This window comes from Cyclopterus lumpus, chromosome 5 (assembly GCF_009769545.1).
Source record: "Cyclopterus lumpus isolate fCycLum1 chromosome 5, fCycLum1.pri, whole genome shotgun sequence".
NCBI classification, from domain to species: domain Eukaryota; kingdom Metazoa; phylum Chordata; class Actinopteri; order Perciformes; family Cyclopteridae; genus Cyclopterus; species Cyclopterus lumpus.
The window spans coordinates 19,943,161-20,087,339 of record NC_046970.1 but is presented as its reverse complement, the minus strand read 5'-3'; the positions used below and the strand labels follow the sequence as shown (position 1 = coordinate 20,087,339).

General features: G+C 39.4%; 1 protein-coding gene across 1 annotated transcript; it reads right to left on the bottom strand.

The window, feature by feature from the left end:
- Positions 1–59,268: 59,268 nt before the first annotated feature.
- LOC117730796 (cadherin-22) lies at positions 59,269–128,536 on the bottom strand. The gene is made up of 12 exons (XM_034532787.1): positions 128,309–128,536; positions 117,563–117,857; positions 102,258–102,377; positions 99,221–99,388; positions 97,292–97,473; positions 96,041–96,297; positions 91,013–91,149; positions 79,702–79,823; positions 68,174–68,291; positions 65,056–65,205; positions 64,704–64,805; positions 59,269–59,798 (listed from the first exon to the last, which is right to left on the bottom strand). Exons 1-12 carry the CDS (start codon positions 128,534–128,536, stop codon positions 59,269–59,271), a joined length of 2,409 nt encoding a protein of 802 aa, XP_034388678.1.
- Positions 128,537–144,179: the final 15,643 nt, after the last annotated feature.

Genomic DNA, 144,179 nt, shown 5'->3' with positions numbered 1-144,179 from the left:
TTTATGTGTTCTAGAGGAGACATATGACTGACTACAACTCAGGTCAACTGTGGGAGACTCAATGGGGAATTGGTCATTTCAAACTGGGGGTGAGAATTAAAAAAAAAAAATTTCAGACCCTTGAAAGTATTGATTTGTGCAATGCACTTGTAAAGAGAATGTATTATACTATAAGTGATTTGTAATACAGTTTTGGAAAGGATGGTGTTTTCTGCATAATTCAGAAAGTTACTATTTTGGCTTGAGGCATAAGGCAAAACAGTTCCTGTCTTAGATATTACTTAGATAATTCTATTTTAATAAACACTATTCCTCCCACAATGCAATGCAATGCAGAATAGACACGGAAGAAATCACAGCTTACAGCTTGTAAAAAAAAATAAAAAATAGAGGATGCAACTTATGGAAGATTTAAGAAATAAAACAAACACAAAAGAAAAGAAAATGTAAAACAATTTCTGAAACGTTGCTGCCTTTTTAAATTGACTGTAGCTTTCTAAAGTTGCATTTTGATTGACGTCAATCGATGTACGTCTTTTATGAATGCTTGACAGTTAAAAACAGTAGTATACAATACTCTTTTGTTGCAACTTATTAGGTGCAAACACCTTTATGCAGCCAACTCAAGAAATGCAAGTTTGTAATACCCACAACATTAGTACTGTACAACATTAATAACAGCATTTGGTACAGACTGTAGATTATTGGTATACAGTTTACCATGCACAAAAAGGCTAATTTAGAAATTGGGTGCAGGTAGGCGTACCAGTATTTGGATTATGTGATGCACTCAGGGAGGAAACTAGATAGTGACAGATGGGATGCAGGTAAAGAATAAACATACACAACATACACTGGGGCAGAGAGTGAAGGAAACTAGGGAGAAAGTGTAGCATCATGACACGCTATGAAACCGACAATATACTGTACCCATTACCCTCTCACTCTGCTTGTATCACACTTAGAAGCCCCCCCCCCCCCTTCTGCCCCCCGCAGGGACCTCAACATTGGCACCATCTTCACTACTCAAAGAACACCTCAGTTAGAAACGCTGCCATGCGTTAATTTCGAGCCCTTTCGACCTGTCAGAGTTGTGCTTTTCCAGCCAACTTCTACTGCGAGGTAAGCTGGCAAAGACCAGTGGTACAAATGTCAACCTCATGATAGAGTTAAATATCTGGACATATGCACCTATTGCATATATGATACATGCACATTTACAGACAGCGAGATGATGAAAAGAGACAGATGCACTGACCACACACCCACATAAGTGAGCATGTGTATGTGTGGGTGGTGAATGTCTGCCCAACCATTATACCCAGACAGAGATCTGCATAGTCGGGAGTAATGTCAGCACATAGCATGTACTGCATGCTGCTACATGCATGTGTTGTATTAGTTAAACTGATTTTTGCCAAAGCAAATACTATAAACATTTAGTTTATATCATTTTATTTTATATATGTAAAAATATACGTACAGTTGTTCATGGTTGTGACACCGTATATATGTTATACTATAGTAGAAGGTAAGAACATGGTGCCATTTATTTTATAGACAAAATAATAAAACCCGAGAGATAATGTAAACTTTGAGGAACTACCGTACTGGCTCGTCTTCTTAATGTGAAACCAGCGGGCCACAATCACTAGTTTGAGAAGTCTCCAGTCATTCAGCAATGAGCTTTTTATTGATGCTGATATTTACATTATGTTATGATAGTTTTGAATCATATTTAACAATACTTTAAATAGGCAGAACTGTTTCATACAAAGAGGCAAACCAAAAGCCACTGAATGCTTCAATGCTAATTACCTGGCGTATAGATCACGATACCGTTTAACATATGATTTCAAACGTGTCTCCTTAATTGAACAACATTTCCATGAGCATGATTGAAACATAATTGTCAATCACTTCATACTAGGTTGTTAGTTTGTCTTGTGAATTATGGTTTACTCTGCTGAAAGAAATTATCTACGGTGCATTACCTCATCTGGTGTCTCTGTACGGGGGAGAGGAACCATTCATGCTGACTTTTGAAGGTTGAAATTGTAAAGAAAGAAAGCCACAAAACTGCTTTAAAGAATCTGGGCATTGACGCAGACTTGCTCCTGATAATTAGAGAACTACAAATATATATAATGATGTAAAATGCACCTGCATTACAAAACTTACAATCTTATTATATATATATATATATATATATATATATATATATATATATATATATATATATATATATATATATATATATATATATTCATACTAATGGTACAATGCAATGGGAACCAGGGACGTGCACAGCTGAGGAAGAGGCCTTGGCAGTTTTCCCACATGTAAAACTTGTGTTGTGTATAGAAAAGCGAGTTGTCTGAGCACTTCGATAACTGCAGGATATTGTTCTCCCTTGGTAAAAGCCTATTCTTCAACAAGAGACCCACCATTACTTAGCGAATTGAACTCCTCTCCTTCTATTCTGCAGGATTTCTGGAGGGAAAGTGGGTAAAGGTCATCTTAGCCACATCTCGTACAGAAAGGTTCTGGAGGAGAGAGACAGATAAAAAGGAGATGCAGAGTGGGAGAAAGGTTCTGTGTAATGTAGATTTTCAGCTGGTTGCAAAACACAAATACAAACTTACAAACAGATAACTCTACATTCTACACTTTTCACATTCCATTATCAAGGTTATGTGGGCACATTTTATGGCTTTTCCTTATTGCTATTCTCCACACTGTGTTTTATGTTGACCCCGGTATCATTTACTGTAGTCCCAATTGCTAGCTGGCTTGCCATGAGAAATTGCTGGGGTCAGTTTAGGGTCATGAGTGTAGGAGGCCCAGTATAACATTTGCCAATAATGGAAGGGGGCTAGTTATCTGGGATGACTTAAATCGAAAAATTCTGCATTACCAAAACAGAGGTTGCATCAGTGATATAAGCTGTATAAGTGTGTGTATATGTGTGTTTCCAAGAGCTTTTTGATTATACTGGCCTGTTTGGCCCATAATCTACGATTAATGGCGGCATTTGACAATATTATCAATTTGGAAATGTTTATATTGACTTATCAATTCAGAATTGTAAAATTACAAGACATAAATTATATTATATCTCAGGGTTATTGTTAATGTACAGGGAGTCAAATAAAAGAAAATGAATTATGTTGATCCATTTTCCAAGTCTGATCTTATTGCTCTCTCAGGGGAAAGAACATTTTTCAGGATAATCTTCCTAAATTCCTAAAATCTTTTCATCTGTAAAAGTTTTGCCAGGATCATTTTTATAAATAATTTTTTTTGCTCTTTTTTCATCTGGGGGAAAAAAGGTGAAAAACAAGTTTTGTCTGGTTATTTTGTTGTTTCTAGAATCGTTATTTCATGTGTTTGTTGTTGTATTTCTCACATAGGCCACAAGAGGCTGAAGTGTACAACAAATGAATCACACATGTATTCAGGCCCTAAACCATTCAGTGCTTTATAAACCAGCAGCAGGATTTTAAAGTCCTCAGAACTGGAGTGATGTGATCCACTTTCTTGGTCTTAGTGAGGACTCGAGCTGCAGCGTTCTGCAGCTTTCTGATTTACTTTTTACAGAGGCCTGTGAACGCACCGTTACAGTAGTCAAGTCCACTAAAGATAAATGCATGGACAAGTTTCACCAAATCCTGTTGAGACATAAGTCCTCTAATCCTTGACATGTTCTTCAGGTGATAGTAGGCTGATTATGTAATAGTCTTGATATGGCTGTTCAGGTTAAGGTCTGAGTCCATAACTACACCTAGATTTCTGGCTTGGTTAGTGATTTTTAACATCAGCGATTTGAAGCTGAGCGCTCACTTTAAATCGTTGGTCCTTGCGACAAAAAACAATTACTTAATTGTACAGTTGCCATGACACCGCTGCTGAGGTAGTTCCAAACATTGCTGACGGTACAGTCGCGGCGGGTTGAAAAAAAAAAGGAATTGAATGACTCTCTCAGCATGGTCTTAGTTCTTTCTTCAGAACCACTTGTTTCCTCTAGCAGCCCCGTCATATAATTAAAGAATGAAAGAATAAAGAAATTGTTTTTTTTTTGTAACTGTGGGGTTGTCGAATTCCAGCATTTGTATGAGCAATATGAAAAGGTATAACAATCTGTCAGTTTGGCAGAACGTGTGTAGACAAGTGATTGTGTAAATCACAGTATCTTAAAAAGAAAAAAAACTAGGTTGTGCAAACTATCTGATTAAAGGAAGTCCCCTTCATGTCAAAGGAGGAGGTTTTGTTTCATTCCGCCACAAGTTTAAATGCAAAAGCATTTAAGCACACCTTGATATCTATACTCTTCTTCACAGCTAATCACACACACTACTGTCGACGACGGGAGAGGGAGGAAGTGGAAGAGATGAACTGAGATGCTGAGAATGTGCCACCACTCCAGTTTTTCACACTCTGCTGAAATAGGGGTGACAAACTCGCAAGTCCCATTTGTTAGAAGGTGGATTGTGTCAGGATCTCTGTCAGGGTTGGCAACTCTAATTAGAAGAATGAAGCAAGCAGGCTGAGAGAGAGAGAGAGACTTATGCTGGAAGGGTCAAAAGGTTCTGGTAAAGCACATCTTACACTCACACACATGCACACACACACACACACACCTACACACATACAGTACATAACTACATCACACTATTACAGGGAGTGCAAAGGTCGACATACAACATATGACCTCGAGGTGACATTTGGAGTTCTGGTGCAGCTGGAGATAAAGTAGAGAATATACATTTTTATTTTAAGATTACCATAATGCTAGAATACATTAGTTTTGAAAAAGTGTAGATTAAAATAAATGTAAAAAATCTATCCTTTTGCTAAAAAATAATTGTCCACAATATTGTTGTAACCCTGTAGTTTTTCCCTTTGTGATCCAACCAAAATTAAATATTAATTCACACTTTAAAAAACTATTCTGTGGTAAATTATACACACACAGAATTCTGTCATCTGAATGTCCCAATTTTTATGTTTTATGATTGACAAAACTACAATGACACAGTTGTACACTGTCCTTAATGCTGAAGCTGTGGCTGAGGGTTGCACTGGGTTCCCTCTCATCACAGTAAGCCATGCACACACATACACATAGGTTGCTCCAGTGCAAACACACACATATACGCATACAGATACACATCACATGCCCCCATCTACAGCGGAATAACGACTGGAAAAGGTCCACATGAGTCAACGGACACACATAGCGGTGGAATTTGGACCTGAGGGACTCTGCTCAATCCGGGGGACAGAATACACACACAAACACAGACACAGACACACATACACACACACTACTGCTAGCTCAGCCAGGCCTGTACCCCTCGCCTCCCCTCACTCCCCAAACAAACTGATATCCTTTAAAAGCTGCCCCGGGCCAGGCCAGTTTACATATATTCAACTCGACAGGCGAGCCAGGAGGAAACAAGACCAATGACCCGTATGGATCCATTCACATGCAAAAACTGGAGAAAATGAGACACTATCTTGTTCTCTCTTCGTCACACAGTCTTTTATCCCCCTCCTTTAGAATTTCTTCTTTTGTTGCATCACAGTATGTTTATGAATCTACACTGCAGGGCATGCTAAGCCATAACCAGAGTGAATAAAATAATTAAAAAATATATTTTCTCAAAGTAGCTGTGTAACAGACTGTATATTACTAAAGCTAACAAAAACAAACACACAAAACATTACATTATCAGCAAAGAAATGGGGTTCTTTTATGGGGGAATGGGGAAACTGTATCAAGAACCAGTATTGATAGTTTTTGACTCCAGGGTGCTCATAAATATTAACTGGACTTCTCAAAGCAGTGAGAGCGACACATATATAGAACATTTATTTATTTATTTTTCACTGTGAGACCAGAAAGCCTGCCAACACATTGCTGACAATGCAAACAGGACAGTACTGAGAAACTGGTCATGACATATTCTGCCCAGTGTGTGTTTTCCATGCTTATTCCACAGGGACATCTGGATGATAATCCAACAGTGTAGCCGTCGGCTGTGCTTTCAAGATGATATCTTAATTACTGAAGTTAAAACTCAGTCTCTGTGCCACTATCAGGTAGACGAAGCATCCAAGGCATGTGTTGATTGAGGAAGGTTGATTTCAAAGACAGTTTATCTCTTGCTTTAATTAGGAGCAGATTTGGGGAGAGATGTTACAGGTTAATTAGAGTTACATTCATTAAGATGCACACATGTATTATTCTTGTTCAGTGTGGTTATCTGCACAGATATAGAGTTATTAATTGGATTCCCCCTTTGGCTTTATGACCTGTCTATAAGAGTTTTTATTTAGGCTTGCAGCTCCAGACACTGCTGTCTGGTTGCAGCCAATCTCCTATTAATGTTTGCGCTTTGGTAATTGGCAACACCTCCAGCACACAAACACCTATCTAATTAGGAGAGCTGAGAGACAGCTTGGACAGAATCAAAATGTGATACTGTACTCCTTTAAAGCTAAGAGAATCACTAAACCTTGTTGATTTGATTCATAAAAAGTAGTTGCTTAATGATATTCATAATCATTCATAATAATAAGAAAGTGGCAGAGCCTATATATTCATTATAATAGTTTACCAATCTAGTGTACTGAAATGGAGCCTTGCATTCAGGTGAACATTGTTGATATTCAGGGTACACATTACTATTAACAATTATTGTACATATATATATATATATATATATATATATATATATATATATATATATTAAAAAAAAGAAGTCATCAGGAAATCATCCACTCTGTGTATCTCTAAATTGACCCTACAATACTGCATATAATGCAGCATATAAAGTAGAAACGATCGATGGCCTCACTCTAGCAAAGAATCAAAAGGCTTATCTTATATATATATATTTTTTTTCCCTTTCTTCTTATGTTACAGACGGTAGTGAAGGAAGAGAGCAGACAAGTCAGCCATAATGAACTGAAATGATCTTTGAAGGAGGTTGTCTAGTCTCCATTTCAACTCCCCTTTGTTGTTTGTGTATCACTGGATTATTGTCTTGTCCTCACAGAACCCTGAAGATGATTCTAATAATTAAATAATATCTTTCACATTGTGTTTTTGCATTCAAGAACGCACTAGCAGTATGTTATCGGATGGAGTTTAAATTTAAAGGATACAACTTAGCCACTCCTGTGCAAAGAATAGCAGTTGTTTTCAGCTTTGATTTAAAGCAGTTACAATGGATTCAAAAGGGAAATTATGGCAAAAATAAAACCCAAAACATTTCAGAACGTCTATAGAATGTTCTCAAACCCGTCAATCAATCCAAATGTTCTCTGGTAATACAGGTGGCATTGTCTTACTATGAAAAGAAGACTACTCCATCTATCAATACTCTTGGAAACGTCAGAAATGTGTGTGTTCAATATTGTTAAATGCAGGGGACACTTGTTAACTTGGGCTTTAATTATAAAAGCATTATGTAGGCTACTCAATAGTTGAGCTCATTTTTAAAACATCATGCATTATGAGTGAAACTGTTGAGTTGTGTTCAAAAGAAAATATGAAAACCCCACAGGTGGATTCAGTGCTCACAGGGATTTTATGTAAGGTTGGTTATTTCTAAATAACATACACGATGAATGGTTTTAAGTTTTAAAGCAAGTTGTTATGTAATGTTGAATAGAATCACGGTTCAGGGTTATTGTGATTCAACCAAACAATAGTTTCACATGGCCAGACCTACCTCCACAGTGCTGTGGGCAATAATAAAAAGGTCAGATTCCAAACATTATCATAAAAAACACTCCGGCAATACAGCAACTGACCAAGCTCCCGTTAAGGCTGGACCGTTCTTATTTTCTCCAATATCTGTGATAAAGTCTGTGTTGTGCAGTAGCAGCGCTACAAGTAAAGTAGCAGCGCAACTAATTTAGTTATATTTCTTAGTAGCGGGGTTGTCGCACTACGATTTTCAGAATCAAATAGCTTTTCAGTAGCTAAGTTCTTGTATTGATTGGGTTCTGGGGTAGCATCCACACAAGCTGCTTTTCCCCGAGCATTTCTGAAGCTCAAGAGCCGATAGAAGCACTTCTGTAGATGACGGCAAGAGACAAGCGAGCTGGAGCTTATTTACGGCCACGGACATACACAGTTTAACTATATGAATAGTGTAGTACACCATACATTAGTGCAAAGCAGGTGGAAATTGCCATTATAGTAAGGAGCATGATTGTCCAAGGATCTTAGAAGTATGTATGCGTTGATAGTTAAATATAGATTATAATTCATAGTTAACATTGCATTGCCTTAAATTGAAGTTGGTTCAATGTAAAAATAAAAAAAACATTGCATTGCCTTAAATTGAAGTTGGTTCAATGTAAAAATAAAAAAAACACATTCAAAAACACATTCAACTACATTCATTATGGTGCATTCAACATTTCTATGTTGAATGCAGTTTTCTGTTAAACATATGTACCGATGTTAGAGGAACACAGAACTCTTGAAACTAATCCAAAATAATGTGAGCTGATGATGGAAATGTCATTAACGAATTCCATTCCATTATCCAAACCGCTTATCCTATTTTAGGGTCGTGAGAGTAAATTCAAACGTAAAATGTAAAGGTAAAATGTGTCACGAGAGACTTACAAATTTAGGAATTAGCAATACCCTTTTAGAATTAATACTGACAATACAATTTGGAACTTTTACCATTAAAGCAAGAGCTAAGGATCAGTATGGCAATATTACATTTGAATAAATCTGGTCCAAAAAAATAAACGTAACTGGAAATGTCTAAAATATACTTAAGGATGTCAGATAAAAAGTTGTGTGTAACAGTTTAAAATCAACAGAAACTAATTGTTATTTGGTATATTAATGAATGGAAAATTAAACAAAGCTAATTACAAATAAATATACAACTGTTAGTGTTTATTAATTTTTAAAGGGGATAATTTATGCTCATGTTGAGGTTCATACTTGTATTTGGGTTTTCTACTAGAACATATCAACACATATTACCATAATATTGAAAAACACATTATTTTTGTCATACTTTATATCTGAATATATCTGTATTCACTCTTTGAAAAGCTGCCTTTTACCGCCTGTCCCTTTAAGCCACCCTCTTAAAAAAAGCCCAGTCTGCTCTGATTGGCCTGTGAGAAAAACATGGCCCACCTTTGCAAAGGTAATTCTGGATCCATGGGCAGTATATTCTAAATAGATGGATGTGACATCGGAACAGGATCCACATTTTAATAGCTTGTTGAATGTGACAGGGTGGTCTTATTTCACAGTGTGTGTGTTGTTAGGCACTCCAGATGTATGTGCACTGAAGCACTGAAATATTGTTTTGTGTTACAATTTTATGTTTTGTGTCACAATAATAAATCCATGGACTTTCCAGCATATAAATAGAAACAAATAATACCGTAACTTGATATTCTGTCACGCCAAGAGAAATGTATTAGATAAACAAATGAAACAAATTATTGTGAAAGTCTCATGAGAGTGAAATCAAATAATTGGTTCTGAAATAGGCTGCATACCAGTCTCAATTCCAGCTACATATTTGAAGCTGTAAAGATCCACCACCTTTACTGAAGGGTAAATGTTGACCTCAACTAACTCCGCAGACAAGGATGATTGAGTAATTAAAAGTAGATTATTCATCATATCATTAGTCTTTAATCATCAATTCACTGTCAGTGTAAGGTATGAGCATTGAATTCAGATAGGTCGGAGATTTTTCCATACAGAGGTGCCCAACACTGAAATTTAAAGACATGTTATAATAAAAAGAAGGGAAATGAGAAAAAGTGAACAATAAAACAAAAGATGCAGGGCTCAAACGCTGCACGACTTGTACTGATTGAAATTGACCCAAATAGCACCATCAAGATATCCTACATCGAAAAAACTGCAAACCAACCCTCTGGTTTTAATTCAAGTGGATCTCATGGGGTTTTAGCAAGCGTGAAATTCAACGGAGAGCATTTCATTTTGATCCAAAGAAATGAATGAAAAGACACTAATATATGTCTGTCAATCAATATGGCAGATTAAGAAAAGATGGGAGGAGATCTCTCTGGGCTGAATTAAATTAATTTGCATTTTCCATTGAAATGTTGCATGAATGTTCTGATCACATAACACAGAAGTAATGATGACATGGTGCACAACACTGAAACAAATGAGGCAAAAAAGAAAGACAGTCACATTTCACTGATTTTTCTGTTGTTCCCCCAGCTATCTGAATTAAATCTGTACGGACACAAGTGGGGTTTGCATTAAAATAATCATGCATGGTGTCAGTTGTGTAAGACTTGTTCACGTCGCATTCATTTCACTCTGTATGGATAATACAATATGTTAATCATATACGCAACCTCTCAGGCAACACAATAGAGATTCACACTGACCAAACTCACATGCACGCACATGCATTCTGCAAATATTCCATAAACCAAAAAACTCAGAAACTTTTACAAGTTTTACTCCTGAAGCAATAGAGAAAAACCCCAAAGGAAAACTACTTTATTTTGCATTATTGTTGACTTAATTGTGTTACAAACAGCATGTGTGAAGAAATTTAAAAGAAAATGGAAAAAATAATGGAAAACAATACAAAATGCACGGTGGCAGAGAGTGTAAAAGCACTTAAATCAGACAACACTAATGTCTGTAATTATCGTATAACATAATTACTAGAACACACAACTTTTGTGCCAGAGAAAAACTCGTTATCCTACAGATCAAAGTCTCTGGCAAGTTTTTATTCAGTATTGTCTGTTTTTCTCTGTATTTGCATGTTCTTGAATAATCTAAGTCATCACGGGAATACAGATCGTGACTTAACCAATTTTCAACCCACACAGTCTGTAATTTGCAATTCGTATGCTCCGTAATGCAGGCTGCTCCTCATATCAGGCACAGTAAAAGAGAGAAAAATATGTTGCAGGTTCATAAACATATAAACAACCCACAAGTAAACTGTGCACCTTTCTGTCAAAGTAATTTATCTGCAGATGCTTTTGTGTGGTGCAAAACCGTTTAGAAAACACACTGGAAAGCATGCAGGCATTTCAGAAAGCACTATATGATTGCCATTGAGTGTTAAAAATCAACCTGAACTCTTCTTATGCTGTGTTCACACCAAACGCTTTACTCGCAACGCTTTACTTGCATGAGTTTAGTCGCCCGACAAGTTGTGTTCATTCGCGTGCTGCGTTCACACCAAACGCGCGAGTGGATCGCGTTAGACATGAAAAGGGGGCGTGGCTTATCTCCATGGCTTGTCTCTGTGGCTTGTCTCCGTAAAAACAGTTATAACTTCCGCCATCCACGATGAAAGAAATAACCACTATTTCTACTCTATACTTGCTCTGGAAATACCACAAATGTCAGAACATCAGATGCCCTCGTATTTAGGTTCATAACATTCGCGCCGCGCGATTTGCGTCTATCGCCGCCCGGCGCAAATTCGCATCTAACGCGTCTGTGCATTGACTTTGCATGGGATCCACTCAGTTTGGTGTGAACGCACCATTACTACTACTGAGTTCTGCTAGCTAGTTTTCTGTTGGACAAAAGTCACGCTGGCCCACTGACCAATCACAGCGCACGTTAACGTGACGTACTTACAGGCCTTCTTGGTAGCCCTGGCACGTCAAATAATACGCCCATCATGTAAAACTAAAGATCTGATTGGTTGAAGACTATGACAATCAACGATAACGTCCCCATGTACTTTAATCTGCAAACTCTACCTCGAGGGCCTCTCTTCCTAAATAGAGACATAGAGGTGAAATCTGATTGGATAAAAGCTCTTCTTAAAATAAGCTAATAGGGAAAAAATATAGTAGTATGTAATAGTAATAGTATGGAAGAAGTTTACCCTCAACTAGTCTAACATAGCCCAACCAATCTCAACAGTGCTGTGAGAGCAGGTGCGGCGGTACCCATTATCATTCTGGTATAGGGGGGAAAAAAACACCCTGGCTTTGTCTTGGGGGTCGCTAAGCACAGGATAACACGCAAGTAGTGAACCCCCAATCCGGTTAGTCAGACTAACCCTCAATAGTTTCAACAATTGCATACACTTTTTTCAACCTACAGAAGGGTAATTTCTTATTCTCTACATATTATTAATCACTCTCATAGTGTTCTTAAACTTTCCAATGTTGTCCAGAGATATTTCTGTGTGACTCACAGAGTTCATCATGGCTTGAACCAACATTGTAATCTGGGTAAATCATCACTCCAAAAGATTACCCCCCTAATCCTAACCCTAACTAAAACACCGGACATTTACACATTCATATTTTCCTTTAATTGGATGTGGATTCATGTGTCCAACATTTCAAAACTGTTAGGATGTATAGGCCCAATAGCTGATGTGAAGGAGACAGCTACCAGGTAACAGTGAAATAGAAGAAGGTGGCCAATTCTGAATGTTTAAGGATGCATCTCATCTTCAGGCAGAGTTGATAACCTCTGCTTTAATGATCCTGTCAGGGTCATTCAAATTAGAGACCCGCAGGTTAGTAAATGAGAATAAATTGAGATATAATCCTAAAACACCGCAGACTTCATCAGCAGGACGCCAGCGATATATCTCTTTTAAAAGGCTCTTTATGTGGGAAGGAGGAAGCTATCCAATGACAAACCTATTATCTGCCACTGATCAAGGTTAAAGCCAGTGGTTCCATAGAAATCAGAATTGGAAAAGAGGGCATTTCTACATGAGCTTGGGTTTTTATCATATCTGAAACCATTATAGATGATCAGTGTCATTATGAATGATGAGGTCCCCCCTCTCGTTATTCAAAATGCTAGTAAGAGGTGAGAATGACTTTCATTTCTTTGATAGCATCTTTTGTGTAGCTTGCACGTGTAGATGAGTTGGACAGCGACTCTTGGATAATATGACCTGCAGCCAAGTTCAATATCCATCCATCCATCCATTTTCAATACCGCTTATCCTCATTAGGGTCACGGGGGCGCTGGAGCCTATCCCAGCTGACATAGGGCGAAGGCAGGGGACACCCTGGACAGGCCGCCAGTCCATCGAGGGCACATGTAGGGACATACAACCATTCACTCTCACATTCACACCAAGTTCAATATGTTCAGCTAAATATAAAAATGGTAATTTTACCCTTTTTAGTTAAATTACCTTACACGTACAACAAATATTGTAATACTAGCGAGTTTCGAGAAGCTGATATACCAATTTTCCAGCAGCCTTTCCAAGTGCTTAAGTACAAGGTAATTATTATGATCATCTGGACAATGTCAAACATCTTTAAGTTACACAACATCTTAAATGCAAATGTGTTGAATTGGTAAGGGATCTATCTATCCATGTAGCAAGTAGGTCTACACTACTAATATTTCTGAGAATTGATTTTAAGTTGGTGATTTTAAGTTTATAATCAAACTAGGCATTTTAAACTAAGATTTTTAGCCAGGAATATTGTTGCTCTGCATTAAACATTTTGCATTCAGGCAATCTCACAAGGCAGATTTGGGTGGCAGTTTGCATATGAAACACATTTCTTACTTTGATGATAACGGTAAAAAAAAAATAATATTTCACCTGTAATATTTCAAATATTAATTTTCAGCCGTGGCTGACTAAGCACTATTAATAGCTTCTGTCATAAGATATCAGTTAGTTCAATTTAATATGTTATATCACAGATTAGAAATGTATTTTGTATGGCATGCATTTTCACAACAAGTGTATAATAGTTTATAATACTAGTATCCCACAGACATTATAATTATTATTCTCTGTCCCAGTCCAACATCAGACATTGATTGACAGACACCATAGTGGGCACTGTCTATTGTGACAAAAGAACGCAAGAGAAGGTTAGTGTCCCAGTTTACACGACAAACTCATCTAAAAGTAATTCCTCCTAGAATCTCACAAGACTCGCAATTTCTTGCTTTGATAATCTGCTTCCTATCAATTAGCCTATTTTATTCAGTCTACCTGCTGTCTTATCTGCTCCAGCTCAGGGAGTTGGAAGCAAGGGGAACGATGGTTGATGTCTAATTGGATGCCTTTTGCAAGTGGGCACAGAGAAAGAAAATTAAATCAAGACTAATGAACAACACAAAAAGGAAGATAAATAGTTTGACAGGGAAGGTTGAGGAACTCAAATAACTTTTTGCCTTCATTATTTCCCCTTCTCATCCACTCACACTCAATGGATCTGAATGCCATCTCTTTGTTTCTTTTAACAATGCTGCTTTGAAGGTATAATGATAGCTATGAGACAATTGGGACAAAAAAGGGACATCAATATGAAATTTCAATTATTTCTTGGTATTTGATGCGTTAATTGCTTTCTACTGATACATTTTAGAATAGATTACTAGTAATATTTAACATGTATATGTGTGTGTACATATACACATATACATTATATATATATATATATATATATATATATATATATATATATATCATACTCTCATGTCTCATTGCATTAATAGCAGTGCAGACCTGTTTCATATCTGTACATTTTACAAAGTGTTGTGGTGAGAAGTGGTGTCTTTTATCATAAATTACTTCCTTCATGCAATTACCAACCATTTTACAAAAATAACTATGTAAAAGTGTTCTAGATTTAAAGTAGTTAAATGAGGAAATGGATGCCGCTCATATTTGAGCATTATACTAACACAAAGGGAAATGTATTCTCTGTTTGATACATAGGTGTTCAACTTGTTGAAAAACAAGGTTTTACACCAATGTGACCATCATGCTGTTTAAGACAAAATTACTGCAACATATTCATACAGCAATGTTAATTGACCACTTAATTAAGCTAATGCCAACATACACATGCATCATATAGTTATTCTTGGTTGAGGAACATTCACGTTAATATCTTGTTTGTTCTGACAAACAAATGAATCCTAAACTAAACAATGGGCTGTGTTACATGCCGGTGAATGGTAATTGTCAATTAGGCCAATCAAAATCCAATTGTCCAAGCACAAATCGTGCATTATTGAATTTATATCTAATGTTCTCACCCGGGCGTGAAGACCTATTATAGGATTACATTTTCCTCTGACGCTATACTTCCTACACACTGGAAAGCTGAAAATGACAATAACATAATTAAGACAATTTCATTAATTTAGATGAAAGGAAAATGCTGATTGAGAAGTAACAGTCCTGTCCGACCAGTGATAATTTTTTCAGCGGTCCACTTAAGCACCTCTGTAAACAGTTTTCAGGGATGCACGGCCATGCTTTTGTGAGTTGTGTCCCAATGAAAACAATATTTGTCCCGGCTTGGCAAAAGGAATGACTTTGATGTCAGTGGCAATGTCAAAAGCTTGGATGAAATGATATCCACAAACATCTTTATTATAAGACATTCAGCACTCAGAAGCTGACATGACTCTGGGGACAGCAGGCTGTGGCCTAATCAGCCAAGCAGAAAAGTAATTCTTCTCCATTGCTTCCTCCCAGGTGTCATGTTCAAAGATTTTTTCAACTGCATGGAGAGTGCTACTAAATTCATATATATAGACAGCACATCACAACTCAAGCTCTGTGAACATAAGTGTCGCCAATTAAAACTTAGTGCATCCAACAATCTTAAGTGACAGTGTATTGGTGACACTGTCCTCCCACGGAAAACAACAGCAGTTGCATCAGCAAGTGCCCCAAAACAACACACTATATGTTAACATAATGGACACAAGACGAATTAGAACCCCTATCCATGGGGAGCAAGGGATTACGTATTGTAATGTTGTCACAGAGCAACACAGTCTGAAGAGGAAGGAGGACAGGGTGGTTGAATGGTTCAACAGTAGTTAACAGTAGTTATTGAAACTCAAACCACAATATTTCTTTAATTCTGTTACGTGTGTCGTTGCTGCGCTCTCTCTCTCTCTCTGGCTTCACCCCAGGATCCATAGGTGACGTTCATTGCCTGAGGATGAGCCACCAGCTGAGGGCAATTGGCTGATTGGAGCTGCTGGGGTATAAGATGGTTGGGAAGCCAGCCAGACGACCCCGTGGGCCCAGTGAGCAGTATCAGAGACGAATACAACCTTTGTGGTGTTACGTGTGGCCGGCAGAGTGCTGTCGTTGAACAGTCCAAACTATTGTACCTGTTTTCTGAGTACTGTCGCTTCCTCCCTTTTGAGGAAGTAGTCCTTATTTTACCTTTGATTGATTAAATGCCTCTTTTGTTCATCCATTTGTTGCGTTACACTTATTGTTGCTCCCCGCCTCCCCTAGACCTCAGTCGAGGAACGTAACACATTCTAACCCCATTGTTTTTGTGCTTTTACGCAATCCAACCTTTTAAATAGTGGTGATGAATCTAATCATATTTTCATCTTTGCAACAGTGATATGTAAACGGTGATCTCATCAAGGTCGTAGGTGGAAGGGAGAACAGGTTGTACTTGCTCCCTTGACACTGAGAAACGTGTTCAATGTGCTTGTAGATCCAAAGCTACATGCTGCAATTAGGACTAAGCCTGAGTTTGGTCGGTCTCCATTTAACTATTGAACCTCTTCCAGGATCATTCTTTGGAAATGGATTATATAAGAACTGTCTGGTACTTCAGCAGAGAGAGAGATATGATCAGTTCGTAATGTTAGGTTCAGCCTACATTTAAAACTATGGAGTGAGGAAGAAATGCAATTTGAATTTGAACTTTGAGCCCCTTTATTATCTAATGATTGACAAAGCCAAAATGATATAAATAAGAGTTTGATATATATTTATGTCAAATAAAATGAAAGGGGCTGAGTGTTCTACACTGAGGCAGAATGTTGAAATTCTGTAAAACCTTCTTTGTAAAGTATAGAGCCTACGAAGGTGAGTGGAATTAGAAGCTCCCCAAATGATATTGCAGAATAGGAGGTAAAGATGAATTAAGCTGTAATACAGAATAAACTTCTGAGGAAGCAAACTGCAAACAAACTGAATATTCCTCTTCTATAGTTGCGTCAAACAGAACTCCAAGGAATATAAAAGATAGACCGACAGATGTTTTTAAAATATCAATTAATTGGAACCATCTGGGTATAAGTTCAGCCAATAGTAAAAAGTTAATATTTGTATATTCGTAAAATACATAGATTTTATACTGTGGAATTTTGCTGCAGACAGACCATCGATATAAATGAGGAATAGGCTGGGTACTAGAATAGAACCATGCGGGACTCCATGATTAACCACACAAAGGCTGAATTATTATATGTGCACACACTTACTTCAATGATTCCCTCCATTATCCCAGCTAGACTACTAAGGTCCACTATAATTTTAAGATTGGCTCATCAGGGAATAAACACAGCAAGTTTAATTAATATTCCCTGGAGACTCATAGCATGAACAGATTAACAATGTAATCATTATGGTACTTAATAATGTAATGTCTTTGTCAAGCAAATTGCTTCAGATTCAAGATAGAAACTCAGCCGTGTGTTTCGAATTGAGACTTGGCCATGAAAAAAAATGTCAGGCAGTACTTATAGATACTTCACTGTTAAACCTTTCTCACATGCATAGGGGTAACAAATCTGCAATATTACATCTACACTTAAGGATAGCGCACTGATGCTAGCACAAATGAATTAACCTTATCCACTTATTTTTACTGGTTAATAAATCCTCTCCAATGTGTGGAGCCAGACCACAATTGCAGCTGTTACAAGAGACAAGCCTATGATGTTGTTTGGGTTCATTGTCTGCAGAAGTACTGCACACTATTAATATCTCAGACTGAACTTCCTTTAAATTTTGCCTTGGCTTCCTTGGAAAAAAAGCATGCCAGTAACCTGACTAACTCTTTTTTTTGCCGGTTTAGAAGAAATGCCCATCAGGATGGCTCTGGAACTGATATTTAACAGTGACACAAGCGAAAAAAAACAAAAAAAAAACTGCATGAGCTCCAAGAGATGTAACGTTAGGGCAAAATCTAAATGACATATATTCTACCTGGCCAAGAGGAGAGCGTGGGAGCAAACCAAATTGATTTAACAGCGAAAGAGTAATAAAGCTGAACGATGGTTGGGAAAGTCAGCTGCACACATGGGCATGTGAAGAATCTCGGACATGTACAGTACGGGGGTGTGGATATAGTGGGTCCGCGATAGTCAGCTGTCCATTTATGTGGGACAAATGTATTGCACGTTGTTGATAAAGGAGCCATACTTGTTGAGCAGTGACAAAGATGCAGTAACATCTATAGTGAGGAGAGTCTCATCCAGCATTCGTAGCTATACCTAAAAAAAAGAATGTACCGTAATTCCTTGTGATTCCAAAAATGATTTGGGATGCAATCATGAACGACCATATGTTGTAGTATTAACCGTAAAGGTATATGAACCGCAAAATCCCAGAAAGGGAGTGTGAAAGGTGAACTGGAGGAGTCTAATAAAAAGCCAATTGCAGGCAGGAGACCGCTGTTCTTTCCCCATGTAAAATGAGAAGTCAATGTTGATTAATTCTAAACTTAACTTGTGTACTTAAGTAAAGGCACTTCCGTAGATATGTTAACCAAAACAACGATATTTTCCTAAACTGACCTAAGTAGTTTTGTTGCTTCAACTTAACTTAGTTGTTTCCTGTATTGTTTATTTTGAAAAGTCCATATGCATGTACCAATAGGAAATTGACACGTGTTGCAAGCTTTCGTAGGAAATCGCACAAAAAAGGAGTAACTGTTGTATCAGGATATGTTGCAATATTACCTCTAAAATGAAAGACCAGAGAGGAGTATCTCAGATAGTCAGTTGGGTTAGTCTAAGAAACTGGAATTGGGGCCTTTATACTTTGACAAGTTCTAACCACCAACAACATTTCCAATCCAAAACATAATGCATTGGGTGCTGGGCAGGGCAGGTAGGCAGAGAGTTAGGCACTGGCTAGCAAATGACATATGTCATGTTCTGACGACTGGCAGATTGTCCTGAAGTAACATAGGAGAGGTGAACACTCCCCATCTCTAGATGTATGTTGTCATGCAAAAGCTGGGGAAGCTGCAAACCAACGTGGGAACAGCAGTGCCAGAAGATGAGGCTTCACTGGGTCAGCTTCACTGACCCAATAGGTTTTCCATATATAGAGACAGTCCTATTTCTTTCGCTATTCAGATCGGTCAGGTTTAGTGCACATTGATAGCAATTTCTGCGAATTGGAGGAACAATTGGCCAATCAGAGTTTTGTGTGCAAGATAAACGATGGATATGTTACCAACACTAACTAGTAAGCTACTGTAGCAACATCAATGAAGATTACTGATTAAAAAAAAAAGCCACAAAAATGGCCAAAAGACACATTGATACAGCCATATGGCTTGTTTTACAGTGTGAACAACTCTTAAATCTACATATTTCTTTGAAAATATGAACTGCCCTTGGCATCTGCTGCCATATGTGTGTGTGTGTGTGTCGACTGAAAATAACATTGGTAGGACACTTGGAACAAACCAATACATCCACATTTCAATGCATTGCTAAACAGCATCAAAAGGTAAGCCAAGCCTGCAAGATGCACCATAAAATTAACTAACACAAAAAGCGTCTCTCTCCTAAGCTGTATACCTATACAGTTCAACACAGATAATGCCCTCTCTGATTAACTCACCTCAGTTTGTAATTGGTTATCCTTGGCGTGTCAATATACAATGATTGGATGAAGTGGATAGAAATAAATGGACTTCAACAAAACAATCCACAGGTATTTAGGTGCCTTCCTCCAGAATTAATAGTGTTATTACAGTTGAGACAACACACAGTCACTTCTTTTCACAAAAAGTACCGCTAGTATTTTGAAAGCATCAGACTTCAATGGAAGTTGACACATTTATGTATTTTTCTCATTCATGTTGTATGTTGTCTATGCTGGGAGGCGTTAGGCATAATTGTCATTGAAGGGATGAAAAAAGTGTTTTGAATTGAAACTTTTCTTATCTTGAGAGGATGGATGCTCTTCTGCTGGAGTGAAAAACTGGGAAAGTGCATGAGTAAAATCTTTAATGTGACAGAACCATTTATTTCACTGGGGCAAGATTGCACTTTTACATACAACATAGTAGACATTCCTTTAATTATTGTACTGCTTACTTTATGTAACTGATATTGTTGAAAATTAAGTAAATATCAAACATGTCGGCAATAAAGTTCTATTCCAGATTTTTGTATTATTTAAAACCACAGAAACGTTTTAACTGTTCACTGTAAATGATGTGATGGTCCCTTTGTAACAGTGATAGTGATAAATGGCACACACTGGGCTGCAGTCACAGTAGCTTTAGTCACCATCACTCACTCTCATATTTTAGACATGCTTTCTAAACAAACCCAAAATATCTCCCTTTAAATATGCCATTTACTGCGTATCATATTGCATGTTGGAAGGGTGGAAGCGTTCTTGTATATGCCACCTCCGTCCACTATTGATATAAGACACCAGTACAGCTCACATTGCTGTGGCTTTGGCCAGGCAGCACCACTAGCTGGGGCGGTGAACATAGATCTAATAGCTATGGTCATTTCCGTTAGTTTTTGTTGGATTACTACTTCCGCCTTTATACCTGACAGTCAACAATTATTAATTCGCACAGCCCCAAGGTGTCTAAGAAATCAATCAATGCTCATAGTATTTAAAACAAAGAAAATAATTACAGGAACTTGCACTAATTCATGTCTTTACCCTCAAATTATTCTCTGCTGTCTCTAATATTAAGAGTGACTAAGACTTAAAATATCAACGGTAATATTTCCCCTTTATGTCACTATTTATACGGCACATTGAATTGCATTTGTATAGCGCCCTTCTAGTCTTCTGACCACTCAAAGCCCTACATGTCCAACATGCATTAACTGATGGCAGAGGCTACCATGCAGGGTGTCACATGCCCATCAGGACTCTAAACTAATTCACATTCCGGGGGTTCAAACTGCCGATCTTCCGATTGGAGGACGACCCTCTCTACTTCTGAGCAACACACGCCCTCTTAAAACCATATGATGTATCCAATGTCACAATGAATCATTAATACATGTCACCTAGAATTAGAAATGGTTGGTGGATGTACAATACTGTACGATTAACCAGTATGAGATCAGTGAAGTATCTGGCCCTATAGTGTTTCATCCAGAGGTAATCTGCCATGCAAAACTCCCAAACTAATGAACTATGGCTATTCTCCAGGCTTTGAACATCTTGCGCAAACATCCAACTGCAGCCATTGCTTCTACCACAGCTGGAGAGGAGTGGTACATTATAATTTGCCATTTAAATACAGTGGGGAGAGGGAGGAAGTCCTAATTGCTTTGTGAGATTACCCCTCTGAAGCAGATCGGCAGAAGACAGATCGCTGGGCTGATAGGGACCAAAGGTGTAATGACAGGTGCTGTTGACTGAGCTAGGCAAGTCCCCCATCCCATTCACATTATCAGCCCATCAAGATAGGAAAGCAATTTTGCCGCCTTTCATTTCATAAGCTATGCATATCAATGCTCCATTAATCAAATGATAAAGTTGCCCAAAAACTGCGTTGAAACACATCCTTCTCCTGCCCTTTCAGGTTCTGAATACTATCAGGATTATCTAAAGGAACTCACCTTTATTGAACTAAACTGATAATGCAAGTTACCTTAATTGATAAGGCCAAATAGAGTTTTCCCTTGTTTGAAGAATTGACTCTACTGTGTACAAAATGTCGTACATCTTTCATGGAATACTGATTTAGTTAAATCTGCACATGAGCATTTCTTGTCGCAAAAGGACTCATTGATTATATAGTAATTTTCCGTGAACAGTGAAAGGAATCACACAAAATGAAGATTGACAGATTATAAAATCACCACACTCTATTGACTGTAAAAAAAAGGGTTGAGGCAGTGGAAAAGTTCTTTGGTTAAAAGAAAAGATGGAATGGTGTCCCTCATCTATTTCACGGCTGGACAGTATGACAGGTAACTAGTGAATGGTATGATTGATTGCCACTTTGTTAAACAAAGCAATTAAGTAGGAGAGTAGAGGAGTTGTTGCTGTGGAACGCAGAACAGCTTAAATAACAGCAACCACTGGAAAGACCCTGAAACAGGCACTAATTAAAATGGATGCTAGAAGAATGTTCCGCAAAGATTTTGACATCATAAAATACGTATATGCAAATCACACAAAAAATGTCTATACAAAGCCATTTTATGTTTGTCCAGCATGTGTGTACCTTGCTGCACCCGATTCAAAAGGTATAATAACGGCATCTTAATGTAGCAAAATACAACATCTGGAATACAAGTTTAGATTTCAACATCAATACCTCACGATTTTCAAAGCAGTCCATTAAATCTTTCTGAGTGCTATTTCTCAATGAGCTCTGTCATTTTTCTCTTTTCAGTAAAACTGTAAGGGACTGGAGTGAAGCCAAATAATTGAACAAGCGAGGGGTGACTAGTACCTCTCTGAAGTGGACAAACACCTTTTCTGCTCTTATCAGCAATGGCATGAACACAAGCCAAGCCAATTAAAGGACACAAGCAATCAGTATACCCTTCAATCAGGACATGTTAACAATAGTTCAATTTGTTCATCAGTTGGCTCACACACTAATGGAATCACCAACTAGGCCAGCCATTGAATCAACGTTGTGCATGTGATTCCATCAACCTGGTCTGCATGGATCATGTGGAAGTTCATCTGGTTTTCTTTTATGGGGTGATTCTTCCCAGACGACGATTATACATACATTATTGTTCAGTCTCTTATTGGTATACAGCAGAGATGGAAATGCCATGACTTAGTGTAAAGGTTTTTATGACACTCCTTGCAGCCATGTACAGATGAATCAGGTTTACACAGAAGTACGTTTATTTTTTTTGCCATTCCATAAAGTCTTGGTTATGCAAAAAGTTTAAAAGGAGGTATATTTGTTCACATGTCTTTTAATTTGGAATATAATAGATTGTAGAGGCTGCACAAGGAGAGTTGCTTGATGATTAAAACTGCAAACATTGTTTACGAATAGGCAGTAACTTAAATCTTGGAACATAGATTGAAATGCCCTTCATGGGTGATGCAGTGATGTAACAGCAATTTGTGAGTATTTCATCGATAACATTTACAGGGAATGGCTACATTGGCACGCTATTTATCTTTGGGATGTTTAAAGCAGATCAAGTCATCACCTCACACTCCAATACACTCACACACATGCGCACACTGAGGGGAGAATGCTACTCCATTAGACATAGGCTAACTGTGAGAAGCTGCACGCTTGTCCCCTGACATTACTTGGAAGAAAAGCACAACACTAGATAGACCTTGTTAGCTCGTGCCTGAAGGCATTGATTTGATTTTACCTCTGGGGGTCCACCCTCCCTTCTCTGCAAACAACTCTCGTAAAAAGAAACAAGCTAGCCTTGAGCTGAAGGAGCTCTTATAGTAAGCGATGTATAAATTGCATAATGGAGGGAGTTTAATGAAGGAGCCCCGTTGGGTTCTGAGGCTAACATTACTTAATTAAACAGACAGGTTTTTTTGCCTATTGAAATGAATACAATACAGGGAGAATACAAATTACAAACTGTAAGGAGGCACATGGGGAGGAGATGATCATATGTTGACAAGTTTGAGAAACCCAACATTGCATACCATGCTGGTGAGTGACTACACAACACAAGCAAATCATACCACACAAGCTTAATACCTACTGTAGGCCTAAACATTGTGCATAAATATTTGGACATCTGAGTTGGCAGAGTCTTTTACATTTTTAGACACTTACCATTTTTTGTATTTATAATATCTCCAAGACAGGAAATGTACAGTATTTATACTGGTAATTGGTCTTTCATATTGACTTTTGTGAAGTTGTGGGAGGCAGAGATTACAGGCTTAGCAAGGTCTCAAACCTTTCCAGGAGCACAGAGGATTATGAAATTAAGATTCCGTCTTGTCTGAAATAAAAAATCACCTCCCTCCTTCCTATTTTTACATCTGCAGGCTAACATTGGCTGACTTTTCAGTGCAGCTTTGCTGGGTTTAATGAATGACATGCACCACGGAGTGGATCCAATGTGAAAATGCCTCTTGCAAACCTCAACCAATTGTTAAAATAATTTAATGGAGCTCAAAATAGTTTTGCCTCAAGAATGACTGTGTCAAGTCAAATCAAACAGCTGACAAACTGTCAAATAGTTTAAATGAACGGCTGACTTATTGCTGTCTGTTCTTTCACATAACAGTATGTATGTTTCAAATTACTAAACATTTGGCAAAACAATATTGTTTGATAGACATTGTTAAACAGGACTACATTTGATCAAACTGATGTATTGTTCTATACAAAGATAATTTCCATCATGTGGGGACATGAGAAAATATCGCAAAGATCATTAAGTTGCCCAGAGAATCTTATCTACAATATGATTATCTGATATTTTTTTTTTTTTACACAAAGTGATTGAATGGATATGAAAACAGTGTTACAGCTAACGTGTACAATGTTTTTTGGTACACTCAATCATCTCAAGAAGATGATATTTGATATCATACAGTATATCATATTTTTTCTCTTTGCTTCTAAAAGCAATTATACAATAGAATAACAAAAATAATGTGGAAGGCCATTTATTTAACTGGAGAGACTACTGGACATTTTTTTGTACTTAAGAAATGTGTCTATGATCCTGGCATTATTGGTTTGCGAAAATGTATAACATTTGACTAAGTGTGTAAACATTTCCAAACATTGTTTTTAAAATTTAATTATAAACTATTATTATATTATTATTACTACAAACAACAGTTGTATTAGCATTCTGTGGACTTTGGTAATAAATGAACCTTGTAACTTTTAAAATAAAATAACATAGAGATAATTGGCCATTGTACAACAGGGTTGTGCAAAGAAATGCAGTTTGTAGTCCAATTTGCTAAATAAAACACACACACAAAAAACACTATTGCATATGTGGATACATATAAGTCTCTCCCAGCCTGAGGAAAGAAGCTGCTCTGATGTCTGGTGGTACTGAAGCTGATACTTCTGTAACGCTTGCCAGACGGCAGCGGGGTGAACAGGTTATGGCGGGTATTATCTCTTGATATCCTTTGGGCTCTTTGCAGGCACTTCTTGTCACACATATCTCTGATGATCAGTATATGGGCACCATTAATGTAATGGTTTTAATAATCCGCACTCTTGTCCTTGGATGTGCACATCCCATGCCAGTTTCAAGTATGAATGCTTTCTATTGCTCCCCTTCAAAAGTGAATAAGAACTCGGCAGGGGAATTGTGTCTTCTTAAACTCCTTTTTAAAAATACAGCCGTTAATTAGATTTTTTTTTTCCCGGAATGGAAATGTGTAATGAGCATGTCAGGCTGTCTATGACGCTGTTTCCCAGGAATTGTGGGTGGGAAGGGTGGGTGAGGTCGTGGGTTTCAATGACTAGGTCTCCAGCTCGCATGAACCTCACGACACCCACGCCAGAGACTGAGGTGGCCCCCTCCTTCCCCACTGGTCCAGTGTACACAACCCCCAGGCGGCCCAGCCACAAAGACAGAGAGGCCCCCGGTGCGGTTCAGAGACTTTATTGTTACATAGGGGATGGGAAATAGTTCAAAGTGAGACCTTAGGTTACAGAGAGGGCAATAATGCGCCTTGGTCTCACTGAAAGTGACGGTAGTCCACCCTAAAAAAAAAAAAAAAAAAAGTGGAGAAGTGTTAATGTGAAATGTCTCTGGTGTTCGGGTTGTTCCTTGTGGGCAAGGAACTTTGTAAGGGGAGGGTAGCGACCACGGGGGCTTTGTATTTGGAGGGGTCGATCCTCTCTCTCTAGCCAATCATGGAGAGGCAGTGTGCATGCTAAGCGAGGTGCGTGCCTGTGATTGGTGGAGCAGAGGGGAGGCGGGTTTGACCTGTTCTGGGGACATGAGTGAGTTGAGTTAGTTAGACGAGTACCGCATTAATGAAACTGAGCGCACATCGTGCTGTTAGCGTAAGAGTGCCTCATCACTGTTGTTGTGACGTCAGTCCGTCTCCGTGCCGTGAGTGAAACGTGCAGAAATGTTACAATATTAAGGAATGTTTTTTTTTATATATATATATATATTTGAATTGAGAGAGTATGTCTATTGCTAAATATTAGGCTGTATAGCTCATTCATACTGACATACAGTCCCATGTAAATCCCAGAAAGCAATTTATGTAGGGCTGATACACATGAGTGGGTATAAGCAGGATGAGTAGAAATACTATGCTCTTCAGGTAGCTGGGTTTGACCAGTTGTGGAGAAGTGCTGCCCTCAGATTCACTTCAGGGAAAAGCAAAGCAGCAATGATTTTATATCGTATGCGCCATAATGTTGAAATGCCATTTTGAGGGGAAACATTGTGTCATGGGAATAATAAATGGAGTCTCTTCATCTATTTGATTATATCACTTCTGTGCCATCCATAGGTCAAACATTAATGCCTCGGCAACTAAATCTGCATCGTGGTTTTTTTACACAATAATCTTTAAAATTCAGTGGTGTAAAGTTCAACAGACAATCTGATCACTGAATGAATCATCCGGATTTGCCCAAAAAACATTCTCGTGCTTGTCATTTTTTTTAAAAAGCTCATTAAATATGATTGCTGATGGGATTGTATTGCCATTTGAGGGGGTACAAAAATCGTGAAGATAATCATTTTAAGAGTCTTTTTTGTAGAATGTCTGACATGGTAACCACAGCTAACCACCCACAGCCTGAAGCCTGAAGCCAGTGATTCAGACTTGGCTGTTTCATCAGTCACCATGTCCAAAAGCAACATTGTAAGGGGCCCACACTGTCACAGAAAAGAGTGTGAGAAGGGAGAAGAGAGGGAGAGAGCAGGAAATACAATTGTGCCCTTAATGCATTGCTTTGATAAAAGAAGAAAATAAGGATAAAAGAAAAAAAGGAAAAACTCCACAAAAGCATCCCTGTAGGAACTGCTTAAAATACAAAACAAGTGACGGAAAAAAAGCTAAAAGGGGTGACGAGGAAGAAAATGCATAACCCAGGGTCAGAGACGGAAGACAGAGGTTTGTCCTCAAAGTCATTAATTGCCTGTGCGGATGGCTGCAGCCCTCCAACACACACCTCCCCTTCTTTCTCCATGTGTCCCTATTACTCTCACTCCTTCTTCTCTGAACGCAGTTAGCCAAAGGTTTAGCTGGAATCTAAAACTATTACAGCTGCGCAGCCTCAGTGACGAGCCAGACTAAAGAGAAGTGACAACACTATCTCAGGGGAAGGTTGACAACAGAGGACAAAAGGAGTTCGAGAGAGAGTAACAGAGAAAAGGCAGAGCAAGAAAGCAGATGGAATAAAGGAAAAAAAAGGGAATTAAAGCTGCAAGCAGCAATGAACGGGGACGCTCGGCCGAGAACGCGGGGCCGCCGGTCGTACGTTTTACCGTCTGTCGCGTAACCCCGATATTCTTTCGCCAGTAGGCGGCACATCGACTGCCAGTGAAAATAAGCTTGTCGATATCCTCAGGCCGCAACTTGTAACGAGCACGAGGAGTTTGGTGCAGATTCGAGCAAGTCCACTTGAGCCAGCAGGTGGCACCCTGACTATCTGAAATTAGACTTGTTAATATCCTCAGGCCGTGACATGTAACAAGCACGACAAGTTTGGGGCAGATTAGAGCAAGTCCAGTTGAGCCAGCAGGTGGCGCCCTGACTATCTGAAATTAGACTTGTTAATATCCTCAGGCCGTGACATCTAACAAGCACAACAAGTTTGGGGCAGATTAGAGCAAGTCCAGTTGAGCCACTAGGTGGCACTTTGAGAATGTGAACAAATACATGTACCATGTGTCTCTACGTGAAGTCTAGACCACATCATGTAAATTAAAGGTAAAAAGAAAAAGTGATGAAAAAATTTGCACACACGACTCCCGCACTCAAGGCATGTGTTTTATCTCACTGCGCAAAAATAAAAAAAATGAGCCAAAGATTTGATCGGAACTCATATAGCTAGAACATATTAGAGTCTAAAACTTGTCATTTTATTTGTTTCTTACCTTTTGTAAGACAATATGTGTGTTTTATTGTCTTCTGCAGGAGCAAATAAATGCTGGAAATCATCGGAGTAAACTTCTTCCCTGCCCAATACAAATCTGTTACATATATAAATATATAGATACAGATATAATTATTTATATATTGTGTCTATAAATATATAGTTTATATTTAAAACAAATATGTATTTAAAATATATATATATATATATATATATATATATATATATATATATATATATATATATATATATATATATATATATATATATATATATATATATATGTGTGTGTGTATATACATATATATACATATATATATATATATGTGTGTTTCATATATATATATGTTTCATATATATATATATATATATATATATATATATATTCTGGTTTAAAACTTGTCATTTTATTTTTTTAGTTGGTGTTCCAATGACAATTTCGAATGTTTTTTTTCTTGGAAATGTGTTCAGGGCTTGACTGGCATCATGCATGATTATCTTTGGAAAGATTGGTTTAGTTAAAGCAACAGTCTCTAGCATAACAAAGCACAGAAAGTGGGATTTTATTGGAATATTTCTAACGACAAGTGAGAGTGGGTGAAAGCGACATTTTTTTGCAGAATAATCATGGTCACGGCCTTCTGATCATCCTGGAAAGAAGATTGAAGACGATTGGATAATTTTTGTGGGAGATAACGTTAAATGTATATCGATGAAAAGTGCCAAAAACAAGTGAAAAACGGCCAACTTCGGCAAATTATTGTAGCGCCCCCTAGTGTTCAAATCGCACAAGATTTCTTTTGCAAGTTAAGGCATGCCATGCGCACTTAGGAAAAATGTTTCAAAATGATTAGTCCCAATAGTGTTGATGCTATGAGCATTGAAAAACAAGACACGCCCCTAAGATGTTCATTGGGCCATAGATCTTTACCACAATGAGATATAAATAAACGGTTGACATATTCTACGTCATCTGGCTTCAATGATTTGATTGATATCAGGTTTTGTTGATTTGGACCAAGCATGTAGTTAAAGTCAATTAGGTGTTTTTCATCAAATTTAAAATGACCCTAATTAAAGCAACATGAGATAGAGAAGACTGCAGAAGACGAGTACAGGAAAAAACAAAGATGCGAAGGAAGTAGAATGGTAGGATCAACCACTAAGAGACACAAGAGAAGAGTGCTAAAAAGATGCACACTTATTGTCTTCCTACCTTGTGGTCATACAAGACATTTAGGATACTTAACCACTTCCTCACGTAGACTAGCCCTGCACAGTGGCAGAGGGCTGATTACCATTGTCAACAGACTGCTGACTCAACACTTTGTCACTTCCACTGTTACAGCTCTGTTGGACTTTATGGATAGTGTTATTACCTAAATCTTCCTCCCAGCCATACTGATAAAACAGATCTTATATATGTTTCGTAATAACTGTTTTCCCTGCCACCCCAACACGGCAGGTATGTGTATTTAGACATACTTGCACACCCATGTTGGTTTTACATATACTGTACATTTGTGCGATACATTTATGGGGGGGGGGGTATTCATGAAAACATGCATGCATTTACCAGCAATGGCAATACTAATTGTTCTTGCTGTATTCTCCAACACGCATCGGTACAAAAAATAGGATAATAGGATGTAGTTTTGCTGTTGACATGCATGTCAGATTACCTTTGCATGACCTTGCCCTGGACAAAGCAATTGCAAGAAAGATTAATGTATCCCACAACAGTGATCTCAGGATGGATGACTTGAATCCGATCAATCACTTTTGAAAGATGCGTGAAGGAGGAAGAGGTGTGAGATTGGCAGACAGTTACCCGTGAAATTCACTTTTACTGACGTTTAGAGGGTTGCAATAGGGATTGAGTTAAACTCCGTTCACTCACATGTCACATGCAGTATGAGTGTGTATGTTGGTATGACAACTTTTCAAGACTATATTTTTTTCAGATTTGATTGCCTAGTGCAGAGGCAAATGCATAAAAAAAAGGCAGGAAGGTTAATTGTTCTTTATAGAAATATCCTATATTAATTGGGTGCATATACACTATTAATTTATATTTTTCTTTTCTTTGACATTTTAATCTTTTATAATTGTTTGCAATGCAAAGGAATGCAAAGTATTGTCAATTATGTTATGTTATGTTAATACGTTAAGTTGTGTGCCAAATATATATATATATATATATATATATATATATATATATATATATATATATATATATATATATATTGGGAACAGGCTCAACAACAGCCGAGGATCGATTGGTCATGGACATCCAGAGCTCTCTACACAGTGAAGGTAATTACAACAAATCAGTCAGAGACGGTCTCTTTAAATACATCATTTATACTGAACTCGTATCCAGTGCCATAAGCAACTTGAGCTATTGTTGATGTTAGTTGATGTCAAGCCACGCTAAAATATGCTCTTTTGCTTCTCCAGAGGGACATGGATTAGTTCTATTGGCTTTTAACAACAACAACAAATAGTAAAACGCCAACAGCTCCATTAATCACAATCAAATGGATATGTTTGAGGAAAGAAATTGAGTTTATACATCTTTTCCAAACGTTTACATTTAAGCATTTGGTATTTTTCATCTTCAGATAGATCATCCTTGTTCACCGACCTCGACTTTGATTTGACTTTATGCTCCAAAGTCGTCATAGTAGTAGAATGCATTTTTCATAATAAATCATTTTTCTTCAATTTTAACTGCATTTTAGGGTGGTTGAATAATCACTGAGACTGGCTTTCTTGCATGATTATGTTTTATTTTGCATGAAATCAGACCAGATGGCACCGGTGAAGCATTAATACTAACTATAAAGAAAGAGCAAATCTTTACACTGATTGTCTCAATTTCTTGTGTAGGTCATATAAATGCATTAGTAATTTATTGAGGTGCTGCACGGGGAGAACTGGGTTCGATTCTGGGGCTGCACAGCCCTTATGTGACGTGTTTGCATGTTCTCCCCGTGTCAGCGTGGGTTCCCTCACGGGTTTCCTCAAACAGTCCAAAGACATGCAGCTTAGGTTAAATTACCGGTTGGTGTGAATGTGAGCTTAAATGGTTGTTTGTATATTTTATTTTATTTTGAACTCTAGGGTGCCTTTACAGCACTCCAGTAGTTTGCCATGAAGGTAGAAAGCAAACCCTGTGCATGACTTTGCTGTCCTGATATTGTCCTACTTTGACAATCTAGTGACATGATACAATTTTAAGAAGTAAATCATGAAGTTTTATCTGCACAACATTAATCCGTCATTAATAATTGATATTGACTGAAAAAAAGCACTACACTGCAGCAGTGCTTTTTCCTGTCGAATAAAAAAAATAGATTGACATTTTAAATCTGACATTTAAAGTGGGGGACACCTGTTGTTCTGAAATAAAGGTTTTGAAACAGAAATGTCTAATTGTTTTGAATGGGAAATTGTAGGTAATGCAAATTAAATATTCAAAATATTCATTGCATCCATATTGTTATATTTATGTGTATTTATACATACATTGTATTTAAAAATACATACAAACGTTTCAAAACATACTTTTTTTTTACAATTGTGAAAATGTGTAATGTGTAATATTGCTAATTTTAAGTGATCAAATTAGGGATTGTATTAGAATAAAGAGATCAAATTGCATTGGAGTAAAATTATCAAAGTGTTGAATCCAATTTCAATAACTTTTTATCAAGTAATTGCGTATTGTATCAAGTAAATGCTAATTTTCCCAAAGCACATTATACCTCTGCACTTGTTGACTTGGCACATAGAAACTGCAGCACTTCTGAATTAAATGTCTCATTGGCTCGTGGCGAAGCTCGAGGCAATAGATACACACTACACTGTGGTGATGACAGCAGTACTATTTTGTTTGCTTTTGTTCCCAATTAGGATATGTTTCTCATTGCATGTTAATGCCTTTTGACAACCACTGCCTGAACCTCGAAGCCTCCCTACTCTGCCATGATGTTGGGCCATTTGCTAGTGTCATATAGTACGTGGGTATGTTCAGCACATTATATGGATTTTCGTGGATGTCGACCGTGAGTGCTTGAGGGTTTCCGGTTCATCAGCCTGTCCAGTGGTCAGAGAGCGGGGGCGTGGATCGGGCCAATGGCAGCCTGCAAGTAAACAGGAAATGTATCGGACAGGGAGAATGAACACAAACTACCATAGTACGAGATAATTCAGTCAGTTGTGGGGTTAGAGAGAGAGAGAGAGAGAACTACAGCGCTCTCACCCAATTCTGGATTCCCTGCAGCATGAATTAACATTTTATATTCAGAGCAGAATGTGAGTTGCTCTGGCTTGGCTGAGAGCTCAGTGAACTCTCATAAACTTGGCAAGCTCTGTAGGCTTCTACACTTATAATTAGCCATCAACATACAGCCTGTAGGAAACAGACACAATATTTTATTATAATTATACACATTATAATAATACCAATTATACTTATTAATACTTATTATTCATATTCCTGTTATCATGTATATTATTAACATTATTATTATATAATTACTATTATTATCATCAAGACAATATAATATTCAAAACTCTTTTTTGAAATGTAGCTGTGTCTACGGTGTATAATGTAAAGTGTCTTTGAGTATCTTGAAAAGCACTATATAAATTAAATGGATTATTATTATTATTATTAAATGTTTCTAAAGCCAAACCCAGTGGTAAGAGTTTTAACAGACTGAGTTATGTTGATGCTCCTCATCACGTGCATTCATGAATACATGCCCTCTTCTGTGTGTGGAAGTGGCGAAGGTCGAGTTTGCAGTGACTTCTCTCTGCATAGGGCAGGAGAGTACAGAGGTGATGTAAGAGTGTTGGCCCTGAGCGCATCCTTGCAGGGAAGGACTTAATGACACGCTCAATATCGCAATAACAATGTCGTTGGGAACAAACAAATCCTGCCTTCTGCATCATTGATGGGTAAGATAATTATCCCCCAATTTGCATAAGAAATGTTGTCGAACCGATTGGGGTCTTGTGCAAATAAGCATGTACATAATACAGCTGATGCGTAATTAAAGGTGAAGAGGTACTGATAATTAACCGATGACCTCGGGAAATGTCAATCAAAATGTTATCTTCCAATCAGAGGGCAAAGGGAACAGACGTGGTGAGATGAACACAGACAACATCCCTTTACGTTCTTACTATGTTTTACACTAATCTCATATTTAATGATTCATATATTTTTACTGAGCACGTACAAGTATCAGGGTCTCTTCAGGGTCTAGTGGCTTTCAATAATGTACTAGAAATGTGTAATGAGTTCGGAATAGTAATGTTTGAAATGCATATTTTTGTGTCACCACAAAGTAAGGCAAATGCAATCCATTATCGCCCATTAGCTCTTGGTGTATGCAAGTGAACAAAATGCTTGCTCAAATTACCCGTAAAAAAAAGACAACCTTCCAGGTTTTTAACTCCGTTCAATTTCATGAACTCCCCTTAATTGATTCAGGACTGCCTCTCTCCAGCTGGCGTCAATCCATCACCAGTGCTGCCTGTGTGGAATGTAATACAGCCACCAGTTAGGCAGGCTGCATACCTGCCTCTGCTTGCCCCGCACCACTCCCTTCCCCATGTCATTCCCTGTTTGAAAGACAGATTATATTGGCCTCCTCAACACACAAAACCCTCACCCCCTCAGCCTTATCATAACAAGCTGTAAATGAACTCAAATGCTGCCGTCAACCGGAGAACAAACTGGCAACGGACAGGACCATGTTCCCCGTTCTCCCTCTTTTTTCTTTGTCCTCCTTGTTTTTCAATCATGGGGCGAGTGGTTGGATTTAGCGTTTTAATAAAAACCACCATAAATCTTCCTCCACTGTATCCACCAGCCACATATTTATGGTACCATATATTATTCCACCAAACATTGTGCCAGTACACGGCTAGAGTTATGGGCACATCATCACGCATCACCACCGACGTATCGGTCTGATGAAAGATTATCGCACTGGGCGTTGCTATACGGCCCTGCCACATGGATAAACTGTCAGATGGGGCTTACAGTATACACAGCAGAGAGACCAGGAAGATATTTCTGCGTATTGCCATATGCAGTCGACTCAGACATCAGTCATCGCTGCTGTGTTTCCCTCCTCAGCCTCCCAGACTGCCAATAGCAGGTGTTTTCACAATGGCTCTTTTGAAAAGTCAACTGTTTTCAAACTAGGTCCTTTAAATCAAATCAAGTCAAGGAGAATAGCATTGTTTCTGATAACTGTCGAAATTCAAGACACTAGAAGTCCAAAGAGCGAGATATCACTTAAAGAAGAATTTCACAGCAGTCTTTCTGTTACGGTGAAGACCCCAGCGGCCTGGGAGGCTCGCCATAGATCTTTATGTCATTGTGTTCGACATCAAGAAGAGCATAAAAATAAGAGCTACCTTTTAACGTATCAAATGGCAAAGCCTGTCCAGCTGTCGCCTCAAAACATTTAAACTGAATGTTTTTCCGACAGTAAATCAGTTATTGTAGCCTTTCTAAAGAGTATTTTCAATAATGTATGAACAAAAAAGATAATTTAATTTGTGGAAACCCACGAGGGACCCCCAAAAGTAATTTTAGGCCCCCAAGCTGATTTGGATTCACCGTCACCCTTTTTTAATCACTTGCTCTTAAGAGCAGTGTATGGTAAATACACTGCTCTTAAGAGCAAGTGATACCTCTTTCATACAGGGATCCATGTGGTGCCTTTATCAGCTGCTACATTAGGAAGGGGGTGCATGGATTTGTATTGGGGACTGTGTGATCACACCTCAAGTATTCAAGTTATTATTTATTATCGTTATGAATCACAGGGTTTCACAACACAATGCAGTTGTAGCCCATTCGATACAAGTAAAAACTTGACAAAATAACAATACTAGTACATTCTTGTTTTTTTTAATTGGATATTCTTATTTCTTGGTTTTCTGATGGAGTGGAGGTATATAACAATAAATCGAAAAAACATGTATATTGTGTATGAAACAGAAGCAGCATAAGTGGGTACCGTATTGAGTATATTTGTTTTCCTCTGTTGTGTTCTACCATGTTATTTTCTTGCTCTTAATAAACAAATAATAATAATAACAATAAAAATAGAAATATAAATAGTTGTCACTCCATTCTATAATGGTTGAATAACAAACAAGTGCATTCTTCATAGGTATGCCTATATGTAAAACCTTGAAGATAAAACTGTGTCAGGAACGGCATCCAGCGTTAAACCTATGCCAAATCAAATAGGCGGAACATGAAATCTGATTTGGGAACAGATAAAAGAAGAAGATTAATGTAGTTTTTTTTGGAGAAAGAAAGTACAGTACGGTATGTTCTGAATGTAATTCCATTAATATAAAAGCAGTATGGGCAGAAGATGACATGCCTCATGATTTGCTCATTGCGTTCTGAATCTCCCTCTAAGCTGTCTGACATATACAGATGATCTGCAGCTGCACGGCCAACAGAATGACCAGACAGCTGAAGGAGCACTGTTCACCATGTCAACCATTCCAGCATCATCTTCCTCCTAGCTTTTGCTCCTAATTCAACTCATCATAATGCCAGACATGTCAATCAGATCTTTGAGAAAGAACACTCATCTCCCAAGGAGATTATATGTCATCAGAGGATGGAGGAACTTGCAAATCCCCCTCTCCTTTCACTACTCCTGTTGAGGGCTGGAGGAGGAGCCGGTCTCCTCCTCGGTGATTAAAATGCGAGATTGAGTGTGTTTGTGCAGCACACAGAGAGGCTCATTACAATGCACTAGCATGTTGTTGGAAATAGCCCTGGCCAGGAGCTGTAATCCAAAAAGTGTTTAATGAGGGGCCACCCAGCCTCAACATGGGCCAAAAGACTAAGTCAGACCTGGAGGGGAGAAAGATACAGCTCTCTACACCAATATATCAATCTTCACAGTGATTGAAAAATTATAATAATAGAGCTCACCGATGATATTTCAGCCTCTACGTCCGGCGCTGCCTTTGCTTTAATGAGATTCATGTCAGATGTCTGTTCAAGGGAGAAAATGAGAAAGTATGGAGTGTTTCAGGAGCGTGCTAGAAGCTGATAAACAAAGACAATGCAGGAGAAGCCTTGACAAGATGTTATGGTGATTAAGTGTGTGTTGAAGAGACAATTTGAATCATTACGTCTGTTTCAAGCACTAGGGTGGCTTACTTATCTGTGCTTTTTAAAGACACTACACAATGTCTGTAAAAGTGAACTTTTGTTTTTAAAGTAATAATAAAACGTGCAACACAATGAACCAGTGGTTTACATAGCACTTATGGCTTCACTACGACAAACCATATTCCATCAATCCATCAACAAATGCAAAAGCTCCAAACAAATGACAGCTGATACGGATTCAAAAACTAGAAAGGGACCTATTACCTGTGAATGCAGCTGACTCGTTCCTTATTCCACTGCTTCCATGACTCTTTACTTTGAGGTAAAACCAAATGCACTTGTCAGGTCATTTGTCCAAAGCCATTACTCAGCATGCCACAAATCTTCATCTTAATTATTGATAAAGCACTGTAAAAAAAAAAAGAAAAATGAAATTGAGGCATGCACATATGGTCTTTGTCTCTCTAAAAACAAGAAAAGCTTGCCTTAGGTATTATTATGTTATGTTTCCAATGACAAATAAGTAGTGGAAAGCTTTAATAGGTTAACGTTGCTGGAAATAATGGAAACAGTATAAAGAGTACTCAAACCTGGTATTATAATTTAATTTATAATTTGATGTTGATGATAGATATGCTCCGCGCCTCCAAAATCAATAGAATCCAGTGAAGTGGAAAGATATCACAACAAATCACGTTTGACAGATAACTTTTATGCAACATTGTGTTGTTATTCATTTTCATTCTTTTGTAGTATAACTGGAATTGATAAGCAAAATAATATTGTCAGAAAACAGATAGCTTAATTTGAAGAGATTCCACCTACAAGTGAGCCTAAAGCTTCCATTGTTACACAAAACTGTCCGTGGAACAATAGCCTGATACATAATTGTCAGAAGATTAGTTTTTCTCTCCCTTGTTATCTCGATGCATCTCCCCACAGGAGAGCCGGCATACGTATCTTTCAATTCTGTGTTTTTGGGGAGTCTTTTCAATTAATTTACTTAATAGATTTTCATCCGCTGGCTTCTATCTAGTGAAAAGTAACTCCCTCCATCTTGCCGGGAGACCAGTTGTATTATCACAGTCATTCATCCTTGTCCTGGGTCAGTATGTGACTAGAGTACTGTGCACATAGCTTGTTGTGCAGTGACATACAGCGTGTCCTTTTCAAGTCCCAAATTAGCCAAACACTTTCCTACCCCACAAAGAGTGTTTGAAACAAAACAGGAAAATCTGTGTGAAAAGACCATTGCAGTGATTTTTACAATATTAAATCCTTGTAAAATTACAGTATTCAGTAGTTACCGTGAAGAACTAAACCAACAATTAGTAGATGGCAATGTTGCTGACCTCCACTGCTGGATTTTAAAGGTCACTGGCTTCTCCTCCTGTTCTTTCTGTTCTAAGCGTTCACATTGTCTTGCAATGGGAGAAAGTCTAATGAATACAATTTATATTCAGAAAATCAACTCTGCAATGTGTATCATCCTCCCGTTAAACAAGGGAGAAAACAATAATACGGACTGCAACACGCTCAATGTGCCAGTGTATCTCCTCTACAGACATGCATGCAAATATATACGTATTTTGGCATTTGTGACTTTAATCTTTAATGTAAAGATCCTTTGATGAAATGTTAGAGGCTACCGAAAATAACCAAAGTGGATTTCTTTGTTTATTTATTGAATGCTATTTAATAGCAAACAAACAACAGCAAAACACAGTCTTACAGATTTCAAATTTCATTGGTTTGCAGTGTAGTGGTTCTCAAATGAGGGTACGTGTACCCCTGGAGGGTACGTGAAGGCACTCCAAGGGGTATGTAAGATTTATAAGAAAATATATTTAAAAATCATCTCTTCAAAAATCCTTTAAAAACAGTTATTTAATACATATTCAATCAAATATAAGTGTAAGTTCATAAACGACATCTCTCTCTCTCTCTCTCTCTCTCTCTCTCTCTCTCTCTCTCTCTCTCTATATATATATATATATATATATATATATATATATATATATATATATATATATATATCAGACAGTGATGGCACAGCGTTGTGTATTACATCTTTTTTTCAGAACCACTCTAGAGTTCTTTGGGTGCTGTGGTTTTAGGAGTTTTGCATTGAGTATAGCTCATTTTGGCCTTCAGTCACTAACAATCAGCTGTGTGTGCAATTGGCACATCCACAAAGAGCAATGTTTAAAATGTTGAGAGACACTCACAAAGCCTGCACACATTGTGTAATTACGCCACTTTGAACATGCAAGATTGTGCCAACAGCTGTTAGCTCCATGTAAGGGCCTTAAGGAACACAGCTCTAAAGACATATGGTCCTATTGTTGACACAGTCTCTAGCAAAAAGATGCATGTTTGGGATTCCTTTTACATTCCCTCCTTTAATAGGCTACACATGTAATACAATTATTGAAAAAAATTAATAGTCAGGAAAAAATAATTGCACCTCTTTTAATGTTTCTTTTGACTATTCAGCCTATTGAGATTTGTTTATGTAATTCTTCACCAGCATCTTTCGTATTAATTGTTCACCTTAATAATTATAATAACATTATCTAGTCTATTGATTGGTGGCAAGTGGATGTAACGCATAGCATTGCAGGGTTAACAAAGCAAAGTCTTGTTTCCGCACACCGGTAGATAGATGCATCAACATGCTGGGTAGCATCTTTTCTGTAGCTGTTGAGTTGTTAAAACCAAGAAGTTCCTTAATCCGTCTACTGACACTTTGACTCTGGGTCATTTATAGCTTTCTACCAGTTTATAGGGTTCAAGCCTGTGCAATTTCTTAGGCAATCCCCCACTATCCAACACCACTTCAATGCAAAGCTTTATATAGCTCTGTCAATAGTTCAAGTGTTGAACTGAACTGCATTATATTGAGTAAGTGTGCTTCTTATATTGTGTCCATACCATTAACATATATATGGCTACATGTGACTGAATATTAGCAAACAAAATAACACATTCCAATTACAAGGAGAAGCATATTATTATTATTCTCCTTTAACCTCAGTCAGAAGAATTCAGCTAAACTTTAGTATATTTAAATAGTATTAATAAACAGCGTATGATGATTACTGATACTTCTCAGCTCATGCTGATTCAGTTACTTTTCTAATGCTTTACTTGTGAGAAGCAGCAAAATGTAAAATCTTTTTTGGTGACATCTTAAATATTGGAAGGTTAGAAAGTCTAAAAAAAATATGTTTTTATAGTTATGTATATTTACAATACATTGTATTTATACATATATACAAACCTTTCAAAACATACTATTTTTTACAATTGTGAAAATGTGTAAGGTGTAATATTGCTAATTTGAATTGATCTAATTAGGGATTGTGTTAGAATAAAGAGATCAAATTGCATTGGAGTAAACTTATCAAAGTCTTGAATCCAATTTCAATAACTTCATATCAAGTAATTGTGTATCAAGTAAATGCTAATTTGCCCAAAGCACATTATACCTCTGCACTTGTTGACTTGGCAAATATAAACTACCTGCAGCACTTTTGAATTAAATGTTGTAATATAGAACAACATCCCATCATTCTGAAACTTCCTCCCTTATGATGTCTGTGGAGACGTATTTCACAGTACAACAGAGTGCTTTTCAGAAACTGACAGAAATTAGCTCTGCGCCACAGAACCATAAAAACACAGAGGGAAAGATGGAGTGGCTGGTGGCTGAACGCCATGTGAAGCTCCCCCTTAGAGGACTATGGGCACCGTGGCAGAGAGATCCAGCCAAAGAGCTTTGTTGTGATAAATCAGATTCACAACCCTAATTTTACTCATCTATAAATCTCATTGAGAATACTTTAAAAAAAAGCAAAAAAAAGCACAAAAAAAAGCTAGAGCTAGGGAGCCACGGAGGCGTCTTATGCAGGAAATGAGCAAGTTACTTCCTGGTGCTGAGTTGAGTTGAACATGCTCTAATGACCATTATTTATTTCTGCTGTCATCCTACTCCCATATTCTAATCTATAGAGGATCTGTCTACCAAAATGAGAGGATCATTAGGAAAAGGAGAGAGCGAAAGAGAGCGAGAGAGAGAGAGAAATAATAACACTACACGAGGGAGAGAGACAGGCAATTATGATACTTTGTTAATTGTACTTGTTTGCACTTATCATGGCACTTACAGAACCCTGTGAAAACAAATATAACAATGGTGATATTGAATGCTGGGGGGAAATTTCTCGGGTGCTGTGGTGGTAAAAGATGAATTTGGCAGTAGTTCATAGACAAGCGGTTGTAATGCAATTATTCAAAGAATTTAATCTTGGCTATACCTCGGACGTCATACTGCAATGAATTCCAGCTCTGCAGCAGATGATCCATCAGCACACCATAAAGAAATCCATTTACATTATAAAGCAACAGCTTCTCGCACAGTTTATGAGAACAGTAGTAAACTAGTGATGTATTGTCAGTGTATAAGTGGTCAGTCACCTACACAGACCATAATTAGAAGTAATATGTGCAGAGCTCAAATCATTTTAGACTGAAAATCACAGTGAGCTGAATATATAATGTTCGGAGAGAGAAAGAGTTGATCGAGGTCGTAAACTCTCCTGCAAGATGTACGTGACTCACCACATTTGATACATGTACTAATAGGGGCATTTTAAGTTAATGAAATGATATGGAGGATACTGGCTAATGAACCATGCAGTTTATGGAAATGATTGGTACTCGTCCATAATTTAACCAACCTTTCCGCTTTGACAAGAATATTATTGATTGCCTTTGCTGAATCCAAGAGCTCCCCTCCGTCGGATTCAGGGTCTGTTTCAAGACATCGTGTCTCAATTCTGAATTATTCAGAGGACGCCTTTACATTATATATATATATTGTATTGGGGTTCATTATTTTATTTGAACCTCTTTGCAAGCCAATACTTTTTTTTAAATATATATATATATATATATATATATATATATATATATATATATATATGAACATGGCAAATCTCAGTGATCTGTTTATCCATTTAATTAGTGAGAGAATCATTTCACTCACACTTGCAGGTGGCTTTATTAAAGATTAATGTTCTATAAACACTGATAATTAATAGTGTGCCATATCTGCTTTCTTGCACTCAAAGCTTACTCAGCAAAAGGTGAATATTCTATATGCTGATGCCAATTCCTTGTTGGATTTATGCTGGGTTGGAGAGTTGAACCTCCATGAGCAACAGTGGTTTTAATCCAGCACGAAAGGTTACCAGGCACATATATACTGTATATTAAAACATAAAGTAATTGTAACTCACATGTTTTCCCACCGCGATTTATCAAGTTAAGCAATATTGTAATAGTCTATGGGTCCAAAGCATCAGTGTATAAATTAACAAAACATTTATTTAGCTGAACCCTTTCTAGAATCACTGGAATAACTAAAACTGTTTCTTATATCGATAAATGTAATTATAGTGAGGCACACAGTGGCAACAGCAATTGTCATTGGGAATTGAAAATGAAGAAAACATGATGGCACCAGTCTCCGATACTCAAAAACTGAGTTGCACAACATTGAGAAAGTTTCAGCTTCGTTCAAATGTTACGACCAATAGTTTTCATTTTTATTGCCACTGGAAATGGAATTACTACGTTTGGTTTTTCGACTTCAATTCACTGAATGCGCCGAAGCTGTAAAAGTAGTGGTTCAACATTTTAGTAAAAACATTGATTTGCGAGATGAGAAGATCAATATTCTCTCATGTCTGTCCATTAAATACAGGGCGAAAGCCAGCAACTGGGGTTAGCTTAGCATAAAGACTGGAAACAGGTGATTTCTTAGCTAGTTGCTGGGCAACCAGCAGAGACTCGATGAGGTTAGTGCTCCCGGCCAAGAAATAGTAATCCCCCATAAAACAGTCAGATCACTTCCGAAATGAACTACTTTAGTGTGTGCCCCGACAGTGACATCACCGGGAAAACAAAAACATCCCGTGGGGCATCTTCCCTTTCACTAAAACACTATTTTCATGGTGCTGCCAGTATACTCTGTCATCTCAGTGCACAAGACAGTGATGTGAAGACGAGCGTGCTGAGTGCAGGCAGATGTCCTGGAAAGGCTGGAACAGAAAAGACTGGAGTTCTTGACTAAGAAGACACGTGTTAGTAATGGATTTTGATTTTTTTTAAATCAGTACCCTGAAGCTCTTTTATTTAATCAGTGTAAATTTATGTAATTTCATCAACTAAAAAAAACAGTTTATTGATTAAAGGTTGATTACAACCACAAAGAGTAAGAATAATCCACCCGAAATGCCAGCTCAGTGTTGCCAACTCTTCCAACAACAACAGCCAGCAGGACTTCTGCAAATGTTGCTGGAATCTAGCGAGAAAGTTGTCACGGTGGCAACACTTCATTCCGGCCTGAAGGAAATCATTTGACAAGCTTATCACAGTCCTGCAACAGCCTCAGATATACGAGACGTCTTTCTTTGTTTTGTCAGAGCGTTTGATTTATTGATTGCTTGTGGGACCGTGGCAGTCACATGACTCTTGAAACATGTGACAGAGAAATAGAGTTCAGTCCACGCATGTTGTTCATTCAAATCATTTATAAACTTTAATATTCATTCTGATAAACTGACAATTAAAGAATCAAACTAATGGTCTAATTTTGAGTGAGAGCTGAAAAAAGAGCCAATAGTTAGTTAATCAAGTCAACAGCTGTCCTCATGAATATCTTTTTGGACAGAAATTTAAAATCAGTTATCTTTATATTATCTTTTTGCTAGAGACTGTGTCAACAATAGGACCATATGTCTTTAGAGCTGTGTTCCTTAAGGCCCTTACATGGAGCTAACAGCTGTTGGCACAATCTTGCATGTTCAAAGTGGCGTAATTACACAATGTGTGCAGGCTTTGTGAGTGTCTCTCAACATTTTAAACATTGCTCTTTGTGGATGTGCCAATTGCACACACAGCTGATTGTTAGTGACTGAAGGCCAAAATGAGCTATACTCAATGCAAAACTCCTAAAACCACAGCACCCAAAGAACTCTAGAGTGGTTCTGAAAAAAAGATGTAATACACAACGCTGTGCCATCACTGTCTGATTTAATATAATATATATATATATATATATTAATTTGATTATTTATTTCCACCAAAAATGAGTAAATCAGAATTTCACGAATCATCCCCCTTTCTCAATTCACGTGCATGTCAGAAATGCACGTCAAGTGGCAATTGGATAAAGTATATTGAGTGTATAATGTAAATTAATACTTTTGCATTCTATTAAGAACACGCAGCTCTTGTGAAGATCAATTGCAGCTGCAGTGAAGAGTTTCAAGCAGATTTCTCCATCACATGTTGAGATGGAAGTCGCGGCTCTGGCTTCACCTGTTGGGTGAGCCAAAGCCAGCTGTATGAGGAAAAGTAGGCTGTAAAAACGTTGTTTTGTTGACATCAGCGTTGCATCGAGGCGTAATGCAGATGTTTTAAAGACTGGCTGTATAAAGCAGAAGCAGCAACATCGCTCTTCACTAGGTTGGCAGCTTTGTTTGCTTTGACATGATGACCCATTTCCATGATGAATGTAAAATGAAAAGCCCATTGTGAATCTGAAGCTGCAATTTGAATAAAACTGACTTACTGCCTGTTCAAAAGCGTCTGTTGATTCAATGGATCGGTGAAGGGGGTTGGTTCAGATACAAAAATATCAGCTATTTAACATTTGCTTAACCCATAAATATCAGACTTGTTAAGAAATTTCTGGCCCACATTTCCAGTTTTGACGAGGCCCTGCAGAGTCTTGTCCCCTTGAGATAAAACTTTTACGAATAGAGATAAACATCATATGTACACTACGCAAGTGTGTATATATGAGCCCGTTGCTACAGATCAAATCAACCTGCGTCCTGCAGTTGGGGATTATATGATCGAAACTTAATGGATAGTCACCTCATGGGGTCTCTGAAGATAGCATTTAGTTTGATGGATAATAATAACATTTCTAGTAGCCAGGTTACAATTGTTGTAAAAAGCAACGCATGCTATCGTTATTAAAAAAAAACACTTATACATGTAGAAGCCATGCATTAAAGATGGAATAATGTCAATGTAATTATTGATCTGCACACTCAGTGACCGTTCAAGAAATAGTTTAATTTAATTATCCTTTGTATAACATATTTGATGTATATTCCTGAATAAATAACCACTGTGGTAAGGTAGGCCCAGATGCCTCCATTCTTTTTGGGCAGCATTTACCAACACTGTTGTTGTGTTTTAGAGGATTTTGAAAGTTTCCGTACTAAAAGACTACTGCGTTCTCTTTTCTCTCAGACCACAGCTGACCCTGAGGCTTTGTCAGGCAGTGTACAAACAGAATATACAAGATCACAATAGCGTTGGAAAACAAAATAAAATTTCACATTTCATCCATAGAGCCCTTAACCTCTATCAGGAACAGCAAATTCTGTTCTGAAAACATGATCTTAAAATCCCTGAGCAGAAAAGTTTGTCAAGTGAAAGCCAAGAAACAGGAGTTGGCAGCACTGGTTCTGGCCATGAATACCATAAACACACGTTGTGTACAAAACGTCCCTGCGACTAACTACTTGGCAGTCAAGACTTTTTTCTATTTTTTTTAATCAGCATCAGGTGAATCTTGTGAGAAAAATACAGGCTTTAGACCTCAGACAATCTATCTTCATACAACGTTGTACAATTGCTGTGCACGCCGTTTTGTGAAGCTTATTCCAATCATACTCAGTTTTTGTTTTTGTGGGTTGATTCAATTTACATGTAATTTTGGCATGTGTGGTGTTTAATTGAGATGCCTCAGATACAGGCAACTGACTACATGAATGAATGAACGACAATAGTCAGATTAAAGTGTGCACTTTTTTTTTAAAATCAGCCAAAACAAAACAAAATTCCACGCTCATGAAGATGACGATAGACCTCTTTGATGTATCTGCAATGACGTCCTCATTATTTTCATAGAAAAAAAGAGAACAGATCAAAAAGTAGAAAAGAGAGGAAGATCGTAAGGACACATGAGACTGAGTAATAACCTTGCCAATGGCATTCATTGTGTGTGTGTGTGTGTGTGTATATATATATATATATATATATATATATATATATATATATATATATATATATATATATATATATATATATACACACACACACACACACACAATGAATGCGATGCGGTTCTAGGTGTATATATATATACACCTAGAACCTATAGAACCTCACCTCGCTAGCGAGCCAGAGCTGGTGCAGGAGGTGGAGGAAATAACTAAAACTAAAACTCCCCCGCACCTCACAGATGACCTGACTGTTTCCATAGTAACAATTATTGGGGTCTTTGAAAGTTTTTTTAGCTCCTCCTTCCCCCCCATGTGTTCTCCACATGTGAGCCTGGGTTGAATCCGGCGGCCTCAACCCAAATGTAAAAAACAGTTTTGTGTGTGCGTGTGCGTGTGTTGGGACGAGCACTGTGTGGGCATGGACTGGCAAGCTGAGACAGCTTGTACAGATGCCACAGTCCGTCTGGTCTACAGATAGATAAAACATACACACACACACACACACACACACACACACACACACACACACACGCATTCACATCTACACACAGAGCTGAGCATCGGGTGGTTCCATGTGGAGAGGAGATGCAACCTTCTCACCATGGGGTCTGGCCTGTTGCCTTCACATCACTTAGCGGACTGCTTGATTGTGAACTCTTTGGTAATAGGAATTCAATTTGTCAAGGGTGTAGGATGAACAGAGCAGCAATTTAAAGGGAAACATCAGTGGTAAACATGCCGGACTGTGAGCATGTGTGGTCTGCATTAAATGAACAAATGAAAAAAAAAGAGAAGTCCTCCATTCGTGAAATGGGAAAATAAATTAAATGAAAAATGTAAAAATGGTAAAAAAACATTTGTTGTCACACAGCAGCCTCCTTTGCAATATTGAAAGTGTCAGTTAGTAATTTGATTATTTCCACATCACAATTTCATAGACCTGAAGTAAGTAGAACCCACTATATCGCTGTAAATATTACATGAGCCAGGTCATTGAGAAAGTAATTGGCTTTTAGAGTTGGCTGATACTGCTCCACTGTCTGGCTGAGATTTATAATGTTGACTTACTGTACAAGACAGAGAGGGTAATCACTGAGACAGTTTATCCTAAAGCTCCATCTGTCTCTCACCCTCCGACATTGGGTGAGGAGTGCAATTGTTTTAGGGCAAAACAGGTGTCAACCTAAATCAAGTTGCCATGCTTCATGGATAAAAAGGCCGAACAGGAAACAAAATGGAAGGTTTAATCCATTGAAATTACTTCCAAGGAGAATCTAATGCTTCATTCCAAATGCATTTAGTTGTATTTCCTTTTCATCTTTTTCAAATGTATCTTCCTCCTCCACCGAGCCTCTCTCACTTTCTCTCTCCGGGTTTTAGTTGAAATTAAATCGATTCGCATAATGAAAGGAGATCAAATGTACTGTTCAGAAGAAAAATAGAAATAAAAAAGGACTTTTCTCTGAGGGCGGATGGGGTATGAGCCACAAGACGAAGGGAGAGGTGAAAGAAAGAAACAATAAAATGCAATTATAAAGCTTCAATAAACCCATAATTTCAGCACGTACAAAAATATCCAGATAGGCGGTTCACGTTATCTCATTTGACAAAGCTATAAAGACTCATTCAAAGCCGCAGCGGGCTTTACAACGCCACCAATTGGCTAAATGCTGGTGTTTAAAAAAGAAAAAGAAGGAAATTAGAACGTCGCTAACCCTAGTGACAGCCTCTACTTTCTAGGTGTTATTACTAATTACATTTCTATTATCATGGAAATGCTTGGCAACCTTCAATAAAGAATCTCATCCAATTATTCTGTCATTTTTTTATATCTCTGTTCTGGGTACCATTGTGAGGTGTGGGATTGCTTTAGATTCTGATACATTCGGGCCTGGGACCTCCCAAATGTTGACATAAATATGACAGAGATGAGAGAAATGGGACGCGTAAATGTAAATTAGTTTTGAGGTAAACTGCTGTGTTATGGAAGGACCGGTATGAGAACCAAAACATGCACTGTACTATTTGCAGACACACTCTTGTCAAATCAATTACATTTGTACATGAATGGATCAAACTGTACATAAACATATCAGACCAATTTGTTCCTCTATATTGTCAGAGAAATCCAGTACAACTCAGCTGAATGGGAAAGACATAAAGGCGTCTCAGAGGATTGATATCTAGAGAGCTGCTGCAGCTTCTCTCAATCAGGGCCTCTCCTCTCCGCCACTGTGCAGTTAATAATGTATGAAGGCTAAGTTTTCATGTCTGCTTCTTCTCTTCATTCCTGAAATGTCAGAGGTGAGTAGAAAGAAAGTGTGAACAAAGAACATTCCTGACAGCAGAGCGCACACACCGTTTGAAGCAGCAATAACTAAAGCACACGTAGGCATGCACTCAAACACACCTGCACATTGTCATGAAGTGTTCGTCTTTAAAAAGGGTAAAATGTGTAAGATCTGGCCATAGCTATTCGACAAACCAGCTGAAACTCTAAGAGATTATCAAAATACCACTCCTATCTTATAATCTTCAAATGCGTCGTAGGCCTATAGTTTACTTCTATTGTGTTTACCGTGCCACTAACATGGGTCTGTACGGTCCTTGGCGTGTATACATTTTGACAGTTTCTTCATTGGATTTAATTCAAAGTGGCAGAAACAAGAAAAACGGGATCAGACTGACCAATCGTCGGCATTTGACAAATTGGGATTGAGACGGGGTCGGAAATTATGAAGATTATGAAGATTATCATGCAGAGGGAGCTATGACCAACCTCAAGTGATCTCATGTGGGAGCCAATGTGAACAAAATACAGACGGAAGTGGTCCAGAGAAAAAGAAAATATAAAGCAGACAGCTGAAGCAGTCTGGATTGGAAAGGCGGGCGGGGGGCGGGGGGGTGCATGACGCATTGTATATTCTTCAGCGAGGTCTGGAAATTATATTTTGACTGACAGTAGTTTGCTAGCTAGTGAGACTCAAGGATTGCAATGTTTACCGGGAGCTTGGAAACACCATCAGCTGCTCCGGCTTGTCTCTCTTATTGGCTTTTGCTGTCTCTGTTACTTCCATTAACATCTAAATTGGTATCTCCAAAATATCGAATATGTTTGAAATCGGCAGCGAACATTTCGGGAAGGTTTAAAACTGTATCTGCAAACCCCTCACATAACCAGAAAATCAAATCTCGGCCAAAGATTGTTACCGACCGAGCCAAGACTTCTCCTCTTGATTGTTGGAAGGGGTGAAGCAGTCTGAGCCTGGCTTATGAACTGGCTTCATATTAAGTCAAACAGTGATATTGTTCCTTTGATCATATCATATCCCAAATTGTTAAATTATTATATCAAACATCTTAAGACATTTTTTGTAACCTCACAAGGAAACTGAAATATAATGATGTCTAGGAAGTTGTTGATGGGAAAATGAACAGCTGCTCATAGATGAGGTGGCAGTTGCTGACACCATTTGTTTCTGGAAAGAAGCTGATTCAGCAAGAAAGAACTCAGTACTTGGAACTATTGTTGTCAAGTTGTGTAACCGATTTTAGAAAGTGTAATGGAAAAAGGGCCCTTACATTAAAGCCCACTGAAGGTGGAGCTTGAACTGGGATAAATGAAGGATGTATGATTGAGTTTGGTCAGTTGCTTTCGAGAACAATGTCTAAGTGTGTGTGCGTGCACATCTCTGTCCACAGCTAATCTCGCCTGCTGCTGCACCAAACTATAGTTTGATATGTAGCTAACCGCTAGCTTGTTCATGCTACAGGCTCGCTAGCAATATGCTAACTGACATTACAGCAGGGTAGTTAATTACATAATAGCAATTATAATAGCTACGCGCTGGTGATTATATCGAGGCTATTAATGTTACGAAAGGTTAAACATGTTTCACGAAACGAGTAAAATGCTTTAGAAATGTTAATATAAAACATGCTAACATTAGCATGACTAGGCTGGTTTGGTTTGTCATTTTACTAACTAACTTAGTTAACGTTAAATACTTACTAACTTAATACTTAGCACAATGTAACTAATTCAGGTGGACCAATTTTATATATGACATATTACATTATTTGTACATACAAAACTAAATTTAGCGCTAGACTTACCTTTTATCCAAGTCACCTTCACTCGAAAAAATGGCGGCTCGACTCCTGAGGAAAAAATCTGGAAATGATGTGGACGTCATGACGTCAGACGCACAACACGGAGAGAAACCTAATTGATGTGCTTTTACTCAAATGAGAAAAGTAGGTTAAGGGAACGTGTAAATTCAAATTGATATAATCCACAAAAGTAGATTGACTTCACTAAAGCAGAAATCTGATTGAGACTCATTTAAAAATGTACGTTACTTCAACTACTACTGAAATACTCTTTTTAGAGTGTACATCATATTGTGGGTGCTCATTCATGGCTGCATGCTTAAGGACCTCTCGTGGTTGCTGTGACTCACTTTCATTGCCCGTTTGATACTGGAAATGATTGACTGCTGCCTCTTCACCCCAATTGGCAACCCTCACAATTTCACAGGGAGACCAACGATTTTCATTGTCCTCTCAGTTTCCTCCCGGGGTCACATCCTCCTGATTTATGACCATTTTTAACACCTTGCTTTCCCCTTTTTTTGTAAACACAACCGGTTTCTGCTCAGGGTATACAAGAGACAAGAATTCAGCTACGCCAAAGGACGTTTCCTGGTTGAGCAGCTGTATTCTGTACTGAGAATTATGAGTAAAAAAAGTAAAAGTAAAAGTAAATTATTTCGCTATTAAAATATTTTTTTTATGTCACCAGAATGCAGGAAACTGTTTTTTTTTTTCTCTGGGGGAGGACCCACAGATGCTTTGGTTTTGAAATCCTTCACATTTGTTGAGATCTCAAAGTTGGCAAATATGCTCCTATTATTCCACAGCTAAGTGCATTGATCATTGCAGACTCACCTGCCGAAGATCTGCACTCATTGAGTTCACCTTTCTAGCTTTTTACTGCAACACCCAACACACACATGTACTGTATACCGACACACACATACATAGTACCCGCCCCATGACAATGCCATTCTGTATTAAACACAAGACCGAGACGAGACATTTAGCTCAAGGTACATAGATACAAGGTTCACAAGCCACTTAAATATAAAATGTCACACATTTATGCAACAGATACGGCTTGCACAAGCAGTGGGCAGCCTCTTTCAGCCTCAGATTCTGAGATCACAAACTCAAGCTACTAGCACCTTGACCAATGAATCAACAGTATTACATTCTATAGACTTGATGGAATAATCAGATTCAGGCACAATCTCTCTCCCAACTTGTCAAATACCCATGCTTGATCATTGCCTTAACCTTTAAACTATCACGCCCTAGAGCAGCATTTTTAGACGTGGCTGGGAGTTTTCTTTAATATTGTTTTTAAGATGAACTCTTCACTGGAAGCAATTTGGTAAGATTGAGGCAACAAAAAACAATTAACCAACTAATAATAATAATATATTTAATATTTATACTATGCCAGTTGTATAGCTACAGCCCCCCACGCTCTTCCCTGGAAACTGCCTATGCTACACTGACACTGCCCTTCTTGAGCATATTATTATTTATTTTCATTAAACAGGATCTCTTATTTTTCTAATTAATGTTCAATGTTCATTCACTGGAATGGCCATACATATATTGGGTTGTCTCCTATTAATGCAGGCACATGTGATTTATAATCAAAAGAGTAAGGCCAAGGCTTCAGTCCATTGTTGAAGAAGCCTCTTCAGAGTTTCAAGCCGTTATATCGAGATGACCTTATAACATCTTCTGCTCATGAATAACAATGAATCAAAATGGCGTTGATAAAATGTGAGATCCAAACGAGGGCCATATACCCTGTGCATTACTTTTCCTTTATCTTTACACCATCTGTTGTGCCAAATGCTGTTTTATGGCCAATTTTAGCACAAGTGAGAACAGTGCTGGCAAGCACACCAAACTGGCACAACGAGCCGGTTATTCCTGCTCAGTTACCATCTACTCGACTTTACATAGCATTAGTATTGTATATTGAATGCCAATCAGGTGTCATTGTTGTTGGGTAGCTCATGTCTATAGGACCACTTTAACGTCTGAATAGTTTGAAGTCAATCAGGAGGGAATGTTGAAAAATGTTTTTCGTAATTACATACAAAAATATATATATATCAAAATGAGGATTTACAGTGTGACTGGACTAGACAGGAGGTAGACAGCGTTACCCTTGCCCTTGATGACTTTAGTAGTTCGAATGAGCTAGAATTATGACCTCCATTTACGGGACGATTGATCCTACTGGAGCAAGAAATCGTGAGAGATAGTGGGAGAACACCTTTGCTTGGAGTGATGTATGTTCCATCTGTGTCTTCCTTCCATTAAATAGAGGCTAATGGACTATGGCTTGAGGCAAGACGGACTCAGTCTACCTCCCTGTGGGAGACTTATGCTTGAAACACCTCCCAGTAGAGAGATCAACTACCTGGACACCCATTAATTCATCCATACATTTTAAATGTGAACATCACTGATGAAGTGCTGCATGTTTAATAAAACAACATTTGACGGGAAGGTATGGGCCTATATGTCTCCTTGGATAAGGTCTTTGCAAGGTGCTGGTTAAATGGCTGGATTAGATGATATTAGTATGCACTCTGTGTTGCGTGCACTGGATAAGACTCTGCAGACTCATTCACGCTATATCGAGCTTGAAGGGCAAACAAAAGTAGCCTTTTGTTGTGGCATCAAACAAGGCTGTCTCCAACTTTCTGAATGAGGTATTTTATATAATTGTATTTATTAAAAAAATTGAAGCCTCGAGGAGTTCTCCTGTTAAGTGACAAGAAAATGTTTTGAAAACATTTACGGGAGATGCTGGTAGATGTCATCTCAGGTGGAGTGCTGTTCTGAGGGAGGGGGAGGTATCATCAACGGAGTGTAAAGCCACAGCAATAGGGTCTCAAGGGCATCTTCAAAAGAGATATGAGAGTGGATCAAGCCACCTTTCAACTGTGTAGACACACACGAGTAAGATTGTCAGCTTTTCTCCCCTCCAAGCAAGGGTATTATTCTGGTTTGCCTGAAATGAAAAAGAAAGGTGTGAGGAGAGACAAAGTCAAAGGTATTCAACATGTGATGTAATACGTTTCTGTTTGAGTGTCATCAAAAATGCTTAACTAAATGTGATTAAAGTAACCTTGTACAATGGTTGGCTTGATATCTTTTGAAAGGTAATTGCTAATTTCTTGTGTGTTCAATTATAGAAGTCAGGCAACACGTGTAACCTTTCACTCTTTACATGCCTGGAATCTGTAAGGTGTGAGGAGAGACAAAGTCAAAGGTATTCAACATGTGATGTAATACGTTTCTGTTTGAATGTCATCAAAAATGCTTCTATTTATTACCCTGCAAGCCAATCATATGAAGTTAGTTTTCTTCTAACTGCAAATGCAAGGTATCTGTAACTAAATGTGATTAAAGTAACCTTGTACAACGGTTGGCTTGATATCTTTTGAAAGGTAATTTCTAATTTCTTGTGAGTTCAATTATAGAAGTCAGGCAACACGTGTGACCTTTCACTCTTTAGATGCCTGGAATCTTTTCAATATCAACTTCTGTCTTCTGAGGAAGCAGCAAAACAACGTGGTTAGGTTTATGAAAAGTTCGTGGTTTGAGTTGAAGTAAGTACGGAAGTGGTGTTTCTTCAGTATATAAGTTACATTACAAATGAGTGCCGTTAAGTACTGAAGTTAGGTGACAAATCACGATTGAAGTCTAGTGTTTTTGGACCTCCCCATGCACCCTACAGTTTCAAGATTACATGGATTATATATTAATTGACTTTGTGGGATATATATATGAATTACAGTGCATTACACTTTGTAGGGAATACTATGAGAACTTACTGATCTGGTAAAACAATGTTGTTTCCTTCCTTGAGTTTTTTTGTTCATAGTTGCCAATAGATAAAAAATGAAAATGAAAAATATTACAATGCCAGCAATTGTGGCTTCTGTCCAAATAAGTTCACAAATGTACATGTCAGTAATAGTTTGTTTCCTCGCTGCCAAAAGGAAGCACTCTGAGTAACACTATAATGGTTTTCTGCCGCATATTTGTTCGCAATGTGTAAAAACCCTTAAATTATATTTCCCTTGGGCAGCTAAAGCTGTAAAACAATGCACTTCAAAGAACCCACGCAAGTCGCATGTCAAGAGACTTTACAGCACTAATGTTTTCCACATTGTATATTGAGGCCTCAGTGGGATGTACTCCTTCATTTAAAGTGACGCACATGCTGCAGAGGCGCACTCAAAATGTAGTAACAGAGACAGCTTCAAATCAATTGTCTGCTACACTGTCAATGTGCAATAAGTTATAAAGGAGTCACCACCACTGACTTCTAAGGGTGTTTTCACACCTGCAGTTTGGTATATTTAGTGTAGACCAAGGGGAAAAAGGTTTGGTCTGGTTCCTGTCCACACTGACTTTTTGCAGTCAAACCAAGAGGAGTAAACAAGGAGTTCTTCAGACCGACGGGTAACTCTTTGGATAGTGGTGGCGATTGTCATCCTGCATCATCAAATCGCAGGACCCACGTAGTGAAATACAATCCCGGTGACCAGCAGATGTGCATATTTATGTTTTTTGTTGTTACAAAGAGCTCACGAAGAAATGACTGGTACACATTATTACTCATAAAAGACTGCAAATTGATCACATTATATGAATAACCGCTAACAGCTACAGACAGGACAGTACAAAAGCCCTTGTGAGCGCTCCCAGATGTTAGAGAGTGCACAGACAAGCCTGTTTCTTGTACTGTAATGATTCGGTGCTCATCACTGTCTAACCGATGTCACACACTGTTTTAAGGCCATAACGAACTGACCAAGTACTCAGAGTCCAATACAAGCAGAGCCGTTGTGACTGCTTTTGACCTATTCATTTCAGAAAATGCCCGCGCAAATGTACATGGATAAATTATCCATGTACAGATATATTATGAGATTTCTTCCGGAACAGGCTTCTGGATCAGCAGAAGGATTTATAAGTAGTTTTGCTCATGCTGACATGTCACATGTCTGCTGTCACAAAAGCTTGTAGTTTCTTTTCTTTCACACCACAAATGAAGCTCCCCAAGAGTCTGAGTTGTTGTCAGTTGTTGGTTTGTACCAGGGTTCAGTTGACAGCTTACTCAGCCGCCCAAATGAACCATATTAACTGAGTTTTTTTAACTGAGATGAACAGGCTAAGTGTGAAAGCACCTTGAACCAGGTGAAGGTAGAACTTTCAGAATCGTTAAGACCCCTCCAACCCTGAACATATAGTTGTTAACCTTGTTGGCAGTTCCATGGTGTTTTTGTATAGGACATCATATTCATTGTATTTTTTTTTAAGGAAAACTATGTCAAAAAAACATAATGCATTAATCATAGCTAAGTTTATTATTTACATAAATTCTCTCAACATGTGTGATAATACCTTAAAGGGAGGAATATGTGTTGGTTAAAACTTGGGGGCCACAGGTGTCACCCCTGCAATACCCAAAGTGCTTCATTGTAGCAATCATCAAACGCTTGTTTTGGGAATGGATTTTAAAGCCAGCATATCTGGGAAGCTTGTAGCTAGATCTCGGTTATAGACTTAGTCCTGACCTATGGTTTTTCATCCGCTTCCTTCACTGAGCAAAGCAATGATCGGAAGACAAACACAGAGGCAGAGAGAGAAATTCCCCTCATCCAACAAACCAAACCCTTGCAGAAAGACACAGAAACTTTAAATACCCCCAGGCCAAAACCTCCTACATATTAACAAGGGTCAGACCAAAAGCGACCATCTAATTCCCTTGACTAAATAACAATTTTCATTTAGTACATAGGAGTCTAGAGAATATTTTACTTTTACTGGAAAATAAGATAACTTCTAAATATAAAGGCAAGCACCCATGGCTTTATCACTCTTACAAATCACATTTGATACAATGCGAATGCCAGGACCTGTTGGAGCACTCCATGTCCACCTGTTGAAGAGCCCCACACCCAATCAAGAGAACAAAGAACAGACAAGGTCAGGGAGTGGATGCAGCTCCCTCACACTCTGTGTTCCTTTTGATTGAACCCCAACAATGAAACACTATGAGTAACCTTGGACAGTGGCTGTAGGAAAAGAGGGTAAGAGTCTTTGCATTATCGGAAACTTTTCATTTCAATGACACTAAGAAAATAAACATGCCACAGTTGTGACAGCTAGATAGACCAACACACCAAAGTAAGAAAACAGCAAGCAATGTATAAAGCTGTTGATTTTAAGTGTGGTCAATACCTACAACCTGTAGGACCTTTTATATCCTTGTTCAGACAACTGTAACTCTCTTTACTGTAGAATAAATCAAAAATGTTCATGTCAGCAGCTTGCTAAAAGCAAAATTATCAATTAACCATTTTACTGATTACCTTTTAAAACTGGATTTGGCCTGGACCCTTGCTATGCTGAACACATTGTACCCTTTTATGGGCCAGTGCACAGCCGTTGGCCCTCGAGCATTTAGAATTAAAAGAAGGGGTAACTGGCTTTTTCCATCAGTACCTCTCTGATTTGGAACAACCTACCTGAGGAGCTTGGGCAATAACTGAATCAATATCTTTTACCGGCCTCAAACATATTTTTGCACTTTTCTTTCTCTTTTCATGCAGTGCAAAGCCATGAATGCTCTGAACGACCACTGCTTCACTCCAACCTTAAAAGTGGTTTAAACAGTGGATGCACGTTATTGTTTTCCTTATCCCTTTTTTTTTTGTCTAGCTTTATCTTGTACTTTCGTTTTTTTATGTTTTATCTCACAAGCTTCATTTTACTTTAGTTTTTTTCAATGCTTTAAATAAATTGCACTATTTCTTTTAATTGCATTTAGTATTAATAAAATGATTTTCAAATGCACAAGTAATATATTTTTACAAATCAACAAAGGTCCTCATTATATATGCTTTGAATTAACTGCTTATCAGAATATGGAAAATATGTGTGTCTGTGTGTGTGCGTGAGAGAGAGAGAGAGAGAGAGAGAGAGAGAGAATAAAACAAACACAGTTCTCCACCTAAAGGCAGTTTTTGCAACGGTCATTTAACTAAAATAGTCATCTTACTTTATTAATTCAGCTCGTATTTGCTGTTGATAATTCAGGTTTGTGTTTGCAGGGTATTTTTGCTAAATGTATTTGCTTTGGTTAAGGTGAAAGCCTTATTGTTTTGAGTGTCGGAAAACTGAAACTATTAGTCAATATATGATTGATATTTTCTGTGGCGGACATTCACATTTCCCTTCCAATGTTTAATCAATCGCCATTAGCCAGCCAAGTACAGAGGGAAGAGAAAATAACATTTAACAGCACACAGTTGTCCCCCCCAGAGAACTGTCAATTATTAAACCTATAACTATCTACATAACTTATGATGGGCATCATGTGGCCCTTGAGTACTCTGACAATGATGTAAGATGAATAAAGGCCCAGAAAAATAGTGAAAATAGGATTTAAAGTGACCAGGGGAGCTTTCTTACCCTGCAAATGTGCTTACTCTTTAACCTCAGCTTTCACAGCATTAGTCACATGACCTGTAGCCATCCGGATGACATTGTCTCGTACAGAGCTTCTCCTTAAGGCATATTCCTTCTATGACTCTAACTGTGGAGCTCGTGCTGACCTACATTTGTGTACATCCATCCAGACCGTGACATTTGCTTGTCACTTAGCAAATACAGTTGGGCTAAAGGCTATGATTAATAATGAATGGCCAAATCACTACTTGGCAGAGATACACAAATAAATACATACACTGCAGCAGCACAAGGTCAATGCAGCATAATACAGTGTGCATATGGAGGCAGTAGTGTAACATGTGATTCAAATTGTTAGTTTTAACTTAAGCCTCAATTACTTCACACATTTCTCCAGACTATCTATCATGCCCATGATGTTTAACTTTTAAGATGGCCATTGAGAATATTTACAATTTGTTGGAAAAAAGCCAATTTGTTGTCACACTTGCAACACCGTTGTAAAATGAGCTAAATCTGCTAGTTGTGGCATCACTCCATGCAATACTTTGTATTTGTCCAAGTTGCTGCCAGTTTAGCTCCATAAAGAGCTTCACTTTTGTTTAGCAGTGATAGATACAGTAGCTCAGCGATCGAGTCAGTATAGTCAGCGCTCAGCAGACAATGAGTGGATACAGTAGACCTACTAATGATAAAGAAAGCTGACATTTTCTTTGAAACTCAGCTATGAAAGCCAGTCGATGTGAATCCCACTGTTTGTGTGGCCATTTTAGCAGCAGATCATAAAGATGAAAGCATCCACGTACGCCACAGCATCCTCTGGTGACTGTGACAATTACAGTAGGTTGGCAGAAGGCAGCCAGGAGGGAGCCATGCCGAGAGGAAAGTCTTTGTTTGTCATACGGTCTGTTTGTTTCCATCTCGGACTATTCTCTGAATCTACCCCTGGTGTAAATGCAAGCCAATTATTCATAATTCAGGAGACATCTTCAGCAAACAAGTGACACAATATAATTAGTATCATGGATGATCTATTTACTTTACCGTGATCTCATTTGCTGAGTAATTTAAGTTTATTGCACACAGTGAGATGGAGTTTTTTTTTCTTTACCAACAAAATTAAATATTTATTTCTTTTCTTTTTTTTTTCTCTTTTCAATACATTTGAAAGTTAAGGTCAACATTGAACAAGTTGTGGATATCAGGTGGATGTGACGAGTCCATTCATCATGTGTTACCCTTAAACCTCTCCCGCTTCATTGGGCACCGCCATCCTGCTGTCACGAGTTCCCACCTCCCTCCACTAAAATAAATCAAAAGTCAAAAAGAAAAATCAAATGTCTCAGGATATAAAATGAATTAAACATATTGTACACAAACTCACACAAAATCTGGAATGAAAATTGTCTCCCCGTGGGTCAATGCTGGCAACCAGTCAATACCATTAAACAGTCATTTTGTTAAGTGTTAAATCATTGTTGCGGTTTGTGCCTTATTGCCTTTACAATTGGCTGTGGAGAGAATAAGAAAAGAAAATGTTTACACACAATTGTCCTCCGTTTGTAAGCTTAAAAAACCTTTATGAATCACTAAAATACAGCAAAAGCAAGTCAGTCTCAACTGCTCAGAATTAATTGCCAGCTTTTTTCTCCTGTTTTTTCACTCCATCTGTTCCCTCTTTTTACTTGCCTCTGCTTTTCATCGATGTCTTAAGTTGGTTATTTTACAAAAGTGGTCATAGAAAATAAATACAAATATTTTCCATAATGTAATTTGACGGTTGTCTGTAGTCATCTGCCACTGCAGTCCTTCTTTCCTTCTTTCATGTTGTCTCTCGTTCTTTTTATAATGTCCTCCTCCCCTCACTTTTTCTTTCGCACTTCAGCAGAGTTCACTGTTACCATAGTGATCATGGTGTAGATAAATAAATAAATAAATACATTAAAAAAAACAAATAAATACATTAATATTTCCTCATCAAATAAATACGTGTTCGTCAGACAGGTTGCCTTGGCATAGTTTGACCCTATACCTACTTCAAACTGTCTCGCAGCTTAAAATAAATGTTGTAATATGTAATTTTGGAGAAAGAGAAAATTCATCCCTTTAGACTAAACGGCAATTTTGGTGACTTGATATCTTTTTCTTCACTCTTTCGTCATATCAGCTCGAGTTTTCATCAAAAATAAAAAAAAGAAGAAAATCATGAAAGTTCGACACTGGGGTTTTGCTTCAAAGGAGATAAAGAGGTGATGCTCGGTCTTTAAGGAGTACACAGTGCTGGCTCTGAGTGCCACAGGGTGAGCATTGGAGGAAGGAGTTTACACGTCTCTCTACACAGGAGAAGCTGTGCTAGGACCCTTCCTCCTCAGGGTTTCCTGGAGCGTAGTAGCCCGCCAGTTGCCTGAAACGTGGTCCCCAGTCGCTGAGGTAGGAGAAATCCTGCTCGGAGGTGGTGGACAGCGTGTGGATGGAGCTTAGTGAAAGCGCCGGTGAACTGGTGCCCTCAAAGGCGTACGTCTGGAAGGAGTCATACGGCGGCACCGACAGGTCAGCATCGGCCTGCTCCACCTTCTTTCGGATGTAGCCTTTGAATAGGGAGAAGTCTGCCGCTGTTGCTGCAGCACCCTCTGCACCACCACCCACCCGGTTCGACTGTATCCACTGTGGCAGGGAGCGGATGTCTGGGCCAGAGTCACAGCTCTTTGCCTCTGGGAAATCATAGAGGTTTCTCAGGGCGCTCATGTCGTACGCCTGAGTGTCCTGCTCCCCTCCGCCCTCGTCGTTGTACTTGATGACGTTGTCCCTCATGTCCTCCTCATCCTCCGTCATCCTCTGGCCCTTCCTGTGGCGTTTCAGGGTCAGGATCAGCAAGACGAGGACTGATGGAAAAGGAGACATAATGAGACAGAGTGAGAAAAGGAGAGGGAGAGAGAGAGAGAGAGGGAGGGAGAGGGAGATGGAGAGTAATGTCACACAATTTGTCAAGTATGTACAGGTTAATAATAATAATAATAATAAGTTTACAAAGAAGACCTTGATATTCTTAAGTGGTTGCACCCTCATGTTTTGGCACAGAATTCGGTTGAATATGAATTAGTCTTAAACTGAACAGTAGGATGAGAATTCATTACAGCAAATATTTAGAAGTATGTGTCTTTAACTCTCTTACTGCACAGTGGCCATTAGAGTTGTCAGACTGAGAACTAGAATTCCTCCTTATCTTGGTGAGAATAGTGGCATCCCAAACCCATATACAGCACATTCAGTACACAACTGGTTCATGTTGGTGGCTTCACGTCAAACATGCACCATGTCTGATGACCAATATACTTTTTCATGGAAAAGTTTCTAACTACGCCCATTGCAATTTAGATTTCACCTCTCAGGGCAAAGGCAGAGCAGGGGAAGATAATATATTATCAAGTTTTACATTTCAAATGCATAAGTATTGATTTTTCACAATCCTGATTGCCTTGCCCAGAAATATGATACAAAAGGTCTAATGGAGAACAATCTTGCGGTTCAATCACTATTTAAAATCACCTACAAAGAGAAAGAAATGCCTCGTAAAATTCCACTGAGATGGATCACGTTAAAGACTAATGAGACGAGAAGAAAACAAAGGCTGTATGCACCGATAAATCAATGAGGCTTTAATTTCTGCCTTGTTATTTTAATTACTGCCTACATTTGTGATTAGAGAAGTCTCACTTAGCTCAGAGTCCACCAGCCCTCCTCGGACTGCACCCATCCCTCGGAAACCTCCATCAGATTTGACTCTCAGCAACATCAAATGTAATTTTCAGTGATAATAAAATCACTGATTTCAGGCAGTTATGAATGAATGATGCACACTAATGTACATATACAATAGTATTATGCGTAAACTGCAATCTAGCCTCTTAAGAGATAAAGAGAAAAAATAAGCACTGATATACAGTACTTGTTAAATACACTCATCAAAATATTTGTGTCACTAAAATTATGGAACAAATATTATATCAATGAAATAATGAAATGCCTATATGCCAGAATGCATGATTTCACAGTAGCTGAGTAGATTACTTCATCTATTTTCAAAATGTCTTTTTCCCCTGCTCTCCCACTTCGCAATATGAAATTAATTAAGTGAGCTATAAGTGGTCTTTCAGAAAAAGCCATACATGCTGAGAAAAAAATAATGGCTGATAAAACTTATTATTAATCATGAACTTCTGTGACAAAAAAAGTACTCAGATAAAGATATGAACACGTGTGTCCTTATTTATTGAGCTTTGATTAGCAGCAAGATGTGTTTCCTGTGTTTACTGAGTAACAGTTGAACGGATCCTTTTTCTTCCCTTCAGCAAGGACAATGAGCCTCTCCTCTGAAGGGATGCCAGTGAAGGGACATTTAGATGGATCATTAACCAGTGGGCACCATGCATCTTCTAGAACAGATAGCCTGTTGCCTAAACAAATGCCTACAAGCCCACAGAGATAAAAAGACTCTCAATTACAATGGAGCCTGTGCTGTCTGGGACGGCACAGATTGTTTGATGCTGTGAACCCGTCCATACATTGTGAAAATGAGATATGCCCACATCGCTTCGCAGCCTAACTAGATCAATGTCACGACTGTATGTGCTGTGTACAGGAGATTCACACATGTGAAAGCACATTAGTATGCGTCGAAAAAAAAGCCCACGGACAAATACACTCTTTCAAAGCGACCTTGGAAAGTCAGGATGTGACTATAAAACACCATGTTTCACCGTTTGGCTTTCAAACGCCTTCCACTCCCCTTTTTCTCCATTGCAAAGTGCAAAGTGCAACAAAAAAAAACACGTATGCTCTGCACAAATGACTTGTAGCTGCTGCTGGTGATATTCTTCATTGGGCTCAAATGGCCTGATGAATAATTTTGCGGAGTGAAAACGCCCTGTGTATTCCTTACCTAAAAAGCCTGGCTGATCTTGAGTGGGGACTCAATGCAGTGTCTGTGACTTATAATGTACACTCGTTCTCCTCGCACATTGTTTGCTGTCCTCTATTGGGAGTGCCGTGTCTGTAACCATTGTGTTTATTCTTCTCCTCCCTGAATGGGGTGAATTAATTGCCACTGGGTTGAGGAAACAGTCATGGTTTGTGGTAAATTGCGACGCACACTGTCATGCATACTAATCAAGCCGTAAGACAATTACACTAAATTCAGACTAATGAGGAGAGTTATAGGAGGTAGAAAACTTGATGTTATGAACTCCCTCATACGTGCAGATCCGCTGCTTTTGGAGTAAATAGTATTGAAGGAGTGACAGGAGGTGGCAGTTCAGTCTGAATCAGATAACCTCACTTCTGAAAAAAGCCTTCCTCACTGATAACAGTGTCTGTGAGTGTGTCACTGCCTATTAAGTACACAGATGCGTCCACTGTCCGCTATTGGAAACCTATTTATTGGACTGGAGATCAGCATGCCTCGGGCGATGTTAATACAACACCATGTACAGAGTTTACCTTAGTAGGAAGCATATGCACCTGTGTATAGCTGCCTCCTATACACACAAAGCTTGTCCCCATGTGTACAGATGTTGCGATAAGCGTTCCTGACAAGACGGTTAATATACCCTTGGGCTGCGCTGGTTGCCCCCACCCAGGAGTTCATCCCAAGCAGATGGGAGGTAATTGCAATGGATGCATGCAGATGCTGCGACGCAGTGGGATGGATTCATCACATCAGGCCTATAAATGAACCGATGGAGGGACTGTTTGTTTGTAAGGTAATTAGGCAGAAATTTGTTTTCATTTTCCTCATCATCCAGAAATTGATAGTAATAGAGGCGGTCCAGCCTCTGGAGAGAGGGACAGGAGGCTGACTGGCTGGTTAGGTGGATGCTGTGTGCGCGGATGGTGTGTGTGTGTGTGTGTGTGTGTGTGTGTGTGTGTGTGTGTGTGTGTGTCTGTGTGTGTGTGTGTGTGTGTGTGAGAGTGAGAGACAAGGAGCACACGGTATTGTCACGTTGAGAGAACGGATTGAAGTTTAAAGGTGAGGAGTGATTTGTCGGAGGGTGTGGATGAGTGCTTGCCACGCACGATTAGAAACACACTGTGTGTGTGTGTGTGTGTGTGTGTGTGTGTGTGTGCGCATGTACGTGTAAATGGTGCAGGAACAGAAAGGCGTTGGGCAATGTGCAGTCGATAAGATTGCTGCCACATGCCCGTCTGTTATTCACACCACATGATGGTTGTGAAAACACTGCTCATCCCCCTGATACCAGACCCCGCAGCCCTGGGATTGCACTGGCCACATGATGACTGGCAGAAGCCAGGCACTCCGACTTTGCCTGTCTTTCAGTGGTTTGATGAGGCCTGTTCAGTCCATTTTCTACCCATCAGTCACTCAAAGTGGCGTGGACTTAGCACTGATTAGAGTCACTGACATTATTGTAATCAACGTCGCATCGTTTCATCAACGGAGTCAAAATGTCACACATCATGAAATGTTATTAAAATAGTTCACTCCCAAAAGCCTTTAGCACCAGCATGTTACTCTGCATTATGGTTTCATCCAAATCACCAAGGCTGCAATGAAATTAAATCTTTGCCACGGGTCCACGGGTTTTAAGACCAGAGAACTGTTTTTGAACAGCCTTTGAGTGGATGCCACCACAATACACTGCGAACATAGTTTTTGTTGTATAGCCAGCAGAGGTTGTCTTAGATTTGTACATAACAATTTTTGTTGAGGCTTTTAAAACCACGATGAATAAATTATGCACTGCTTTTGAAGTTCACTCCAGGAGATGGTTTGGTTAATGTAGACAGAGCTTTAACAACTCTCATTAGAAACGCTCCTAAAAGACATAGATGGCAATGTAAGTCACGGTTAAAGCTGCTGGGTGTCGCATCATCCATCATTCACTTGCCTGCACAATGCAAAAGGTGTATAGGGGCGAGCGGGGGAAACAAAACACTGTGACAAGCGCTGTCGTTTCTTTCTGTCACTGAGTGGGATGCTGAGACATGCAGAGGGGGGAGAACTCAAAGCTAAGGGGGGAGAACTCAAAGCTAACTCATAAAATTTTCAGATATGACAATACTAAACCTCTACGGGCTCTGAGAGGGTTAGCTTGAGCATGCATGTGTGCGTCGCCGTGTGTGTGTACGTGTCCGCGTATAAAAATCAGAGGATGTCTGGAAAACCTCGTCTATTTACATCCTGCTGTTCCAGAGCTGTACAAGTGCTGAGGAAGCTCTTTTGCCTGTTTGCTCTCGCTAACCTAACTCCCCTCCACTTCACTTCCATTCATTCTATCTCTGCCTGTGTTCTTGAGGATCAAAGTGCCTCCATATCATTCGTAAAACCGGGCATTTATCGAGCTCCCTTTCAAACGAAAGCTTTCTTATCAGCAACAAGATGTCCAACAGGAAAGCCGCTCATGAAAGGCTGATGAAAGATGTATCTTTTTTCATGTGTCATTCGTCTTGTTTTTATTCCGCCGACTAGATTGTGCAATATAGTTAAAGAGTTCAATCCATTTAGAGACACATACTTGGTTGCATGATTTTAGGAGCAACAGACGTGTTGTGGTTTTAGGTGCAGCCCTCAGTCTTATTGTACATACCACTATTGATCATCATGCTCCTGGTGGTCCTGCAGGAGTAGTTGAACTTAGCAAGAAATGCAATACTAATGAATTGCGCTTATCCATCAGTCTTGTCATCCATCTAAACACTGATACATTTATCTCTTCATTCATCAATCAATACATCCATGAATACATACATGAGTACATCCATCAGCTTACCTATGAGGATGAGCATGCAGACCAGTAGTGCTATGAGCGCCCCCGGGCTGAGAGCGGCACTCATTACGTAGGCCGTGGCATTGCAGGACTGGATGGCTCCCTCTGTGTCGCAAAAGAAGGAAAAAAATGTATTTACTGTACAGATTCAAAACTAGTTATGAGTCACTTCAGCACTTTTTATGTAGAGAAAACCTTCTCTTTTTTTTTTTTTAGCCTGCCTGTATTATATTTCACTGTTTGCTGATCAAAAACAATGGCGTGTAGATGACCTTTTTAGCACCGTTGCCGATGAACACGGAGGTGACATTGATGATGGTGTTAATAATGGAACAGCTCCTTCAGTAGATCTCACCTGTGTCGCAGCCACAGACGTGAATGGTCAGGGTGCCTGTGGAGCTGAGGGAGGGAGGCCCGCTGTCCACCACCAGGATAGGCAGGAAGTACACATTCTGCTCATGGCGGTTAAAGCCCGACCGCTGGGTCCGGATACCAGCTGTGTTGTCTGGGCGGATGGTGCGAGTGTGTCGGAGGGTGGGGGTCAGAGAGACAAGGTAAAGCAGAGGATAACACATGAGCGATTTAAGAACAACACCTTTGTGTCTGCTCACTGATGTCTGTTCTTTACCAGACTGCATGGACTCGATAACACTCCATGCTCCATGAGTGCTTTCATTCCTTTTTTTCTTCTATCAACTCTGTAATGGTGGAGGTAGAAAAAAATCTGTCTTTGCCATGATTAAAATGTGGTTGACAAATCATTGTTTTCAAGGCGTGACACTTGACAATGTAATATGTTGGCCGTTTTATTTGAACAATAACAATGGAAATGACTTCCTCAAACAAAATGGTCAAGTGAAAAAAAAAAGAGAGACCATCCAGAAAAGTGCCATCTAAATGTGCGTGTCTGACTAAAATATTTGCTATAATGCATAGTTCAAGGACCCCGGCAAGGATTGTCAAGTTTAACTTGGGGTTGAATGATTTCACCGGGCAAGAGAACTGCTTTTGCGCTATTAACATTTATCATGTGTCTTTTCTTTTTTTCTTTTTTTACAAAAACAGGAGCGAAATGAGTGAGAGAGCCACTGTTTGAAATTAAACTTCAACGGTGTGCGTGTGTGTGTGTGTGTGTGTGTGTGTGTGTGTGTATATATATGAGCCCTCTCCCAGAGACAAAGATAAATGTAACAAAGAATATAGGAGACTGTGACAAATAGAGTCAGAGAAGCTTTGTGAGTAGACTTGCGGATACCAAGCAATCCATCTGCCAGAGCATATATCACCGTTATCCATGTCGCCCTCGAGCTCCTCTGGCACATGTAGAACAATCTTCATATTACTGTTTGTACGCGGGAATGTTACGCCCCTGAGTTTGTCCTTTTGACTTTTACGTAGCGTTTTCCTCCATGGCCGTCTGCTGCAGAAAAAGATTCTCTCCAAAACATACAGTAATAATTGTTATAGATTGAGGCCTCTTCTGTAGTTTTGAATCTGAACCAACAATCTTCAATACTTGAAGAACAACCGCCCAGATCCACCTTCATCTGAACGTAGTGAACACAGAGAGAGACTGACCAGTGAAGTGTCTCTGGAGATACTTAATATACTTAAGATATCTTAAACCTGAACTCCTGCCGGATTATTTAAAAAAGTTTCTTTATATTTTGTACTCAGTTAGACCATTACTTTAACAACGTTGTGAGGCTGGACTGAAAAGTAGGTTGTATTACTTTAGCGTTGCCATTGACGCTTTAAAAATGTGTCGCACATGTGCACAAGGGTTTTTGAAATGTTGTCACTGACGAACCAGCTTCATATCCTATGAGATTTCCTTTTAAGCATGATGTGGGACATTTTCCAGGTAACATGAAGGCAGCTTGTCATGTAACCGGCAAAGTTTATTTGGTAAAAAAAAAGATGAGGCTTTTTGCTCGACAGACTGCTTCAACCTCCTAAAAGAATCTAGCAATATGGTGGGGCGGGGAGACGTCTTTTCATCACTCTGTGTCAAAACTTGGAGACAGAACGCAATGTGAGGCCATGATGGAGAAAAGAAGTGACAGATTGAAAGTGACAGGTTGACAAATGTGTCAATGAAAAAAAGACACCATAGTGGAAAAAGAGGGGTGGGAGGATCAAAAGTCCATGCAGGGTTTTGTTTGTCTTTCTCCAAAACATATACCGTCTACAGGAGTGCTTATGTGCGTGTCTACATATATGTATGTAAATGTATGTATTTATGTGTGTATTTGTATGCTGGGCAAATGGGTGACATTTTTTACGTCTGAGCAAAAACAGTGATTATTAATCATGGAAAATGTATGGAAATAAAAGCAGACCCTGATATTCTGCATGATGTGTGTGTGTGTGTGCCGGACTTTGTGTGCAGGAGAGAACAAAAGAGTGAGAGGGACACTATTTCCATATTTCTTAAAGCCGGTGTACGTGTGTGCAGTATCTGCTTGTACTTCACACGAGTCCCGTGTTATGCGTACATCCATTCACATGCATGTGCCGGTGCTGCAGCCGGCCCCCCGCTGCCTTCATTCGGTGACATTTCCCTCGCTTGGGCTGCTCCCGTGACATTTTCCTGGTGTCAGATCAATCTTGATTTACCCAGATGTCACATTCACTTAGGTGTACGTCACTAAACGAGGGCTCTGCAAGCGCGTTTGCAAAAAAACACAGACACGTATTAAAAAAATAAAAATAAAAATCTTCCTGACAAAGCAAAGTCATCAACGGGGAGCGCAGCGCTTTTTAATGTTTCCTTACATTGTGCAGATACAGCACGTGAATGTTATTTTTAATACAAAATGCAATTTTTATGATGACGCTTGAGAAAATGATGTTAGCCGTTGGCATTCTATTCAAGATGAATCAAGGAAGGATTCTGCGTTAAACAATTACAGTAATACATAACGCTGATACAAAACTGTGTCAGACATGCAATGGCTTGAAATACTTTCTAATGGTATAACTCTGCTCGGAGGACAGGAACATGTGTTGTTTATTTTATTTTTTTTAATTGTCTGATAATCAGATTATCGCCATAGTTTATATACTTTTATAAGCCTCCTGCAATTTATCAAAATCGTCTGTATGAATTGTCTTTGTTCTAAAACATCAACCATCTGGCACCTGGATTAGGTATTCTATGAAGTTGTAAAAATTGCCAATAATTCTTACTTTTCCGAACCGCAGTATTTTGAATCTTTTCAGAATGCCAGCGAGCATTTCACTAAACTTAAATTGCCAATTACTTCGGGAAAAAAAGTGAGGTGATCTGAAATTTTTCAGTCATACATAATGTTGCTGCAGCTGTGCGTGTTTAAACCACACACAAACCCACTCACAAAACGTTCTTGGTACCATGATACCCTAAACATCAAAGAATGCTGATAATGCCATCAGCACAGCTACCCAAATATGCTACTTTAGCAATAAGCCCGATGTAAGATGTGTCTCACCTTTAACGTCCCAGAGGGTGAAGTGTCGATTGCTGGAGGCTTCAGGGGCCAAGGTGAAGTAGAAGCGATGACCAGTTTGGGGCTCGTCTCTATCCACCACACTGATGGTGTGAATTAGCTAAGAAAAGAAAAGACGAAAAGAAAAGGAACAGGTTAGATTTTCTGCTCAGATCCACTCAATGGGAACAAGAAAAATAAATATGAAAAACACTTTCCACTTTACATTTCAAATGTCTCTTTCATGAAGGAGGGAGTGAGATGGTGCGGGTGTGCTTGGATGCAACAGACTGAGAAGGATTCCAGTGAAAGTGCATTTCAAAGGAGCGAAGAGATACAAAAAAAACATCTTTCTCCCAGAAAGTTGACACAGCAACATAAAACAAAATGTTTTTAACATTAGAAATGCTAAACTATCATAAAAAGCCTTGCTAAAAAGCCTTCTTTGAACAGAAAAAAAAATGACTTCCAAATTCTGTGAGGCGGCCTTATTTGCTCCAAGAAAGGGGAAGGCATGAATGCTAATGTGCGGAGGAACAGAAAGACAGTCGCAGAGGCTCAGTGAAGGTGTAGTCCTCCTATCCAAGCTACAAAAATAATAGCGATCTACATTCAAAGATAAAACTCAACTGTGATCCAATTTTGAGAACTCTGTGTGAACACAATAAGGTGAGATATGATTCACTGTGAGCTGAACAGACATCAAACAGCCCCCGGTGGTCCTTTCACCCTAACACAGGCCTCTTGGTGACAATTCATCCTCCTCTCCTCCTATGAATCTGCAGCCAGCATCAAACCACAGGCTGAAGAATTATATTTTCATTTTGCATCTTTTCAGCTCTGTTTCTTTTTCTCTTTTTCTCCACCTATTTGTTTTTTGTTTTTTTTATTTCTCTCACCTTTTGTTTGCTACGCATTCTCACTAAAACAAAGAAAAAGAAAAAAAGATCTACTCTTTAGTGTCGCTGAATGAAATAAAGAATAGACATTGAAGACAATACACAGTGCAGTACAAATACTAAAATGTGTTTTTAAAGGTAGCTTGAATGTTTATGGTCAGAAAGACCAACAGAATAGCGACATTATGAGCCAAGCTATTAGACGTTCCGTCAGAAATGTATTATTAAGGCTCTATAACTATACTTGAATTCCTTAAATTTTTATTTCTGTCCTTAAACTATATGAACTGAAAACTAACTCCAGTGAAGAAGTCATTTTGCCAAAAACATGTAGACCAATTGTATAAGCTATAATCAGTCAGTGCCTTGAATGATGCTTGAATGCCTTGAGCGAACAATAGCTATTCTATTATGTGTGTGAGAAATATATTTGTACATTTTGCCTGAGAATCTATTCTTTTGATAATACATTTGAAAAATGATGTGTTTTTCTTGATTTTTTTTGATTGCACACCTAAAGCAAGACAAAGTAATAATTCCAGTAATTGTGATAGTAGTAATTGTTGGTGTACAATATAGAAACCATATTACAAAAAAAGCTAGTTGGTTTTCTGCTTTTGGTTGAGGCTCCTTATTTGTGAAATAGGTCAGCCATTGCAATTTCTTCGGCAAAAACGTGACAGAGAGAACCTGACAAAGTGGTGCAATCTTAAGAAACTAGCAAGAGTGCACAACACTTAAGTGCAACCAAGAAACTATGCACAGTGTAGCCAACTCTTTCCGAATGAAATCAGTTTGCAGCACTAGGACCTGCAGCTCTGTCCCTTCAGGATACCTTTTAAAGCCACTGTGCCAAAATGACCAAATATGAACGTAAACAAGTAACAAGGCTATTATTAATATTTGACAGCTGTTGGCAGCTCGTGGAAAACTCCAGCAATGCACAATGCAGCTCGTCCAATCCTTCCATTCAGCCCGACGGGGTTATTACAGTCCTGCAACCTGATTTTATTGTTTTCATTCTTGTCCAAGCATTTGATTTGTTGATGCGGGGATGTAATGATAATTTTTTTTTTAAATAACACAAGCGTGTTTATGAAAATGTAAATACATTTTTAAAGTTTGAATACATCTCTTAAACTCACCAATAAACATGGCATATTATTATTTGTTTCATAAATAGAGAGCTTCAGAGGGGCTGGTAGGTTAGTTTTGGAACCGTTGAAGAGAACTAGGCGAGCTTTTTCCTTCTATTTCCAGTCTTTGCACCAGTGAGTCTGCCCATGGCGCTGTCTGTCTCCAAAATGCCAAACTATACCTTTTTTTTAAAGACAATTTTAAAAAGTATATAACAGTAGCACACAGCATAAAACTACTTTTTAATTCAGGATAATGTTTTTACACAAGTTTGTAAAGAATACTAGTCCCTCTTTTTAAACCAAACAGCTGGCTTCATGTTTTTTGTGTCGTCTATCACAGAATACAAAGGACCCGAAGCACAGATGGCAAATGTAATTCTGACAATAACACAATAAATATTAGTTTTTTACATCTTGGTTATAGGATAAACTGAGTAATGCCCCTGATTTTATGGATGGTCAGTTCCTTTATTTTCTGTCAAACACATTTTGATAAAGCTGATATTTGTTTACCAAAAGTTTATCCCACTCCTGTATAAGTATCTATAGCATTATTTATATCGCACCCATAGTCAGTTCACATTATATATATGTTGTTATTCTTGACGATTCTACGTTCCTAATAATCAACTTAAACAACTAAAACCTTTCAATGAGTTGCATGAGGAGGAATCAGAGCTCATCAAATTGGGTCAGGAAGCTTATAGAGAGAATTTTTCCATCACAAAAATTGTACAAAGCGACTATATCAATTATGATTGGAAGTGGAAAGACACTGAGAAAGACAATCTAAAACATCCACCAATTACATTTTTATGCCTCATCGCTGGCAACAGCTGTGGCTGAAGGCATTGTGTTTTCCGGTCGTCCGATGCTCAGTCTGGCCCATTCTTATGGCCGCGAAATATTAGGAACGCCTGGGGCACATTTCTTCAAATTTCGTACAAATATCCACTTGCACTCAAGGATGAACTCATTATAATTTGATGGTCAAAGGTGACCGTGACCCCATGTCTATCCCATTCTCATGAATACGATATCTAAGGAATTCCTTAAATTTTTGCAATAAACGTCCACTTTGTGCAGATGAACTGATTTGGCGGTCAAAGGACACTGCGACCTCACAAAACATGTTTTTGGAATAACCCAATAATTCATATTATATGACAAAATAATGATAAATAATATATATATATAAATAATATATGATAAAATACTGAAGTGATGCCCTTTTTTGACAGACATGGATGTAAACTACATAACCGGTTGGTGGTGGAATACAACTACGAGTGGATAATTAGAGTTTCATCTTCGTACAACCTTGTAAAACGCTGCTGAATACATTTTGACTTTGAAGTCAAAGAAATACAAGTAATTAGTTTTAGCAAATATATCCAATATACCGATAGCTGTTACAACAGCAGGCTCCTCTTGAAGGGGCGTATACCATGTCAAACACAGCCTTGTATACTGGACATAATTCATAATTCTACTTATTCATCTTTGTGATTTCCGTTTCCTCTTGATTCCTTGTCTTTTGCATCTATCTTCTCCAAAGTATCTCACGCTTGTCCTTTTCCAGAAAAAAATGTGTCTCTCGTTCATCACCCACCTGGGCATGTATTATTCAAACAAAAATACCGTAGATATATATATTTCGCACAATTCTGGTACACAAAGACATCTGCTTTATTGTGACACTTTTAAGCGTATGTTGCCTGCCTGCCTGCAAAATACAGCCTCATTAATTGCCGCCTCTTTTTTTTTTTTCTGAGCCGTGGCTAAGCATTACTGTGACTAAGCTACTGCCGAGCACACTTCCGAGCCACAATTGCACCTTCACAATAAACATTGACGTCGCATCACAGACACAGAACAGGCTTAGTCATACCCGCAGCTCAGGGAGGTTGTTTGGGATAATATGGCTTACTTTGTAATTACAAAACGCTTCAGCATGATTTCAGGGTAAATCACACGCTTCTTCTATAGTGCGCCGCAGAATCTGCACTCGAGAAACACAAACACTTGGAAAGGAACCCATACATCTCTGCCTGTAGTCCAAAAAAGGTGTTTATAAGAGAGAACGTATCATTACATGCCATTTCAAATCCATTTCTCTTACACATACAGTATCAGACCTTATGTTCATACTGTGTTGGATGCATCCGCAACATATTCACTGCCAAGATAACCAACTATATAGATTCTTGGCAACAACAATATGATTAGAGTACCGTTTATATTCAAAGTTAAGCAAATACAACAATACAGCAATAGACACCACAATGTCTTCCCCACCATGATACGGGTTAGTTCAACATTACACTACATCAGGCTTTGACTCTGAACAACAAGCACACGCTGTTAATGCAGAGTAGTTGGATCTCAAAATTACATTTGTAGGACACATACTACCATATGAATTGTGAATAACTGCACCGTGCGGTTTTTAAGTTAAGTTTCATTATATCAAAGACCACCACCCATCTTGTCAATACACAGTGATCTATGAAGAATGCAAGCGAGTGTGTTGTATGCCAAAGCAGGCCTGGTCTTATCTTCTCATCATTCTTTGGCAGCCTTTCAGGGGTCTAGTTTAGTCTGAAGGTAGAAGAATAAAGAGAAAAAGAGAAGACACTTAAAGCAAAAGCTTTATCAGCGGACGGATGAAACTCATTTCTTTGACAGTGAAGATGTAGTAAGTGAGCCATAATCTGCGTCCTGTGACCGTGCCCTTAGTTGGGGGGTCTCTCAGGTGGCATATCGGGGTGAGTGCAAACTGCTGAGGGAGCGAGAGGAAAGGAAAGGAAAGAGGAGCAGAGCGAGCGTGTGGGAGTTTATCAAGCAGCTAGCGAAGCCCCCTCAAGCACAATCACCTAATTAGATTTCTATCTAGTGGCCCCCTTTCCCGACCCCTTTAAATCTCTCGAATCCCTGGAAAGCTAGAAGGGAGACTTTCCCAAAAGTACATCCCATATCATATGCATTAGAGGTGTGTGAAAGGTCAAGGTTGTGAAAGGAAGGTGGCTTACACACTCACAGCAGAAATCAACCATTTCACGATGGGGGCGGGGAGGTAATGAATAAATAAATAAATAAATAACACACACACAGTACTTATTATGTGCTGAGAGCTGTTCATCTCTGAAGCCTGGAAAGCATTATAAGCGTCAGAGGTGTGTTTTCAAACACATCCATTATTTTCAGTGCTTTAATGCATCCCCATTGGGTCCATTGGAGCATTAAATGTCTCAAATCATTGGTCTGAACTTGATTCTATTTCAGGAAGGTTTTTTGCATTTTTTTATTTTATTATGAAAATAAAAATAGGTATGCCCACATTACAATAGCTACAATGCTTAATTTGATTGAGTTTTAATTAAGCTAAAACCAAGTAATCTCATGACATGCTTTGGGATTTACATCCTTAGCATAAACAGTAGCTAGCCAGTATACACAGAGTAAAATAATATCTGAACATGTACCACTGTTTTGTGTTGTGGTGGTGAAGCTAGCCAGTTTAAAGCAGTAAATATGAAACTGAACTCAGCATTGATTTTTTTTGATTAAACTAACTCACTCCTGGAGTCGTATGGATAAAAACTGCATTGGCCAAAACAAAAAGACATACATGCTGAGTGGTTCAAACAATACATGTTTACATTGAATCACAAACAAATATGACAGAGGAATGCATAGCATACACCTGACATAAACAGGAAGAATCTAAAAAAGCATTTGCAGGAATATTCCAGTCTCTCTAGTCGGCTGGTTTGTCTGATTCAACGGTAACATTTTAGAGATAAAAGGAAGAGGCATTTGGTGAGTAGAACAGATGACTCATTAAGTCTCCTACTCATGAAATATTGTCTGGCAAAACTGTCTGGCTTTTTTTTTTTCTCTCATCGGTGTTGCTTCTTCCTTTACTCAGTTCTGTTGTGTGCTTGTCTGTGTGTGTGTGTGTGGGTGCGTGTTTGTGTTTGTTTTCGCATCCTCTCTGTATGTGAATAAGGTGAGTAATTGTTGCGCTCACTTGTCTGTGATGTGTGTGTTTCAGACAGGCTTAACATTTAGCTGTTTCAAACCGACTCTCCCAGGGGTTGGAGGTTGGCGGTGACGTGGCCAAACTGAGGTGATCTGTCACAGTGACCCGAGTCAGCCAGCTGTGAGGCGGCACGGCAAGAGCTGACAGGCCTCCGTTACCCCCCGGCCATACTTAGTATTTGGCTTTCCACCCAGCCTTTTTTTTCTGCACACATGGCACTATGTAATATCTGTCCCTCTGCATTCAGTCAGCTAAATACCACAAGGTGGGCGAGGGAATGGGCTGCGACGCAAAGATTGTGTTCACGTGTCCTTCAGTGAGGTGCGGCAGATTGGGAAAATGGGCAAATCGGGGAATTAATAGTGGAAATCACAAGGGGATTTTAAAGTTGTGTTAAAAATATGTCAGCTATAGACACAGGGCTTGGTGTAGGCCTCCATCGAGCACCGTTTAACAGTTCAAAGTGTACGAAGCACCAGGGAAGATTGTGAAGGACCTAATTTAAATAAAATGTAAATCTTTAGGTCTAAGATATTTCTGAGATTATTGTATTATGTGATTTACATTCATTTAGCCTATAGGATCATCAAACTCAGTAGGGTCGGGTGGTGTGTAGACCACCCTTCAACTTCAACGCCCAGAGAGAATAAAAGAGCGAGAGCAGCTTCTTGTTGTTTTTTCTCCTTGACAAAGAGGGTGCAGTTTTATGGTAGGAACGGCAAAACCACTCCCATCTTAACAACTATCTTGGTTCATTTAACACGATTAATACTAGTAACACTTAATAGAGTCATACTGGTTGTGAGACTAGTTCAGATTGTCCCATAGACATTTCAATTTATTTTGCTTTCTCTTTCCATTGCTTACCATCAACTTAAAGAGTAAATACAAGGTGAGAAGCTATTTACCTCAAGTCATGGCCCTGGCTTGACCGGTGTCCCCAAGCAAAAGCTGCTTCTCCTATGTCATACATTTTTTATTATCTTCTCTGCCAACCCCTCCCCCTCACTCCACATGTATTCTCCCTCTAAACACAAACAAAATAGGTTGTGTTGCCAACTCTCGGATGGGATCAAATCCAAGCACAGTTAAAAGGCTTAGGTTAATCTGATTCTCTCTGTGGTTCCACCGAAAACTCGACCTGAGCCAGGGAGCTGACAGTCCATGAACGAGACAGGGTGATAACACAGCGCACAACAGGGGACAAAGGAACACTCCTCATTAGCTGAGTAAACCGGGGGTTGATCTGATGTATTCAGAGTGTGACGGTGAAGGCTTGTGTGTAAACAGCATTTGTGTGGGTGTGTGCATACATGTCTTTATTTCCTTGTCGCATGCGTCTGTGAAGGGACAGGCATGTATAATTGTCTTTGTGTTATCATTAGTGGTAAACAGAAAGAGCAAAGCCGATTCCACCGAGATGGACCGACAAGACGAGATGGTCGCAATGATTTTCACTGTTGTGGGGAAACTGACAGCTTGAATGATCGATTTATGTACAAAATAAATGAGTATTTACTTATAATTAGCCACATTAAAGTCCTGCTATCAATCAAGTGATAATCATTATGACTCATGAGCGGGTTTTAGTTGATTTGCAATGTCAACACGGAACCTTGAGCCAAGCAATTTTACAGTTCAAATGAAAGAAAAAAGGAGTTGCCAGTGTAGCAGATTTTTCAAAAAAGGTGAAACAAGCTAGAAGCTGAACAAACCCTGTCTTACTTCCGATTTCCTGCCAGACGAAGTGAGTAAAGGGCTCTGGGTCCATGGGCATATGTGTAAGGCAAAGGAGGGTAGCTCGCCATTGTTTGTCTATTCCAGGTGAAAGAAAAACGGACTCAATTATACTTATTTCCAAGAGCTGGGGAGCTTAAAAAAAGTTGTTTTACACGCAAACATCTGTTGGCTGATGCTTATATCGCTGGGCCTCACCTTTGGCAGCTTATTTTGCTGAATGCATGAGTGCATCCTGGGAAGAAGGTCCCTTCCTCACTTCTTAGTAATCTCTGTTAGCTAAAATGTACTAGTAATATATTGCATTTCACTACGACTGTATATATCAACAGAGCTGCTATGACAAGACGATGAGATACGACTTAATGTGACATCTGATAATATAAATGCTTATATATTGTCGTAATGTTATGCTTTTGTCAGGTTACTCAAGTTCAGAATAACACATAGAAGGTGAAATTTGTGTCTGGGAATGTCTGCTTCTCGAGAATAGATACGCGCCTTGAATCACAACACAACCCATATGTTATCTACTATTCTCATTAGAAAGTGGACTGGCCTTGCAGGGCTCAGTCCTGTGAAAAGAGAGGAGGAGATGGAATTGTACCCTCCTCCTTGATAGTTCAGCACCAATCAGAAGTTAGGATGATGCATACGAATCTGTGACAAAATCTGTGTATGTGAGGGCCGAACTTCCGGTTCTAGAGTAAGAGTTCTTGTGACTCCCCTGGCATTGCAATCTCAGCGCTTGTACTTTGCTTGTGATCAGAGAAATAAATCTACCAGATCGAGAGGAGTTGTTGGCTGAATTCTTCCGAAGGCTCTACCAGGCAGGCAATTTTGAACCACGCTTACACATCCTTGATTATAATTAGTTGGATTCCGAGCTGACACCTAAACATGGTTTTGCACAAACACTATGCACAGATGCAAACAATTATGAGCAATATTAGCATTTGTGAAATGTTAATTGTAGATAGTGCATTGGCCCTAACTTCTGTGTTACCTATATTTGAGTTTGATATGCACAATTCATTATTTTACACTTGTCCCAAAACATTTTCTTCACACCACTCACTCCATTTTTCAAACGTAAAAATGCAGTGACTGCCAACGACTAGAGGACAACTTTATTTATTTTGATATTATTCTGAAAATAACAGAGGAGAACATTGTTTCCCCCGTGTCTCCGGTGGTTACCCCTGAGGGTGAAAATGAGCATTAAAAAGCCTTTGACCTCAGGCAACACATTTTCATTCAATCTCAGCAGCCGACTCCCAACAACAACATACAAAAAGAGACTCCACAGAGAATAAACAAAAAAACAGGGTGGTTACAAAAATTGAGCCGACGAAAATGAACAGATATTGTCAGATGTTCTCATCATGAGACGAACACTTGTCGGACGGCAATGAAGCCCAATGTCAATTTCTCCTGTATGTCTTTGGAGTCCCTATCTTTAGTTTGTAAATACATTGTGAAATACTTCTCTGCATTGCTCTCTGATGAGAGCACTAAACACCTTTTATTTCACAATGCTGAGAGCTAGCAATGATCTTCTTGCTGGAAAACTAATCATCTCAGTGCGATTAGGAGCTGAAGGTTAATGCGGATGGGAGAGGGAGCGAGGTGGGAGTGAGGGAGATCAGACCAGACAATGTTCTAGAAAGGCACGGGCGGCGCTGCGGATGCACAGGGGGGCTGTAAGTGGTTAACAGTCTGTGGATCAAGGGGAGGGGAGGCCTGAGTCTCATTAAACATGTAAATGCAGCTTCCAGCATGGAGGCTCCACTTTAAAGCATTGCTTTTTTTTTTTAATTATTCCTTTGCTCTGCACATGATAATTGGGTTTAACTTAGCCCAAGGCCTGTTGACTGCGTAAGAGGAATAAAACACCCTAATGACTGTCTGTTTTTAATGGTGATACTGGATTGGAAATAACCATAAGATTACCTTTTTGTCTTGGTTTTTCAAACAGGCTCCCATATATCGATTGGTGCTGGGTAATGATTACAACATAAAATGTGTCACCTGTTTACCATTTTTGGAATTTATGTGCATCTGTGGCTAATTGCTGTATCACCTTTTTATGGTTTAACAACAATTAGGGAGATAACTAGCATAACCATAACTATGGCTTTGTAATGGAACACATTTAAGATTGATTAATTATTTGAGAACGAGCTAGTTAAATGGCATGCAGAAATATTTTTGGCAAGCAGAATAGTCATCCGAATTCTGTGTCTGTGAAATATGAATTGTAAATGGACTTGCATTTATACCTTCCGACCACTCAAATGTACTGACTTTTAATCTCCATCAGGCTGGAATAAAAAAAAATAAAAGATGTTGGATAACCATTTGTGTCTGGCCCGCTATATAACGGTCTTTGGCAAATTGGCCCTTTGCCGGAAAGCTGAGTTATGAAATTGCCATCGGTATTAAGTGTCATATAGATCATAGTGTGCAACTGAAAACGATACAAACCAGACATGAAAATAATAAGGCAGTTGGAGATGGACAAGAAAACGGCTGGTGAGCGCGAGGAGGGGAAAAAAACTAAATACAAAAATATATGTGATTAAATACTTTAAACTCAAGGTTTATTTCTTGGATTTTGACCATAGGGCATTATCCAGCAAATTAACTTGTCTGAAAAGTCATCATGTGTCATAGGAAGTATGTACATTTTGTAGGTCATGCCTGAAAAACTTTCCGACGATGCCTTTGGTTGAAACCTTGAATTTAGAATATTCAATAACAAATACTATATGTGTTCCTAAAGGCAAAGTAAATATCCACTCTCAAAATTCAACACTACATTGTGATATGGTCATTTGCAATCGCTGTATCAATGCTCTGGAACAGATATCTGTTTTTGCTACTGTCAATTACCTTTTTTAGGTACTACACATTAAATATGCCAGTGACCATGCTGCCATCTTCGACTCACCAATTTAGTCTAAATTAAAGGAGCTCACAGAACAAAACGTTCTCAGACACCTTCATTGACGGAGATCAATGTATTCTATTCATATTTTCAGTGAAGATAGAGGTCAGAATTAATAATGCTTACAGGAATAAGGAATATTAATAATTGTTTCTCTATTTTTATACTTTTATGATGTTTGATGTATTGAGTCATTTATTGGAATGGAGCTATGTAACTTTGATATTTGTGGGTAATTGTTTCATGTATGAACTACTTACTTGGTCATCTACTACTTCCTACAATACTATTGTGATTAATGTGTATAATGCAAAAATCAATCACCGATGTTCTATTATACTACCCACGACTGAGTACGCTTCACACCAATAACTAGCGTTGCATTTTGTACACTAATACATGTGGCATGTTTATTATTGTGTGGCCTGTGCACTGTTTTTCGTGCTGCCTTCCAAACTGAATTACCCTCAGGTAATAAGTTTCTTTGTGGCATTGTTACAAGTATTTGTTTGTTATGCTGTTAATGTAATTTATTAGTGCTACGGCACAGCGCTGTTTCTTAACTCCTGCCTTCAGTATCATCAAGACGAATGAAATGGAGGATCAATCTGTGACGCCTCAGTAACTTCTCTACATTCATCTTTAACATTTAACATTCCAAACAGATATCATGACGTTTCCTCCATCTTGTTTTTTTTTCGACTTCATACGTTCACAGATTCAATTATTTCCGGGTTAAATTACATCTGAAATGAACTTACCTGGCCTGGTTTGGCATCTTCACATATCGAGGCTTCGTACGGTGTGGCCAGTTCAGGAGGATTGTCGTTTACATCCAGAATCCGAATACTAACTGCTGAGTGGGACGCCATGGTGTGGTTATCTACAGGAGAGACGGAACGAAAGCACATCAACGACATCTGTCTAGACACATGCTAATAGAGTAAAGAGCGTTGGCAGATGTGTTTTAGCATGACATCCTAGCTGCATTTGATACATTTACAACAAATCACAGCGTGTGGTTGGATAAAGAAAGAGTACATGGCCACACACACAACACCAGAGGCAACCGAGTGGCTTGACGCTCTGATTCTGGTTAGAGTGTTTCTCAAATAAGAGGCCGTCCACACTGGAGGCATTTCAGTCACAGTTGTGCATCTTGTGCACATCTGAATTATTCAAGCTGTGTACAAAGGCTGCATAAAAAGCCAACCATTTTTTTTGACATGTTTTCACACTTATGTACAAGGATTGCATTTTGGGCTGCGAGCACCGCCAAAGTGCAACTGACCTCAAAGCAGTCCTTTGGCTCAACGTATGTGTGTGTATAGGTGTATATTAAGAGGATGGCAGTTTTGGATTCTGACATAAGACACTCGTGTAGACAAGGAGTAAGAGTCCATGGACAAAACCCTTAATGAGCCTCTTGTCTGCCTTTGGTATGAGCGAGACAAGACTCAGATGGATGCAATTTTCTACAATAAAGAAGACAATCGGTGAGGTATTGTGGGAAAGTGCTGAACGGTTTAAATCAAATGCCTCCTCAAATTGCACCCATTACCTGAACAAACACTTACTGGCATCAGAGTGACATGAAGATGGTATAAGAGATTCCTATTTTCTTTCCAAGTCCTCTCTATTTTTCGATTTTTTTTTCGATTTTTTCCTGATTCGATGTGAGGTCCTGGGACAGGGATGTCGTATGTGTACAGATTGTAAAGCCCTCTGAGGCAAATTTGTAATTTGTGAAATTGGGCTATACAAAATAAACTGAATTGAAAAAAAATTGAATTGAACTCTATTTAATAAGGACAGTACAGTATAGAGCTGTTTAAGAGTGCAAGAGACACACCTCAAAACAATAATGCTAAAATTGCAAATGTGCCCGTATGTAATGTAATTTCCATTCTCATGACATTTTCAGCGAGATAAAAACACATGGAAAAACACCACAATGCACTCTCAAGACATTTTTCCTAATGGGCCAAAATAAAAATGTGGGGGTGGAGAAGATTATATAATTAGTACAAGCAAAACCCACTTATCTCGGCTTCTCCTTGAATCTTAATTCCCATTCGTAATCATATGCTAATGATGGAGTTTCCATTTTATTCATAAAACACTATGTACAGTACAGGGGTGAGCCTGAGGCCCCCAGCGTGTGTGTGTACGTCGGTGTGCGCATGCTTGTTTGAGAGGTGAGTATCAGAGGAAGAGAAAGAACATTATTCATGGGTTAAATGAGTGATCCGTTTGCTTCAAGTGTTGGTCTGGATATCCTGGTTAATTAGAGTACATAGCTTATGAATAAATCTGTATACACAGCTGTCGCCACCCAGTTCATGCACCCTAAATGTAATGGCATGCAGCTACTGACAATTATCAAATGATGAGAAAAACACACATAAATCCGTGCAGTAAAAAGAGCTCCAGTGAATTTAAATAGTTGCAATTATGTAAATATTGCAGATTGTTAAGTGCAATTCAGTGAACTCACTCCTAAGAATAAGCAGCTTCACTTTGTGAAATGAGTGATGCTTGTACTTGTGAAAGCTAAATTAACACTTATAAGTGCTTCAGGTTAATGTTTGCTATTTTAATGGCTAGTTAATTATAAGTAGTAATAACTTCGCAATTAGATAAACAAAGTGAAACAACAAGTCTCACAAACCCTTGTAAGCTGATTTAATATAATATATTAAATCACTCCTATAACTAACTATACATTTTGAAAATGAAAAGGTAAAGTTAGTTATAGCAGTGATTTAATATATTATATTAACGTAGTATATACTAAATGTAACTATACCTTTTGTAAATGCACTATTTAGTTTGCACCAAAAGGTTCCAGGTTCCAATTTTCAGACACCATATTTATCGATTTTCAGAGTACAGAACAAATAAACATAACGGCCCTGTTATGTGCAGCTGCAGGTAACTGGACCCAAACGCCGTCAACACTGGAAAAGGCAACTTTATTGCTCAACAGGATTCAAAACAAACAACACAGGCTCACACACATGATCTAGACAAGACGAACCGACAAAGGGGAATGACACAAACAGGACTTAAATACAGAGGGCTGGTGCAGGTGATTGAACACAGGAGGAAACAGTCAGGGACAGGGCAGACAATCACAGGGACAGGAAGTGCAGAGAAACAAAGGACACGAGAGACAAGGACTTCAAAATAAAACAGGAAACACGACACAACACTACAGATCCACTACAGATCCTGACAGGCCCATGTTGGTACTAGTTTGTTTTCATACATTTGAATCCAATAATTATATTTAGAAATGTTAGTTGCACGGTAATAAAATAAGAAATTAGGCAAACTTCGCCCCCTGTGCATTGCTTGCTAAAATGTTATCCTTGGGGAGTCTGGTCCAAAGGCTGAAAGATAGAACTCCTGATGTAAAACAAGATCATGAGTGTTCCATGATATGCTATCCCAATCACACAAATATGGATATGGATGGTAGACCTTGCAATACTGCTGGTTTTGCCACTGTAAATAAACACGGAACATAAAAAAACTTTTGTAAGAACTATTACATGTATGTGTTTGCACTGTTTGTTGCAGAGGTCCCTTTCTAACTACAAATTATTCTATTCATATTTTCAGTGAAGATAGAGGTCAGAATCAATAATGCTTACAGGAATAAGGAATATTAATAATTGTTTCTCTATTTTTATACTTTTATGATGTATTGAGTCATTTATTGGAATGGAGCTATGTAACTTTGATATTTGTGGGTAATTGTTTCATGTATGAACTACTTACTTGGTCATCTAATACTTCCTACAATACTATTGTGATTAATGTGTATAATGCAAAAATCAATCACCGATGTTCTATTATACTACCCACGACTGAGTACGCTTCACACCAATAACTAGCGTTGCATTTTGTACACTAATACATGTGGCATGTTTATTATTGTGTGGCCTGTGCACTGTTTTTGGTGCTGCCTTCCAAACTGAATTACCCTCAGGTAATAAGTTTCTTTGTGGCATTGTAACAAGTATTTGTTTGTTATGCTGTTAATGTAATTTATTAGTGCTACGGCACAGCGCTGTTTCTTAACTCCTGCCTTCAGTATCATCAACACGAATGAAATGGAGGATCAATCTGTGACGCCTCAGTAACTTCTCTACATTCATCTTTAACATTTAACATTCCAAACAGATATCATGACGTTTCCTCCATCTTGTTTTTTTTTCGACTTCATACGTTCACAGATTCAATTATTTCCGGGTTAAATTACATCTGAAATGAACTTACCTGGCCTGGTTTGGCATCTTCACATATCGAGGCTACAAATTATTACTTTGACTAATGATTAATCCTGTTACCGATAGCTGCCACACGAGAGACGGAACCCATGTCCTTAGAAAGACCCTACACTCCTCTACAATCTGTGTCTTCACAGCAATTATTAAAATAAGTGTTCCATGAAGAGGACATTGAGGCACGATTGAGGGCGTGTTTGCTTTAATTGATAAATCTCCTCCAGTAATTCCTCCGTGGTAATTGGCCCACCTCAGCTCCACCCCGTTTCCTCTTAGTTGCCCACATTAACATTTTATGGCTCCAGCAACGTGTCACAAGGTGATGCCAAGGGTAAAATGGAGGCTTCACAAAAGGTACAGATAACTGTTGGTGGACTCAGAGACACCATGATGTTCGGAGGCTCTACGAGCAAGACAGAGAGCATAACTGGGCAACAGATGACATCCAGGTGGAACACGGGTCAGATAGAAGAACGAGACAAAACAGAAATACCAAAAACCATTAGTCAACAGCTCTCTTTCTCTATCTCACCACACAGTTCAGGCCAACAGTGGCACAGCAGCTAATGCGAATGCTGGTCTCAACTAATAACATAATCCTTACATCAATGCAGGGTTTTAATTGACTGCTTTTTGCCAGAGCAGCAAGAGCATAAATGCACAGAGAGCTCCACCAGTGCAAGAAGATATCTCCATCTCTTTTCCTCTTCTTCTAATTTCGTCTTCACGCTGTGTTGCCATGAAAACCGGCAATTATCGGATGTTACACCATTTTACATTTCAATTCGCAGAATTGAAAACGGATGAAACAATATGAGACTGCCCCGCCTCTACCCATTCCCAAACCCCCCTCCACAGGGACAAAAAGAGCTATTCGGTGAGACAGGTTCGTTCATCTGGACCAAGTGGCGTCGTTCTAAATCGCTCTTCAGATACAGAAGAAGAATAAAATAATTCCAACAGATTATTGGTATGCTCTGCATCTGTGCGGGTACTCACCGGCTGTTGCAAATCTTTCAGAACAACTGTATAGCAGATCTCTTTGGCACTGCATTATGCAGACATTATATCTAGATAGAGGACGTGAGACATGAGGGTGGATGTCTTTGAATACATGCGCATGCTTGCGTTTGTGTGTGTGTGGTGGGGGGGGGATCAGGAGCCGCATGCTCATTGTGACCAAATGGCTCATCTTCTTTGCTGGGGGAAACCGTTTGGTTTAAAATGTCATTTTTGTCAGGAGGGGACATTTTGTAATACAAATTGCACTCAGCATGCGTCTGCTTCTGGTCTCTTGACTGAGCCCACGTAGGCACAGAGGCTGCGAAATATTATAGTAATTTTTCCTCCAATATTACACGGAATCACTGGTGTACAACCACAATATCTTCATAACAGTTTGAGTTGTTGTCTGTGTAAGAACTAATGGCTGTAAATGCTTTGTAAGTAACGAGACAAAACCAAACATTTCAGGACCATCTGAACACACTGAATAATGGAAATATTCATATAGCTTCTCACAAAAGATAACGGTGACGGTGACAGCCGCTCATTTCATTACTATATTCAGACGACAAATATGGAAAATAACTTTCAGCACCATCAAGATTAAACAGGTTTAGCCATTAAGATTAAACAACAGGGAACACACACATGTCTAACCCAAGGATAATCAAAATATGTTTTCCATGTGCTGTTTTTCATATATTTCCATGACAAAACACCGTATGGACAAAATTAATGTAAACAATAATGCGCTAAACCTATAGCACCAATCTAATACACCTAATCCCAGTTGGACTTTCCATCCAAACACCAAGTGAGACATGCTCTCTGTAAACTCCATTATATACACTCATTTATGTTTTATACATATCCCTCAAAAAATTATTGTGCTCCAAAAATCAAACCTCATCCAGATTGATATTAATTTGTTGTGGTCAAACAATGAGACGTATATTAAAAGGAACAGTGTGTCACATTTAGGGAAGATCTAATGGGAGCATTGCAATCTAATATATGTTTTTTTTTCTTTCATAACCCAGAATGAGGAAATCAACCTGCTTCAACTTCCCGACCGTCCTCAGAAAACACCGTTGTTTTGGTCTCCAGGGCCGGTAAACAAAACATGGGATACCTCTGTTGGTCCTGAGGAGCCGCAGCAGTTATTTCTGCATAAGATGCAACTTCCACTTGAAATCCTCACCGCTAAACTAACACTCTTGCTTCACCACTCACTTCCCAACACACACACACACACACACACACACACACTGACTCTGCTCGTCTCCAAATGACCTACGGTCCTCTTACTTGTATACGTCGGTCACCTTACTTCTTCTAAATGCTTGGCAAGTTTCACATGATACCAAATCCTACACACTGGACTTTGGGGTTTTGGGTCAAGATCTCACAAAAGACAGGTTTTTTTTATTACCTTTTATAGAACTGGGGCCTAGACTGCAAAGCAAGTTCAACATAACAGGGATATATTTGCATTATCCGGCTTCACTAACTCGAACAAACGCAATCCCACTAAGTGGCCCCCGCGACTGTGGAGGTTGCAGATTATGATATATCATTTTGTGTTATTATGTAAATGCAATTTATGGTGCTGCTAGACCAACCAGTTAATGCTGTGAATTTTGGAGTTGATTATATCTCTATTTGTTTAATACATTTTGACTTTTGGACTTTTGGACAACGCTCTGGAGCAATAAATAAAACACGAGTCGGGAAACAATTCTACACAGCCACTATGTAATCAAATTAATTCGCACTAATTCAAAGGAATAAACACATGCAATTATAGTCAGAGTCTTTGCCAACACACCTCTGCTGGTGACTGAAAACTCATCATCAGTGGGGTGCTTTTGTGGTCTTGGCAATGAAGAGTTTAAACTGAGTTTAGAAAACTCGTCAAAAATGTGAAGTTATTTCACATCCATCCAGAATCACAGGTTGTGTTTGTAAGGGACAAGTAAGTAATGGTAATCAGTGCAATTATGTGATTATTAACAAGCTGCACTCCAGTGGTGGATGTCTCTAGTCAAAACTCAGTGAGCAGAGTTTTATTCATTAATGCACAGATGATGAAGCAACCAATGAAAAGGACACTTCATATTCATCTCAAGGCAGACTTCTATCTACAAAGCACATATTAGATAACAAACAACAACATTTAGATAACTCTGAAGACTGTCACGTCGATGTAACCATTCATGTTTACATTATCCCCCCCCCCGCCCCCCCGAGCACTCAGTGCATGACCACTAACAAATAAATGATGTCAGTTTAAGAAACCAAAACACATCATACAACTGTTTGAGTATTCAGTATCTCCTCCTCCTCCTCTGCAGCTACACTGACAGTAAGGACATGTAAGTCATTATATAACAGGACAGACCAACAGTCCACATCAACCAGGTCACAGCCTCTGGTCCCTGATTACACATCTCCTCACCCTTTGTTGACATATGTGCATTGCACCACAATAGCATCTGATACATTAATCCAAGCAGAGCAACTGTTTGACTGTTTTATGTGAAGCATGTTTTGTACTCCACAAATAGGTTTCACTTCTTTTTTTTCTTCTTTCCTCTTTAGATCTGTTTTGCCTTTTTCCCCAACTTTGATTGAAAAGAGACACTTATCTCCTTTTACAACGACGTTGCAACAAGTGTGTGATTCATTTGGAGTCGGGGAGAATAATGTTCTAACGGAAATACAAATGAAACGGTGGGGCATTTGTTTGCCAGACAGTAGGGGAGAAAAGTCATGCTGTAGAAAATGTGTCTCCTCCCTGCAACGGTGCAGGAGATAAAGACTTTCCAGCTTGGTATCTTTTTGCCCTGATGGTGATGCACTTTTTTCTTTTTTGTTCACCTGCCTGCCTGGGTAAAAAAAAAAAAAAACGGTTTTGCAAGATGATATCATACTTGCTATCAGTTATCGAAAATTATATGTCAATCTAACGTACCCTGATATGTTTCTATGGAGAAGACTGTCAGGACGAGTACGAGTACCCCAGCTAGTGACATTGCAGTTAAATGCTCCTTATGTACTCTGTTCTGTGTTCTGTGGCAGGGAGAAGAAGTCCCACACAGATGAGATGTTATTTTCCTCCACAGTGACAATGTTTGTAGAAAGAGATGCTAGCGCCTGCTACTTTTAATTGGGTACATTTGTGTTCAATTGGTGGGGTATCATCACAGTGCAGTCTGGTCATACTTGTGCTTCAACTAAAACATTTACTTTGTGCACTGCACAGACACAGTAATTGACATTTAGTGTGTTTCTTGTAGTTTTGTATTGGGGGTGGGGGTAATCCTTGGGCATAGACTCCTAGCACTGTCAGAAAGCCGCTGTCACTTGTCCAATACTGATACAGTGGGTATAGTTCAAAGGTCAGTAATGGACTGGTGGAATAATAAGAGTTGTTCCACCAAACTGTAGTTTTAACAGTGACCTTGTGGCGCTCCAGCCTTAATGAGAAGGGGAAAAACAAAATCATTATTCTTAAAACGCTCTTGCTAGCTGCTTCACAAGTCCCTTCCCTCCTCTATTCCGATCTCTCTTGTGGCCCCTTTTTTTTGTTGCTTTCTATGTCTTTGTATTTTTCTCTGTCTCCTGTCTGTTCGTGACCAGCTCTCAGGACGCCATGAGCTAACTGGTGATAAAGAAACATTCTGGATGGGAATTCTGATGCCGTTGACCACTGACTCCGTCTGTCGGGATGTTTCCTTGGAAGGCAATGTGAGAGTCTTTATCTATCAAGTGCAGGCATGTGTTTATGTCTGATGTTGGAAGGGTTAGGGACGCTTTCAATGTTCAATTAACATTAAAATGTGCCTATGACATAATGCCAAGCACAAAGAAGAAGAGAACAAAAGCGCCCAAATTGCTCTGGGAATTCAGCTTGAAAAAAAAAGAAAAATGTTATCTTAGTGTTCAGTTTAGGCTATATTGATTATTGGAATATCAACATCTGAGGCTATATGAGAGAGGAGCAAATATGAAGACATTTTAAAATCAACTTTGTTTATGTCCAATGTTTACTTCTTGTGTGTGATAGAAAACACAGTTAGATTCTGAATGCAATCTCATCGACTTTCACTGCAATCACGTCATCTGTATGAGATTGAAAAAGTGAGGGATAGCAGGCCTCCTCATCTTCTCAAGTTTACCTCTAATGGTTTAGTGATAACTTCCCAGCTCCCCAAAAAACAATCTTTATTTTCTTTGCTATGGCAAGAATACCCAAAGAGATGAAAAAGAAAAATGTAAGAGCTTTTTCCGGGATGTTTGTCAGCTCTAAGTGAAGCGATGATGACTATATTTTCCACCTGGTATCAGAAAAGATAACATTCATGTCTACTACCGAGGACTATGATTTCCTTGATGAGTTGGCAGAACATATAAAAATGAGCTAAGTCGTGAAGTTGCACAACATACAGTTGTAGCACCTCATAATGTAATGAAAGATCATTATGTAAAACCGTGAGTGCATAATGTAATAACAGTTATAATAGTATAATATAAGAAGCTACTACATTATGAGAACATTATTCCATCATAAACTTGCATCTAGCATGAGGGTCTTGTTTGATGTTAGTGACCTCACCGTCATGACCAAGCCCCCCTGACTGGGCAGAGTAATCAACCTCTTTGGGCTACATTTAGTGTTGTTCTTGGTCCTCCAGCACTTTAGACCCCTGATAAAAGGGAAGTATGTCATGGTGAGGATCGACATTCGCACCCCTGCGGTCTATAGCAAAAGGCCGGGCAGAGTTAGTTCCAATGCCCTGGGGGTATGGCGGTGAGTCTGTGGTTGTGGGCTCCAGAGCACCTGTTGTCTCGGGAGGCTGGAGGCAGGAGCGGGGTTCACGATTACATGTTACAAGGACAAGTGGTCAGGGCTCCAATGCAGATGCATGGAAAGGAGGCTAGAACCCTTGTCCTGTGTAGTTGGGTCTTTTCTCTCCTTTTTGCAGTGTTTGGTGGATACATAGCTGTCTCATGCCAATGTTTAAGTGTATACAGCAGCCATTTCTTCCTGCCACCACACCGGTCTTTGGCCACCCTTTCGTGACACGGTTCTATGATAGAACCGTGTCACGAAAGGGTGGCCAAAGACCGGTGGAATCTGCATTGTCTGCTGACCCTCTGATAGACTATCAGAGGGTCAGCAGACAATGCTTGGTGATGCCTGCTTCCCCCAATGGCAGTGAAGGGTACATTTGGGGTGTCAAGGATATATGTACGGCAGCTTCGTGTTCGATGCCTTCTCCATTCATACGGTTCATAGTCAAAGGATAACATTTAGAACTTTTACTGTTTACAGGTTGAAATTATATTTGGGACCTGGAGCCTTGTATGCCAGCTGCTATAACAACAAATAAATTAGATAATAAAACGTGTCGGCCAGTGTGGATAATCAACAATCGGTAATTGGTATTTGCGGCCAAAAAACGTGATCTGGGCATCTAAAAGTTATATTTATTCCTTTTTTTCTTTTGTGCTGATCCGATCGAAGACTCCAAACCGTGATACAATCTGAACCGTGACTTTTATGATCAGTTGCAACCTATTCTAAGGGTTTTCGTACTATAAAAAGGGCATATTTCTAAAATAGCTAATAATTACACTTGAAATATTATTACATCACGCACACAACTTTTAGTAAGTTATGCTCTCGTGGTGCATTATGAGCTATAATTACATTAAAATTATTCCTTTACACGTTGAACAGTTACTAATAATTACTAATGTTATGACCCGATGGTAAATAAATGGTAGCTCAACTACAAAAATTGTAAACTAGAAACACAAAGTTAATTGATAACAAAATAGAAGTTATTCATGTTTTCGAATGTTTTAAAAGTTATGTTTACATTAGTGGTTTTGATTACACTATTTAAAACTACATCTCACATAAAATGATTCCATTGAATGCAGATTGTTGTACATTGTATTTACTTGAAGTTAATGATGTTTGCATTTTATAAGTTATTATTGCATCTTCATACAATAAAACATATGGTATCTTGTTCTCAGATGATACATTTAGTTTACACTGCCTATTGAAGTGCTGTTCGGCTGTTCCTACATTACTTTCTCATTCCCACAAAGTCACAATACTCTCCTGCTGTAAATATGCCAGAAGCTTTGATAGCAAATGATCGCAGCAGTTTGAGGATGTCTGTCACCCCGTATCACCCTGGTGGGAGTTGAGAGCTAATTCAACATGCAGAAACGGGGTGTAGGCAAAGCAATTCTAACTTTCCTGTTTTAATAACTATGCAGTGACTTGTTCAAACAAACACAAAAGTTATTTATTTGAGCAATTTTAGTTGCCCCTCTAAGTTTTGTCATTCTATATTTAGTTTGACCTGTGAAATGAGGAGTACATGGCTGTTATTAACTATAATTGTGGATGATTATAAAGTAGAATTTTAATTATTTGTTCATTTCCTTGCTATTATATTGGTGTTATCTTAATGGCACATTTATTCAAGGCTTTATTTTGTCAGCCTATAATCTGCATGTCTCGTACAGTCAAAAATGTCAACACTTGTAAAAGAACAAATGTTGACTCAGAATGTACCTGGCGGAAGTAATTATACATACATTTATACAGTAGTCTCACCAACTTTCAGCTTGTTTGGCAAGGTGAAAAGGTAACCACTTAATAAGTAAAATCACATTCTTCGCAGCAGTATGAATATGTACAAACCACATGTGTGATGAGCGCAACTTGTGATGGTAAGCAATGTACCTGCTTCTACAGCCCTCACTGTGATGTTGTGCCATCCTGCGGTCTCCCGGTCCAAAATCTTTTCCAGTGTGATGGCACCCGAATCTGGATCAATACGAAAGATCATCTCCAGGTCCGTGGTCCGATCGATGGAGAACCTGTAACAACAAGCACAAGATAAGATATAGATGTTGAAGAAGAGAAGCTTTCGGGGAGAGGAAGGTGAGAGAGTCAATAATTATGCAGGAATCTAACTTGTTAAGGAATTTAACTACGAGATTTGACGTTAGGATGCAGTAAATAATAACCGCTCATATAGAAGGGTACAGGGTTAAGGTCATTATATTTGAAAGACAATCACCGGATATTTGTCACCAGGCGTGCGACCCTAATACCAGCAATGTGTCTCTTAACTACTGGTGGCTATTGCACTTTCTTTGCCTATTCAGAGTAAGAAAATAATCATTAAACTGTTGTTGTGCGCTCTAGAAAAAAACACTAATGCATCTTTCCTTTCTGGGGTACTGAGTAAAGATTGGTGAGTCAACAAAAATCCACTGAAAGGTTTCTTTGTTCTTAGTTCCAGACTCAGACACATCTACACACACACACACACACACACACACACACACACACACGCACACACACACACACATATACACACACGGTTGGCTTACTCATGCCCACATAAACCATAATAGTGTCCCATGGGTTATATAAGCTCTTAAAGCCCCTCTGACAAACATGCCAGCCAGCAGTCTCCCGTATCATGAGAATAATTGTCACATGTTGTATATGAAACATCATTTCAACAGAACCATATGCTTATCTTACTGACAAAGGAAAACAAAGAACAGCGAATGGACTAAAACGATGTCTGATCACACATTCATTTTCAAAAAAGGTGTGAGTGTAGAATTGCATTTGTATTCATATTTAATTAATATCAGCACGTCAATAAATGTAGACTGATTACTGATTCTCCAGGAATACATTTATTTCACTGATTACTAGTTACAATGACCTCAAGAGAATCTGCTTTGAGAATGAATATGAAATGTCAATATTTTAGTGAACCACTCAGTGTTTAAGATACTGAATAAAAGTTACACACGTCGATACAAACAAACAAACCTACGTGTACATGTATGTGTAATCTATCTGTTAAGTGTACAACATTGCTTTAACTGAAATTGCATCATATTTAGGACAGGGATTTGATTTTGGCCGGAATACATTCACGCTGGTCATTGACACTCCAGAATAAACAATTACAACAGATTTCTATCTCCTTTAATAAAAACGTAATGGACTCTTTTACACTTTGTAAACAACGGTGCGCGCGCAGTTCGACAAGCAATATAGCTCATCACGCTACGCAAGGACATTACTACCAAATATCACAACTGCAACCTAAACAAATGGATCTGTGTCAGGTAGTAGGTAGAATGCATGTATATGTGTGTATTTGGTGGAAAAACCTAGTGTGTGATATCACACCAGCAACCAAGGGCGCATTCGACTGAAAGTCACCAGTTTACACGGCCACTTATTTAACTGAATACACTCGGTGCTCTAAAACGGCTGTGATGCTGTCGTGATTCTGTAGAACTTCAGTCCGCTGTTTTTGATGATGACTGCTGTAAAAGGGTCTTTTGTACTGCTGATATTTTTGCTTTATCTTTTGTTTTTTCTTTCAGTACAGTCCAGTTTAACGGTCCAAAAAATGAAAACAACTCTTAATTGGTTTTGGCCATCCTTGCCTCCCTCCACGCATACCATCACTGTTGTTCAAAAGGAAACAGCAAATGAGCCTTTGGTTTCCAGTACATGACAGTTTTTTTGTGGGATGGGAGTAGGGAGACATCATCACCATGAGTTTAGTATCTTCACAATCCTTTTGCTCATAAACACTGAGTCTCTCATATAAAACACTTTCTTTCCAACACAAGACACCTACATTGCTGAAGAACAAACTGCTTCACACATGGCATTTCACATCCCCACAACAGGCAACAGGCAAAGCAGTATTTGTGTCCTTTAAACTAGAGAATAATTATTTTATCTTGTATTCAATTCAATTGAATTCAGTTTATTTTGTATATCCCAATATCACAAATTACAAATTTGCCTCAAAGGGCTTTACAATCTGTACACATACGACATCCCTGTCCCAAAAAAAATAACCTTTCAGACGGAAAAAGTTCCCTATATGTATTGTATGTTTTGCATTAAGGAGATTTTGACTAGTACATGTGCTAGCGGTTAACCATCTGGAGTCAATGGACGTGAGGTGGCGCGTCCTACGGTGTTTACGCGACGGATAAATTGCAGAGAAATATGGTTTGGATGTTGCCGTTATCTGTAGACGTTCTACTTCCGTGTTCTTCTTTTCACGAGGTGAAACGTGATTCACACAGCAAGACAAGAGCCCTTCAATGTAATTTGTGGAATCGTGTGTAGGAAATCACTAAGAACCCACTTTACGCTTCGGAAAAACACTGCCGTGTACAGTTAGTAAAACGTTTGTTTTTATATACAGGACATATTCTGTTCTTGTTGGGAAAACTGTTGAAAAACAGACTCAAATATATAGTAAATATCTTCTTTTTTTTACGGTTGTAATGTTAATTTTTCATTTGCACACATCCCATTAAGCTTGATCTGTAGCATGAATCATTTCTCAGTCCCATTTTATCTCAGTCTCTCTCACATTTGGTGAAAGTAGAGTGACAGACAACACTTCTACTCAAAAAACGATATTCCAAAATCTATTTTATTCATATATTCCACGACTTTTGTGAACCTAAGACTTTGTTAAACCAATTTAAAGCACCAAAAGGGTTCATCCACATGAGTAAAGGTATGTTTTCGCAAGAGATTTGAAGAATTTTAATAAATCGGACTTCAACTTTTCAGCTTTAGGGCCAAATTACCTCTTTACACTGTGCCCAAAGACAATGGTGCTTCATTATATAGATAGCTGAGATTGTTCTTCAAATGTTCTATGTATAACACATGAGTATGTATCAAATGCAAGTAAGGGCCTATTAAAAGGTGAATTCAATAAATTATGTAAAATCGAGAAAAAGACCTTAAACCCCAGAGGGTTTTAATAACCTGCTTGCAACGTTGTATGTCATCCTTTCTTTGCTTTAGTTGTGACATGAGGAGTGGTTCCATTTTCATAACCTTGTTTGTTTTTTATTGTGACAGAAGGCATCTCTGAGCAATAGAGGGATATCTTGCTGATCAGATCTACATCGCATGCACTAAAACCTCACCTAACCAATTGTAGAGATTCAGGGTGTATGATTATGCTTAATGCCAGAGGCCATGAGTTCACTAGCCTCTCTCCTTTTCACTGACTATTCCACTAACACAAACACATGCACACACATAAACACACACTCACACACACATAAACACACACACGCTCATATATGGTTGCATAAGTGTCACACGCACACTTTCAGCTGCAGGCTGCCAAAACACTAGTGAACGACAGCTCTGCCATTGTGTTGTACTTTATTACACCTGAAACTCTGAGCCTCGTGCATTTTTAATCGAGGTAATTTGCACAGGCACTGCGTGTCTCTGTGTATACTCTGTCAGTGAGACTGTCTTAGCCCTTATCTACATTCCCCTCTCACACTGCAATTGCTCATCCGAGGACATATAAACCACAGACCGTGGTAAGATTATCAGAACGATATTGTTTTTTATCACACACAGTGATCTGAGAGCAAAAAGAGACATACAGCGCAGCTTCATCCATTGTTCAAGTCCCCCTATTTACTGTTTGCTTTGGCTTTCACTCCATCTTCAAGGATTGTGAGAAAAAAAAGAAGCTTTTGCTTTTAAGCCCATCAGCTACCTGTGTATTTACTTTAAAGTCAGATTTTTCATCGTACACATTTTGTTTGAACAAAAATCTATCTTCGGTCATAAAGTAAAATACGGTCCATGCAAGTTGCACTGAGTGCACAACAGCAGGCTTGTAGATTTATTGTCCGTGTGACAGCGCTGCAGAGTCCAATTCCTAATAAAACATTGTCATGCAAAACATTGCTCTCTAATATTATTATACCATTTTAGCAGTAATCTTTACACAGCAATAGTTTATTGCCAATGTTTTGGTTGATATATTTTATCAGGCTACCTACTGTTGCGAAAAGCAGCTGTGTGCCTCCAGTATCTAAGTACGGTTTTAATATTATCTCTACATTTTCACTCTTTCGGAGCCAAAATAATTTCATTAATGGCACATTTTATATTAATACCAAATAGAATCATAGATTTACACCAGAGCAACCTCAGTAATACTGGGTCAGAAGCAATTATGTCCTTTAAAGCTCCAGTCTCTTCTAAGCAAGTAAAATCCTGAGATTGGGTATGTGCATGCATCAGTGAGTGAGTCACTTAGTGAGCGAGTGACTGTGCACCTACCTCTATGTTGTCCACAGCTAAAATGGCATACTCCCGCAGCTAGCTGAGGGAACTGCTCACACAGCTATTCCCTGACTTTTTATAGGGCATCAACGTCACATTTACACATGTTTTTGTCTAAAGAATTGCTTCAAGTTACGCCCGTGAAATGGAGCTGAGACACGCCCCCTGCTCAGAGGTGGTGCAGACATCTGCATAGATTAAAATAAGAGGGTGTGAGACGTGCAAATGAAGCACAGGTCTGATACACTTGCGGACCAAACGGGTGGTTAGATTGTAGATGGTGTTCATTCAGCCACACGATACAGCAGCCATCATTGCAGACACACCTGGTGGAGATCTGCCCTCTACTGACTGCCTCTTTGTGGTTTATAGTTATAGGCCATGATGGTGTTAACACATTGTCCTATGTTAGCCATATGGACAGTACACACTGATCAGGGCTTGGGAATATTACAAACATGTAAAACTAACAATTCAGATGTAATTAATGTGACTAAAAGTTAGCTACAACCTTTTAGTTGCTCAAGTCTGATAAACATTCTACCACTCTAACAGTAGGATGCATGTTTGTTGTTGGCATTAGAGGCCTTGCCGTACCTGACAGGTTTATTCTTTACATCTGGATCCCTGGCAGTGATGATGCCAACCATCGCTCCTACTTTGGCATCCTCCTGCACCTCCATGATAGCGCCCTCCGCTGGTTGAAAGATGGGTGGCTCATCTATGTCCGACACACTGACGCGAACAATGGTCTGGTCTCGGAAGGAACCCAGGTCTACGAAGCGAGGGTCAACATGCTTATTCACCGCCTCCACAACAACATTGTGTGTGCGCTTGCTCTCGAAGTCCAGTGGCTGAAAGAAAAAAAACAAGATTCTATTTCAAGACTTTTTCATTTAACATAAGCCATTTAAAGTGGCATTGTGTCTAGTACTGACACCGATAGCCATATTATTGGAACAATACTAATGAACGATAGCAGCACTTAGCCAACGCATTAGTGTGCACGTATCCCTTCTTGTTGCAGTTTATTTCAAGTTATTGTCGTGTGTGCGGCTCCAGTCTACCACTAAGTCAACACCAGCAGTTGCTAAAAGATAAGACATTGTTGACAGTCCATTGAGCAAAACACTTCTGCTGGCTAAGTGTTGCATGTCCATTCTGCTATTAGGCCTCATTCACAACAAAGATGTGTCAATTAGGAGAACCACTTTTGACATTTGTGTATTTCAATGAAAAGACACCACTGTTAGCATTCTGAATTTTATTTCAAGGTGAAAAAAGTTGAAAACGACTTTTGAAGAAACTCGGCACTGACAGTTCCTGTCAAACCCCAGTGTGAAACCAATGATCATCAATCATCAAAGACCAATCATATCTCTTTCTACATCTCTGTGGAAACAGGGCCTAGTAGCTGTTCGGCTTATTGACTGGAAAGATTTAGCTGCTGGGTGTAAAAAAAAGAGAGGTTTTTTTTTATTGTTAAGCAGCCGTCACTTGCTGATTTCTAGCCAAACGAATCCTAATCACTCCTCATAATATTCTAACATAGATTGTAAGGATTAATGTGTGCGACAAGGAAGCTTGATATAATATTTACAGGATCATTTAACAAAAAACAACGAGCATAACTGGAAATGGTAGCTGCTTAGATGTTTTAATTTTCTGGGGCAAATACGCCATCTCTTGATTTATAATTTGTAACACAGCAAGAAATATCTCTAAGTAAATTAATTTGAGGCATGCATTTTTATGTTGTTTTTTTTGTGCCTTTTTACTGGTGAAAATCAACATTGGCTTAACACACTACAACAACAGCAGTGCAGCATTCTTTTAAGTTAACTGTACCTTCTTGATGGAGACAATTGCTTCCTGTGTCTCCACATCTGTAGTGACTTTGAAGAGCTCCCCTTCCTCTTTGATCAGATAGCTCATGTCTGTGTTCTCTCCCATGTCTGCATCTGTTGCAATGATGCGTCCAACTGGTGTCCCCACAGCCGCCCCCTCCGACACAGAAAACTGGTACATCTCTGGAATATGGAGTAGGTGGCCGAAGGTGGACATCGCATTGGCGGATAAAACAAGGAGAGTTTGGTTTAGCAAAGCAAGAGAGGGAAGAGGTGACGAAAAAGCAAACAGCGTAGGAGTAATAAAGCACCACAAAAGAGGAAGGATGAGAGGAAAAACAACAGCAGTGGAGGAAAGATAGATGGATGTATGTAGGTGGAGAGGTAGGAAGTGAGAAAACTGGGAGAAGAGATGGATTGGGAGCAGAAACAGGAAAATAGGAGGAGGAAGGGATGAGAGAGTAACAAAGATACAGAAGCTAAAGAGAGGAAGAGACAGGTCAATGCAAAAAGAGGTTGGGTTGGGATTATAATGAATGAACGGCAACAAGTAGACTTCAGGCACCTATTATAAGTGTGACTATGGCATTTACATATAAGGGAGTGTGCAAAGTAATATGTTGTCGATACACAACAATATAACACATCACAGTAAACAGTAGCTCTAATTGTATCCCTGTAAAGTGTAATTAGATCAATAGAAATGCAATTGTACCTTTGTGGAAATTGCATTAATGAAAATTAACTGTAACAAAGCACGTATAAGTTTTTGTAATCTGCATGATCAAGTATATGATTACTTTTATTGGTGCTTATACATGTAGGCAATCCTAAATCTAAAGAACATGTATACAGAGTTCATTATGAACAAAATAAAAAGATAAAAGAAAAAAGATGATGGCAACACATCAAAGTCCTTACATATACAGAACGTCATCTTCCCTTGCATCTTATTTATGAAGCTGCTTTCCAAACTCTATCAATTCCCCACACCATACACTGAAGATACTATAATCCTGCAGGGTTGATCCCCCTGACTGGGTAAATATGATTTACTCAGATGAAAAAAAAAGGATTTATACAGAAATAAGAAGAGGTGTTTGGAGACATATTAAAAACAATCCACCAGGCTGTCAGATGCTGTTCCCCCAGCTTTAACACAAGTAACAGTGTTATGGTTTAACTCCAAAAAAGAGGGCGAAGAAGACTTGAAATGAGAGCAAGAAAGGGTAGTAGCCTACTATTTTAGTATTTTAATCATAAAAAATATTTTAGTCAGTAATTGGGAACAACATGAGGCGTTAGTAAAATCAGACTTTTAAATACACTCACTTTTTAATGTGCTACAAATACTTCTGTTGGTCCAATATGTCAAAAAACAAACAAGACTCTTGAAGCCGTTTGCTCTTAGGAGACTTCCTTTCAACTCTTTGTGTGGTGAGCAGCATGTTGTAACTCTCACTGTGCAATAACACAGATATGTGAAAGCCATTCAGCCCAAAAAGACATGAGCATCATAAACACGTAACATTACAATGAGGAAACAATCAACCATATTGATTCAGTCCTCTCTTGAGACTCGCTTAAAAGGGCGGATCAAATGTTGGGTGGAACGTATCAATTATCCACACTTGCTATTTTTGCAGGTTTGATAGCCTCATGAATTGAAGTTAGTTGATTCTCTTGGACTACACGCAGGCCATTCAATATGGTCTCTGATGCTGCCATTGCATATTGGTGTCAGCGGCCAGCAGGTTGCAAACTATATTGTGTGTCTTCTATCATCCTCTCAGTGTTTCTATGTCTTGGCTCATTACTCTCCTCCATCTTTTAAGCCTCACTTCCGTCTTTTACAATCTCACACATGTCTTCCCTGTGTCACCATCTCCCTCACTGGCCTGTAGTGAGATCATGTGCAGGACACACTTACTCTGTGGGAAGCGCGGTGGGTTGTCATTAACATCCGTGATCACTATGGTCACCGTGGTAGAGCCGGAGAGACCGCCCATTTGTCCTGCCATGTCTGTTGCCTTGACGACCAACTCGTACCGTTCCTGTGTCTCACGGTCCAAATCTGCCACTGCTGTCATGATGATTCCTAATGTTTGAGGGATGGAGGAGAGATTGAAGTAGAGAGACAGAGCGAGAGAGTGGTGGAAAAGTAGGAGTTGTTGAAACGTTGCATTAGTGCTTAGCACTTTTGCAACAACCAACTATATTTCCACTTGCAATTTGGATATCAACTTCTGCAAAGCACTGTATTATGGAGACACAGAAAATGTGGAGCACATTCCACTTCACCTCCTCAGGATGGCTGGATTGAAGAGATTGTGTCATATTTGCACCACTGCCCGTACACCATTTTATGGCTCAGCTCTATTAAAATGAATCATATATATATATATATATATATAGGGGTGGAATGAAGGCATGCCTCAGCCACACTGAATAGCATCAAAACTCATCCATGGTTGGTAAGACTGCACTAAACCTTAAGAAGTGGATAACCAAAGAGCAAGCGAGGGACAAGGAGAGAGCGATACAATAAAGTGAGCGAGTTAGAAGGCACACAGAGAGAGAGGGAAAACTACATGCAATGGCAAGGTTCACTCCAGACTGCACATTTTTTTGTTGCATTTTAGCAGAGTTAGTGGCGAGATGAAAATATTTTTAGCATCGGAAGGGTTTCCATGTAAAGTCTGTTTGTAATCCAAGTACTGTTGTTTGAGAGGGCTTCAGAAGCCGGCAGGTCAACAGTCTGTTTGCCACAATGCAATCTTGGGACCCACCGGCCATCGTCTGATGACGATTTAGCTCAAATGTAGCTATTAAACTTTGACGTAATCCGGTTGTAGAGTTCATCTCTCAACTCCAGTTCTATTCTCGAGTCTCAAATTGCTAATATCTGGATTGATCCAGATATCAGTTATCCAGATACACTGTCTACACTGGAAGCACAGAGACATTGGACCTTGTCTTATCGGGGTCAGACTGAGCCAATGGGTTCTGAGATTATATGTCAGATGTGACTCTGGACCACAATGTTTTGCTGTTGTCAGGATGAAAAAAATATGACATTTGCCTCCTGAAGTTTCCATAAAAAACTATATTTGGTTAGTCAAACGGCCAGTTCTGTGTCTGTCTCTCTTATAAATTATAGCATACATAGTCCTTCTTGGTTTAAAAGAGACATTCTCCTTGTTGGCCCAGCAGCAGCAGCAGCATCAGTAGCTGGCTGGTTTACTGTGCAGTCGTAATATAATTCCACTTTACCCCTTGGGATTTTCCACATCAGAATCTATTGATGCATTTCCTGGGCTTGGTGTGCTGTCTCACTCCCAAAGGTTTGCATTGTGTTGGGTACACAACTCACTGATTCACATTCAGCCCAAAGCCATATTCTATGAGTTGCCCAAATACAGTACATGCGGCACTGGAGTTAAGGAGGGAGACAGATGACATGCTCCTCTTTCATCCACCAAAGGCCAGAGGGGATGCATCTAAATTAGGGTTGTCACAAGTAAAGCCCCGATCCGCAGCTAGTATACAGCACAGAGACTATATGTAGACGGGTCTACATGGGCTGCATGAATGGAGTCAGTTCAGTCTATGCGATCCACATTCCAATGCATATCACGGAGCCTTAACATTAACCAATTTAACACAGTAATAGGGCCGCGTACACCAACTGTGAAATAGAGCAGCCTCAGTATGATAATGCATGCATTAACATTAAATAAAGGATGATGTTCTAATATTTATTTTTTTCTGATATCAATTGCATTTCTGTTCTTATCTCGGGAGGAAATGAAAATCACTTGTGTATCTACAAAACTATCTACCCTGCCATTTGGCAATACAAATTGAGAAGCAATATGCTGTATTCCTAGATAACGGATGCAGGTGTGTTGTTGTTTGTTTCTGTCTACTTTGAATTATAACACCAACACAATAATATCCATAATCAGCAATTAGTAGGAATTGTATGCAAATGTGTTTTTAGTAGCTACTGCTTTTCAAAATTATAATTATTGTGTGTGGTTCAGCTTTTGTAAACGCACCCCTTGACTCACACACACTCAAACACCGACAGACAATTTCAGCTCGGCCCAAATGACATAACAAAACATCTTGACTTGCTGCGCAGTCTGTTGTCAGGGTGAGAGAGAGTGATATTAATGAGGCAGATTTCAGAGCTGTTTTGTCTCTTCTTCTTTTGACCTTTTTGACTTGCACCTATTAGGCCAGACCGTCTCCCTACAATACGGGGAACGGGGGTGGGTGGAATAGGGGTCCTGAGACAGACGCTGGGATAAACCATCCAGTGCCACTGAGGCAGAGACATTTATCATCCACGGACTCAGGCTGGCCAAATCAAAGTGGTTGAGACCAAAAAATAAATCATTAAAATGATACTGCTGTTCCCTAGTGGGAGAGGGGGGGGGTTCAAAGGCAACACTGATGCAAAGCTACCCTTGACAGACTTTTGGTCACTCCTATCAACACACAGGGAAATATGGAATTTCCCCTTACAATAGTTGGGGGAGATTCTTCAGAGGGTAAATCAGGATGTGGTGGAAATATAACCCAGAAGCATGTACTGGTCTTTCATGCTTAGCACTAGTGGGCGAAAACAACAACTTTAAGGCTTTACTGAGCTGAACATCCAGTGCTTTGGGTCTGCCCAGGTGATATGTGCAATGTTTGTGCTTACTTTAGGTTGCACTAAACACTGTGTGGCGCAAAGTGATTTATGCCATATGGTATTTGGACTGGTTGCTAAAAGGAGCCAGTAGTTATTGGCTGAAACTTTATCAAATGCTTGTTTTTGCTCAATTGATTATATGATTTTGGCCACGAATTTTGATTGATCTGGGATTTGTGGTTCTCCGGGCTTAACATTAATTAATGTTTTTAAAAAAAAATGTAGCAGGCATGGCTGAATGTGTTGCTGTTATCATTCTTACCTGTGTGTCTGTCAACAGTGAAAATCTTTTCTCCATCCATTACGCTGTACACCACTCTGGCACTGCTGCCGTATGTAGGGTCGTCAGCATCCGACGCGGTAACCTTCATCACGGATGTTCCTGTTGAAGAGAGACAAAGTCGTGTCAAGAAAATTAATAAATAAAAGCTTCTGAGTCGGGATGCCACTGGGGAAACATTAGACAAATGCTGGAATTGTACAGTGTAAAGGGCCTCATGCCGCTCTTTGAAAGAGCAGGTACAGGCACTACTTTGTACAAATAACCTCACTCTCAATGTCTTCAAATCATATTATCTTCAACACATTGTTGTTAAGGTTCAAATACAAATATTGGTTTAGGCCAGTGGTTCCCAAACTTTTTCTGTCAAGACCCCCTTTGAACATTGGACGACCCCCCCCTGCAACCCGACCCCAAATTTTTCTTGGTTTTTAATGAATTGCATTATAATGCATGAACTGTATAACATATTTTTATTTCTTTCTAATATAAGTACATATCACTTCACAGTTTATTCTTCAGTTTGTTTAACTGGGAAAAAAAATAGAAAACTCAAGGTGCTTGTTAATATGTTCGGGGTGGTGGGTTTTCAGGTGTCTTTTTAATTTAGTGGGCTTCACGCTCTCTGCCGCCAGTATTTTAAGACACAAAACACACTGGGGTCTCTCATCCTGACCGACAATAGTGCTTGTGAAGCCCAGAGACAGATATGCCTCGCTATATTTCCTTGCCTTTACCTTAGTTTGAGGCGTTGTCGAGGTGGTTGCGTCGCCTGTTGCGGCTGTAACAAAAGTTCCATCGGATTTACGCTTTAGACCAGTCACAAATCTGTCCATCTTTGTACATACTTCCTTCTCTTATCTTTATCTTTCTCTGTCGCTCCGTATCTTTCTCGCTCTGTGTCGCTGTGTGTCTCTCTCTCGCTCTCGCTGGTTTTGCCACAGTCGGTCTGTGACATGAGCCGCTCTGGTGGCGTGGTTGCAACACAGTGCATGTCACGTCGGTTATTTTATATTGTTTTACCGGTGTATGTGTGCGTCTGTGTGTGTGGGTTGGTGATGAAGCCGCGACCCCCCTGTAGTACCACCGCGCCCCCCCTAGGGGTCGCGACCCCCACTTTGGGAACCACTGGTTTAGGCCAAGGTTAAGAGAGATGCTTGATGGGTAAAGGTTGGGGTTCGGCCCGCAGATGTGATGATTACGACTAAGGTTGTGCGCTCGGGAATGCCGCACAGAGATATGGGGGACTCAAATATAGAAACAGTGATGAACGTATGAATGTGTGCCCACACCTGTTTGTGTGTGGATGCGTACTCTGTGATTATACTTGGGGGAGGCAGGTTAATGCATTTTGAATAGCAATGCAACAAAGTAGATATTTTATCGCCAAATTTCTAAACAAATTGTTTAATGTTTTAAATTACCTTTTCACTAGAGTGACACTCAAGAGTTGTATTTTGCTTCTCATTGGAAAGAAAGTTGCGCTCAGAGATGAAATGAGATGAGTAATAAAGTCAACATTGATCTTCAGAGACTGTTCGAAGCTCGCGAAATCTACAACAAACAATTTCTTGTGATTGCCGCGTATAGGCAGAGAATATAGTAATTTCCTGATGAAGTCTAAAAATGTGAATTTGTGGAGCAGGTGTTAAAGTAATTATTTCCAGTGTAGTATATTTGTCATCAGTATGCAAAGACAAGCCCATGGCAACGAATAGGCTGACACATCTCTCCATTTAGTCACACATTTCAGTTCAAGCTCAGCCTAAAGTGTTAAAAACTTAGCTTGCTACTTGCCTTTTAGCGAGTGAGCTATTTTTATTTCCTCCATTCTATAAATAATCTCACTCTCAGGAAAAAAATTAAATAAAAAAAGGAGACTTTACTGGGCGCCATAGGTCCTCAAGGACAAGAAGTCGGTCTTTGTCTCCATGCTTCTGGCCGATGCTACGGGTAATTACTGACAGCTGGTGTTGTCCACCAAAGGTCACCGCCGTAGCCTTCCTCAGAGCCCTGTCATGCTACTGCCCGGACACATAATGGCCGTATGCTAATGATGCTAATTAGCAGGAAGTGTCAGAGCACTGTTTGTTTCCTGTCATGCGATTGAGCTCTTAAGGGGCAAAGAGGGAAGAGGAGGCCAGTGGATTATCATTAAAGTCAGCTGGCTATTAAATCCGACTGCTCAGATCACTATCCTGGCACCGTCACCTATTGCACTCTTTTGTTCTCCCTGCATGCAAACAGCATATGAACAGAATACGATGCAGTATTCTACCTGATCGATGACAAAAGTTGGAACTAATGAGGGTGTTCAATTTTGCGGCTATTCTTATCTACATGGGAATGTGATAAATTAAAAGGTAAATTATCCTGAGAAACAAATGTTTGCGAATTGGGATAAAAGAGGACACACAGAAACGGATGGAGGGGTGCATGGATAAGCGTTCCTCCGGCATGTGCAATTACAAAGAATCGTGAATTCTGGCACTGCCAACAGCCTCGTATTCTGATATATTGCTGCTCCGAGTGGATTCACAGCACTGCATATTAACTAGGATGGAATGAGCCTTTAATTCATATTCTGAGTATACACATACAGGCATTACTCCATCCAAACACACCACCCTAATCTTCAGAAGATCAAGATATGCTGCATCCCAGTTGGCGATGAGTGAGATATCATCCTTATCATATTAAAAACACGACTATATAGGTATTTTCATTACTGGCAGCAGGCAGGGGTGAGCTAATTCTGCTCTCTTGGTTGGCCCTACCGCTGTGGGTCCAACAAAGTCATTTTCGTCCGTGGTATTTCTCCCTTATCTTAATTTTCCCCAGGTAACAATCAGTTTGATGCTCAGCTGTTTCTGGGTACTGGCTTCCAGCAACATCGGATGACTTGGAAGAACTATATAAATGCAAATGCTTCTTTATTGTGTTTATATTAAAAAGAGAAGTGAAGCAGGGAGTTTGGCACTTGGGTTCTTATTAAAGCTTTGGACTGCATCAGTGTTTTTAGTGGGAGAAGTCATTACTTACAGTATCTGTTGGCGTGGTTGGAATCTCACTTAAGCAGATTCTACTGTTGATGGAGTTGTGGGAATTCAATAAAAAATATTGACTTTCTCAGATTCAAATGTAATGCATATTGGAATTGGAGAAGTCTGTCTAATGGAGAGAAGCTCCAGATATTCATTAGCTCAAGAGTTGTTTTTCTCTCTCTAGCTAAAACTTCAATCAACAATTGCTCTCAGATGAGACAGCACGCACCGTAGCAATAATAATTTTAATTACCAAAATATACAGGTTTGTTTCTCTTTATTCCCCCTGATGGGCACATTTGTTTTGGATGAGTCGTTTTGGTTTGTTTATACAACAAAACTTTCTTTTTTCTCAACATGCAAGAACACCTGAATGACGCATTCAATTATACCTTATGTTGTTGCTGTTAGTTTTTATTTAAACAGCACTATTTTCAATTCAATATAGTTTATTTTGCATAGCCCAACATCACAAATCACATCAATCAATGGTTGATAGTATTCTTGCTGAAATGGTGACAAGTGTGTGTGTGTGTATGTGAGTGTGTGTGTGTGTGTGTGTTTACTATAGTACATTATTGTTGGCTGACCTGGTGAGGTCAAAATTGGAGCGGTCAACCAGAAGTCAGAAGGCCTGGGAAACAATACTTTTCAACTTGGTGTTTGTTACGTAAAACTTTTTACATATGCAACATTTGTGACACTTACTGAAGAAAAAAAAGGATATTTATTCACCTCACTCATTCATGCATTCAGAGCCTGCAGATATTTACACCAGCAAAACAATATTTAAATAGAAAAGTCAGCAACGTGCTAGTTTTCATGTGCTAATTTCTTTCAAATGTAACACAAGCGATTTTCAGTATAACAATTATATGATATGACAGCAAATTCAATTGCTTATGTTTCCATTCACCAACGCATTCATGGGAACAGGGCTTTGCAAGTTTTATCGAGGCCGTGCAGCTTTAAGGAGGATATGGCTGGGCTAATCATTTAACCCCCTCAAAATGCTTCAGACATAATTTTGGTTAAATACCATCAGTTTATTTCCACCACTTTTCAGTACTTCTATTCTATTATTAATGATTCTATAATTGTATTGTTATAGTATACCACATCTTTATTGCACACAAAAAAACAGCAGATATGTGAGTTTAACAGCTAATGAAGTAAAAACAACATACTTTTTGCAGCTTATGAATTATTCCGTTTCTTACTGGTACACACAATATTTCGGACAATGCTGTAACGCCGTCTTAGTGGGAGGAACATGACAGAAGCAACTGTCATTACAAAATAATAACATACAGTCTGAGTTGCAAATTACATTATATATATCGAGTTTCTCTCGAAGGATTGTGTAGATAATACTCAGGCAAACGGGACCATCTCTGGTTTAAAGGAGTAAGAAGTTGGGTATATCTTTTCTGGTTTTTTTGCGTGAAGCATTCCGTGGATGGTGGGCGATATCTATGTAGTTGGATTTATGCACAAGTTTGGTTTAATGGTATCAACACAGGCTGTCTGAATGGTATCCCACACCATTTCAGCACTCTGGGAGAGATGGTTCAATTACTGTGAGGGGAGCTGGAGGAGTGTGCCACGTGTGAGACACTAGACTGACAGCTATTTAAGAGGCAGCCTCATAAAAGAGATTTGTGCCTTTCTCAGCTGGAGACGTACTGGTGCGAACGTCAGTGGAGGGGTCTAACGGCTGCAGCACTGAGCCTCTTTCCCGCCACGACCCGCCTTAATCTGCAGGACTGAGTGCTCCCCGCCCGCATTATGGATCATTTAGTAAAGCCATAAAAGCTGAGGTGTTTTCACATGAAACGTTATTTCTTCACTACTTCCACTGTGATTCATTCCTCTCTCATCCACATAAATGCCCCAGGAGAGAGAGGTGGGGAGAGAGCGAGGGAGAGAAAAGGATGGGGGAGAGAGAGAGGATGAAGTATAAAGGGGAGAAAGATCTGTCATAAAATCCAATGGCCTGCTTGCTTTGATCCTCTTTCTGAACTCTACAAGGATTTGGGGATATTTGTCATCTCTTCTGACAGATTGTAAATTCTAATCGTTGTTAGCCTTGGAACATTTGTCTTTTTGAATATCTTATTACTTTGAAGCATTTGTCTCTACACAAACAATGAACAAAGTTATTCTAGAAGAGTAAACATTGAGGAACAGACTCTTTCCTGTGCGGAAACCCTTCGACACCCTTTTTATCTGCAAGCCAGGTATCACACTTTTTATGTCAACATGTACAATGCACACTAAAGACAGTGTCGAGGATCCTCTGCTTGAAGCTACAATAATGAAAACATTAATCAATTTCACTTGTTGCCGTTGTCTTGTACATCTTCCATGCCTCTTCACGCTTTCACTCTCTCTCTCTCACTCTCCATCCCTCCTTCCGCCCCATACACACTGACTCGTAGACACGACCACACACACACATACACACACACACACATCAGCCCAAATCAATTATGTCAAGCATTGTGGTTAAGCACATAATGGTGGATGCTACTGGTCATATACATAAAGCAGGTTGGCAGATCATATTGATTGTCAGTTGCTCCTGCCTTGTCGCATTGCTCTCTCCTGTGATTCTGCTGCTCTAAATGTCTCATCTTCTGTTAGCATTACAGGCCGCGGCTGTCCTAATGGTGACTGCTGTAATGTGCAGCCTCCTGGGCAACCGCTGTGGACCACAGCAACAGGAACGGTGATTATTACTTGAATCCCCTTGTGGAGTTCTCACATTACATACAAAAGGAGTGAGGGGTTTATCTCTCATGGTGACTATGCTGAGGGCGAGAGAGATAGAGAGAGAGAGAGAGAGAGAGAGAGAGAAGAAGAACAGAGAGAGAGAGAGATAGAGAGATAAAGGTCAAAAGAACGAGAACGACTAAACAAAGGAAATAAGGCATGCGTTATCTACTTGTCAACAACTTGTCCAAAAAAGTACCCCAAACTGAATGTTTGATGCTTTTTGCTGCACGTGTACAGGTCACTTGCCAGAACTACACTACATGAAACATTTTGGAAAATATCTTTTTATTCTGCCAAGTGCTATTCTCTTTGTCAGTCACCACAAAGGTCCTTTTAAAATGCCGGTTATTGTGTGATTTTTTTTATACTTTTCCGCATTGAACTTCATAAAGAGGCTTGAATCATACATTCCACAAGGCTTCTCGTGTGCGGCTCTGTTGGCTCTCAGTTTTGTCGATCTCCATAACTCATTTCAGATATTTTTTTAAATGAAGCGCCTGTCTTTTCCATATTTAGGAACAGTGCACTCGTCATGTTATCCTCAAAAAGGTGTGCTTGATTCTTGAAATCCTCATTGTTTCCGTTGAAATAAACATTTGGTCGAAAGACAAACTGCTACAACATAGTTACATTTAATAATCCTACAAAATGCACTAGGTTTTATGGGATTTCCAGGTCTCGAGGTGTCAAGGAATGCAAGAGCGCTTTTTTTTAGAAGATACAAATGCAGGACATTTTCTTCAAAAATATCCCTGTCTGTAAATGGCCTGAGCAGTTTGTCAATTTCTCCTACCTGTCTATATATAAAAGATAAATGCCAGTCCAAGGCTAATATTGTGCTACTTTGAACCTCGTTGTTTGTTGTTTGTGTTCGGTAATTCTACTGGCATCATTAGTGGATAATAGCTGAAGATAGTGGTCAGCTTATTTTCCTGCCAGTTGTTGTTTGGACACTGTGACGTGCCAGTCAGCGTTACCTGAGGTTAGAAGGCTACGGAACAGATGTCGTGTCGTGCCACATCTCTGCCACTCATAGGTCCTCGGGTCCTCTCTAATGGAACCACATCAATCACAGGATTAGCTGTGTGGAAACGTTTCACCTTGTTGTGATTCCAGCATCAAGAGCTGCCCCTCCTAGCCACATTTCCACCAGAGTCCCTTGCTGTCACCCGACCTTTGAGTGGTAGGAAAGGATGTCTGCCTCAGTGGCTAAATGGTTTCAAACCCAACAAACTGCGCTGCTTTGTCAGTCAGCTCACACGAGGACTGAAAAAAAAAAAAGTGACGGATGTCTCAGTATGCATGTTGTAACACAGTGTAATACTGATTTAAAATTGGAAAAGGCCTGTCTTTATTACTTCAATATTAGCTGGGTGTGTGGAACATAAGCATTAGGTTGGGGTGCGACTGTGTCAGTGCCAATAATGTCTGTGCAATATGTGTCCCTGGAAATTGTGTCAAAAAAACTCAATCCATCCCATGTTTAACTGTACAATATACCCAACTATACCTATGTAGTATTGTCAGGCATTATACTAGTTTATACTTTAGCCTCTGGGCTACATTAATATTTAAACACTTAGCATGGCTGGGAAAAACCAAAGGGAAAAGAGATGCATTCGATTGAAATATTTATGATGCTTTCCAAAACATAAATATTTGCCCAAAATGTCATACTACATAAGCTACCTGGTATTAACATATCAGCACCATGGAAAAGCTGTTAATATAAAAAGGTAAATCCACAGCCGACACTCTTCTGATGACACCTGAGTCAACACACAATAGGAAATAAATAGTTTCCCATTTATGTTTAATTCTACAGTCCCAGTTATGTCGTAGTCCCTACATTATTTTTTAATCATACTGAACCACACAACTGTGTCTGTCTCTAAGGTAACAATACACTTGTAATTAATAAGATTTTTCTGTCTTAAATGCAGAGATTAAAACAAATCTCACCCCACCACCTCACTTCTCATGCCTCTGTAAGCTTTGCTGCAAGCAAAAAGTAAAACTTGTGCCATATTACTTTTGGAAGTACAAGAGTAAAAATACCCCCCTATACATGATACACAAGGCACAAAAAGTTCATTTGGAAAATACATATCATTTAAAAATAATTTTAAAAGCATCTGAGGAGTACGGCAACAGCGAAAACATAAAATGATCTAAAACACAAACAAATATCTTGAACTATATGCTATTTTCAATTCCAAAATAAAATCTGCAGAAATAAGTACCTAATACTTAAATAAGTACTGATTTTAAAGGTCCTATACTTACGTATATTCAACAAAACAAAACCGACATTTAGAAGGCATCAGCTCTATTCATCTGTTGCATCTCCCTGAAGAACAAGCCAACATAACTAAAATAACCATATTAATTCTCAATTGCTCACATTAATTTGCCTATGACAACACCAGAAATGTGGCTTCACCCTGGCTACTTCAAAATATTTCAGCTTTTTGTTGGACCAACTTTCCGAATAAAACATTCACTTTTTGATGTCTTTCTGAAGGAAATGACAAAGATATCAAAGTTATCCACATCACCTAGCCCTCAACGTTAAATAAGCCTTCATGCAGAATACATATTGCTCTTTCTAAAAAAGGTATTGAAAGAAACCCTCTGCAGTGGTTTCTTTACAACCTCATTTAGATGAAAAGACTCCAGAAACTAACGATATATGTAACGCCCAACGAGGTGTCCTTTATCAGGAATTGATTTGTGAAGGACTTTCATTCCTGATTATGAACACCTTTATATGGCTTTATCTCACTTATACCATGGTCATTTAATATTGATGAAAATGTCACGAACAAATGATAAGCCACGTGTACTTTCAGCTGCAGGCTCTGGGGCGGTAACCCACATTGGATGGAGGTAGAAAGATTTCAAATATGATGGACATTTGGAAACATATATCTTGAAACTTGCAATTGGATACAGCAGATCCCCAGGCCTAGCAAATATGAAACCTCAGAGGGATTCCTTGTCTGGGTTTTATGATCTTATGAATGCTGACCTTCCCTCTCTCACTGCAGGGAGACCTGGTATACTACTCAGGGGCTCCCCAAGGGAGACTGATGTCACATGGATGCATCCCTCTCTGTGGGGTGGACATCTGGGACACACTCTATAGCGCCACAGTAGGAGATACCTGGTGCTGCATGCTCTTAGGGGTCCCCCTCTTGAGTCAAAAGGGCAACTCTCTCTCAAGATACTTTCTCTCAAGACAGCGCTCCTCCTAGCCCCGACCTCGGCCAGGAGGAGAGCGAGTGACCTATGTGCGCTGTCGGTCTCGCCGTCCTGCCTTTCTTTTACAGAGGACGGAAGTGCAAATTCCTGCAAGACTCTTTTCCATCAAGAAGCATTTCTCTGAGAGGATTTGTCCCTCCGGCTCATCAGAATGAGGCCGAAGAAATGTCTCACTGACTCTACCCAGTCCACACTTTGTCTCAGTACGTCGTACGCACGTTTGACATGAAGAGGATGCAGCGGCTGTTTGTTCCTGACGGAGAGCACTCACAAGGCGTGGCCTTTCAAAACAGCATTTGTCTCACTAGGTGTGCGGTGCCATCACACACGCCTACAGCGCAGTGAGAGGAGAGCTTCCTCAGGGTGTCCGCAGGACTTCACAAGTAGCTTATTATCCTCATCCGTGGTTCTCCCCGGTAAGGATGACAGTCACAAATCTAAACACCAGTGCTGTGTAAAGAGAGCTGTAGAACAGTCCGTGCCTCCCTGCTTCCTTATGCGTAGCATCTACAGTCTGGAAACTGGTTTGTGTTGTCTGCTTGTGGACCTTGATGTCACACTGGGTCTTACATCAGCTTCACCCTTCACCCAATAGGGACAGCCCTGAGAGAGCGAAGCATGTACAACAAACATCGTTAGTACGTTTTGTACGTTTTGATTTTATGAGTAAAGGCATAGCTCACACAGCTGTGGGTCCGTCTGGCTCCATCTACACCAGCTGATAAAATCCTGGTTACAGTTGTTAGCAGAACTCAATCACACAACTGTCATGTCGCAGGTGTGGACATGTGCAGGACTAATAAGTAAATAAATAATAATAAATTGTAAACGAAGGCTTTGAACGCATCCTTGTTGCTATGGTTTCTCATTTACTCGGTGCGTGTGTGTGAATAAACATTTAGATTCGATCCTGATGGACATGTGGCCCCTTGCATGGGAGCCTCAGCCATCAGCGTATGTATGTGTGTGCGTGAATGCGTGAATTTGAAGAAAGAGTGGTCAGAAGACTAGAAAGGTGCTGTATGAATCTAATTCCTTCTACAGTTTTTGCCCAATATGAATTTGAGGTTTATATAATGGAAGAATGGGTGTTTTAAATGAACGGACCTGTAAATCTCAGATTACCTCGCAAATGGACATTGCAAATGGCAACATTAGCTTTTCAAATCGCAAGTGATTTACATAATGCTGGGTCCACTTTTATTCATAAAATATACAATGGATGGTGAGCCATAAAGAGAAGGATGACCTGTTAGTTTGTAAGTGAACGTCCATTAATCAAATAGACCTATAATGCAGTTTTTAATTTCTTAATTTCCTTTTAAAGGAGCTGTATTTGACATTCTGACCATTAATATAGAGGCAAACTATATTTATGTGGAGATATAGTGGAGTAATTTCTACCTGAGCAAAGAATTAATTTCTCCCTCTGTGGGTATTGTTATCGGAGCTTCTCCTTGCTTTGTTGACATCGCCGAGCTAGCCGCACATGCTTTCAGTGCACGGGTTAGCTCACGGCTGCTGCTCTGCACTGCGCTTGTGCAGCGCTTACAGCTGACAATTCTATCCTGACCGACATGTAGAACCCACCCTCCGGTTCCCCATCAGGTAAACACTGTTAGTTCTGTCTGCACTTTTGCTGCATTGCAGTTAGCGCTGATAGTGCCGTTAGCTGTGAGCGGCAGGTTAACCGTCACCATGTTGAGAGCCATTTAGAGGCAATCAAAATGCTCCCCCGACCTCAGCTTAAACCTGAAGAACACTAAGTAAAATAATAAAATTTATAGAAGGCAATACAAACTGCATTATTCCTATATCATATACAACTGTTTTCTTTCCATATGTATGATGCACACTTACATACATTTAGTGCATGCATACAACTTTTACATTGCAGCTAACCTAGTTTTGAGATAAACGTTGAGAGCATGCAGCCATACCAAAGGGACAAGGTGTAGGTTTGCATATGAATAGTAAGGGCATGTCCCTCACCAATATGTAAGCAAACACTTTGGCGAGTGAACAAATTGCTTGTTGAGAGGCGTGGAGAAATGCGCTTCTGTTGTGGACAACATGGCTTCAGCTAACTATAAGTCCCGGACCTTGGTAATTTTTTCCTAAAAAGCCCACTGTCTCTCTGCATATAAATGACGTGAAACTGGTTTAAACTGACAGCTATCAATAAGATATTACCAAAACTTATTGACACTGTTGTGCCATTCTTCAGTAGCATACTCGTCTGGCCTTCTGTGCTCCGAGGGAATGTGATGGTGAGACAGTGGTGATGAAAAATTGAGTGGAAGTTGATTTTATTAAAAAATCAGAGGTTAATGGTGCTTGTGGAATTGTTATGGCTCACAAGGACTCGCACATATAACACTGCTGGTTTGAAATTTAAGTGGATCTAGGCTGCACTTTTTCAGCAGAGGTCAAGTTAACATTTGTGGGGACGATAAGCCACAACATGGTGAGATTTAGTTTCGTTTTTACAGATTAAGACGATTTTTTTATTTGAACTTTATTCTCATTTAAGCGACACTTTTTTTTATTCTGACTTTATTCTCAAAATGTTCACCATAAATTAATACAGAATTCACTCAAATGCAGAGAATAAAGTGTAGAGGAGGACCACCGATGAAGAAACCAAACCTACGCCCCAGTAAAGGGAGGAAGGTTAAACAAAAGGCAGTTTGAGGATTACTTGCTCCGATGCACCACGATGTCAGTAAAACATACTTAAATTAATAAATATATTGAACCAATCTTGGTTAACTCTTGTTTTCACCATATCTTTCATGTGTTTTTATTCTGTCAGCAACACTATTTAAAAATACACCCTGCAATTGGTGGTCATTAGTGAGCCAGTAAAATGTCATTTGTCAGATAACCTCTATGGCCACACTGTTGTCTCAGCTAGCTCCAACTACACTAAATATCACATATTTTGGATTTGTATAATAAAGAAATAGAACAAATATTCATTTGGGCTGTAATTAATATGGGTAGCCCCCAATCCCTATCTTCTAGTCAGTTCCTTTTTGCTTGTGTTCAGTCCAGGATGTCCTCTACCAATAAATTGTATTACATCAATTCTTCACAGTCGTTATCATCATGAGTCAGAGGACACAACTAGCGTTCTGCAGTGACACCATCCATGTTCCCTCTTCTTTCGCAACAGAAAGACATGCACGGTTCTTAAAGCAACATTCATACACTACACATTTGATTTAAGACTGCAATTTCATTAGCCTCACATTTTCCAAAGGACAACACAGAGCTCAGGCCCTCACATTTCATCATCGTTGCTGATTGTGTGTTATTTGCCCTCTCTCCTCCTTTTCAGAGTTAACCAACCCTTGAAAACAAACGGACAAAGTAATATGTTTTGTAGCAAATGCTGGGCAAGCACGCAGACGTCTAGACAAACAGACAGACAGACAGACAGACAGACAGACAGACAGACAGACAGACAGACATACCTCAGAAACATACATGACAGGAGTTATAACAATGAATATGCTTCAGGGAGCTGACTACTGATTACTTTCTTACTATTATCGCCTCACGTTTTCCAAAGCAGTGAGCACAACTGATGCGGCCGACGCTTGCAAACTGCTTCTAATACGACATAAAAAGCAAACCCTGTGTCAGTTCACAGGAGCTGTGTCACATTTACATGTAAACAACTGATGCTAACCAGGGGTTGAGTAAATTGTGCATTCACACAGTAACATTAAAAGAAAATCCAGTCCATACACTATTAAAGATGACAGCATCCTTGTTTGTTGAGATAAAAGAAAAAAGAAGAAATAAAAGAGCTGCCTACATGCGGGAGAAAATGAAAACAATTGTAGATGTTGTTGCGATAGCTCAAAGGACATTTTGCAAAATCAAAACAAAAGTGGCTGCTGTTTCTTTGGTTTTATTTAATTATCTTTGAGTTCAGACTAAAACCAGCAATACATGTGTCTGTCTCTCAAGCAATTCTGACTCACCTTCTGTACACAGCACTCAGCCCAAAATCCATTTGTAATTATGTAAATTCAAAGTAGGTTACACAATTCTAGTTTGATTTTTAGAGAAAGCTAAGTAATGCCCTAAAACAGCTGGGCACTACAGTTTTGTTTTTTTTAACAATTTCTACTCCTACTGTTGAAACAGTACATCTTCTGGGGATTATTTTTAGCTGGGGATTAATACACATTTGGTGCTGAGGGTGATTATTCAGCAGCAGGACAGCGTATGTGGAATTGACCCAAAATAAACTGCAGTGCCCATCGTAATCACCCAGGGTTACGGCATGGCTCACTGATGTATTAGTTTGGGGACAACAACAGACATCTACGGCAAAGAGGAATACATCTAGCTCGGGCTAAACTCAGGCCTTGGTTTCAAAGGCAAAACTTGTTAGGAAGGAAGGTCTTGCTGGTTTGGAATTTGTTGACAAAAAGAAAAGTATTCCAATAGTCTTCACATTAAAGTTATTATATTCACCAGCTACTTGAGCTATACTTCAAACATGGAAGGAGGTAGGAGGACATTGTGCAGCAAAAGCCTCGGAGCCGGTGAGTGACGTGTGTCAAGGTGGTGTGTCCGGTACCTTTATGTTCTTTTAAATCCCTTCAGTTATTGTCATTGTACTTGTGACCTTATCACGTAAATGACAAAAAAATACTGCTGGCCCCAGCTGATGTTCGACAGTGGAACAGCACGACAAAATGAAACAGGGACAGGGCAGGAGAATGCTTGGCTAAGCAGTAGCTGTTACCTCATTAAGGCCGGCGCTCCACAACGATGTTTAAAACATGAACTGCACACTCATTTACTGCGTAATTTGACTGAGGTGCAACAGGGTCGAGCGAGGGGGAGCAGCCAAAGTGGAAGGGTCGTGATCATTAAGATTACATTAACTAACAATAACTAAGAGTGATCTCTGTGACTCCACGTATCTCCTTCCTGTCGAGATAATGGCTCTCTTGCTTCCCAGGCTATTGCATTTTTTTCCTTCTAAATCTCTGGATTATTTCTCTTCTATTTGTCGCTCTCCTATTTTGTGACACCCTTCAATTGCTGGTCTTTCACTCCCTCTCTCTCTCTGCCGCTCCCACACACACACACACACACACACACACACACACACACACACACACACACACACACACACACTATTCAGTTTTAGAGAGCACTGTAGGCAGAAATGCCCATGGTTTGGATCATGCTGAGGAAGCAGGAATTAATTCCAATCAGGCTTGAACAGGGAAGAGCCGTTCCATTCTGCACCACTCCTGGAGTCACTCACCCAAGAAGCACCCCCACCTCTACTTAATATGCATGATAACACACACACACACACACACACAGATGCAAAACTCTGTATCGCACACAACATTCTGAGCATACATGATATTGTGATATCGCTTGGCACCCACACAGAATTTTGTTTATTCAACATCAGCGGGGCCTGTGACATTAATATCATGCTAATGAATCCCCTGACACCCTCATTCACCTGTCTTTTCCATTTCGCTGAGAACCTTAAGCAGCCGTGGTGTGCCACTAATACTGTAGCTCACAATAAGAACATGTTTGTCAAGATTAAAAGCATTGTGGTTTCAATGGCAAAAGCCTTTATGAAAATATGACGCACTTTTGCCATTATATACTCCTCTGGAGCACCGTTCCTCTTTCCCCCTTACCTCCCCCCATCATGATTTACCTCAACAGTGTGCCAGAGAACACAGTCACAAAGCTCATCTGGGAGTAATGCAATTCGCCTCCCCTTTCTTTATAGCCCTGTTCGGTCTCAGTCATTTTCCATAATATTCCTACCTACGGGGCACAGCTCTGACACAGCACATGTGGGGATCCTCCTCAAATGTCCTTGACACCATTCTACTTCTTTCATATCCACAATGGATTCACTGACTCCAAATGTATTTTCATCTCCGGTAACATCTCCTGTCTGCTATTTTCCCCATCTCGACAATGGGGGAGAATTTTAACATATTGCTTTTCTTGGCATTTTCTAGCTTCCCCCGAGATGGACAAAGTATTATGTTACAGGTCCTGCTTATGCATCATGAAAATAGCTGTACACTACTGGTAATTCCATACAGTATGTGGTCCTTTGGGCCATTCTGAGCTCCAAGCTTGAAACTGCTAACCAGATGGCCTGTCTGGCTGCCATGTTTCTTGCCTTACCTATGGGGGACAGCTCTGCCACACTGCCGATGTAGGGACCCTCCAAGAACTTGGGCTCACTGTCGTTGATGTCCTGGACCTTGATGACAAACTCAGACTCTGGTTCCAGAGGGTCATTGGAAAGCTGGTCCCGGGCCCGGGCCCTAAGTGTGTAAAAAGCCTTCTGTTCTCGGTCCAGTCTCTCTGTGGCATGGATGTCTCCTGTTGCCTCATCGATGATGAAGATAGAGCCCGCCCCTTCTCCAGAGATAGTGTACTTGATGTTCCCCTCTCCTTCGTCAGAGTCTGTATGGATCTGTAAATTGAGACAAAATAAATGTCAAAATGATGTTTGTATAAGACTGTGGACTAATTAATCTGTGGTTTTAGCATGGTGCGGTAATAAAGCAGTGGCAATGCATAAGTCACGGATAATGTTTGAGATAGGGGTGGAGGAAAAGATTTAACAACATTCATTGAGATCTATTTCATACTTAATATTTGTATGTTTACTCTGTAACTTTGCTTGCTGCTACAAATCCCCCCCTGGGGATGGATACAGTATATATATATTTATCTATCTATCTATCTATCTATCTATCTATCTATCTATCTATCTATCTATCTATCTATCTATCTATCTATCTATCCTTCCTTTACGGACGCAGCGAAACTAGAACCAAACAGAGCTAAAGTCATGGAATCACTGAGGAAAGCCGGGAGGTTGGTAGTAACATGTTATACGTGGACACACACTTGGTTGTATTTGAGACTTTATGATGATACGTGATCATTGTTATTGGGAGATAACCGTTACTTGGCTACTTTTTGGGAGTAGTTGATGACTACTATAATGCAGCAGACATGAATGCCCTGGTAGCTACCGTAATTTATTTAGATTAAATTCAAGAACTATTTAGTTGCAGTATGTTTGATGGCTAAGAAGTACTCACCAATAAATCACTTTTTCCAGACATACAATCTGCACTTTATGAACTTTTGAAGGAGAGATAACACAAGATAATACAAGAAATAACACAAGATAACTGTGAACCCCACACACCACAGGTCAAGCATCGACTGAGAACAGGTCAAAGTCATCGACCAGGAGCCAATCGGATGCCAGAAAGCGATCTGGAGACAATATCTTCTGCTCGTACACGTGATGACACCTGATCTTGCACCATTTACTGATAAAACTGTACGATTTGGTTTGAATGTTCAGAAATACTAGAGATCACACATTTTGGATGGAATTTTACTATTTAGTTTCAACTGCTGTAAATATAATAGTTTGTGTGATTGATAGTTGTCAGAAAAATACATTTGTCCATCAGCCGTGACCAAAAGAAAGCACATTCCTTTTGACCGTTGCCTTATCTTATTCCCAATAGCAATTGCAGCTAAAGGCCTTCTCATTGCTCCCTACAGAGCAGCCATCATCGCTGTCGTGAAATAAAGACACCACGGTTCTAGTGATGATTTACATCTTTTCTGCACACCGTGCCCTTCACAGGATGTGACGCCCAAATTAGGAGATCAAAGTCATTTCAAAGATTGTTAAAGGTAGAGACATAGAGGTGCCGGGGCTGAAAAGTGAACTTAAAAGAGCCCTTATAAATCAGAGCTATAGTTCCCCCCTAATGTGATTAGAAGACATTCCAGAGGCAGCAATAGGAGCAGCATTGGTCCCCCATCTCAACCTCCCCTTTGGCTCTTCAGTGAGCACTAGACCCCCCCCCCCCCCCCACCCCCCCCACCCCCTCTCTCTCTCTCTCTCTCTCTCTCACCTTCTATCTAAAATTATAATTCAGTGCTGTCTATGCAGTGTAACTGTGGTTCAATCTACTGAGAAGACCAGGAGAGGGGGAATTGCCCTGGCCTCCCTGGTTAATATTTTATAAAGGCTTAATTAAATACAGGCTTCTATCACCCTTGCGGGGGTTTCATTAAGTATTTGTCGTAAAACCGCAGAATAATGCAAGCCTGTGCCTTGATATTGCTTCCCTCATCCATTTTCCCCTCCCTTTTTATCTATCTGTTTTTGCCTTTTCTCACCATTCTGAATCATCCTGAAGACAAATGCTTGATCAGTCAAAGGAAATATACTGCCGGATACTTCAATATCAATATTGCAGTTATAATAAAATAAGTTTCATTTGTCCAAACTCTGAGTTATCAAATAAAAGTTTCCATAGTCATGCGCTACTGGTTATGCTTCCCTTACCGGCCCTCTGTATTTCTACATTATATTCTGCAGACAAGAATCGGTGTGTAATGTTGTCATCATCGGCTAATTCAATTGCACAAATTCCGCACCAAAAATGCGTCTCCTACATACTGTACATGTGTTCACCCGGCAATACACCCATACCTAGCCAGTGTGTGTGTGCTTGCTCACATGTGGACAAACACACCAGCACGCACACATATATAGTGAGTTCATCATTCTGCTGGGAAGATGCTATTTCTCCCCCCCTCGGGCTGGATATACCCATCCGTCTGTCAGTCTATCCTCACTGGAGTGATTCAAGTTGGCAGCTTGAAAAACACACACACTACGCTTTGCTAAGTTGTTCTAAGCAAACTAAAAGGTCTGAGCCAGGACGTCACTCTGTTAGCAAAAAAATAACCAGGAGTCCAAATCTATCCTCAACCAATTTGTATGAGAAGTGGACGACTGCTGGGCAAGAATCACGACTGCTTCGTTGGGCAAATATTTGCATTTATCTGAGCTCTTTGTGTTCTAGGTTTTGCAGCTGTGTCACCAAATGTGTATCTGGAGCAGTGGTTATGTCATTGTTTAACTATGCTTCCTATTGTGCTCATGTGTCTGCATGTGATGGACTAAGTATTAATTTTAATTAATGTGCATTGCCCCTTTTTAAATATAATAATTATATAAATACAGTCATATGAAGTTTTTCTTTACATGGGGCTTGATGTGTATTTGTACTGAACCTGTCAGTAGTATTAGAGAAAAGGGTTTAAACACTATAAATGTTAAATTGATACTCAACATAAAGTCGACCTATTGATGAACACACAGTATAGACGCAACTAATGCAGCTATGAGTTTTTGACACAATGACCATGGGAATGGGCAGCAGAAAGGAGGATCATGCTGCAGGACATTGAGAGTTTGCAGTTCGAAGAATTTCTATAGCCAACAGTGGAAATGGGTTGCCACTGGATTTTTATTCTTTTTTTTTGTACCTCTCCATGCTTGAGGACATACTGTAATCAAAGGCAAATGCACAAATAATTGTACAAATACGCTAAGAACCAGCATTCGGAATCTGTATACTTTATTATATTGTTACTTAGATGGTACTGGTAAATGGACTCGAATCGTGGACTAGAGGAGCAGGTTATCGAACCGTCAAACCATTCTTTCTCCTGGCCCATGCTTGGAAAAATGTAAGTGTGACATTAAGAAGAATATGTTGGGTCTGCTAACTTCATGTGTCATTATGCTAACCTCAAACTGTGAGGCAAGAATTGTAAGGGAGGAGATGTGGAGCAAGAGATGAGTCATAGAAACTGCATGAGGTGAAAGGGATGATAAATGCTGGTGTTCATAAACAATAGGAAGGGAATTATTGTAATTTAACACCAAATACCGTCGTCTATTTGTCAAACTTAATGGTACCAATTTATCAATCTGTAAACAAATATATATATATATATATTTCTTTTTTTAAAGGGCTTTTTTTAGGTTTACAAAATAATGAACATGCAATACTAATGCCACCATGTGTATACTAAAATACTACTTGGTTGTTCCTTTGATAATTTGAGAAACAATAATATAGATTTATTCATTTCAAAGGTATTAATTCATTACCGGAATGGAAAGAATGATTACAGTGGCCAATAACTCAACATACACACGGCAAAGCAATACAGTAGTAACATGATTGCTGACTAAAAATGTGCATTTGTAACCGGATCGTGGCAGATGTTATGTTCCAGAGTCTGGCTTTAAGTTAAACTGTATGCAAGTACTAGTTAGGACAGCATTAGGTTCACAGTGGAGGGCTGTGGGGTGACTCAGGGGCAAGTGAGGCTGCTGATGCTCCGTCAGGTTCACCTTTGGGTCATAACAAAAGTGTCTTGCTGTCGCTGTAGGCTGTCCTGCTGAAGGGGGGTGACATGTGACTCACATGCACTGTCAGAAAATGTCCCTCTTATTTGCTAGTCAGCTCTTTTTGAGTTGTGTATTAAAAGTATGTTAAAGCATGCACTCTGCTAGAGTAAATGTATGACAGCGTGATGATTTGGTATTGGCAAGACATTCATTTTTAGATACTAAAAACATTCAGGACCTGCAAGACGCACCTGTTCTGTTGACAACCTTGCGAATTATAAATGTGTATGGGTTTCTTAACACAAGTAAATGTACTATATAATAACAGAATCACATGAAAATAATAGAATAGGATGGCGAGACATTTCCGAAGCCCACTTTTACATTTCCAGCGGAGCTATCAGAACGTGGGCTGCACTGAAGCCTTGGTTTATAGAGGGTTTCAAAGCGGGAGCAAATTGGCTGTCTTATATTTAAGTCTGTGTAATCAGGAGTAGGCCTGCCACATTTCACTGCAGCTTGTCAAGCTCTCTGATCTTAACAGCTTCAAAGTGTTAACACAGTGACTGTATCAGAGACAACCTAGGTGGAGACAGCTATGGGAGAAGGAAGGGTGCAGACCATGGGAGACAGAGCAAGACACAAGAGTAAACGGTAGCATAGTGAAGAAGAATAAGAAACAAGTGGGAAGAGAAATTAAAATGAGGGGGCAATGGTGCTGGGATGAGATGGAATGGAAGGCCGACCTGCAGAGGCTTAGACAGAAGATAAAGAATGGAAAAAGACAAATGGGGAATAAAAGAGACACAACACATTATAATAACATTATTTAAGATGACAAAGCAGAGTAAACAAAAGGCTTTTTCATCTTCCAAAATGGGAAATGTGTCTCCTTAAAACACCATGTCTCACAGCACCACATTTTAATTCTATCCGTTCCTCCAATCTTAAGCTGGTTTGTTTCTCTTTGATGACAGCCTTGCGATGTTTAGACCTAGATTTGACTAATTATAGTTTGGATCATTACGCCGGGAAGAATTGCTTCAACGGGCATAGTACGTGCATTTTTCTTTTGTCTGATTGATTGTGTCCATGGCAAAACACTTTTCTCTCTCATCCATAAACACAATGAGTTAAAATTAAGCCAACCAAGACTACTACAGAGGAACTCTTTATTGGATCAGAGAAATATGAAATAGATGAAAGATTCCAACAACTTTCTTCTATTTCACTTCCGTTACTTATTTTCTCTGACAACCTGCTGATGCAGTTCAGGAAACAAAACAGCAAAACATACAACGGCCTATTTTGAGGTTTAGGATTAAAGCCTGCTTTAGACCAAAGGCACACGCAATATGAGCGCTTCTGTTTTATTTGGTTTCAAGCTGAATGCTGAGTTTCAAAGAAGGGACAAAGAAACACCTTGGACATGGAGAAGCATCATTTCTTTACAGTTCATGCTGAGACAGAATGAGAGGCGGATGGATTCAAAAGAGACTGTGAAAGTATACACACAACCCTTGAACTATACTCTTTTTGTTGCTGAAATATAAAAGTATATGCACATGCTGCACATACATTCCAACTATCTCTCTCTCTCTCTCTCACACACACACACACACCCTCAAAATGGATTTATGTCTGACAGTTTTTGTAAAAATAGTGAAGAAAGAATCATGACCGAGGAGAAGAGTATGTCATTTTTTGCCATTTAGGATTATCTGGGCTCAACAGCAACTCTGCCTCTTACAGAAGAACACTTCCTGTAAGTTCCCTTCCTCCCTTCCTTCACTCCAAAATAGAGTTGTATCATTTAAGTCTGCAAGTATTTATCATTTAAACATACTGCCCAAAGCTGCCAGTTTAACGCCATGTGAGTGACAATTTTATTGGTACATCTGATTTCATTAGCAGAGTGGTGGCAGCCAAAGTGTGAGCGAGAGCGAGCTTGGCAAGTTTGCTGAGTTGGGAGGATATGAAGGAAAAAAAAAAAGCTTGTTGTAATTATCCAGTACAGCGGCACACTGCTTGGCTTTAATCCTCTACTGCTCATATTAAAGTGTTGATACCAAAAAAATTAAAAGAGTCCATGAGTGTGTGAGAGAGTTACACGCAGACATCCACACTCACACAAACCATTAATATTACTAGCACTAGCAGGTGCCCTAGTCACATGAAGTCCAATAACTTTAGATAATTTCATTAATAAAATCATCTCTCTTCGCCTCCTGCTGTGTCACTCCCTCGAGCTGCCCTCAGCCCTCTTGAGCTCCCCTCAGCTCTTTTATATCAGTTCACTGCCTTCTCTAGCGCCCTGTCCTTTAATGAATCACAAGTCAGCGTATGAAGCTTCTTCTTTCACAGCTTCCTTTTGCAACCTTCCCTCTCCCTTCATTCCTTTCCATACGTACCACTCAATTACTCTCTGTCTATCTCTCTGATCTGCTGAACTTGCTGTTGGTTTGCCATCCGGAATGCAGCCCATTCACAAAGGCAAAGAAATAATGGCCAAAGGATAATTATTCTGTAACACCTGAGCCTTATGCAGAGAACATCTCCATTCATTTGTAGGAATAGAGAGATCAATATATGCAGATGTAATATTAGGCTGGTCAATTGCCATGTCTAAATGATTCGAAACAAGGGAATCACATGATTGATGTGTGTGACTCATCGCTGAGTCTCATGCTGTCTGCATTAATAAACCGTCTTTCCAAATCACGTCCTATGTAAGGCAATCGGATCGTACACACTGTCCACTCTCATCAGCTCAATGAAGTTAATTTGAGAAACAGCTGATGAATGGGATTTGAACAAGAAGAGTGAAACAAAGTGGGCAGAATATACCCAAACGCACAAATGGCACTGAGATGAGAGAGAAACTATTTGATTTTTTTAAATAATACCATTCAATAATCACATTTCTGGTGTCAACACAATGTCCTCAACGTCAAAGAGAACGGCACTGTTGGGGCGGTAATCACTGAGGAAAGACGCTGTTTGACAAAATAGTTCCAGAAACAAAGCCACACCAGGGACTAAACAAAGTAATAAGAGTCTCTTTTGTGAAGGTTGGAAAGAATTACTCTCATAACTGATTGAAAAAAACAAAGCTCAAGTTCAGCACCTGCCTATGGAGTGGCTAGGATGTGCATGTTGAGCATTTACAGCCCGTAATTTATGCTTTAGTAGGCAACCGCAATGAAACAAAAAGCAATTAATGATTTGTTGGCCTTGTTCACTCTCCTGTTGCTAACTGTGTGAATTAAGTTGTACACTGGGAGTCGTGTTTGACCAGTGAACAGTATAATCTGCCCTGATAGTTCCTGAACGATCAGAAAGTACTTCCTTCTAAAATAGAGACTCTTTGTGATCCTAGAACTAGGGCAAGGGAACTGGATCAAGCTCCCGGTTCCTCTGATGGAATGGCAGGAAAGGTACATCTGCTAAATGATGTGTATGATTAGCACTTATAATTCAGTCTCAGTGCTAGTGTTCTTCACGTGTAATGGAATGGCACTGGCCATTAAGGGTGGAACATTTGAGATTGGGGGCATTTTGATTGCCTGTCAACGGCTAACAGTGGAAACCACAGTGCTGACAGAGCTAACAGTGTTTAACTGATGGGGAACAAGAGGGTGGATGCTACGCTTCTGCTACGACGCTGCCGATCGGGACGACATCATCGGCTCTAACCGCCATATGGAGAGCGGAGGCTACAAGCTAACCATTGGAGCACGCTTACATGCACAAACATGCACTAAAAGCATGTCCGACCAAACCGGCTATGTCAATAAACACAGAGGGAGAGTGACTCCATTTTCTGCTCAGTTAGACCTCACTACACAAATAGTTGTAGTGATTATTGCCTCTTCTTTCCATCAGTTTGTCATCAAGTAATATTTGAAGCTAATACCAAAGGATGTCAAAATGTATATGTAGTATATGCTTTAGTATTCAGTTTGTGTCTGGGAAAAATTTCCTCTGAAGTTTGTATTATCTTCAAGTCAAAAAGTACTGTAGCAGCTCCACAAGAAATTGTTCTAGTGATTCACCATTGGACATTTTTTTTTACATGAAGCATCAGCAGGAAGTACTCAGTTTGTATTACAAGAAGCCAAATGGACTTTCTCAGCTTCCAGAGATTCTACAGCACAACAAAGCAGAGTGGATCAGAAAACAATGAGGTTCCTATTGGTAGATAACAGTGAGAACAAAGAACGTGGGAGTGAAACAAAACTCAAAATCACAGCAACGCCTACGTTCCACAGGAGCTATGCAAGTGACAGCTGAAGGTAGACACTCTTTTAAAAACTGTCTGCTTCTCCTCAATTGCATGTGTTTACAGATGTGACATGCCAGGGCTTGCCAAAGAAAAATATGTTTTTCGAAAACAATGACAGTATAGTTGAAGAAAAAATATTGGGCAATATCATGGAGACACAGATGTGTTTGGAGCTTTAGATTCTTTGCAGAGGTAAATATTGTCACTGCTTCCAGGTGATAGAGCACCTTCTAGAGGGGTTGACATGGAAAACCACTGGGACATGATCTTTATCTCTTCCTATTCTTAAACCCATGGCCAATGTGTTGTTTTTTCGTTGTTCTACTCTCTATTAGTAGTAGTGTAGTAATCCAATGGTTCCAGATGAGGCTTTACTTATTAGGTGGGTTAAATGATTAAGGTAAAAACATGTTTATACTGATCAGGAGGTCATGCGGCCTGAGCAAATTTGACAACAATCTGGGCCCATTTTTAACTGCATCATACACAATGCAAATGCACTATGCACGGTTTGTTACTGTTGGGGGATCTAAACAAATAGACTTGTCAAAGTGAACACAATTAATGTGCAATATATTCTTTCCACATCAAAATGATATTGCGATCATGGTTCATTTGTGTTCTGGGTTAGATTAATGGAATGGAACATAACTAACCACAATGATGGTTGTAGATGTGCAAAGTATCCTCATACAATGGTTAGTATGATATCTTAATAAAAGCTACTACTCATTCTAGTGCACTTTCCTACGAAAGTGTGTCAATTTTGCTCGTTACACATATACAGTCTTTTTAAAGTAAACTTTAGTCTTCACAGGTAACTCAGTAAGGTTTAGAAAATACATTGTTGTTCAGGTTAAAAACAACCATGGAAGTAAGCAAGTTATGTCACAAAAACACCAACGTTGACTTCTGAAAAGGGGAACAAACCACAATCTACTCAAAGATCAGTGTTTATTGGACCCAACTACCTTCCTTCCCGCCTGCCCTGAGTTTGTGGGCTCTGAATACTTGTTTGTGATTACTGGGATAACATAAAAAAAATAATGTTGTGGGATATTCATGAATTACGAATTACGGCGCCTTATATTTAGTAGCTTTTGTTACAAATGCTGGATGAAACCAGCCTTAGACGTGGCAGACAGTGCTGATGTCTTTAACAAATTTAGCAAAACTGCTGAATCATTCTGATCTTTTTTTTCTGGCCAAAACTATATTCAACAACATCGACATAAAGTGAGGAGGTTATAGTGTTGATGTTATGTCAAAGATATCAATGAATTGTCTTGCGATATAAACTGAAATGAGCATGCTAACTGATTAGCCCCGGTCCGTACATTCTTGTAATACCACTTATTCCTCACTATAGCGCCGGACTGCCCTCCATTCAGAGAATAAAGAAGTAGTTTGAGAAGAAGTAGAATAGTTTGTTTGCTGGCTTCATTTAAATTTGGCAAAAACAAGAAAATGTATGCAATCCTCGCCTCGTCCTCACTGCCGCTAGGAGGCTGCTTTGCCGGGAGTACAGCGCTAGGTGGCTGCAGAAAGCTGACGGAGCTTCCGTTAGCTGTTCAGCTAGAGAAAACCCCAGCATTGGGGCTTAAGTCAGCAACCTTTCAGTTGCTGCCGTACCACAGCTTAGACCCAGCGCTTCACCGTCCCTGCTGTTTTCACCAGCCAAATCTGAGTCGCTACAGCCATTAACCGAAACTCATCCCCTTGAGCCTCTGCACACTCCCTTCTGAGCAAAGCAGTACCCCGTCAGTGGGAACAAAACAAAAACATGAGTTGTTCCCTCTTCTTTGCTACCCCAGATCCAAACCAAAGAACAAACTATCAAAATGTAATGTTACATAGACCGTATAGTGATTGAAATGTTTTTTGAGTTCTCAGAGTTCAAGCACTTTAGTTTGGTTTCATGTTTTCATTCTGGATGGCATTTTTTATAGCTAATGACTGCAAAAGTAGATTGTATGGACCCAGTAGTAGAGGTGCAATGCTGCCCCCTATTTCTTTGGAGAAAAATGTAATTACATACATCAAGATGATCTGGTTTTACTGAAAATACAGCACAGTAGTGGCATTTAAATGCAATTATAAATGTGTCTTACTCAGTGTAACTTTTTGAATCACTTTAGGAGATACATTATACTTAGGAGACAGTGAATATAGAAACCTCTGGACTTTAATTCTGCTTATTAGAAAACAATCTGCTGCTATGTGGCACTGATGTGAGTGGGAAATGCTCTTGCTAATACCATAATCACTTGGATGACTGGAGCGTACAGACCTTTGCTTTCATTTTACTAGAACTTGAAAACATATCATCTTAATTCCCTTCAGTTTAAGGAATAAACACAAATATTTACAATAGAAAATTAAATGTCCTTACCTTTCCTACGTAGAGTGGCTCTGTGCCCGTGTACTCCTCAACAACAAAAAACTGGTTCCACACCCATCCTCTCTTCACTCGTTCCAATGATGAGGGTCCTTGCTCCTGTTTACTCCCTCCTGAGGTCAAACCACTAGTCCTTGAGGCATCACAATAGCCAAAACTACAGCAGCTAAGAAAACCCAATGCTGCCAGTGTCCAAGCCCCTGCTGTCCATGAAAGAGCCATTTTGATGAAAAATAAAATAGGAAAAGGAAAAAAAATAATTCAGCTTGGGTCTACATGTAATATAAAAGATGCATGTGGACAGGAAGAGGTTTTTTTTCCCGGTTGTATTTTTATACTAAATACAAAAGGCCTTATAATTTAAAAATTAATCCATGAGATCACAAACAAATCTGAGATTATCTGCTGAATACAGGAGACGTCATGGAGCACATTGGATTCCTACCACGTGCAGAGGGCCTGTTTGAACTGTAGCATTAACAGTCATTTTGATTCTTTCAAGTATCTGCGCCACCTTTCGTAGCCACTTTCATTGCTCTTTTTCTAATTATGACCTAAAGCAGTGAAACAAACTGACTTTGGATAATGCCTTTCAGGGTGAAGGCAACACAAATAACAGATTTTATTAGATTGTCTCTCTGATCAGTAGGGAAACTATTGGGAAACAGGGATACAACTGGAGTAAGGAGAAAGACCCTGATTAATGATGGTGTCCATCCATTCTTGAATTGTTTTTACTTCTTCAGTGCATCGGATTTCACTTCTAGCCGTGTCCCTTCTAATGGTGGGTGTTTGTTTCAGGTGGTTTGACTAAAAATCACTATATTGAACTTCTGTGATGGAAACTCTTTTAAAGTCCATATCCTTGAAAAGCCATGAATAATCTTATCTCCTGAAGAAGAATCCTTGGACTGAGAAAAGGCCAACTAATTTTACTTTTGATGATTTCTTTTGACCTTCGATGACTTTTCCGTCCCGAACAATCCAGTGGTTTGGAAAGTTCATTCTTCAAAGGTCCAACGGTATTTCTTTGACCATCATAACAACTCCATCAGTGTTTAAAAGGAAAGAGCAGGATAAACCTGTAAAACAGAAAAGAAAATGTATCAATAGTTGTCATTTTTTATAGCAGCATTGATAGCACAGAATGTGTTGCAATTTATAAACATTAAATATAGAAAGGATATGCTCAATTATCACTTTTCTGCTTAACTGTCTCTTCTCTCTTCTGAGCCACAAAACCCATAATATGTGTTTTTAGGAATATCAAAGGAAACTGTTTTCCACCAGCATTTCTTGTGTTCAGCAAGAATTCAAACAATGTTCTGGAGAGCGATTGCAGAACAGTGAGAAGAGGACAGGTAACCAGGTGTGTGGAAAATAGGAAGGGGAGAGAGACACAGAGCGAGGGGAGGGAGAGAGAGAGAGGGAGAGGTCAATGTTCATCACAAACCAGACCCAAAGCATCTGTCTGCCTTTCGTCCGACTGATGGAACGGCCCTAACATCAGCCAGCTGATTAATTGCATGAGGGAGCACTAATTGGATAAAAGTATTAATCAATTAATTATATCCAGTAAGGCAACAACCCCCTAATACTTCAGACAAACATTGGAGAGTGGTAGGAGGGAGCAGATACGGGCGTTCACGGTTGTGAAACATGCATAGAGGTTAGAAAGAAAGACAAAGTTGACGGAGCAGAGAAGCAGAAAGAGCGGTTAGAGGCAGATAAAAACAGCATGAAAGAGAACTAAAAAAGAAAATAATGAGTGAAAGATTAAAACAGAGAACAGGAGACTGTGTGTGGCTGAGGGTGCAATTAATGGTCTCTTTGAAATTTCCAGAACAAAAGGCGAATGATTGAAAAGGAGAAAGAATAACATTTAGTACTTTTCTGACCTCGCAACCTCAAGAAAGGAAGATGGCAACACCAGTCAAAGGAAAGCTCCTCAGGCCAGCAGGTGGTTTAACCTATTGTATTTCACCCGGCTGGGAGAGGACTTCTAATCTCACTCTCCTCCTGCCCGGTAGCGTGCTTGGAGCTTCCGGAAATAATTCCTTCTCAGACTTTTGGCCAAGGCAATGTCCGTGGTATTGGAAACCAACTGCTCTGGGGGTTTCCAATCTCCAGAGAAAACAGTTCAGGAGCAATGTAACAGCGTAGACCTCTCTGTTCACTCAGTCCACTTGGTGTTGTTAATGGAGGAACTATGGGGGGGATAGGCACTTATAACATTGGTGATGTTGTCAAACATACAGCGTATTCAGTCATGTGATGCAGGGGTTGCGTCACAATACCCAATTGAGTAGCCATGCCATTGAACTAAATGTGAAAGGTCAGGATGCAAATACATTGAGATAAGATAATCCTTTATTAGTCCCACAGTGGGGACATGTACTGGATGTTAAGTAGATACACTGACATGTTTGCCACATTAACATTGAGAACTATTACTAAATTCATAGTACAAATGAGGCTGATGGAAATGTCATTAGTTAAATGTTAATGAACCAAAGTATTGTAAAAAAAAAAATGTTGACCTAATCATCCACAGCATGCTGGCCAATAAATTAATTTAAGCAGAAGCTATTATTGGGGAAAAAAACTATGTATTTCATCTTTCATTTGACCCTCCAAGCTTTCTATTAAAAATAAAGAACAGAAAACATGAGATAATCATGACAACATAATTATTATTAGTATTATTTTTTGTATGAAAGACATTATACAATGTTTTTCATACGACATATAGGACTCTTATTAGAGTTTATGGAATTGCTTAGACAATAATCATTGGTTTAAGGTCACAAATAGGTAACAGGACACGAAAGCTACCTTGTGACCACCCCTGACCACGTAAATTATTATGATTATTATTAAAAAACTTGTAAACATCCACAACTTTCCCTCTAGGTCATGTTTTATCCCAGTGAACACAGGCACCCGATATTAACCGTATCATATGTCCTCGATACTCACCCCACCAAACAAGACTGCCAACAATGCCATGCCATCTGCAAGCTCGGGAAAATGCCCTCTCAAAGCCATCCCGATGGGCAATTCTTGGATAGGGCTTTACCGGCCACACCATTCCGGAAGCACATGAACAGCTGGTCAGTGTGTCTCATTTTGGCCATGCGTTCAACATAACAATTCAACACACAAACTTGGCGAAGAAGATGTGACTTTGCCTCCCTGCATGGGGTGGAAGGCAACAAGTATCCAGCTGTATAACCCTTGATCTGAAAGAACTCCTTATGTTCTGAGGAACACAGGAGAGACTTGGTGTGAACGTATCCCTGCTACAGTCACAATGGAGCAGAGAGCAACCGGGCTTCACCAACAGAGCAGCTAGTTCACACACTCTCTCAGCTGCTGTCAGTCAAAGCAGCAACACCTTCAGGCTCTAATAGGAGAAGGACAAGGCAAAGTGACGGAAAGGCGCAAAGCAGCTTTCATGACCATGGCACATGTGTGTCCACCCCCAGGGGTGGATCGTCCTGCTGTTGCCAGGGAGAACCATAGTGGGCAGTGGGTGTTGCGTCGGTTGGCAAACAGATCCACAAATCCACAGTCCCCCCAATTCGCTCCGTTCCATAGTAATTTATGTGCGCCAGATCCATTCCAAGCAGGAGGCTTGTGTTGATGCGGTGCCTCTGCGATCAGTTGCACCTGGTCATCTTGGCCCCGATGAGGGCGATGCTGGGGCGGATCGAGAAGCAGAGGCAGTGGGTGCACTACCCCGCTAACACCCTCTACTGGTTGTGTTGTTACGCTTTCTTGTTATGCTTTCTCTCAGCTTTCCTGAGGGGCACATGGGGCTGAGCTGTGATTCCTCCTCACCCAGGCATTTAAAACACTGAGTGACCCATAAAATCAATCCAAAGAGTCATTCGGTTGCAATGGGGGCCAGACATCCCAGTGGAGAGATATTGGCGGTGAACTGAAGCCAGTGTCTCAGCAGAGATGACTGGAGGGAGATGTGCTGCCGGCAGGGGCGTTGACCATGATGTTGTTAACCATGATGTTGTTCAAAGCAGGCTCCGAGTGGCTCGTAATGGAGAAAAAGGATAGGAGGCAGCGGTGTGAGCTGCTTTACTCTTGTTGTTCTGTGAGTATATTGTTTTTGGATGAATAAAATGTAATTAAATAATGGACTAGACATGACAACACTGAACCCCAGAGAGGCAGCAGTCATACACAACTTGTTTTTCCCCATTGTGCCCTGGACTGACTGACGAGGCAGACCAACACCAGTGATGCATTGGGCCTCGGCACTGAGCTTGCCACTGCCTGCGTCCAATAACAGTAGAAGTGTGCTTGTTGGCAGTGATAGGCCTATTTACCCACATTCTCCAGCTTTGCTCTGACAGCAGTGAAGCAGAATGTAACTGGGTTCTTCTGACTCTGACTTGTGACCATCTCTAAGATCCACCAATTGCCAATCGACGCTGTCTGGCAGTGAGGATGGCATACTATTATCCTTCTCTGCTGAGCCAGAACGGTGTATCTCTACAACCTAGTCACCCATATTGTGCTGTCTGAAAGTAAGTTCCAACAGTCCCGAGTTTCCAGTTCCACAGCCGCTGTAAACCAAGGTTGTGGGTGACAAGTCTGCAAAAGACACAAACAGACCATTCTACTATCACTGCATGTCTGTTGCATTTTCACTTACTATAGATGCAGGGTTTGATAACTTCTTTCATGTATGAACAATGTCCTGCTCCTCCACCATCTGCTTTGGTAGAACAGCCGCTGATAGTAATACTCGTATGTGCTCTTTTACATTACATTTAGTTGACGCTTTTATCCAAAGCGACTTACAATCATACACCGTAGACACAGCTACAGGGAGCAATTCAGGGTTAAGTGTCTTGCTCAAGGATCGACTAGGTCGGGGATTGAACCGCCAACCCCCTGATTGAAAGAGGGACCTGCTAACCACTGACCACAGTGGCAACACACTGTAATAGCCAAACAATTTATTTAATTTATTTTCATGTCTCTAATTAGATATTTTTGCAAAAGAAAAGTGTATATATATAGAGAGCGATATTTACATATATATATATATATATATATATATATATATATATATATATATATATATATATATATATATATATATTTAGATATGTATGCTGTTTATTCCTTTGCCCCTCAAAGGCAAAAAGCATTGGGAAGATAAAATGTATTTCTACCTATCTAGACTTTCCCTGTTCCCTTACAGTAGGTGACTTGGCAGTGTGACAGGCAGTTTGAATATGTTTAACTAGAGAGCAGTTGTATAAAATAAAAATGTCTCCATGCACCAACATCCCAAAAGTTTCCTTGCAAACTGAAACATTTGCTGAGCAAAAACTGTTTGGTATAAAAAAAAAAATCTGCACTCTGCAATGGATCTGCTTCTCCTTCTGTTCTTCCTCCGCACTTGGGGAATTTCATTAAGTGTGTATACATTTACTCATCATTACATATAGGTCTACATGTAGGGAACTCTAATGAGTCAGAGAGGAAGACTGAGAAAAGAAAATACGTGTTCATATTTCACTCAAACTTGGCCTATCACGACTGTGGAGTCAAAAGACGTCACTAGTAGAGGCAAATTAGCGTAAATTACTGCCATTTCTTTTCTAGCAGTGGCTGGAAAAACCTGTTGTTGAAGATGCAAATGTGGCTGACATATCGGTCTTTGCCTGTATCTCTCTCTTTACTGTCTTAACTCTTTCCACTACCTCCTCTACTCATTCGCCAATCCAAAGCTATTGGGAAGCACTGTGCAGTCATATGTGACCTATTAGAGTGCTGGATTGATTTTAGAGCATGCAACTTCTCATCAGTGGGCATGCCCAGAGCATGCCCTTTGACAGCTGGCAGTGGACAGACGACAGCCAGGCAAGACTGATCACTGTGAACTGATAGGCATGTGGCCAATGGTGAGTAGACAACCCTCTCTGTCTCTGACACACACTCTCTCTCACACACACACACACACACACACATATCCACAAGTGTGCAATTACGCAATGTAACTGTGTGTGTTTCTTTGCGTGTGTGTGAACTTGCTTTCCTATCCAACAGGGGACTCTTTAGCCCACAAGGGACATTTTGAAAGTCCCCTATTGGTCATTCTCTAAAGCATGCTAAAACTATGCATAAAAGCCTCTGATATATATATATATATATATATATATGTATATATATATATATATATATATATATATATATGTATATATATATATATGTTTAAGCTAAGAGGGGATAAGTGTGTGAGTGTCTAAAACTACATCCACACTACGTTTCCGTTTAAAAGAGGGGTTTAAAAACAAAAACGATCTACATCCACACAGGTGTTTGCGTTCATTTTCACCGTGGGCCACATCAGCCTTATGGCTGCCCTCAAAGGACCGGTTGTTACTGTAACACTGTATAATTGTAACTACTCCCGAGCATATTGTTAAATAACTGTCTTTGCATTTGATTATTGTTTATTCAAGTTTACAACTATTGTACATGCAATTATATAAATGTAAAAATATAGATAAGCACATGTCTCTAATATTATAAAATAAATCCATTTCATTTAATTATATTTATAATAACCCACATTACTGTATCAAAGAACATGTGTGACATATGTGATCTGGGGCAGTGGTTCTCCACCGGTCTGGGGCAGTGGTTCTCAAATGTTCTGGCTTCGGGACCCACCATTACCCCTGAATAACAAGCCGCGACCCAAATAGAGGAACATTTTCAACTTCTCAAATTGATTTAATGAAAAGATGGTGCAGTTTGAACCTGAGATAGTAAAGAATATCACAGTATGAACAAACAAACCTAGTTAGGAATATTCCCTTTTACAGTCAATTATAAACCAAGAAATTCAGTAAGTTCAGATTTATTTTAAATACTCAACAGTGCTTTCATGCACAAACATGAAATAAAAAAGTAGTTTTAAAAAGCTTCAAAAAACGTATGGCTCACTCACTGAATCTATGACAACCAACTCTGCACTATGGAAACAAGGCAGTGTCTTGAGGAGCAGCTTTTATCCACAAACTCAAAATAAATTAATAAAATTATAAAAGATTAAAATATACAACATTAACTTTTCCTCTGATTACCTTATTAGTAGGTAAATAGTGAAAAACATTAAGCAGAACTCACTTCAACCTTAGTGTAACACTGACATAGACCTGAGTCTGGATGAATTTATAATGGGAGAACTGGGGATGTTTTTTAATACAAAGTCAATGCATGCATGTGATTAGAACAATGCGCCTCATTCATGCAAGCTGAATTTTTTAACAAAAAATGTGTGAGGCTGTGTCGTTAAAGCCAATCAGCATTGAGATGCTCCTCCTCACATCTCTGACGTCATGCCGTTGTTGAATCAGAAACTATGACGGATACGTTGATCTTCTGGAAGCGGCCGTAATCCAGACGCAGTTGCTGGAGAAGCTATGGATAATATTATAATATATAATATTAATATTATGAACCCAGACACGAGGGCTTGATGGTCCGACATTTTTGGGACTTGCACAACACGTACAAATAGTGGTTATTTCTTCCATAGTGGACGGCGGTAATGAACTGTTTTCATGGCGATAAGCCACGCCTCCGGCGCTTCGAGCGTGAATTAAGCGAATGATTACAAATAGTCCGGTGAGTAAACTCACGCGAGTAAAGCAACATGAGAGTTCGCTTCTCTTTTGGTGTGAATGCATCATGTAGGAGAGTGAACAGACGGCACTCCTTCAAAATAAAAGCACAGGATTCTTTTCTTAAATCTTTTTAAGAAAAGGTGATCATAAGTCTTTCAAGCCGTCACGGGCCACATCAAATTATGTGGCGGGCCTTGTGTTTGACACCTGTGGTATAAGATGTAGGGGACATATATATATATATATATATATTATATATATATATATATTTATTATTTATATATATATATATATATATTATATATATATATATATATATATTATATATATATATATATATATATATAGCTTCATAAAAAGGGGAAATGGTACCTATTTCAAATTTCTTCCTTTTTCTTGTCTTTGCTTTTCTTTGATATTTTATGTAGATCAATACCAAGGATTGGTTGTATAATGAGGCTGACACACCAGCTGGTTTATCAGTGGTTTATTTGAGTTTGTTTCCAAAACAAGTTTTGTCTTACTTTTGCAAACTGCGATAGATAAGCTTGCTATCTTTGCCTCTCTGCACTGCCATTAGTGCGCTCTCCTCTCTAGTGTGCCTTCCCTGACCAATCAGATTAGATGCAACTTCAGAGAGCTGTGTGAAGTGCTTATATGAGTACTGTGAATTACTGAGTCAAAAATACAAAGCTGCTTCTTTTTCCATGGAAACCCAGTTTAAAAAATGATGAATCAGTCTCTGCAATGATTTGGACCATTCGTCAGTAATTTCCGTGTAAAGTAGATCAAGCTGTCTTATTTCTAAGGCACTGACAGTTATTGCAAACACAGAAAAGAAGATGACAAAAATAGGTAGCTGACAACACCTCCTCAGATCCCTTAATGTATCAAAAACATATTAAATGCATTGCCACTACATATGGTACATAGATTTAATCTATTATGTCAACATTGGAATGTTCAATTCTTTCTTGTATTATCACAGACCTGCAGAAATAATGTAAACCCTGGAGTCCAAAATGCATCGCGACATGAGATTTCAGAGAGCTTCAACCAAGTGAGAACTGAAGGTGAATGTGTCCAAACTATGAACTACATCCATTCCCATAGCTAATGTACTGCCGGCATGGTGTGGTTCAAGGTCTCTAGGCTGTAAAGCTAGAAACTCTAGTTTCATTGCCAAGCAGACTCGCTTAAACAATTCCTAAATTGTAACTATTATAATAAAAAGCATTAAGTCTGCAGTCAACTCTTCCCATTAGTGGAGGCGACAGGTCTGATCTTAAACATGACAGTCGCTACCAGCTTAGCTGGACTGGTCCGAGTGCAGTGCCGCTGTGAGTTATAGTCTTGAACCATGCAATGTTTTAAAGCAGGGAAATTTGAAATCCATCATATAATAGAACTGCTCATTAGCAGAAGATTCTATGCTTTAATTCCTAATTTATGTTTCTACAAGCATTGGTGTGTATTGGTACTGGTCCTGTTGGGCTGAAATGTTATTTTTCCTCCCTTGGAGGCTGGTCTAATCCAAAAAGGAAATGTATGCAGACACTCTCTCACTCGGAAATAAGAAATATTCACACACTTTTCCACACAGACATATGCAGAGAAAGTGTATGCAAACTTAAGTATACACATTTGATTTTAATAATGTATGCAAGCGTATACACCACACCTCTCTCTGTCGCTCCATCACCAGTCCTACCATTAGTTATCTTCTTCACTCTTCATTTCTCACCTCCCTTCACCATCTTATTATAGATTCCATGCACCTCTTTGCCTTCTCTGTCTTTGTCTCTCTCTCTGTGTCTAACTCACTGTCAACAAGTTATAAAACCTATTGCTTTTCTTTGTTCAGTTGTATTTTGTTTAGTTGTATTTTGCTTTGGCTTCTGCTCACTCGTCTTTTCTGTCACCGTGCCCTTACACCTTTTCTATCATCCTTTATGCTCTCTGCCCATCCGCAAAGTTTGTCTCACTTCCTTTGCACTCGAATGCCACTTTTATTTGTTCTTTTATTAACTTTTTTGCCTGTTGTATGCTTAACAATCTCAGCAGGTTCCCTCAGATAGGCTCCCTCTGCAGGTTTATTTGTTTGTCCTCTTTTTTCCTAAGTGTTTTTTCTTCATCTCTCCTTTCATTTCCTCATGTTTTTTTTCAGTTCCTTCCTGTATTACTTTAAAACACATTTTCTCAGGTCAGTGTTGTATGATGTTTCATTAACCCCCTGTTGGGTTTTCTGCATATTATCATCTATACACTAACATTTCTCGTTGCATCCATACATACCCAAACATACAATATGGCAACGCAGTTGAGCCTTGGTATCATTAGGGAATATTGCTGCATCTCTTTCTAATAAGAAATGTCTCATTTCAAGGGGCACTGTGATAAACAATGGCAGTGATTACTATCATAGGGATGGTTTATATTTGGACGATAACAGCCTGAGGTTAACACATGGCCACGTTTACTCCCTCCGAGCCTTTCTCGCCAGCCACAGTATATCTCTGCATGAGATTGATGTGTGCACTGATTTTTCATTTACTCAAAAACATCCTTGTGCACCCACACACACACACACATGCAAAGCTTAACACATTCACACCAGGAATAGCGAGACTCCATCGGTTCGATCTTCCATTGCCAGAGTCTCCCCATCAGATGGATGAAAGCTGCCATCAAAGCCGTGCCCAGGAGGAGTTCAGACAGTCTGCTTATTCGAGTGAACCCGATACCAGAGTCCAATCCCCTCTGCCATGCCTATTAAATAGCCTATTTTGTCATTTCCAATCCCAATTTGTCACAGTCACTTGGCGGCCCTGTGCCATGTCACAGAGGAGGGGAAAAAAATGGCACAACAGAAAACATGTCTGCTTATGTAGTGTATCTAGCAATGGTACAGTTTTAATGGGCTGTTTCCTGTGAGACTGACGAAATGGAAAAAAAAAAAAGAAGAATGAATTAAGTAAAAGGACACAAAATAAATGGCGTGCTTCGGAGTGTGGAAGGGTTGCCTTAAAAACAAGTGTACAGACTCATGGAAACGGTTTAAATGTTCATAAATGTGCAGAAATGAGGATCCTGCTAAACAGGCAGACATTCATAACAATAAATATATCTGCAACTTAAAAGCAACTTCAAAGTGTTCAGTTATATTGTGTACTGTTTGTCATGTGAGTATTTCTTTTTAAAATATACCTGAAGTATTGTGCAATCATGTGTTAACACAGGCTATACAATTGTTGTCTCGTGCTATAATTGTCCAAACATCAATTCCAACATATAATCCTCCATTCAAACCACCTCTGCACAGACATCTAACACATTTCATCCATCTGAATTAATCATTCCCCATGTAGTTTAAAAACGATCCTGGCGCCTTTCTAATTGGCTGCCAAGCATCCCATACTCCGGCAGCATGCTAGTTGGCTTTTCCTATTGTTTGGTTCTTTCTCTCTCCCCAACCGGACTCTATATTCTGAATCCAAAACCCCATGTTGTATTGGCAAGTCAATGATATATAGCCGAGCGTGACTGGGGAGAACAAAATCTGCATTGACACAGGGATCTGTCTAGAGAATGGGTGCTGCCTTGCATTAGGCTGCTGTGTTTGCTTATGGGTTATAATGAGAGGTGACATATTGTCAGTGCCTTGCTAAAGCTGGTCTCCTAATTACACTAATTGCTGCTTTTCCACCCCCGTCCCTCCCTTTCTCTTCAAATCCCTGCCCTCCCCCATCACCTCCCTATCCTCCTCACTTGTTCCCTATCTCCCGAGCTAATACTGCTGCTGCTCTTCAAAAGTCAAAAGTGTCCACCCACATGATGAGGGCTGCATCCATTATCTCCTAGCTTCCTCTTTATGTCCATTAGTTGTTCTTCGAGATCCTTGTCATGAACTACCACTGCTCCATTTTCTTCTGTCTGTCTCTCCATCTCTGCCTGTCTGTCTTTCTCTTGCCCATCCCCATTGGGCTAGCGTTTGTGCCCATACATGCCACAGTGTCCACTACCGCTGCACAGGCCCCCATGCCTAGGCTGCCAGCTGCACAATTACTAAATCGCTCATCTCACGGGTGGCTGGCGCTCTGTATCCCCAGATTTGGCTGGGAGAGAGCGAGAGAGAGAAAGCGAGAGAGAGAGAGAAAGAGGTGGGTGGGGGGTGAAGAAGAGAGAGAAAGAGAGGCAGCATATGAATGCAACAAATTAAAAGGAAAGGGCAGTGGGATCTGGAGGCGTAGACCGCAATAAGAGTCCGAGCCAAAAGTTCGACTCTGTGTGTGTGTGTGTGTGTTTCTACTTATGCTTGTGTGCATGCATGTGTGCAAAGGAAATATTCCGCTTGTCACTATGTGTGTTCACGAATCCATGTACAGTAGGTGCGTGTGTGTGTGTGTCTTCATGAAAGACAGGTGATGGCCAAGGTAGTTGACAGCTGTCAGTGCGCATGGGCTCGGGATGGTGGAAGAGCGCTGGTGTCTGTCAACACAGCGCTCTGACTCTGCCCTTAGCTTCAGGCCGACTATACATAGGCACCAGGGGTCTCTGGTTGTCCTGAGAGGGTCCTGTCGGAGCTTTTTACTGCCAATGAAAATGCAAAACCAAGCGAGCTGGATGAAATGCTATGATGTCGACTAGTTGAGCGTCGTGCTACGAAAGGAGGATTGATTCATCATGGACCAGGAGACTAGTCTGGAGCAGAAGGATACACTTCCTACACTGAGCATTTCAGAGCAATAGAATCCTACGCTATTGCACACCAGCCTTAGGTTCACTTGGCATGGATTCCTGACAACATCTTCCTTTAAATGGTTCTACAGTGCCATGGGCACCGGTTTCCTGTGCATCCTGTTCTGGCGTGTAAATGTTGGAAAGACTCTGCAACAACATGGAAAGGCAATTATTTTCAGCAAGTGTTTAAAACTATATTTGTTCCTTGTATAGAAACATAGAAAATAGACATGTAGGTATAGAGGGCAAATTCAGCATTGCACATCGTGTCATCCAATTTTGCTCTTTTTACCTAATTTGCCATCCTTCATTCCATCCTCGAAGCAATATCATGATTCAAGATATTTAAGACTTGAACAGGATGTGTTCACCAATGTTTTTGGAGAAAGCATAGTGAAGGGCCAAATCGGGAAACTGAAGAGTTGTTTTTTCCAGAAATTGACGTTTCACAGCTAAGTGAGGAAGTAGAAGTACAACATTACTCGAGCCAAATAAGAACCTCGGTAAGGTACCTCCATATCTAAAACAGCCCACACATTTGGGTGGATGAAATGTCCCCTGGCCATGGTAAATAGAGCAGGATGCTAAAATAGAGCACCGTTTGATGAGACTCATCCAGTGGCTAACTGTCTACTTCCTCTTCCTCTTGTTCCACACAAACCCTGCACCCTGCTTGTCCGACTACAGGTTGCAACCTACAACTGGTGTTGTTTTGACTGGAATCAAGCAATAACTAGAGCAACCAGGGCACTAAATGGAGCTTAAAGGTTAAAACACAAGAAAGCAAATCATCGGAGCAAATTAGAGATCAAAACCTGTTGACCACATCTATTTTACCGTATTAATTTTAACTCTTGACTAAATGGCAATTGTGTTTTATACAGCAACAACAAAATAGCGTTAAGAAAAAACAACAATAGGACACACATTAATATATATTTATTAATTAATCAATAAAACATATAATGTGTACCTTTGGGCTTCCTCCCAACGGTGTAGAATAGAGCAGAAAGAAAAAAAGTATGAATAAAAAGGTATTTTCTTTGAAATGCTGAGCACAGGCCATTAGTGTGTGTATATTACCATTAGTGGATCAGCTTTTGTCACTGCATTGTTTTGGTATTAGAATGTTATCTTATATACGCATCTGTATGTTTTACATGTAAACCATGAGTTTATGTTGAGAAGAACAAAACAAACAAAAACAGAAAAAAACAAGACACTTAATTATGGCTTGATGTCCTGTTTTGATACTTGAATTCATGCTTGCACTGTGTACTGAACCTGCAGAAGTGAAAACATATCAGTAAAAGCCCAATGGGTATTTATTTATCAAGCAGAGCTCTCATCTCATCTCAAAATCATGGGTAAAAGTGTCTTTTCACAATTTACATTTCTTCCATGTGTTATTAATGTTCAGTTTTTTCATTAATGAAAAAAATCCTGTTCTGGAGTAATCTCTTAATCCGTTTCATAATTTCTGTTTATCCCTCACCTTTTCCGCCTCCTGTGCATATGGCGTGTGTGTGTGTGTGTCATTTTGATCACACTTCAGCCGCTATGTTTATAATGATGTTACATACAATCTTTAATCATTCTGTATATTCAGAGGAATAGACATAATAAGAAGACTTCCGATGCAGTAACATGTTTATTTAACTTTCCTCTTCATCTCTTAATCAATAATAATTCAGAGAACCAATATGACGAGAGTCTACGTATCTCAAACCCTGAACCAAGTCAGAAATATGTAGCTACAAAATAAAACTTTCAATCCCCCATTTTTCTGTCCTCCGGTTTCCCCCATCCCACAATATTGCCCTACCTATTCCTCTCAGTGTAGTTCATTTTTCCTTTTACTAGACGGCCATACATCCTGGCTCTGTGTGCTCTGTGGCGCACTCAGCCATAAGATTCCCATTAGGCCAGATTGTGGTCAGAAAGGACCGAACCTGACTGTGTGTTTCTTCTCACCCTCCACAACCCTGCGATTGTGTGTGCGTGTGTGTGTGTGTGTGTGTGTGTGTGTGTGTGTGTGTGTGTGTGTGCGTGCGTGCGTGTGTGTGTGTGTGCGTGTGCGTGTGTGTGTGTGTGGTTATGAAATTGTGTGTAAAGGCCTCCCCAAATGCCTTTCTTCTCAAATCCAGGTTGCAGCACCACCCTAGCCAAAGGACGGATGATCAAATCCCAAATAGAAGAAGAAAAAAACAGCAGTGAAGAAATATAAGCACACCATGGAGAGTTTGGTGACTTTATTGTTGCCATGCAGTTCCGGCTTCCTCCTCACATATATATATATATATATATATATATATATATATATATATATATATATATATATATATATATATATGTATAAAAACACTAAAGTTCCCAGGTCATGCAGGTCATGCGGGATGATCGTAACGTTCTGTTCAGAGTAGACAATAGGACATGACATCATTGTTTCACATTAAGGGAAATAGACATGTTATTTGCGGAAAAAGGTCAAGCCTCCAAGCCTGGGGACGGGTTGTATAACTGCAGTAATTATTACGTAGCTGCTCAGAAATTTGAAGAAACCGCGTGTGAAATGTCAACAACCAGGATACAAGCTGTTTGAATCCTCATCTACGTTTTTTTTAGCAAATGCCAGTGTTGAGGAAGTTGAGAAAGGAAATTGATTAAATACAATTTCTTTGCTCGGTTCCTCACATGATTCACTTTCTAAAAGCTAAAGCGGTCTTTGCTTGCTGTTTGTATCTTGTTCAGAATGTCTCTGAAAGACTGTATTGAGCAGCATTTCCTCCACCACACGTCTGCATTTACCATCTCCAAATTGATTTTAGCCTGCTTGGCTGAGGTTAATTCCCTCTCACCAATATCTGAAATGAGATGAGGCTCTTTTGCCATCGGTTTCATGTCCACAGTGCATTGACAGACTGCTTTGTTTGCTGCTGTGGAGCAATGTTTCTGTACACTTATATTTTTAGTAAGACAGTTATTACATTTGAATGTGTTTCTTAGTGAGCAATCAAGAAAGTTGTGTATAGGCATTTCTCCCATTCCTTCTTGTGTATAACTGTTGCACATCAACTGCGAAGCATTGGAAGCTTTTTTTCAGCAGGCAAGTAACTGTACTGTTATTACAAAAGAATCAAGATAAAATGCATTACACTACAATGTGTTACGCAACACCAGTTGTAATGTTGCTATTTAATCGACTACAAGCCTGTGCATAAAAATCCCGGATCCTATATCCTGTATCATATTCAAAACGAAAAAAAACGTTCCTTCCACTTTGTATACAAAGCGTTTTAATAATGATAATATGATAATAATCGGCGACACCTGCTCACCATTAGCATTGCGGCAACACAAATATACTTTCTTTAAAGAATACGACAACACAGAATTGGTGGTATTCCACACAAATCTGACTTTAAGTCTCGCGAAGGGCCAAGAAAATCAAAACAATA

Excerpts from the sequence above, each read along its gene's own strand:
- LOC117730796 (XM_034532787.1), bottom strand. The coding sequence starts at position 128,536 with ATGGCTCTTTCATGGACAGCAGGGGCTTGGACACTGGCAGCATTGGGT. Across the intron at positions 117,858-128,308 it reads AGCCACTCTACGTAGGAAAG|ATCCATACAGACTCTGACGA; the intron begins GTAAGGACATTT and ends CTCAATTTACAG. Across the intron at positions 59,799-64,703 it reads CTGCATGCTCATCCTCATAG|TCCTCGTCTTGCTGATCCTG; the intron begins GTAAGCTGATGG and ends CTTTTCCATCAG.